The 123592-nt window shown below is 42.7% G+C and overlaps 2 protein-coding genes across 3 annotated transcripts; one reads left to right on the plus strand and one right to left on the minus strand.

Moving 5' to 3' along the window:
- Positions 1–59070: 59070 nt before the first annotated feature.
- On the minus strand, positions 59071–87384 carry RFX6 (regulatory factor X6). 2 transcript variants are annotated; one of them, XM_079971162.1, is made up of 19 exons: positions 86655–87384; positions 85225–85381; positions 84288–84411; positions 82718–82779; positions 79811–79888; positions 78758–78785; positions 75877–75984; positions 74072–74149; positions 73865–73978; positions 73403–73452; positions 72277–72436; positions 70954–71098; positions 69474–69583; positions 66961–67078; positions 64676–64798; positions 63187–63396; positions 62539–63054; positions 60849–61061; positions 59071–59496 (listed from the first exon to the last, which is right to left on the minus strand). In XM_079971162.1, exons 1-19 carry the CDS (start codon positions 86887–86889, stop codon positions 59321–59323), a joined length of 2805 nt encoding a protein of 934 aa, XP_079827288.1. In that variant the 5' UTR covers positions 86890–87384; the 3' UTR covers positions 59071–59320. The 2 variants fall into 2 exon arrangements, with proteins under 2 accessions (XP_079827288.1, XP_079827289.1); XM_079971163.1 differs by having other exon boundaries at positions 69474–69568; positions 86655–87383.
- Positions 87385–103093: 15709 nt separating this feature from the next.
- On the plus strand, positions 103094–121591 carry GPRC6A (G protein-coupled receptor class C group 6 member A). The gene is made up of 7 exons (XM_079971182.1): positions 103094–103193; positions 103672–103808; positions 108205–108508; positions 111960–112790; positions 116768–116980; positions 117784–117907; positions 119043–121591. The coding sequence occupies exons 1-7, from the start codon at positions 103104–103106 to the stop codon at positions 120173–120175; spliced, it is 2832 nt and encodes a 943-aa protein (XP_079827308.1). The 5' UTR covers positions 103094–103103; the 3' UTR covers positions 120176–121591.
- Positions 121592–123592: the final 2001 nt, after the last annotated feature.

The following is a 123592-nucleotide window of genomic DNA, read 5'->3' on the forward strand; positions in this document are numbered from 1 at the left end:
AAAAGAATGATTTTTTTTTCAACTGGAAATAATACTGTAGTTGCTTTCAGCATTTGGGGTTGCAACATATTCCTGCATTCCCCATCCTATTCATTTCCATATGCTGCCAGGGCACCTTAAATCTTATCAATAACACAACAGCTTAACAGTGCAATTTCAAGTTTCAGTGGGTGAGCTGATGGATGGGATCAAATCAACATCAAGGTTCAAAAGCCAATTTCAGCATAATTCAAGATTGAAATGCAAAATTGTAAATTCATGTTTGTGCTTACTTTTTATCCCTCATCACCTCCCCCAACCTGATGTCCTCCAGATATTTTGGACCCCAACACCCTCGAGCCCCAGCCAGAATGGTCAATGGCCAGAGATGGTGATAGCTGTAATCCAAAACATTGGGTTGGAGAAAGCTGTATCATCAATAGGGACTCATTATCAGTTGTTCCCAAGTAATAACTACTCAACCTTCCCCTGTGATCACCTGCCACTTTAAGATTGCCCAGTATCTCTCCTTCTCCATTCTGTTTTAGCAAAAAAGTCACAAAGTGGGGAATGGGTCCCATCTGGCAGGGAGAAATCTGCACACTATGATAGCCCAGCTTCTAAAAGGTGTGGTCAGCTCTCAGATGAAGATTATTGACTTCTGATTGGCTAAAAATGGAGCCTTGTGTGGGTGTTTGTAAAAGGGTTTTCAAGGAGCCCTGTGCTGTGCTTTGAAGTCTCAACAATCAGGGCTTCAAAGCATAGTGTCACTTGATGTTATAATGGTGTGAGGTGGCCGACAGGTGGTAAGGGAGATTAACGATCTGGCCTACTGGCCAGAAAAGGTCCTGAAGTAAGGATTTCTTCTTACTGAATTCTTCTGGACTGCCCCAAAAACTTTGATTCAACGCGTCCACATAACTTTTGCAAGGACAAATGTGTGATCATCTGGTGACACAAGTCATACATTAGGACAAATTACTAGTTTGTGTGAAAGAGGAGAGATACTGAAGTCTGTTGCAGTTAATTGGGTGAATGACCACTTTAATAGGATATCTGTACTTACAGAAACAAGTTTGCTTGGGGATTTCCCCCCAGTCTTAATTGGCTCATCATTTACAAGGACAGTATTAGTCTGGGCATGAAATGCTGCAAATTGCTCACAGCTGTCCTGCTTGTTCTTGTCTTGTCATTCTTCTCATGTCTAATGTAATAGCTACAGGAAAGGCAAGATTTTCCTCTAAGAACTACCGTAGCTACCACCAAATTTATGCTGTAACGGTATCTGATGTTTTCATGAACTTTGACAGATGGAGGATTTAGAGGCACTGAAGCAAGACAAGCCCCAACTAGGAGGGAGGGGGAAGAGCTATGGGTGTAGTTGCATGAACTATATACTTTTTACAGAATGAACTTTTGCAAGGGGGAGGGATTGCATGTCGAAATAGAAAACAAAATAACTTGTGTTAAACTTGAAGGAAGACAGAGAAAAAGGTGAGGGAATGGCTACTCTAGTAGCAACTATGATGTAATTCACATCCATCAGCCCTACTGAGAGATGGGGTGAGCTCCCATTGTTTGGTCCCAGCTCCTGCCCACCTAGCAGTTCAAAAGCACGTCAAAGTGCAAGTAGATAAATACGTACTGCTCTGGCGGGAAGGTAAATGGTGTTTCCGTGCACTGCTCTGGTTTGCCAGAAGCGGCTTAGTCATGCTGGCCACATGACCCGGAAGCTGTCTGTGGACAAATGCCGGCTCCCATGGTCTATAGAGTGAGATGAGCGCACAACCCCAGAGTCATCCGCGACTGGACCTCACGGTCAGGGGTACCTTTATCTTTATAGACCTCCACATGGAGTGCCCATGTCCACACATTGTGCTATGCCCAAAGCAGAGGGGGGTATACATCCACCCATATCAGATGCATGGGCAGATGATCATGGCTAGATGTACATGTGACTTGGTGCTGTGAGGACCTTTTGGTCCTTAAGAAAGAAAAATAAAAATAAAAATAAAAATAAAAATAAAAATAATGGGATCCCATGTTGCAGGCTAAAGGCAGGTTGTGGCTGTGAAACGGCTGGAGCCTACTTTCATTGAACTCTCTTGTTCTCACCTCCCAGACTCTGTTTTCAGTGCAGAAAGTACAATCCTTGCACTGGTTTGTATCAAGTATGCAAAGCAGCATGGGGCAAACTACCCTGCATGCCTAGACTCCAGGGATTAGAAGCAGCAGTACGCCCAATACCAAAATTAGGGCAGTCTGGTCTCCAAGCTCAAATTCTTCTGTTCTTCCTAGCTCGGAATTCTGAGGCTGCCTTCCTGTAGCTCCAAAGTGAATTATGGAGAAGGAGACCATATTTCCATAATGTTTTACAACATCATAAGGGTCTATATATACATACATAACACACTGAGTTCCCAACTTGTGTTACCAACTGTCCGCTCATCCCAAGCTGGCAGCCTGTGGGGGATACTTAGCTGGCCCCCTGCTGATTTGTCTCTCTGTTTTCTTCTCAGCTGTCCCATCCAGAAGCCACAGTTCTAAAGTTACAGGACAGTTTCTAACTTTGTGCTTGTCCCAAGGCATCAGGACAGGGGCACATGATTTGTAATTTATGAGGACACCCATAGAGCTGTCACTTTCAAGGCAGGTGTTAAGAAACTGGCAGGCAGCCTGAGCAAAGAAAAAGACTGACCTCACCCTGGAATAATGGTGGCTAACATGGTCACAGGACAGAAAGCATTGACATAAGCGGACTTTAAAAATAAAGCACTAGGTCATTCGGCAAGACTACGGACATTTGCCCAAGATGTCGTTTGCACAAGATGCAGTTGCATGTAAAATCTAGGTTGGAAACAGATTTTTTGTTTTTTGTTAAGAGTCAAAAGTGGTATAGTAAAGGCATCATTGCACAGATTATTTTGTGTTAACTTACAGATTTCTCAAAATGCCATAAAATGCCACTCAGCCTCTTTTGCAAATGGTGTTATGGCAAGAATGCTCAGCCTCACCCCACGGGCAATGAAACATTCCTCACACAACTATCAATATTTAGAAAATAAGACTCTTATTATATATAAAATAAGACTCTTGCATTATAATTTACAGTGATTTTGGAAAACATCCCCTCTCTTCTCCTGCATTGCTAAGCCTTGCAAACGATGTGTTCCTTACTAAACAGTGGTCTTAGCTTTGCGTGTGCAAATATTGTATCTTGAGGATTTTCACAAAGTAGCCCTCAGTTTTTAAGATTTACATAATAAGCACCTCCCAGAGACATGGGAATATGATTAAATAATCTGGTGAGTGTGGCATTTTGAAGATATTTTAATAATTTAAGAACTATATCTATTTCATTTGCAACACTATTGATAGTGTAGAATGCAGCAAGCCTGGATGGAAAGATTGTTAAGATACTATATACTGTGGTAATTCACTAGGCTTATTAATAGTCAGGCAAAAGCAAAATAACAGCACAAACACACATGCCATAATATAATTGTGATGCAGTCTGTATTCAGTAGCTGTTTTTGCCATCGATTTCATTGCGATCGTTCCTTTACTTGTTGCATTGCATAGAAGGAAGTCTACCAGAGTGTTACATTGCACTTCAACAATGTTACATGCACAGACAGGAGAGAACAGAAGCATGTAGCTATAGCAGTAATAGTTACATTTAAGGTTAGAGAGAAGATGCTAAAGTGATATCAGCCTAAACAATAAGCAGTATTAGTCTTTGGTGATTTGCGATTATTATGTTAAGATATGTTGGAGACCTGGTGTAACAGTAATAACAATCCCTCACAAATGAACTTCTTTTTAACAAGATAATTTTTGAAGGGAAACCTCTGTGGTGCTTTTTGTGCATCTGTTTTAGGGTGGTATCATTACAACCACTATTATGTCCCAAAATGTGATACGTTTCCAAGATGGGGGCTTTTCTGATGCCATTTCCCCTTGTTGATTGTACCATAGGAAAAACAATGCTCGCGTATTTGCCTTGGTCTCTTCATGGTAGCAAGCAAATGTGCCCATCATTCACGCCTTCAAAGCCTATCAAGACTGGTTCTGCTATTAGGGAGAGTGAGGTGGCTGCCTCAGGTGGAGAGCATGGAGCAGTCCCATCAGCCATTTCTATCCTATCCTCCTATGGTGCTTCTTTTTATTGGCCTTAGGTGTCTTGCTTTCTTGAAAAATTACCCTTCCCCAGTGCCTTTTGGAAAGGCCCCTGACTGACCAAGCAAGAAGAGAGAGAGAGTCGGCCCAAGCCATGGACTTCAGCAGCCATTGCATGAGTGCCTGCATTGCTCTGCTCACACAACGCATGATGCTGTTGTTGCCTTACATTATTTGTCCGAGTGCACAACAAGCAGGTGCAAGATGGAGCAGGGAGTGGTGGCCAGTAAGGTGTTGGGAGGACAGAGCTGTGCACTCCCAAAGTGAGCCTACTGCCCCCAAGCACTGTGGAAAATGCTGCCCCATCATGAACACTGAAGTGAAATTCAGCTTTACATTGTCCAGTGGGGTAGAGGCAATGATCTCCTCATTTGTATTGGAATTGTTTTAAATGTTTTGCAGCCCTGGACTACTTTGGGAGTGTGGGAAATAAATTAGATGATGATAGATAGATAGATAGATAGATAGATAGATAGATAACACGGCTATTCTTGATAATTTGGTTACTTTGGGTTTCTCTCAGGGGAATGGAACAGCACAGGATTCATTCATTTATTTATTTTGTTAAATTTGCATACCGCTCTTCATCTGAAGATTGCAGGGCAGCTCACAAATTTAAAATACAAAATGAAAACACAAAATACACAATGAAAAGAAAAACAAAACAAAACCCAATAACCGCCTTCCAGAGGATCCTTGGTCAGCTCTGCTTCTCCCTGTAACATCTCATTTCAGGATCCACCCTGGCTACCACCAGTGGAAATGGTAGTGGTGGTAGCATTCACTGCACCATGCTTTCTGCGGTCACAGTGGAGGCTTCTGTAGTGGTAGTGCTTCTCCCAGCAGCAGTGGCTGGCAGAGATCTGTGGATGGGGGTATCTACCACATTCCCTCCAGCAGCTCAGATTGGGGCCCCAGATTGCCCTGGATTGCTAATATTTCCATTTAATCTCCAATGTGATATGATGATGAATACCTACCCATTTGTCTGGGTTTCCCCAGCCACTCTGGGGGGCTTACAGTATTTTTATTTCAACTGTGATTGCCTTAATGCTTACTGTACTCAGTTTTTATGTTTTACTGTTTTATGAACTAATGTAAGGCGACCTGGATGTTTTTAACTGAAGAGTGTCACAAATTTATTTTGAATGAAATAAAGCAAACAAAAGCTAATGGAAGAGCAGTAATGTAAGAAGGTAATATTACTTAAAGAACTGCAGTCAAGTGCCCTTAAAAGCAGTCAAAATCTGTGCCAACTACTTGGTGGAGATCACTGATCCCACCCTTCGGAGAGCTTTCACCATGGCACGGTTTCAAACATTGCCAACTGCTTATCTGACCGGTAGATACACAAAAACCCCAGTTGAACATCGTTTATGTCCTTGCCTTATGAAAATTAAAGAGGATCTTACACATTATTTCCTCTATTGCCCCATTTACTCGGGCTTTAGAGACGCATTGCTGCAAATTATACCCATCTCTATAACCAGTCCTGAAGATAGAGTAAAATTTTTGTTAGTTGATGCAAACCCACGCATTACCCATGTGGTAGCGGTCTTTGTGATGAAGGCCATGAAAGCCAGTGAAAGATTTATGAATGGCAATGTAAAGACCCCTTCATCGTCTGTTTAACTCGCTGTTCGTTTTCCCTCCTTTTCTACTTTGTGGGAAGAAGGTTTTGTTGGCATAGTATGTAATGAATTTTAATATTTTTAACTACGGATTTTAGTGTTGATTTTTGTGCACAGGCATGGTCCTCACAACAAACGGATTTGATTTGATTTGACTTAAAGAACTGTAAGAGTAATTACAGATCACCGAAGTTGAAGTACAAGCACATCTTCTTTGACAGTATACTATATATACCAGAAAGCTTTTCTTCTTTAAAAATATATTTCCTTAAGAGTTCTGTAACACTACAGCTATGAGCAAATGTTTAAAGGAAAGGCTTAAGGAAAATTATCTACTGCTCACTAACTTTCTGTTGGTTAAGTCCTGTTTGTAGCCTTTGTTTACAATCCACAAGGAAAGGGAACTCCCCAAACACTAGCTCTGGTCCAAGCAATGGTTTTCCAGCACGACATCAGCTAAACAAGGATTAGTACTGGCCTTGAGTAGACTGAAGTGATGTGCTCTTCAGTTAAAGGTCAAGCTGACATTGCCTCAGGGAAAACGAGGCGTTATCTTTCACACGGCACTAATGGCCTCCACAACTATCTTACTCAGTATAATGCAAGAATAAAAGGACCGTGTTGATGGAAGGAGATGTCTAGAAAGAGGTATCTGTTCAATGGGCATCTCAGAAGAAATTCCAAGTCTCTGGAAAGTGACCAACTGCTCTGTGTTGCATGTTCAACCAAAAAGTTGCAATATAGCACAATATGGTTTTGTAATGAACAGAATAATTTGGTTTCTATCATACAAATATTCATAGTCAAGTCTTATTTTGCATCTAAGGTAGGATTGTGATACATATTACCTTCCAGAGGTTGCTGCATTCCAACTCCTGTCAGCCCTAGCCAGCACAACCAGTCATCAGGGATGATGTGATTTGTAGTCTAACAACCTATGGAGGACCACAGGTTCCCGGTCCCTGATCTGAGGAGTCAGTGAAGTACTTCTCAATGATTCCCAACAGCTTTGGCTATAATTGTAAGTGCCTGAACACACCACCAGTTACTTTTAATTTCCTGCTTCCGGTGTGCTTGCTATTATGGATGGAACTGAAGCATTCAAATCCTAGTCTTGCACTAGAGGTTTAAATAAGTTGCCCTTCCTTTGGAAAGGAATAAACTTTTAAAAACTTTTTTTGGGTGAAAATATTTTGAATATGCTTCTTCAGTAAATACAGATGTTAAAATGGGTAAAATAATAAAACAATAAAGTTAATTGCTCAACAGAAACCAAAATTAAATGCACACCAATAAATCCATACATTAACGTGGACCAAAGAATAATCATGATGATGTTGAGAATGAGAATAATCTGCTATGAATTTTCAAAAGTTGCTTATTTATTATGCATTTGGATACCTCTTAAGATATCATAACCAAATTTTGCATGACTGTTCCTGAGATCAAGGACCGTGTTTTTGTCTGTGTTTGGATACAATTGGATGCCATTTTGAATCAAGATGGCAGACTGAACCTTTCGAAACTGCACTGACTTTTTTTTGGTTTCCTAGATTTCCTGATCAAGGCTTCTAGTAAAAATAAGTACTAGCTTGCCGCATGTATCTGCAAGCATTTGATAATTTGATTGCCTGGGTCATCCTTCTACATTTCCAATCCACATTCATCAACATTCTGATCAGGGTTGTGGTAAAATTCTCCTTACCACATGGCAAAGTTATGCAGACAAATCAGCATACCAAATGGTTACATGCACTCTGTGGTAAGTGGGCTCTTGACATCTGAATTCAATCCTTTTTTGTTATTCTTTTTAGATATTGAGTGACTCAGCAACTTGAGGGCTTGCTCTTAAATGTTGGCAGTAAAGTGTCACTGCTGCACTGCATAGTGCATACATATTGGTTGTCTGAATGCAACTGGCTGGTGATGACGAAAATAACACAACTATATCCATCTAAGTTGTGAATGGGGCACATGTCAAATTACCTTTTGTGAAGTACAGATGTGCCTAGATTAAAAATGGGAACATTATCCCAAATCAGCAATGGATATACATTTCTCAGAGAATGAAAGGATGCTATTTTTAACTAACTGAATAACTCCATATCCTGCATGCTAACTTTCTAAAAGTAGTTAAGCCACCATATTCAATGGCTTTCGTGTCAACATTTTGCCTCAAGCTAGTGTTGACACAAAGCATTTTTTTTAAAAAAAACCTTTTGAGATTTCTGGAGTTGCTTTAAGCAAGGTGAACATAAACTCCATGTCTTTTGAAGTAAGTTTTGCTATACTCAATGAATTCTGTGGAAAAGCTTGTTTATACTGACCTAGCACATTCCAAACTAAGAGATGTTAAGTTCACACTGCATAAATGTTAAAGCTGCTACCTATACTTCTGGTGCATTGTTTATTCTAGCATTTTCTATTCTACATGAAAAATATATGTGACCCTTAAAAGGCCCAGTCCCCAATTAAGGTAAAAGACATCCTTCTTCCACATCTCAACTCAATTCTAGGGTTTTTAAATTTTAGGTGCTTACTCTTATGACATTTTACCAATTGATTGATTGACTGTATTTAAACAAATGCACATATCTTTAAACCCTCAGTATTGGTGTGGTTTTGAGACATTGGAGGAAGCATGTGACAACCTTTTATTTAATGTAAATGTCCTCTTTAATGTGTGTGTTTACAGTAATAAGTCAGAACTAGCACACCCTCTTCCATTTATATCCTAAATTTACAGTTTCATTAATTCACATGTGCCAAACTGGTTAAAACTGTCCACCATCAATCAGTCAATTAAAGTTTTTTTTAAAAAATTAATCTACCAGTTATGTTATACAGCACTCAACACCCACTGTTTCTGAATTTTGGAAAATTCAAAATGGCTGCCTCTTTTTCTGCTTACTGAGGCCACCATTATAGTAAACAGCAGATAAATAACCAAAGAGAACCACACACTTTTAGAGAGTGGCTGGATTATTATTCTGGTGGTTCATTTTAATTGAAAGGTGTAGTGTTAAATACTCCTTCAATGAAATAGCAGTGGTTCAAGCAGACATGCTGAAAATATAAGGTAGTGCATGGAAACTGTTTTCCCACAAATAATTGTGGAATATTTTTGTCTAATCCTTGTTTCCTCCACCTCCTCCTGCTCCATGTGTTATGAATGCTAATCTGCAGTGATATAGTTGTTGCTCTGAATTACTAAATTATTTAAGTAACATTTAATTCTTGTTCACTTTAGAATTTGTTTATTTTTTTATTTATTTGTTTGTTTCCCACTTTTCCACCCAAGGAGCTCAAGGCGGCGTACAGGGAACTCCCCCTCCTCATTAAATAAAGAAATGTTTCTTGAATGTCACCAAACTCTGAATATTAACACATTCTTGAGACATTGAAGGATGAATGTGATAACTTCTAAATTTAAATTCTTCTTGTCATTCCAAATTTCGCAGTTGGAATTCAGAAAATACAAATTTTGCTGTTCACTCAACAATGCTCACATAAACATAGTTGTATGATTCATTTTTCTGTTTCTACAACACCAACACAATGGGTTGGATCCAGACTTGTGCACAGTGCATTTTCACTCAATGCTAATTCATCCTTCTGTCTCCTGATGTTTGTGTTTCTCAGCTAACAAATGTATTGGTGGTAAATCGAAGAAAGGAATAAAAGGTATCCCTCTATTAAAGTCCATGCTGATGTCTACTTTTGCTCATCTTTGCCCTTCATTATATTTCATGCAACCCCGCTGGCTTCAGGAGAGTGTTGCTTTGAATGCAGTGAGCAACAAAATAAATAAATAAGCCAGCCTACTTGTTTCCAGGAGAAAACAATGAGCTGCCCTGTCTTTCCCCCATTGTCTTTCCCCCTCCTTAATTAAGATGGTGCATTGGGAGGAGCAAGGTGAAGTAGGTAGCACAAAGAAAGCGGAGGCGTATGTAGCTTTTGCAGCAGCAGCTGCACAGGAAATGGCAGATCTGGAGGAGGCAGAGAACGGCAATGCTATTTCAGTCCTTTCTGGATTGCATTTGCACATTTAATGTCAGTGAGATTCTCTCGGTGGCCAGCCAGACATCTTCCTTTCGGAGGTACCTGTTAGTGTGTGCATGCTATTATTTCCCCATTCAATTAACTGCTAAGGAGACTGAAAACTATGTGGCCAGAGCAGGAGACCGAGTCCATCCTCATTTGCTAGTTAATCAAAATCCAGTGGCTTTTGAAAATAGTTCAAAATAGCCATTCATTAGAAGGGATATCTAAATTTGAAATTCAAAGGACAACATGCAAGGCAAATAAAAGAGCATGGGTGATGCACAGATTGTTCAGCCATTCAAGCTTCCATTTACTTCAGGAAACAATGAAGCTGCATCTGACCTGGAAATGATCTTGACAATACTCGCAGGTGCAGAGATGGTGTCAGCGGCAATTATCTACGAATACACAGACTGACTTTAAATGTTGACTTCCATGCTTTGTTTTTCAAAGGATGGGAGCTTCTAAAAGGCAACTTTGCCAATGAGTGCCACTGGTGGCTGGGCCTTGCTTAGCCTTCATGGGATTTGGTTGATGAATTAAGTAGCATCTCAACACAAGACCCTACCCCATATGTTGAGTAAAATGGTACAGTTCCATCCAATAAACAAAAATGGTACAAGTAACAAAATATATTGTACAACAAGCCCACAACTTATGCCCGGGTTATGTTCCGGGGATCGTGTATAATTCCAAAACTGCATAATGTCAAAACACATCGGTGCAAAGGTGGGTGGGACTGCTAAAGTCTTTTTTTCCTGAATGCCCACTCCTTTTCTGCCCTCTTTTTAATATTTTTAATTATTTTGCCAAGTGTGTAAAGTTAAATGCACATAAATTGCGGACTTACTGTACAAAGACCAGGGTCCAGGCATGCTCATTCACACAAATAGGCAGTTCAGTTAAATAAACATTCAGCAAATATGAAAATGAAAATACGCTGATCAGGGAAGACGCTCCTGGGCCTTAGTTAATGATGTGTGGATATGACCAAGGAAACTGCTCTGAGCATGATCAGAAGAGCTCCAGAGTCTAGCAAACAAATAGACCACTTAACGTCAGATATCTTGTCTGGGTTGAAATAGTGATAATGAGAGGGAGGGGAAAACTGCACAGCCAGAGCAAATGGCCACTTGCCTTAGTATGATAAATATTGGGTTTTCTGCCAGGAGACATACAGATGGGACATCCTGTTCAGAGCAATAATTTTGGATTGAGTTCAGCTGAGTGGTACAGAGAGCTGATTGGGCAGAAAATGGAAGACTGACAGAGAGCATCCAGGACGCTCTCTACATGGAAACTGATTGTGGAAGGATGTATGGAACAGAAAAGAGTATGGCTTTGAGATTTTGGAGAGAATTTGAAAATAATTGCTGGCTGTTATACTTGGTAGGGCTAAGCCCTGGTTGCCCTACTGCCTTGGTGACCCACAAACCAAATGCAGCTGCCTGCTGCTTATACAGTAGCGTCAGTGGATTAGAATGAAAAAACAGTGTTTACATCACTTGCATTAAGCTACCTGAAGAGGAGGGGGAGCCCATGGTCCAGTAAATAAAAACGTATGTGCCAAATATCTACTCAGTCCTTTATTAGAAGAATCTCTTTTATACTTTTGTCAAACATGGTGATGGTCAAAGGCTGCTTCACGCTCCCCCCCCCATTCTTTTTAATGCTTTTTATCTTCTTTCCACTTACAATGCTTCTGCAAAGGAGTAAAATGAAAGCAAGCATGGCAGAAGACACAAAGGGAAGATATCAATCAGGACAACCAGCTGACTGCGCTCTAGGCAGTTTCCAAGCAATTTCAATGGAAGGCCAGGCAAAAGCAAGATAAAAGACAGTGGAAGCAAGACATTATTTTCTACAATCAAGTGACCATGAATGCTGCCAGTTACCAGGATATAGAGTGGCCATCATGAGCACTTATTTAAGCATTTCTGTGAATACAAATGAAAATTCCATATAAAGGGGGACTATCAAATTTGAGTGAGAATGTTAATTCCAGTGATATGTGTGCATAACCACTCAGTGAGAGAGATTTTTAAACAAATATAAGTCAATGACTTAGAAATATCATAATAACCCTTCCCATATTTTCAAGAATTGCCCTCAGATGATCTCAAAATATCAAATTAATGAATGAGGTGCAGGTACCCATTGCTATGGTTTCCACTGAATTGAGTCAGATGTTTGTAAGGAAGATGCACACAGGCAAAGTGAATTTTTCAGCCATACATGTGGAGAAAGGAATTCCACCCATTTACCCGTTTCAGGTTTTCTCTTTATTCTTTAAATTCCCCCACCCACAATAATTTATATATGTCAAACAAAACACATAGAGCAACTGGTTGATTGTTCCTATTAGGTCATAAAGGTGATAAGTATCCCTAGATCCTGAAGGACCTGGTTCATGTTACAGATAGGTAGCCGTGTTGGTCTGCCATAGTCAAAACAAAATAAAACAAAAAATTCCTTCCAGTAGCACCTTAAAGACCAACTAAGTTAGTTCTTGGTATGAGCTTTCGTGTGCATGCACACTTCTTCAGATACAGTGTGTATTCTTTATGGTCCAGCTCTCACTAAGATTTGCTTACAGTGTGTATCTGAAGAAGTGTGTATGCACACGAAAGCTCATAACAAGAACTAACTTAGTTGGTCTTTAAGGTGCTACTGGAAGGAATTTTTTTGTTTTATTTTGTTTTGACCTGGTTCATATTTATCTTCTTTCAGATGTAATTTATTCTACTTATTTGTTTAATTCATACTCCTCCCTCCTTCCATGGAGTTCAAGGCAGTGTCCATGGGAGTTCAAGGCAGTCTTCCACCCAGAAACTGATCAAATTTAGATTTGCTTGTTGTTGTGGTTTAGTTGTTTAGTCGTGTCCGATTCTTCGTGACCCCATGGACCAGAGCACGCCAGGCACTCCTGTCTTCCACTGCCTCCCACAGTTTGGTCAAACTCATGCTGGTAGCTTTGAGAACACTGTCCAACCATCTCGTCCTCTGTCGTCCCCTTCTCCTTGTGCCCTCAATCTTTCCCAACATCAGGGCCTTTTCCAGAGAGTCTTCTCTTCTCATGAGGTGGCCAAAGTGTTGGAGCATCAGCTTCAGGATCTGTCCTTCCAGTGAGCACTCAGGGCTAATTTCCTTAAGAATGGATAGGTTTGATCTTCTTGCAGTCCATCAGACTCTCAAGAGTCTCCTCCAGCACCATAATTCAAAACCATCAATTCTTCGGCAATCAGCCTTCTTTATGGTCCAGCTCTCACTAAGATTTGCTTAGCTTCTGCAAAATAGCTGCATCATGTGCCATCAAACAATGCCTTCTGGTTATATAATTATCTCCGGCCATAAAGAAGAACAGATGGATGTAGTTATTCCATACCAAAGCCATTTCTGCAAACTGGCGACACAAGCAGAAGTATTTCAGCGGTGGCATCAACAGAGTGTTACTTGTTGGCTGATGACAAGCAAAGAACAGATTATATAATAGCAGAAATATTGTATCCAATGCTGGATTTATGGGTTGTATCCAATAAATGGTTTCATGCTGGTGGAGGGCACTTCAGTTGCATAAGGTGTGACACTCAATTCTTGCTGACCCCCTGCTATCTACTGCACTTCTCTGCACCAGAACTCATACTGGGTTCCCCAGCCTCCAGGAGCAGTCTGGTACAGGAAATATCATATCATAAGAAGTAACTTTGTCAGTCATTTTTTCAGTTCTGTTGATTTTGTTTAATCAGTACAGGATCTACTATTGAAGTGTGTGTATGAGTAACAAAGCAAATGGGTGATATTTTAAAAACTGGGAAGGCATGCTTCTCTTCTCACATTCATGGACCTCATTTTCTCTTCTGCAGATAAGAAGAGATATTTCTAAGTTAGTCTTTTGTAGCTGCAGATAAAATATCTTGCTCTGACCAGTCAGGAAATATCGATTATGGTGTATTTCCTCTATTTAAATGTTTGATTCAGTCAAGGATTAAAAGAGCTCCAGAAGCTGGCTAGGGTTTTGCTGCACTAATCACCTTCTGCATTCTGAGGAAGTCTTGTAAATGGGATCATATTGTGAGCACAAGAGCTCCAGCCCAGCCAAGAGAGTGATTTCAGGCTCCTAACAGCAACAGAGTGTTTAGTCAAGCCACAGCTGGGCATGCTGTAGAATGAAAACTAAACCTGTAGCCATGCACTGACCTTGGCAAAGCGGACCGTCTAAGCTCATCATCTGTTTTAGATTTGCTTTCAACTCCCTTGGGAAATATCTGTATGTAACAGCAATGAGTTTAACGATCTACTGGGCTGGGCTAAGAAATAAAGTTTTAACCAGACGTCACTGCGCTCAAGGACTTCATGTAAAACTGTATGTTTTTCCAGAGAAAGAAGGAGCTCAGGTCCATAGGTAATCTGGCAAATCTGTAACCTAGGGGATCAGAACATCGCTGCCAGACGGAAAACTAGGTTTCTGTTTTTGCCGAACTCCTTGACGCACAAATCTGAGTGGTACATAGGCAAGGCAGCAATGCGTCCGAATTCCAGTTTCTGGTAACCACAGGAGAGTTCTCTTGTGCTCAAATCCTGCCTGCTGCTTGCACCTGGCTGGCCCCTATGAAAACAGGATGCTATTGGTCTGATCCAGCAGGCTCTTCTTACATTCTTAAGGCAAGGGTTAAAGGCAATGCAGGGGAACTGCATGGCTAAGCATGAGCTGAGACATCGATCGAACAGGTACTATGTTCCCCACCTCTTCCTTTTGAAAACTGGGGCAGCCACAAGCCTTCGTGTGGCAAACAACAGGCATTTCTGCTCCAGTCAAGCCAATGGGCACTTCTACAAACAGGCTGAGCCTGTGAGATTTGTCCCTGTCAATGCTGACTTCTGCAGGTTCTTGGGGCAGGAGCCGCCGGCACAGCATCTGACTTCCTCTAAGGCACCTCCCCCAGAAGAATCTTCCTGACAGGAGTGACAGAAGGCACTTGCAGTGAAAGCCGTTTAGAAGGTGCCTGACTAGAAGTTTTTATTACGGGGGGGGGGGGGGGACTTCTCTGACAATCTACTTGAACCTTGTCTCTCTTGATCACTGGTGGCCCTCTCCACCAGCCTCCCTCATCCCACTTGGGGTGTCTCCCAGGTTGGCCAGCTCCAATCCTCAGATCTCTTGCTTCACCTCTTTGGAATCCATGCATCCTCTCCAAGATGTTTTCACAGAGCTCATGACATGGAGGAGATTAACTGTGAACACAAGAAAAGGGTACCTGAGGAATAGAGCTGTGGGAATGGGGAATTTCAATCATTTTCCACATTCTCTATTTTGAAAGTTGGATGAATGTGAAAAGACCCAATTTCACCACCTATTGGCAACTGATTGTGGTCCAGAAATGGGTCCTACCTCCTTAACAATATCATGATGGGAATAAATAGGACAATATTTGGAACGATTGTATACAAAATGTGGTAGGATATTAATATTTAATATTAGTGTTAGGATAATAATATCAAATTTATAAAATAATGTATGAGTTAAGGTATTTTGGTATATATTCATTTATATATTTTCCCCTTTACACAGTTTTGTGTCTTTTTTTTTCATTTTGCATCACTTCATTGCTTTATAATTGAAAAATTTTAAATAAAATATCAATATTAAAAAGCAATACTGTATTATGATTGGTGGATATGGCCAGTGGCGGATCTTGGGGTCTCAACATCAGTGCCCTGTGTGATGCCATAATTTGGCGCCCCTACCTCTCAGGCTGCATTCTAAATAATAGTTGCAGTGCCCCCAAGGCTCTGCACCCAGTGTGACTGAACCAATTGCACTCCCTTAAGTCCACCTCTAGATGTGGCCACAGTATTGCAGTGAGAGAAGAAGCCACGCCTGTTAAACGTCCCCTGCCATGAAACTGTAAAGACAACAATTAACAGTGAAAACATACAGCCAGGTGTTGGTAACCCTGGCATTAGATTGCATTGCATGTTAATGGCAGAATTTACTACTGTACAGTCTCGGCCAGCTGTTAGGCAGTCATAGAGAATGATGCCGAGTCTAATTCTGTTGAGATGATTTTCCATCCGCAATGCATACATGTACTTTGGACCAATTATTTTCTTGCATTTCTTTTTTGGTTCAAGCACTGCTTTAAGGGAAGCCATTTGTTATATACACATAGTACAGTGCTTTGCTCCAGTTTTGTTGTTAAACTCCCCTTGGGCTAAATGCTGAAACCATTGTGAATTTGGGAGAGCTTTAAGAAGTGGAAGAAGGTTCTGAATAGGAAGCACATGAATGCAAGCATCTGTGCTCCCTAAGATTGCCATACTATTCTTGTGCTCCCACACATTATTGTTACCAGTCAGCATGGGGAGGCCAGCAAGCATTCTTCCTCTCATCTCTCTAAGGGCAACCAGAGAGACACCTGCACAGAAAAGGTAGAGAGAGAAGACCCAGCATGAAGAGCAGCCATGCTTGTAGGCTCCAGGCTCCTTCATATACATCATCCTCATATGCTGCCTCTCTTCTTTTCCCTCCCCGCAAACTAGCTCCTTTTTAGAATTCTGCAACAAAAATCCCAGAAATGTTATTTTGCTGGAAAACACATACAAATGATAAAATTCCACAATCCTAAGGCAACTTTTCAAAGAGTGGGACTATGACGAGTCCTAACTCCATGATTTTAATATTTGTAAATTTGACATTCCTTTCTGAGTTGGAGAGTAAATGGGTCTATTATCAGTTCCAAGCCAGATGTTTTAGTTTACTGAGCCTGTTTGATCCCTGCACCTGTCTAAGGCCAGCAGTTGCTGGATTAGCATAAGGGACTGATTTTTTTTTTTAATGGACAACTGTTTCTGAACAAGTGAGCAGTGTGAAAATGAGCAGACTTTTGGTATAAAGGCTTGCCTGTTTGTGCCACAAGGCAGTACATATCATTTATGGTGCAAAACAGGCATGCAACATTAGCCCCGTAGGCTCATGTGCTGGAATATACATTACAAAGTGACAATTACAGGAACTGTCAAAGAATGGAAGAAGAATAAATGATGGTTGGGCGGGGGGAGGAGATGTATTACCCACATCCATCTGTGAGACAGCCGTGCATTTACTCAGAATTATGCATTGTTTATGGTGGATTATGATGATTAGAAAAGGAAGAACTGGCTCCCTGCCCCTATAGAGAATTTCATCACGAATCTTAAAGGGAAGCAATAGCTTTTTGTTAAGAAAAGCCCATTATCATCTTATATCGGGCATGTCCAAAGTCTGGCCCTGGGGCCACTTGCAGCCCCCGGGCTGGTTTCAAATGGCCCCACAGGCAATTTTGAATAAGCAATCTCTTGTGGCCCCTGAGTGCCTGCCCACCAAAGCCATTTCCTTTTTGTGGGCTCGTCACAAGCTCTGTGCGGGGGCCATGGCTAGCTCCCACACCATTAGGGAGTCCCCGGCTGCGTCACTCCTTGGGTCGACCAATCTGGTTGGCCAGGGGGGCGTGGCTAAATAATAATAATAAAATAATACGGTACACGTTCAGGACGCTGATGCTGCAGCGATGGCGGTGGCAGAGGGGCAGCTGCCGCCTTTACCCAGTGCTGGATTTATGTGTAGACTAAGTAGGCTGAAGCCTAGGGCCTCTAAATCTAGGGGGCCTTGCCAGCCCGCCCGCTCCCCAGCGGGCAGTCTCCCTTCTCCCAAAATTGCAAACCCAAGACTTCATGTGAGGGCAGGACAACTTGGGCCTCTAAATCTAGGGGGCCTATAATTTCAGAAAGTCCAATCTCGGAGAAACTCTCAGAAAAGATCATTCTTCTTCCATCCAGACCTCTGTGTTTAAGAGTATAACTCAAATTCTGTTTCTTGATCCTTTTAAAGTCTGGATGTCCCAAATGTTCTAACTTCGAATTTAGTCCAGCTCTTATTCCTCATGTTTCTTTTCCTGTTCTGCTGCAAAAATCTTCTAATTCAGAAACTTCTGGTTCCTCTACAGAGGCTTTATTTATTCAGGAACATAAACTTACGTCAAGTCCCTTCCTTTCTTCAATAGATAAATCCATTGTCTCCTTTAGTGTAGAAACCTCTGTAGACAAAATAATGCTTCGTTTTTGCAGCTTTCCCAAGAGATAACAAATCCTGCTCAATTTCCTAGTATTTTTCCACTGGCTGCCACTGTTGCAATGTCCCGAACTCCCTCTAGAGGGAATATGGTAACTTAGTTTTTTCCAGATCAGACCCAAAAGTCAAATAACTTGTTGCCTTTATTTCCAATAATTTATGTCCAAATTGTAACAAATCTAACCAGCAAAGCCATCATAACAAAGTTCTCTTTAATTTTCCTGCTTTGACAGCTACTTTGACAGCTGTCAAAGTTTCTGTGTCTCTTCACCAGTCTCTCATGACGGATCGCTCCTGGTTCCCGGGGGGGGGGGGTTGCATTTTAGTTCTCACAGACCAATCTTCTCCTCCAGCACAATTACTTGTAATTTCCCTTCGTGAAATTAACTTTTTTCAAATAAACAAGTTCATCTCTTGATCTTAGTTGTCAAATCCTTGCGTTAAAACATCTACAACGGGGGGGGGGGGCGGACTTCCTTTTTGCACCTCCCCCGCTCGCTCTGAATTCGTAAATCAAATTTTTCCTTTTAAGTCCGATAAATTTACTCACGGGTTGTTCTTTTTAATCCAAAATTTTCAAAAGAAGAAGTCGTTGCTCTCCGTCGAATGGCATGCGGCTTCGCTAGGCAGGGGAAGCAGTGGACTCATAGCACCACACCCCCCCATCACCCGCTCCGCAGCCTTTAAAAAGGCTCCTTCGCGGGTCGGGAGGGCGCAAACGGTGCCCGCCGAGTCACCAAGTCCATGGGCATCACCGCCCATGGTTTTTGAGGGTCCCCGCGTCGCCGGCGCGGCAGGACCCAACCCCTACCCAGCAGGCTCCCTCCGGAGCTCGGAGGGAGTCCGCCATTCGGCGATGGCGCCGACCCGGAAGCTACCAAAAAGACGGCAAAGTGGAACTGAGAGAGATTTAGACATGGACGTGGGTTCTCCAGGCTGGCAGTAGACAGATGGATGAACTTTGGGGATCGAAACCGGGAAAGGGGGGAGGGAGATTTGGAACCCAAAGGCTGTAAAACTATATATCTTTTCTTTTCCTTTTTTATTTTTTCTTGTTTTATAAAAATAGGGGAATTCGTGGAAGGGAACTGGGGTCGATCTTAGGGAAGTATAAAAAATATAAAGAGAAATGGTTAAATAAGATAAATTAATTTTGAATAAATGGGCTAATTATAATTATAACAAGGCTTTAAAATTTGGGGTAAGAATTTGTGGAATTAATTTAATGAAAATGGAATACAAGAGGGGGAGGGGGGAAGTCCTGGAAAGATGTCAATGAAATTAAAATGTATCCTTTTCTTTTTTCTTTCTTTCCTTTTTTATTCTGGAAACTTTAATAAATATTATTTAAAAAAATAAATAAATCTAGGGGGCCTAGCCAGCCTGCCCGCTCCCCAGTGCTGCTGTCTCCCCTCTCCCAAAAATGCAAACCCAAGACTTCATGCAAGGGCAGGGCAACTCAGGCCCAGCAACTATTAGACTCGGCTGGCCAGTGGAGCCCAATTTGAGGCAGTGGGGTGCAACTTGGATTTTTTTTTTTTGGTAGGGCCCCAGTTCACAGCCAAAGTCTGCAAAATCTTATAGATATAAATAAAATCCATCTAGATTGCCCTGGTGAGGGGCCCCCCTTAGGAGCGGCACGTGGGGCCCAATTTGGCCCAATTGCTCTAGTTGCCTTAAGGTCAGCCCTGATGAGACTGTGCAGGGGTTGGACTGACAAGCCCTGCACCTTCTAGGTCCCTGGTGTCACCATTCAGAGTATAGACTCAATGATTTGTTATGGAAATAAAGGGAGGCACTTACTGGAAATCAGTTTTGTCACCTCTTCCCTCCCAAACCTCGAGACAATGAGCCCAGCCACCTTTTATTTACAGTTGCATAAGCACTACACTTCAGCATGGGCATAAAGATGTACGTTCAACCGCTGAAATATACACCAATATGTAGCAATGGAGCAATGTTACTGCTTCATGAATGAACACTGTGTTTTATAAATGGACTCTGTATTTTGTGAATTACCTAAGAGCCACCAATAGGGAGCTCTAGAATCTGACAGCTAACCAATTGGGTACTACCAAAAGTGACCCCTGTTGCTGAAAGCAGGTAACGGGCAGGGAATGCTTCAGCTCAGCCTTTGCACTGTTGGCTGAACACCCTCTGCTGTGAAACCTCATAAATTGTATCCCTTCTGGCATCCTGACCAACTCTATTACGCTGGTGTAAACCCTGGTGCACCAGAAGCCCAGAATAAAAGGTAAAGGTAAAGGTACCCCTGTCCGTACGGGCCAGTCTTGACAGACTCTGGGGTTGTGCGCCCATCTCACTTAAGAGGCCGGGGGCCAGCGCTGTCTGGAGACACTTCCGGGTCACGTGGCTGTTATTCTAAAGCAGCAATGCAGCAGCAAGCAAAGGCTATAGCAGCCAAGTCTGCTGCTTGTGGCTGGAAAGCCAGACAGGATGTATGTGACTGTTGCCATGGAAACAAAGGGGCAGTCCATTCTGTACTGAGCACCGGATGTTAGCTCAGTGTGTGTGTCATATGACCTGTACAGGATGTACATGGGTTGAGTTTGGAGTTTTTCTCTCTGTTTGTTGAACAGAGCAGACATGTTTTCTCTATATGACTGCTCAAGACAGGAATAAAACATGTAGATACATTTTTGTCTGTGTCTGATTCCCCTCCCTGGGGATATGCTGGAGAGCAGGGAGGAGGAGAGCAGTTGGTGTGTTTTTCTCACAGCCTGAGGAAAATCGCCGGAACGGACCTCGTGTGTTTTTCCTACCGGGAGTCGCCGGAGGGAGGTCAAAAGAATTCAGCCGGTGCCTGGAGAGATAGGCACATACCTCTGACCGGCCATGAATTCTGACAATGGTAGCAGTTGACGGTTGCTACGATCCATGGGGGTCTGCATCAAGGAGACTGTATTCATCCCTCTCCATGGAAGCCTGAGATGGATGCTGATTCTCTGCAGCTAGAAGCTGACCAGAAGAAGCTGAAAGCCAAGCTACGGAGCCCAGGTATGAGATTTTCGGGCTTAAGAGTGTGAATGCAGATTGATTCATTCTCTGCTTCATGGGAGCAACGTTTGGGAAAAACAGCTCCGAGAGAGAAGAGTCTGCATTCCAAACATTCCTGTGGTTTTTCCTGTCCAAGGAAAGGAATGTGGTTGCTTAGCAACGCAGATAAGGGCTGGAAGTCAGGCTATGCCCAGAGAGGCAACAACAGCTCGTGTTTAGACTAGGCCCTTGGCCCTTACAAAGGAACTGTTGGAAAGGGACTTTCCAAGCAGCCAGTGTTATTGCTGCCAGGTGCACAGAGTGTAAACAAGCCAGCTATTGGATTTTAGAGGCTTGTGTTTGAGAGTCAATGCAAGGACTCAAAATGGATGCCAAGAAGGGGGAAGGCCTGCCTTCTCCACCCCTCTTGACCAGTGACAATTATGCATCTTGGTCTATTAAGATGAAGGCCCTGCTGCAGAATCAGAGACTGTTTGAGGTGATTGAGAACCCCATCCCTGCAGCACCAACGCGTGCTTGGGAGTCACAGGATATGAAGGCCAGAACTGCTATAATTCTGTGCGTGTCAGACTCTCAGCTTGTTCATATACAAGATTTAGAGCACGCGAAAGATGTTTGGGACACGCTGAGAAGGACACATCAGAGAGATGCAGGTTCTTCAGCGTTGCTGTATTTTGAAAAGCTGACTAACCTGAGGCTTGCGCCTGATGGAGATGTTCAAGCGCACCTGACGGAAATGAAATTTCTGCGTCAGCAGATGGTGGAACGCAATTTCCATCTGGATGAGGAAGTGTTTTGCTTCATGGTGATCAACAGCCTGAATCGGACTTACAAAACGGTTGCCAGTCAGCTGGGGTCTCTCCCAGCGCAAGATCTAACGGCGGACAGGGTCTTTGCCGTGGTTCTGAACGAACATGACAGACTTGCCGCCCTGGAAGTCAAGGACAGGGGGAGGGAAGAACGGAGTTCTAACACCCCCACTGCTGTAGCTACTGGAGGAGACGCCGTAGCTTTGAACGTTGTCCGATGCCACAATTGTGGACAGACTGGGCATCTTCAGCGGAACTGCAGGAAGCCACGTCAGAACAAAGGAGCCAAGGGAAGCTCCACGAAGTCTGAGGCGTCAGGCAGAAGTCATGCCAAGTCACAGGCGAAGCCTGCAAAGGCTTTGATGTCCCTAAAAGCCACACCACAAGTGGGGAATTCCTTCATTTTAGACACGGGAGCGACGGTTCACATGACCCATCGCAGGGATTTGTTTTCGTCGTTTAAGAAGCAAAGCTTCGTTGTACAACAAGCCAACGGTCGAGAGCTGGAAGCCACCGGAATTGGGACTGTGTATCTTAAAAGTCTGAACTTGACTATAAACGATGTTTATTTGGTTCCAGAGTTGAAGTACAATCTGCTCAGCGTTTCGCAGATTGCCAAGAAGGGACTAAAACTGTCCTATGATGATCAACACTGCGAGATCTACAAAGATGGAGAGCTGTATCTTTCTGCCGAAGAGAAAGATGGACTGTATTTGTTGACTTTTGATCAAAGTGATTACATGGAATGTAATTCTTGTGATTCTAACATGATTTCTTTTGCAGGTGTAGCCAAGAAGAACGCCAAGCAGGTCACCTCGAGGGTCGACAAGGCATTTCAGCGGGTGTATGCTGATGTGATTGGTCCTTTAGCACCATCTAGAGGCAATGCAAAGTATTACCTAATATGTGTTGATTCTTTTACAGGTTTTGTCTGGATTTATCTTTTGGAGAGACCGAAAGAAGCCTTAGAAAGGTTTAAAGAGTTTTGTGATAAGGTTAAAAATATGCATGATGCTGACATAGATTGTCTTTGCACAGATGAGAAGCCAATTTTTCTCTTACAGGATTTCCAGAGGTTCCTGAAGAAGAAAGGGATAAGACACAAAATTGCAGCTTCCGAAGAAGCTTGGAAGAAATGTGTCTGTGTTAGGGTGAACAAAGAATTGCAAAAGGGAATGGAAGCGCAATTGCTTAGTTCACATCTGCCACATGAGTACTGGGCTGAGTCGCTAATGTCTTTTTGTTACACGTGGTTGAGAAAGGTTTCAAAAGACTTGGGATGTTCTCCTTTTGAGAAACTGTTCCACAGAAAACCTTCTGTTGCCCATTTCAAGGTTTTCGGGTCTCATGTGAGAACAGAAGCTCCGGGTGGAGTAAAGAATGCCAGAGGCATTTTTGTGGGTTATGAAAAGGGTCTCTACAGAGTAATTTTGTCTGAATCTGGTAAGGTGATTCTCACAAAATTTCTAGAGAGTGCTCCTGAACAGGAGCGAGTGATTGTTCACACATTTCCCACAGGTGATGATGATGATTCTGATGATGATGAGTTTGATCTTATTGAGTTCAGTAGTACTGATGATGACAGCGATAGCTCAGACAGCTCAGTTGTCACAGTCATTGAGAAGAAATCTCACACAATGACTAGACCCTCAGAAGAGGAGGATGAACCACTGATTAAGCTTAGTACTGGTTCTTCAGAGAGTTCAGAGGCTGAACCAGAAAGCAAGGGAGAGCAGCACCTCTTACGTAGGTCTGAGAGAGCAACGAAGGGTGTACCACCCAAGAGGTATTCAAAAGAGTTTGCCAACCAAGCTATTGCATGTGTTGCTGTTGTAAACGACCAAGGTCAAATTGAAGCTGTGTCTGAGTCAGAGACAAAGGCACAACAGAGAGTTGCTAACCAAGGTAATGCAGAAGCACTCATTCCTTGGAAGTCACACAACCAGAGAGGTACATTGGTAAAACCAGTGGCGGGTAGTTCCAAGGGTGGAACTGAAACAACAGGGGAGTGTTATACATATAACAACTGTTTGTTTTCTTCTCTGGATGACGCTTTGCTCGCAGCACGCATTGATACTTTAGGGGGAGTATGTTATTCTAAAGCAGCAATGCAGCAGCAAGCAAAGGCTATAGCAGCCAAGTCTGCTGCTTGTGGCTGGAAAGCCAGACAGGATGTATGTGACTGTTGCCATGGAAACAAAGGGGCAGTCCATTCTGTACTGAGCACCGGATGTTAGCTCAGTGTGTGTGTCATATGACCTGTACAGGATGTACATGGGTTGAGTTTGGAGTTTTTCTCTCTGTTTGTTGAACAGAGCAGACATGTTTTCTCTATATGACTGCTCAAGACAGGAATAAAACATGTAGATACATTTCTGTCTGTGTCTGATTCCCCTCCCTGGGGATATGCTGGAGAGCAGGGAGGAGGAGAGCAGTTGGTGTGTTTTTCTCACAGCCTGAGGAAAATCGCCGGAACGGACCTCGTGTGTTTTTCCTACCGGGAGTCGCCGGAGGGAGGTCAAAAGAATTCAGCCGGTGCCTGGAGAGATAGGCACATACCTCTGACCGGCCCTGAATTCTGACAGTGGCCAGCGTGACATCGCTGCTCTGGCGAGCCAGAGCCACACACGGAAACGCCGTTTACCTTCCCGCTGGTAAGCGGTCCCTATTTATCTACTTGCACCCGGAGGTGCTTTCGAACTGCTAGGTTGGCAGGCGCTGGGACCGAGCAGCGGGAGCGCACCCCGCCGCAGGGATTCGAACCGCCGACCTTTCGATCGGCAAGCCCTAGGCGCTGAGGCTTTAACCCACAGCGCCACCTGCGTCCCTGAAGCCCAGAATAGCAGCAAATAAAATCCACTCATATGTCAGCAACTGATAAGACTTGTCAACCAGTTCTTCTAAAGTCTTCCTAAATTATAAAGCTCCAAAATGTAGGCCAAAAGAAAGCAGGGCTTGGAAGAGCGAGCCATACAATGGGCACCAGCAGTGAAAAGGCCCTGCTCCGTGTAGCTCCTGCCCTGTCATTTGATAGGCTTCCCACTTGCCCTCCTTCTTGACATGGAATGCTATCTATTGGAGTCTCCAGGTCCAGTACAAAGACCATAAGAAGGGAGAGCAGGGACCTTGAAGTTCCCAACAGCTGTTAAGCAAGCAAGCAAGCAAGCAAGCTTGTACACTCTTATTTGTCCTCAGTAACCAAAATTATATTATTAAGATATACAAGCAGAAAAGTTGTTTTCCTTCATTTGCAAGTAATCGTACAAAACAAAGTGGCACTAATAAAGAAAAGTTCCAGGGTGGCAACAGAAAGCAAATTAAAAATGCTTTTGCAGTTCATCAAAACTATCCAGCAATATCAAGTTATAGGAAAACTGGTGCTATTAACAGTAATCCTTCTAGTTGGTAAATTGGTTCGGCAACTTCCATGCACATGATGTGTGATGCTAATTATTTCCCCCAAGAATTAAATGATAACTAATCAGAGGCAGCTTCAGTTGCAAATGGTAACAAAATATCTGTGAAAGGAAGAGGAGCAGGTTTGCTCAAGTGTGTTGCAGGTAAAAATACTGTTTGTAATGAAATGAGAGCAGTAGTTCACTTGCTCGAATTAACAAATAAGAAAGTTTTGAGAATTTAAATTCTAGATTAAAACTGATTACTTAATTGAGAAGGGGATTGTAACAAAAACACTGGGGCCTAATTTGAATAGTAGAGTGCCTAGTATCTGGTGGGCAGACCAAAGCACTCGTCAGGAGAGCTATGAGATTCAGGTGAGGGTCTTATTAATCCCAGAAGGTATATAACAGGAAGACCCAGCCTGCCCAGGCCTTGTGATTTTAAATCTCTGCTGAGGCTCTCCCCTCAAGACAATATTTGCCCCAAACCTGGATCTAGGCATCGAGGGAATTGTTCCTTTTATTCTTTATTAAACTATTAAATAACCCACAGGTTGCGCTTTTCCCTGCTTCTGCTCCTGACAATTGGTGGTTTTAATTTCCTGTGGTGCCTTGGAAGGCCACCATTGTGGGCACCGTGGGAAGTTGGCTGGCTGGTGGTGCCATTGATAGCCCAGTGGCCCAGCAACATAAGAGGCTCACTAATGTAGGATAGGGACCAGAGACACTTTGCTGAAGTGCTCAGTAAAACATATCCACAAGCATTAACACTTCTTCATAGAAATTAATCCCTCATTTGTCAGGGAAAGGAAATGAATGCATTTAAAATGTGATCATGGGAGAGTGTTATCTGACCTGAAATAAATATAAATGAGGTATTTATTTACTGACCCTAAGGCATCTGTGCAAATGCTTCCACTGAAGATGAATTAGCCACGTGCCAAACAAGTAAACCTCCATTTGTCCTTATTTTGAGGGATATGGTTTAATTTTTACCATTGTTCTTCTTCCTGTATAGCCTGCCTACTCATGCTTCTTTAGGCCTCTCAATCTCTCACCACTTGAATAGCAGCTGGGCTTCTGTCAAATGGGAGTTGACCCTCAGAGGGACGGAGAAAAGGCAAAGGTATGCAGTGCTGACAGCCACATAATCTTGTTTGCATGAGAGAAATTTGCCATCATAAAAACTCTCCCCCATCACCCCTGGAGTCTTCATGAAACACTGGAGAATATGTGTTTTTCACTGAGGGCCCATTGGCTCTAAACACGGCATTTCTTCTCAATGTCTTCAGAGGATGGATTTTATACAGTGCTCTCTCTCTCTGTGTGGAGAGAGATACCTCCCATTCATGTCTGCTGTGACTGCTACATTGCATCTGGGAGATGGTAGGCTCAGGCTGAGGGAGGGGTGTTGCCATCTTGTCAAATGAGTCCACATCAGAGGCAAGATTTCAGCCAGAGACGACCTGGTCCAGCGTTTACCTGCTACAGTCCTATACACACTAAGAGCACAATCTAAACCCAAAGTACGCCAGTATGAGAGAATTTAGATTGGGAAGATTTTGGGCTCAGCTGAGCTCAGTGTTAAGTCCCTCACTCTGGCTCAGCCAGGACTTAGAAAGTGGAACTTAACCCAGTGGACCTCCTGCCAGTGCAAATCGCCACAAAAGGGGTGTGGTGGAATGGGGCAAGGAGGGGCTTACACCTACTCCAAAACTTGTTCAGTTCAATCATGTGACCTAGGGCCCAATCCTGTAAGCTCTGGCCCACACTCACCTGCTGGTTCAGTCATCATCAGCCCCTCCCAAAGGTTCCTGAATGGAGTTTGGAATTGGGGTAACTTATACTGATGAAATTATGGGATGCTAGCTTCCCATAGTTAGGATTGCTCTTTAACCTGGAAGTAAGTCCCATTGGGTTAAAGCTATGGTTTTCCCAGTAGTGATGTATGGAAGTGAGAGCTGGACCATAAAGAAGGCTGATTGCCGAAGAATTGATGCTTTTGAATTATGGTGCTGGAGGAGACTCTTGAGAGTCCCATGGACTGCAAGAAGATCAAACCTATCCATTCTTAAGGAAATCAGCCCTGAGTGCTCACTGGAAGGACAGATTGTGAAGCTGAGACTCCAATACTTTGGCCACCTCATGAGAAGAGAAGACTCCCTGGAAAAGACCCTGATGTTGGGAAAGATTGAGGATACAAGGAGAAGGGGACGACAGAGGACGAGATGGTTGGATAGTGTTCTCAAAAATACCAGAACAAAAAAAAAAAAAAAAATTCCTTCCAGTAGCACCTTAAAGACCAACTAAGTTAGTTCTTGGTATGAGCTTTCGTGTGCAGATCTGAAGAAGTGTGCATGCACACGAAAGCTCATACCAAGAACTAACCTAGTTGGTCTTTAAGGTGCTACTGGAAGGAATTTTTTTTTTATTTTGTTCTAACTATGGCAGACCAACACGGCTACCTATCTGTAACTCAAAAATACCAGCATGAGTTTGACCAAACTGTGGGAGGCAGTGGAAGACAGGAGTGCCTGGCGTGCTCTGGTCCATGGGGTCACGAAGAGTCGGACACGACTAAACGACTAAACAACAAAACAAGTCCCATTGGACTCACTGGGTCTAATTTCTGAGTTAGCATGTATAGGATTGTGCTACATTAGCTTAAGGGTTTTTCCCTTCTTGTGGCAATATCATTGCATTATTCTTCCTTACTATCTGCATTTTGAGCTAGGGAAATGTGTTAAACACACACCAACTAATAGAAAGGAATTTCACAGCAAAGTAATGGAATTCACGGTAGATTCTAACAAAATGCCTGTACAGTATGTAACATGCTAGTCTTACCACAGTTGTTGCACACTGATTCGTATCAGAGCAATAGATGAGTTTCAGATTGACCACTTCCCATGCTAAAAGGGTTTCTTGTGGGGAAGGAGAGTTATGTTATTTTGTGTTTGGGGTTAGGATTTAGAATTCAACGAGTCTGACATTCTTTTGGTGAACTGGAGATTATTATTTTTCTATATTACTTCTTAAATTATGACTTTATTTGAAGACCTACCTCTTGATTGTATTGCAAAATGAGTGCAGCAGATAGTCACAACTGCTTTTAATACTTTCAGATAGAAACGTGAGGAATATATCTATTGAAAGAAACTGACAACCCATTCCTGTTTCCTAGAAGTCAATTTCTATGGGTAAGTTCTACAAGCCATATTAACTCAGCACCATAACTAGAGAATTAGGAGTAAGTTAAAATATACGCTACTACACAATATAGATATTTTAACTTACTCCTAATTCTCTAGTTATGGACCATAAAGAAGGCTGATCGCTGAAGAATTGATGCTTTTGAATTATGGTACTGGAGGAGACTCTTGAGAGTCCCATGGACTGCAAGAAGATCAAACCTATCCATTCTGAAGGAAATCAGCCCTGAGTGCTTACTGGAAGGATAGATCCTGAAGCTGATGCTCCAATACTTTGGCCACCTCATGAGAAGAGAAGACTCCCTGGAAAAGACCCTGATGCTGGGAAAGATTGAGGGCACAAGGAGAAGGGGACGACAGAGGGCGAGATGGTTGGACAGTGTTCTCGAAGCTACCAACATGAGTTTGACCAAACTGCAGGAGGCAGTGGAAGATAGGAATGCCTGGCGTGCTCTGGTCCATGGGGTCACGAAGAGTCGTACATGACTAAATGACTAAACAACAACACAATACAGTGGTACTTCAGGTTACAGACGCTTCAGGTTACAGATGCTTCAGGTTACAGACTCCGCTACCCAGAAATAGTACCTCGGGTTAAGAACTTTGCTTCAGGATGAGAAAAGAAATTGTGCGGTGGCGGCGCAGTGGCAGTGGGAGGACCCACTAGCTAAAGTGGTGTCTCAGGTTAAGAACAGTTTCAGGTTAAGAATGGACCTCCAGAATGAATTAAGTTCTTAACCTGAGGTACCACTGTATAGATAATGCCTAGAACCCTGCAAGCATTTTCTAAAGTTATGGCATTTTACGAATAGAAGGTACTGTAAACAATATTCACCTGCCTTCATCAAAACAGTAAAGAAAATAAACAAAGGAATGAAATTGCTTAAATATTGGCTTGCTAAATTACAATATAACAGTTGCTTGCTTCAAGTCAGAGGTCAATGTCTTTTCCCTTTTGCTAAACGCTGGCTTAGGTGAAAGACTATGTATACTGAATTTACTCAGAACAAGGTTTCCATTAGCAGAAATGTCATTGTTTCTACAAGATTCTTTTGCAGTAGTATATGGCAGCTATGCTTACTAGCCTTAGATCTTTCAAAGTGTGTAACTCCCCTTTCAAGCTAAAGTTGCCTTGAACTTAAAATGTCACTGTACATAAGTAGAAACTCTTCCTTTTTAACTTGTGGATTTTTATTACTCCCCCCATTTACAGATTCCTGTTCTTCATAATGTCTGTAACGATCTTTACTATCACATGTGGATTAATAATAATAATAATAATAATAATAATAATAATAATAGATTATTATCTGTACCCCGCCTATCTGACTGGATTTCCCTAGCCACTCTGGATGGCTTCCAGCATATATAAAAACACAGTAAAACATTAAGCCTTAAAAAGCTTCCCTATAACTGGCTGCCTTCAGATGTCTCCTAAAGGTTATATAATTACTCATTTCCTTGACATCTGAAGGGAGGACATTCCACAGTGGGTGGCACTATCAAGAAGGCACTCTGCCTACTTCCCTGTAGCTTCACTTCTTGCAGCAAAGGAAATTCCAGAAAGTCCTCGGTGCTGGACCTTAGTCTCTGGGCTGAACAATGGGGGTGGAGATGCTCCTTCAGGTATACAGGGAATGAAGCCATTTAGGGCTTTAAAGGCTAACAATTTGAATTGTGCTCAGAAACATATTGGAAGCCAATGTAGGTCTTTCGGGACCGGTGTTATATGGTCTTGGTGGCTGCTCCCAGTCACCAGTCTAGCTGCAGGGGCATGCAGATACTTACAAAGTGTGTATCAGCCTCCTGTATCATGCTGTTGTGGATAAGCAACTGTGCAGACCTAGGATGCTTCTAGACTGTTAGTATTTTTGGGTGGGATGCAATCACATGCCAGCAAATGTAAGTTGCAGAATTACAGTTGATTGGGAGATCTTGTGCATCAAATCCACTTCCCCCGAAGACTGATCTTTCTGCCATTAGGAAGGTAACGGGAAATGCACTGGATAACATGTAGGATAACATTTGCTTTGATGCAAGATCATCTAAACTTGGTCGCCCCGATGGATGACCTTTATCAGGAGGAAGGCGGTGTGTGTTTGTGTGTGAAAAGTGTGACGCTGTTATTCTTTCCTGATCTCTCCATGGCCTTTGACACCATTGACCATGGCATCCTCTAAAACCAGCTCTGTGAGATGGGCATAGGGGAGAAACCTCATTCCTGCAAACAAGTCAGAATGAATGTTTGTTAAGTGGCCAATATCATCTAATCTCCCTACAAGAAAACCTGGATGGAGGCTCAGTAAACAGGTCATCTGGAAGTGCCTTCTGACTGATAACTGTAACTTTCTTCCTGTGTTTAATTGATACTTTCCCAGAAAGTGATATACAGCCAAAATTTAAATGCAGATATGTTTTTGGTGGAACTTACACTGAACTGGCAGCTGTACCCACATGTGCAGATGTTTGATGGGGAACTCTACCTGAATAGGGGTGCTGTGCTCATAATAGCTGAGTACACTGCTCACCAGGTGGTCAAATGTTGCTGGCTCTGATAGCGCTGTTCAGCAGACTGACTGACTGAATTCAGGGCATGTGGCTTCTTTGTTCCTTCCCAAAAAGTGAAGAGAAGGGAAGCAGGTGTGCACAAGAGCACCTCTAGATTGTAAGCCTTGTGTTTTCTCCACTCAGTGTTCCCTGAATGACACTTTTAAAGCAATGGAAGCACCAGTGGGAATTGTCACTAGTGTAACTATTTTTTAAAATAATCAAATTCATTTCATACATGAAAGTAAAATCAATTTAAAAAAATTACTAAATAGACAAAAGGCAAGTAGAATTTAAACTTCCTTTGCTGCACTGGAGGGCTTGGGTTGTTATGGTGTTGTTGGGAATCTTTTCTCCTGGGTAACAATGTAAGGGTGTATGTTTCTGACAAAAGCTTTCCCAACAAAATGTGGAGTGATTCAAAGCCAAGGTAAAGGGGTCTTATGTCAGAGGGAGCTTTCTTAGTTGCTAGACCTCTGCAGTCACAGTTTAATTAATTCTTTCCATTGAGAAAAGGATGCTATTCATGTTTTAGCGTATTGACAGCGACAGCTCCAAGTGCAAGTATTCAACACATTGTGTGGGAGACCACAGAATGAGATCTGCTCCACTTTTTATGAAAAGCAGCACAATACCATGAGGATAAAAGAGCTATGAACCTGATCTGTCCTTGTGGATGTTGTTATCAAATCAAGCTTGTTTACACATTCAGTATATTTATGTGCATAGATGGTATCCTTTTATAACTCAGACACTAGGTGGCACTGGACTTAGTTGTACCTAGGTTGAGTCAGGAGTTTCTTGTTCTACACTTGTTTAGGAAAGTTATTGTGCAGTTAGTTTCCTGACTAGTGTGCTTCCTAAGCCTTCCATGACTCCATGCATATTTTGTTACCCCACCCCAAATATCTAAGTGAGAGATTCTGGGGGTCCCAACACATACCTTGGGTTTGGTTTCATTGAAATGAAGGTGGCTCTTGGGCTCTGATGTAGCAGATGGACCTGGTGGCTTCCTTTTTTCTGTCGCAGCAGATTTGCAGCACTCCAAATCCAGCTCATTTGAGAGGAAAGAATCAGCGGGGAGGCCTGTCACACTCCACAGTCCCACTGGCATACCATGAAAGTTCTCACTGCACCCGTGGCATTGAAGAGGTTTCAAGATGGCAGTATGTGCCTTGTTCAAAATGGTGGTATTCTACAGGAACCAATGCAGCTATGTTCAGAATAGCTGCATTGACTCCTGGGGGGCAAACCAGTTGGAACAAGATGGCTCGTTTGTGAAGTACCAGTTAGCAACTGCTCTAGGCACCTCCTACCACTCAGTTAGTTTCTTCTGCTTCAACCGCCAAAAAAAGAAAAGAAAAGAAGTGACGGTAGCAGTACAAGTGGGAGGACAGTGGCCAGAGTCAGGAAGGATGGAAGAAGGAGGTAGGAGGACATGAATGGCGTGGCAAAATTAGGGCCAGACTAGCCACGCGGTGAAGTGAGACAGTTGCCTCAGGGTGACAGGCTTCAGATAGCTGGGAGGGGCAGCAGATCCAGCACCGCCGGCCACCTTTCTGTGCTTGTTGGCCTCCTCACCCTGCATGCCCACTGTGTGTCCACTGCCCTGTGTCGACTGCTGCTGCCGGCTGGGAGCAGATGGGGCATGAGACAATGGGTGTGTGGGTGGGATGCAGTGGGTGTGCACAGCAGAGGAGGAGGTGCGGGGGTGGGGGTGGTGGTAAACAGTCTAAGGCCAGCCCTGGATGAAATGTCTCCTTCTGGATGAGTACTGTACTGTGTCAGCGCATCTCAGAAGGGCTCACCTAGTTTTAGAACTTCTCCCCTGTCCACTTTCCTGAAAACATTATCCTCTCACCCAATGAAGAGGGTGATTTTCTCCTGGTTTCTAGCAAGGGGAAGGAACCCATCTGATCTTTTCGGGGGGTGGGGGTTGCTGCTTATTTTCCTGGATCTCGCAGGAAATGTGCGTGTTGGTAAACTGTGGATAGAGAGCCAACTGCAACTCCTGGGCTGCCTCCCTGAAAGAGGTGCTTGCTTCCAGGATACGCAGGCTGATGGGAAACTGACCCACAAAACCACCCCTATTTTTTTATTACTACTAAAAATTAGCTCAACTCTAGTTTTTAATTAAGCAGATGAGGGCAATGGATTGCTTAATAATAATAAAAATGCTGCAGTTTATGCAAATAACCCTCCCTGATTTCTTACAATGCAGTCATTTTCAGTAATTCTAAGCTTCCACCATAAACATCTTTTCCTTCAGGTCCAACAATCAACACTTGTTATTGTTGGGTTGTTTTAACACAAGACTTTGCCAAAGAAATCTTCATTTTAGTTTGCTTGTGATAGTATTATTACCCCCTAAGAAAACAAATAGATAAAACAGCAACACAGTTAGTGTTTAGATCTCCCCATACACACCACGCCAATTGCAGTTCAGGTGCCTCAAGGTGTTGAGAGGAGAACACACTATTTTTGTAAGTGGCAATAGAAGGCAGCAGACATTAAGCCAGAGGAAGTCTAGGAAGATTTCCTCCTCTGATCAGAAGGTGAGATAAGCTTGAAACTCTACCTGTCAGGAAGGGTCTTTATCCCAGTAGAAGGATCCTGAATACAAACACATCTAGCTAATGAATCTTCGCCTTTTCTCAAAAAGTGAAAGGTTTTAAAGTGTCATCACTGTGAATAAAGCCAATATGCCAATATCAGAAGTCATGCATTGTTCATTAGACTTATAGGAGAAATAGCTCTCTCCTGACTCTTTCTAAAATAAGTAATGGTGACTTGTAGGGATAGACAAATCTGTTAAGTTTGTTTCTCCAAGTTTCTCATTTTTTTCAGTCTTAAATTGAAGTCTTGGGATATTCGTTCAGGGGCAGTTCCAAGAGTTTGAGTGTTTTTGTGTAAACACAGAACACTTATAACTGAACCCTCACATAAGATGTGATTGTCCAGTAAAATGTATTTTATTGGGTATTTGTGTGCGCATGCTTTCTCTTTCTCTCTGCAAAGCTTGGGCTGATATAACAATGGAGACTGGTGACAGTTCCATAAATTGCATTAGGATTGCAGGGGAAAGCCTTCCTCTTAACAAAGGGATAATAAGGTAGCAGTTTAATAGGTTGCCCTGTGTTCAGAAATACCAACAAGCTTTAAGTATATGCTTAAGGACAGTCCTGAGAATAGCTGGATTTAAGCATATATTTAAATTAGGCTGGAGTGGAGGAGATGCTGGATTATATAGTGGACACAAGCTATTTTTATCCTTCTGTTGTGGAGACCAACTTGATATGTATGGCCCATAAATTCCAATGGAATGTCATTTACAGCTCTGGAATTCCAAATGGATCAAAGTGAACAAGGGTGCAACAACTGATACAATTTAAACAATAAGATAGGCAGATGCATTACTGGCTCTAAAATCCAAGTTCTGTCGCTATTTACTTTTTTCTCCTTTCCATGTTCTATAAACCTTAAAGTAATGGTTTTTTTTTTAAAAAAATAATGATACTGCCATTTTGATGGGGCTCTTTCTCTTGTTTCCCTCCCTGTCAATAGGTTTCATGTCCTATTAACATGGCCGCTAATCTTTCTGCCCTTTCACTAAGCATTGTAAGTAAGTCCCACCACAGCTGTTCCATATAAGTTTAATCTACCTTACTATATATACGTACGGATGAGAAACTCCAAATGCCAGTTTCTGCTCAGATGTTAGCAGAAAGACATAGTGGCCTTGACCTTTCACGTAACTTTGTTGGACATGAAAGGTGGCAATCCCAGATTCTCAGCCACATAAATTTCATGCCTGTTACATCAGCTGCTCTAGTGTAGAAGAGTACATTATCCCCTCCTTCTGACATCTTCATTTGCCTACAGAGCTATCCTAGCCTGGCTTCAGGCAACCAGGCTTTTCCCAAGAAAAGCTTTTCCACATGGAATCTCTTCAGAGAACCTTGTTCCACTGCATTCATCCCATTTGTAGGTTACAAAAGCTACTACATACAGTCTGTATCTACCCAGTACAAGACTCCATGTGGATGTGATCCTGCAAAAACTGGTACTGGGTAAAGTAGTAATCTGTCCTGTATGGGATGAGAGGCCCCTCTCTCTTTACCACATCTACACTTTTGTCCTCCTCCCTTTAATTCTTTTTTTTTTTGGGGGGGGGGGGAAGCCAGCAAAAAAGGCAGAGGTGGTTGCCTTAGGTGTCAGGTGCTAAGGGACAGGGGACCAGTAGTAAGTTGTTGGCAGACAGAGCTGGGTTTGCCATCTGGCCCCTAAACCATCCTATTGCCCTTCGCTTTGGTAGCGGATGCTGTGCTGTCCCTAGTGCTGAAGTTAAGTTTCAGTATCAGTCCAGCTGGCTTCTATATGTGGAAACGGGGAGGAGTCTCTATCTCAGCCTTTGCCTTCTGGGCTGTGCTTATCTGGAAACTCCCACTTTATGAACTTTCCCGGGAAGACCCAGGCACAGAAGGTGGATTTAGATGATGAACCTGTAAGGCAATGCTTGTTGTAGTGATATCTCTCTTTAGAGTGGTGATCTGTTATTCAGTGCTGTGTCATCTACCTCACAAGGCAAGTATGCAAGTATGCAGAGGTAGCTTAGGAAATCTGTTCTAGAACCAGAAAAGTCTAAGCATCCATATGCTTGCTCATTTCCTAGTAGTGTCACTACATCCATCACCAACTCTATTATTTATCTGAAACCTTCTTGCAAAGGTTGCTGCTATGCAAAGTTAGATTCACCACCACAACGTGGGCTCCAGGAGTCCTAGGGGGTGTGCCTGCTTCTGAGCCAGTGTGAGCCACATCACTTTGACAGAAGCGCGTTGGGCTTGAGAAGTGGTCAGAAGCCAAGTGCAGTGCCAGATTGAACCCTGTGGAGGCTCCTCGGCAGTCAATTATGTAGTTCAGCATGCAATTCTGTCTTATATTTTAGCCCCAGCAACTTGGGGGTATGATATACAAATTACATTAGGAAAACTCATTTGGGTATTTTCTATCTCTGCAAAGTTCCAGGAGCATTGTGGGAGGTAGCAAAGAGGAGGTCTCTCTATCAGAAATTTATTGACACAGCTAAGGCTGAATTCTCACACTAGCCTGTTCTTCTTCAATGGGCATGACAACTGATGCCACATAAGTTAAGCCACACATATATAATTTTTAAAGTATGATCACACATATTTTTAATCTGTGGTATATTTAGATTTTCTCTCAATCCCTATAGGGAGATGCAGTGTGATGCAATTTTATGACGAAGAGTTACTTTTGATTTCTTAATCCCTTGAAATGTAGTACTGTATGTGTTAGATGGTTTACATGTTTGATGTTAATTGAGGGGAAGCAGATGGAATCTGTCAACATCAGAAAAGCACTGCGCTAAAGCCTCTGAGCCAGTAAAGAGATTCTTAGCCTGTATAAAAACACTGCATGTAAACTATTATATCAGGACTGCCTTTCTCTTGCAATTTGACATAACACAGCCTTAATCAACTATGTCATTAATAGCAGCATGTTTAAATGCATTATAACTCTCTTGCTAAGCTGCCAGTCATCAGTAAAACATTGTCAAAATGGCCCTTCCCAGAAGACCACCTGGTCATTCCAACATTATGGTCCTGTCCACATTACAGTATTTTGATTGGCTGTTGTGGTGACAAAGAATCATGCAAATTTTAGTTATGTGGAAGGCTGTGAATTGTCTCTAAGCCACGGTTCCCTGAGAAGTGGGAGTAACCAGTTCAAATCTGTAGTATGGCTATGCCCAAACTGGTTTTGTGGCTTTTCTTGGATCATGGTGGTACCAATGATCACAGGGCATAAAGGGGCTGAGGACTGGGCTTAACATTGATACATCATTGAACCTATTCCTGTGATTTCCATGGGTGGAAAGAGTACACCTATAACTGCAGAACAGGCTGTGGACTTTCTCTGTACACACCCCATAAAAACAGTTCCCCTTGAAGTCATGGTGCTATGGTGACCAACACACAGGACTCACACTTCCCAGCATTCAATCAGAAGCCCTTATACCTCTCCCTAAGGCTGAGGCCAAAGTCATACATTCAATTCACTATGATACCATTTTAACAGCCATGGCTTCTTCCAAAGAATTCTGGAAGCTGTAGTTTGTTAAGATTTCTGGGAGTTGTTAGAAGACCCCTCTTCCCCTCCCCGAGCTCCCAGACTCTGTAACTCCCTCCCTTGAGAAGTGTGACTGGCTCCCTCCTTGTTGTCCTTCTGCCAGCAGGCTTTTGGGAACTGACTGTTTTTCACGACAGGGGTGGTGTCATGTTGTTTTATGCAATTATTGGTATGTGAATGCTGCAGTTTTGTTAAGGGTGCTGAGAGTTGTTATATTGGTAGAATTGACAGAAAACTAGTAGTAAAAAATTGAACTATGGAATGATAAAGGATTTATAAGAATAGAGATGCAGAGGGGGAAATCGTTATATTAAGATCCACAATGGGGGGAGGGAAGTCAAAGGGGATTTTCTGTTTATGTTTTTATTTTGTTTGCATATGTAAAATAGAAAATGAAAAACTAAAATTTAAGTAAGTAAGTAAGTAAGTAAGTAAGTAAATAAATAAATAAATAGAGTGGCTGGGGCAACCCAGTAAGATGTGTGGGCTATAAATAGTAAAATTATCATTATGGAATGGGACATCCCTATTTCCAACTGAGAAATGTTAGAGGGTATGCATTACCCCCACAAGGGAATGGAAACATATTTTCATAAAATGGGCATTTGCTAATGTATTAAGAAAGGTTTATGTATTAAGGTGTGCATTAAGAAATAAGGGCTACACATTACTAAAAAATGAAAAATGCACCGTTAAAAAGAGGACTGAAAGGAACAACAATTTGTATAAAATTTGCATATTATGATCTATATTTACAGTTGCAGATTTAGTAATAATTACCATAATAATTTACAATATGAATACAATGCATTTTATCCTATTGGGGAAGACTGTTTCTCCTGAGGCTGCTGCCCAGGCAATGGACAACTTCAAGGCCTCCATTCTCCTTCCTTATGGTTCTTTATCTTCAATCTGGACTTGGACTTGATAGCTCTTCAGAGAGAAGACTCCTTCAAATAAATAATGTCCTCTGGCAGCCCTTCAAACAGAGGACGGCCTTTCTGAACACATGACCACCCAAAAGACAATCCAACAGCAGATGCAATATTTAAGGCTGTTGCTGTATGCAGGGACAGTTTGTAAGGAAAAATGATAGATATGAATGCTCAGTTTAACTATTTTGCCCTGAATAATATTGCTCTACCTCCTTTCTGAATAGCATGGCCTTAGAGATGACTGTTTTCACACCAAATTACAATCTATTATCTCAAAGATGAGGTGCGGTAGGATTGTTTATTTAAACGGAGAGGCTCCCAGAGCTTTTTATAGCTCTTTGAATTCTTGTAAAGTAGACAGTTTTCTGAACAGCGGAGCCATTACTCTGTGGCATCACACAAAACAGCATGTTTGGTAAACAGAAGGAAAGAATGGGAATAAGCTCTCACTTCCTGGGCCTTTTTGAATGCATGACTGGATTTCGCTAGTCCAAAGCCAAAACAAGAGCCTCATGGGTCTCAGAAACAATTTATGCTCTGACAATGTGCTCCTCCTATGCAAGTCTTGTTCTAAGTGGAAATACTGAAGTAGAAAAAATAGGTCTCAACATAGTTCTTTCTTGACAAATCCCTGCAATTTGGATGGTTTCTTACTAATTTGATGCTGATTTAGATCTTTACAGGAATCACGATGCCAGGGACTGGCAGGCTGCTGATGAGTGTGTGTTGGGGGAAGGGTGGCTTGAGTTTGGCTGAGGAGAGGGGGTTAGTGGTTTCTGGGGAACTGTACTGGCCAGAAGGCAAGAGTCGGAGGCGGAGAAAGCTTCAGAGCTGGAGGGTGGAGTGCAGGATGGGGGGAGGGAAGGAAGAGGAGGAAGGAGCAGTGGCGTAGCGTGGGGGGTGCAGGGGGGCCCGGCTGCACCGGGCGCAACATCTGGGGGTTAGGGTTAGGGGGCACAAATCCACGGGTTAGAGGGCGCAAATCCACGGGTTAGGGGGTGCAAATTACTTGCCTTGCCCCGGGTGCTGACAACCCATGCTATGCCACTGGGAAGGAGCAGGTCAGACACGAGAAGGGCCATGTGCTTCTCCACCCTCTCTTGCACCACTGTCTTCCAGAACCAGGAGGCGTTTGAAAGGGGATGAGCAGAGGAAGTTTCCATGCAGGTGTAGACTCCAGCTGCACTTGTCGGGGGAAGGTACACAAACTGGTGGAGGGGTTCCCCATTTCTGCAACTGCTCCATAGAGCGTTGACTTGGGAATGGCTGCCTAGAACCTAGACTGGTGGGCGTAGGTATCCAGAGATGTCGAAGCAACTGTGTCATCTTTGACAAGAAAGAGTTAACTATCTCTCCTGGTGTTCTTGGACTCCCATCAGCTCAACCAGTGTAGCCAATAGCCATGGATGATAGGAGTTGTAGCCCAGCAACATCTCCAAAGCAACACACTTAGCTTCCGCTGATCTACTGGTGTTCAGAGAGTGGTTTTCCCCACCCCTACCTGGAGATGTCAGGAATGGAACCTGAGACCAGGAGATGTGGTGAGGCAGCAGTGCTCACTTGATCTTTGCTCAGGAATGTTGCTGGTGCTCATCAGGAGATGAGGGCAAAGCCAAACAGTAGCAAGGTTGGCATGGTGTAAACACACCAGCTGAGCCAAACTGGTGCTCCTTACCTCTCCCATTCTACCCCCTGGTAAGCAGCAGTAATACAATTGACTGGTGGTCAAGTGAACCCCACCAGCACAACACACCATCTGCTACTGCCCAGGGCATCAAAGTATGTGCTGTACCACTGAACTACCTCTCCATAAGGAAATCATACAAAAATACATCAGTTAAAACTCCCTGTCATTCAACATATTTTGCCTTAATTCTTGAATAAAATTGTTGCATTTTCATATTCAGGCATAGATAATAGATGGATATATCACTTCCTTCCCTAAAGATCAGCATATAAAGACATCTATTTCAATAATGTTCAAATCTCCACACTTCAAAGAAAACAAACTTTAAGCCACACTTAATAAGGGTAAGACTAAAATTGGAACAGCATTCTAGTTTCCAAGGACACTTAAAATCATTTCCCTAATTGTCCTTGGCAATCTTTTCATTATAGGTACCAACATTAATTATTGATGTACTGCCAGTTTTTTTAAAATCCATTATGCCTTCCTCACACAATAGGCATTTTAATCTCCAAGCATTCTTTGCAAGGGCTGTATCTATAGCAGGAGTAATTCACATTTACAAGTGTTGCCTAGATGGCTTCTACTATGTGGAGCACTCAATTGTTTGGGGATTGGATGGGATGAAGCCAACATTGATAATGCTGTAAAATATGCTATAAAATAGTCCTTTTCAAAGGGAGATTTTATGCCTAGATTAGTATCAGTGTTTAATTGACAGCCTCTTCAGTTAATTTATTACTGGGGTTATTGTGGCAGGAGGGAGAATTTGTACAAAGGCATTTGTGTTATGCCTGACTATCACTATCAAAACAAAGATGGCAGGGTATGGTGCCCAAGGTGGGTGGGTGGGGGGAATCTCTCTGCATTTCCATGTAAGTACATGAATTTTCTTTTATGACTGTCAAAGGGAAGAGAGAATTTTCACAACAATGCAACATTTTCAAAGGAGAGCAGGCTGAATGTGTTTGTTTTCAGATCCCTATTGAAAGAAACTCTTAGTTGAAGGCTACAGTTCAGCCTTTGTTGCATGAAAACACAGAGAGGGAGAAATTGCCAATATGCACTCTCATAGGTGCACACACACAAAGTCAGATAAAAAGAGAAACATTGCTGGAAGCCTGCAGCCAAATAATTGACTGGTTAGTTCAAACTGATTCAACCCATGCTGCTCCCACAACATCTTTTGGTCCTTGCCATCCCCTTAGTGTTGCCATGTCACAATATGGCAGGGAGGGTAGCAGACACGACTGGCATATTTCCCTTGCCATGGTTTAAACTGTAGAGTAGGGGTAGACAACCTGTGGCCCTCCAGATGATGCTGGACTCCAGATCCCATCATCCCTTATCATTGGCCCTGCTGGCTGGAGATGATGGGAGGTACAGTCCAATAACAACTGGAGGGGGACATGGGAGAATGATCTGAATTGCAAATTTGGAGAGAAAGACTGGGATATGGATGTGGCAAAGCAAGCCCTTCACGTCAATCTCAGCAGGATGAAAGTCTATCATGGATGGTTACTAACACCATGAAAATCAAACATGACATATAACCAGAGGAGTATCTAGGGGTTAACCAGGTTGGTCCCCACCAAGGGAATCATATAATTGTAGAGATGGAAGGTACCATGAGGATCATCGAGTCCAACCCCCTGCAACACAGAAATCTCAACTAGTTCATCCATGACAGATGGCCATCCAACCTCTGCTTGAAAATCTCCAGGGAAGGAGAGTCCACAACCTCCTGAGGGAGACAGCTCCACTGTCGAACAGCTCTTACTGCCAGAAAGTTCTTCTTGGTGTTTAGTTGGAATCTCTTTTCTTGTAACCTGAATCCATTGGTTTGGGTCCTAGCCTCTGGAGCAAGCTTGATTCATCCTCCATCTGACAACCCTTGAGATATTTGAAGATGGCTATCATATCTCCTCTCAGTCTTCTCTTATCCAGGCTTTAGTCAATTCCCTCAACTGTTCCTCATACAACTTGGTTTTTAGACCCTTTTTATCATCTTATTTTGCTATCATTGCCAGCCTCTGTAACATCACTCTGCCAAGCCTTCTCTTACTTATTGGGCAATGCACATTCTGAATATAGTGCAAAGATTGCAACCCGTAGCAACACCACAATGATATTTCTCTCTCGTTTGGGTCTTTTGCATGGTTGGAGAGCAGTGCCGACTTGACTAGACAATGTAAAAATCCTGTCTTTTGCTCCTCCCCCTTTGGCTTCTGATCCTGCCCACCCCGGCATGAGATCCTCAGAAGCTTGTCTACAAGGGAAGGCAGCCCTTCGCCAAAAAGGAAGTTCCTCACCCCTGACTTACACCAATGATTAGAAATAATCCATTAGCTTGGAGGAGCTTGGCATTCCTCCGGAATAACAATTTGCCAGATGTTGAGTGAGCTTATACAGCTTTCTGCCCTGTTCGCCATGTTGCCGGCTCTTATATTATTTGCGCTCTCTAAATCTTGCCCATTTTGGAAATGCACAAGATAAGCTTCCCTATCAAATGTAGGAAGAGGGCTGTGCCCATCAATTTATGGGTCCCGTCTATTGCAGAGGCCTAGAATTCCACAAGTGCGTGCTTCTTAACCTGAAATGTGTGGCAGGTCACTCATTCTGTGTGGAGAGTTCCCCAGCAGACATTGCCGGCATTTCTCTCATCAGTGGTAAATATCTGGGAAATCACTCTCCACATTTTTTGGCACAGTAAATCTTGCAGCCAGCTATGTTTTAGAGATAAATTACAGCACATTCAACTGCTATTCAGTCCAATGCATCTGCATTGTATATTTTTAAAGCAAACTTTGCAAAGAGCATTAATGCCAAAGGATAGGCCATATATTAACTGTGTTTACTAATCCAGAAAAGATCCGGCTTTCTCATTCATGGGGATTTAGGATTGTTATCAGTGATTAAAGTAGGTTTATTGCTTGAAATACTAAGCTATATTGTTGACGACTGATTATTTTAGAAGAAACAAACATACCAACATTTCTTCTTCTTATGTATGCACAATTAGTCTCGAGGGGAAGCAGAGAAATATCACAGGGTTTGGTAACAGTTTTAACCATTCTGAAAAATAAGCAAGCTTGTGGCCATATGAAACTATTGTGTGATTGTTCTGCCTTGAAATCAGGCTGAATATAAGGTTGACATCTTGCAACATGGACCCCACACATAGACTTGAAAACATGAAGGCTTTCAACCCTTTAAAGACCAATGGTCCAGAGTCAGACCAATGGCTCAGAATTGACTGGCAGCAAAGGTTCACATAATTGTGTGAAGCAATTTCCCATAATATAAAGCATGTTTGTATGTTATATTCACTAATATTTGCATTTGTAAACACACTTTAATAGATGCATCTTTGTACACATTACTTGACTGGAGAACTGCACTGGAAAATTCAGAGAAGTGTGATTTTCAGAAGATGTGTTTGGTTTGTGTGTTATTCTGGAGTGTGTGAAATAGGTAGGTTCACCTTTTAATGAGAACTGAATTGAATTCCCCCTCCCATCCTTAGCTGTTCCCTAGCAATAGCAGAGTTTAAAGACAGATAGGAAAAAAGCAGCACAGTAAGCTCACATTTTATGCAAGAGTTGGGTTCCAGGGGTTCACGTGTAAATGCAAAACTGCATAAAACCAGGAACCCCCAGAACTGGGATCCCTGCAAGGTGGAGGGCTGCTTACCTACCTTTGGGAAGGTGGTGCAAAGGCTCTAGGATTCTTAAAGCCAGGTAAGCCTGGATCACAGTTATGTATTGATGGGGTAGTGGGAAGTAAATAAACAGAGAGTGGATTTATTCCCCCCATCCACCCATGCAAAGCTGCAATTGTGTAAATTAAATAAGCATAAGATGCAGGCTTACTGTACATCCTTACAGTACATCCCTCTTGAGAAAGATGTTTGCACCATGGCAGCAGAAACTAATTGATAGGACTAGGCTGCTGTCCATAGCATGAAGTTCTTTTGAAGCAGGACTACTACAGCAACTCTTGCCAGCCATTTTAGAAATGGGGAGGGGGGGTTGTTCTCTCATCTGATGCCCTCTTCTAACGCTTCTGTTATAATCTAGCTGAAACCAAGTGTTAATTCCTTTAAAATGTAACTATGTTACAATACAGATCAACATTACTGCGTAATTTGAAATTAAAATAATAGGAGGACAAGCAGGCAAGTTTTGCTTGGCATCTGCTGTTGTGTCCTATTGAATCTGGCAAGCCCTCATCTAAGCAGGCACAAGGCCATCCTCAACAGATGGCCATGAGCTGAGCCTGCCAAAAGACCATGTATGATCATCAGACGTGTTTGCTAAGGGCAGGATTCCAGGCTGGGAATGTTGAAATTGTTTTCTATCCCAAGCTTACATGCCTATGGCTAAAAGAGCCATACATTCGCTGCCATCCCCCCCCCCTCTCTCTCTCTCTGATGGGCAACCCGTCGAAATGATAAAATTGGTTCCATGATCAGAGGATGTGGCAGGTGATTATTAGCATCCTGGGAAAGGATGAAGATAAAAGCTATTAACAGCTTCAAGTGTTCCACTCCCTTTTGGGATCTTTGAAAGACTTCATGGCATTGGCTTCTAAAGCAGCCAAACCGGATGGTCTAAACTTGTTACACAGCTTTAACTACCAGGGCCAGATAAAGGATTGGGGGGGGGGGAGCCAGTAATGACCATTAGGTGTTCTGGTATATAGGGACAAGTCCATAGTGCAGCCTGTATGCTAGCAATTTGGAGTGTCAACACACAGCCAGATAAACCTGCCCTATTGTGAGGAGTCCAGTCCCCGGCTTGATAACACAGTGAGCGCAGTGAATGACAAATGATGCTTTATTGTCAAACAAATAGATAGCTCTGGACATCTTTAACACAGCCTCCACCATCATCAATCAAGATGACCCTTCCCTGGGAGCTGGCTGCAAACCTTCCTTGGGAGCTAGCTCATTCATGACACCTATAAACCTATGACTCTCCAAATCTTTTTGGACTCCAACTCCCATCATTTCCAGCTAGCATGGCCAGTGGTCAGGAATGTCAAGAGTGCTTGTCCAGCAGTTTCTGGAAACCAACAGGTTAGCCACCCCTGCTGTAAACTCTAGAAAGTTGATTATACAAAGTACAGTATTGCAACTGCTTTTCAAAATAAATCCTGCCCGGATGTGCTCTAGATCTTATTCTATCACTCATAAAGTTTGTCTTTGGCTATTCTTAATCTGTTTTTGTCTTCATCTTTCCAGCTGATTCTTAGATTGTTTTGATTGGTAGGGGCTTTGATTAAAAAATAAAACTGGCACAGTAGAGATTGAGGAGAACTTCAGAAAGGGAAGATAGAATTTAAGATCCATTTCCTGCCTGGAGAATCGATTGCATACTTATGCACATGAAAAAAACCACACATCCATTTGTTTAGGCATGCCTGCAGATCATTCTCTGACCAAGTGTTTAGCAAATCATGTGTGCTGGAGTGGGGGAATGTACATCTATGCTAAGAATTGCTTAACTCATCACTGAAATGTGTAATCACCTCACCATGAGTTGTGGCACCTCTTCAACAATGTGCAGCAGAATAGCACAGCAATTTAGGCCAGGAAGTAAGGAATGCCACATTGAATGAAACCCCCTGGAGGGGTGCTAAACTTGGCCAAGCAAGCACTGACAGTATTGGGGAGAAATCTTGGGAGAGGGCAAAATAAGGGTGAAGTAGATCTTGATAGTCAAATTCCCATTTCACATATTAAACTGTCTATTCCCCAAAAGAATGACCCTTTTATCTCCCACTATCAAGTTGGTCCTAAGTTATTATCTTCTCCAAAGCAAATTATGCTGAAATAAGATTTAGATCCAGCTAATTATATTCATTGTGCAGTCTTCCTTAATTTAAAATTCTAATTTAAGGTTGGATTATTATTATTATTATTATTATTATTATTATTATCAAGTTGTAAATGCAATTCAGTGCAAAGGTAAGCCTACCAAATCAAGACTTTCCAAAACAATACATGAAATTCACAGTAGTTTCGCAGTGTCATTCTTCAGCCAAGTAAAGTATGCAATAATGCATGTACTAGAGTAAAGTGTGTAAATATCAAGAGAAAAGGTGTAAAATGTGTATATTAGGCAAAATTACATATAAAAATGTGTGCATTAGAAGAAATCCATACTCAAATTGGTTTAAGACTGGAAAAATAAGAAATAAGTCACAGATTAACTTAGCATAGGCTGTGTGTAGGTGTTAGGAGAAGTGAAAGGTTTCCCCACCTGTGAGCAGTACAGTGGTACCTTGGGTTAAGTACTTAATTCGTTCCGGAGGTCTGTACTTAACCTGAAACTGTTCTTAACCTGAAGCACCACTTTAGCTAATGGGGCCTCCTGCTGCTGTGCCGCCACTGGAGCATGATTTCTGTTCTCATCCTGAAGCAAAGTTCTTAGCCTGAAGCACTATTTCTGGGTTAGCGGAGTCTGTAACCTGAAGCATATGTAACCTGAGGTACCACTGTTCCAGTTACAGATAGGTAGCCGTGTTGGTCTGCCATAGTCAAAACAAAAAAAATTCCTTCCAGTAGCACCTTAAAGACCAACTAAGTTAGTTCTTGGTATGAGCTTTCGTGTGCATGCACACTTCTTCAGATGAAGAAGTGTGCATGCACACGAAAGCTCATACCAAGAACTAACTTAGTTGGTCTTTAAGGTGCTACTGGAAGGAATTTTTTTTTGTTTTGACTGAGGTACCACTGTAAAAATTAATTGGAAGCCTTCCTTATCTGTCCTGTGTAAGTAGGCTTCATTGAGATAGAAATGGTTGACTAACAGCTACAAGGCAGAAATTCAACCGGAGATGCCTTTCCTGGTATAGAGATAAGATGTGATGATGGAATCTGTCACCTGTTTAGTTTTGGGCTGTGACGCAGGAGTTCAGGAGACTGCTGTGCAGGCTTGTTATTTCCCCTTAGCAATGGCTAGGATAAAAATGATTTTAAAGAAAGCAGCAGAAAGCGTATGAGACCCTAGATTCAAAAGCAGCCAGATTCTATTGGAGTTCCTGCTGTGGAAACTTCAGAGGGTCCCTCTAGGTTTTCTCGGCTAGGACTCTATGGTCAGAAAAAGCGAGCAGCATTTTGTACCAGCTTTGAACATTTTTCAAAGTTCTGAACATTTCCAAGGGCAGCTGCATGCATTATGGAAAACACATTCAGATGTGCCGAAGACACATGTAGCCATTGTCCCTAAAGTAAGGATGCATATAGTAAAATACAATGCAGATGTTTCACACACCGTCCTTGTCAAATTGCAAGACCTTATTTCATTGTATTAAGCAGAAATATGTCTCTGTGGCTGCAAGTGATTGATGGCGACTTCTGCTGCAGTGGCTTCCATACAGCCAAGGCAGTACTGCCATCTAGCGGTATGGTAGCTGCCTTCTAAAAGCTTTCCTCCATTTTTTTTTTTAAATAAAAACACCCTATCATTAATGATCTGTGGCCAGGCCTGCATGAACACATTATTGTCCAATCCTCCTGTAACCTAGTAAAAGAAATCAGAGACACCACATGATATGTCTAGTGTGACAGGCAATAGGACATAACTCGCATTGCAAGTGTGGATGGTATTGAATATGTTGCTGACAGCAGCAGCATCTGCGATAAAATAACGGCCGGCTAGACACACTCCAAATAGTTTGAACTTCCTTTCCTGTCTGGCCTGCATGAGAGTCTGGAGCTGTTTATATGGAAGTAATTTCATGTCACTCTTGGAAACAGATTTGATTATTACACACTTCTGAATGAGGAGCTGAAGTCATTTCTGCACCAGTCACCACAATGATGATGATGCCGAAAGGATCTTTCCTCAGATCAGAACTGGCAATTGCCTTGTGCTTATTATTTATTTGTTTTATTTTACATATGTGCCCACCACCCCACCTCCCCAGCAGATGTTCTCCAGCGCAGCTGGCATGATTTACTTATTTATGTTCAATATTTGTAAACTGTTTTAATAGTTAAAAAAAAAGAAACACCCATGTGATATACAAGAGAAAAAGCATGCAATACATGATACCATGATATAAAAACAGGATGAAATACCTTCTTACAGTTGCACAGTGACCAGTAATATATGTGACCAACATTGCTACTCTTGACAATGCTTGGGTTAACGAAAACATTTTTCGCATAGGCTGAAAACATAAAATCGTCATGAGATGTATTTTTAAATTTATAAATGCTGGAAATGTATAAATAAATACTGCTGTATAGTAGTTTCCATTTCCATTTCTAGTGACTATTTCCGTTGCTAGTGATTTGTTGTTGTTGTTGTTTAGTCGTTTAGTCGTGTCCGACTCTTCGTGACCCCATGGACCAGAGAACGCCAGGCACTCCTGTCCTCCACTGCCCCCCGCAGCTTGGTCAGACTCATGCTGGTAACCTCGAAAACACTATCCAACCATCTCGTCCTCTGTCGCCCCCTTCTCCTTGTGCCCTCCATCTTTCCCAACATCAGGGTCTTCTCCAGGGAGTCTTCTCTTCTCATGAGGTGGCCAAAGTACTGGAGCCTCAGCTTCACAATCTGTCCTTCCAGTGAGCACTCAGGGCTGATTTCCTTCAGAATGGAGAGGTTTGATCTTCTTGCAGTCCATGGGACTCTCAAGAGTCTCCTCCAGCACCATAATTCAAAAGCATCAATTCTTCGGCGATCAGCCTTCTTTATGGTCCAGCTCTCACTTCCATACATCACTACTGGGAAAACCATAGCTTTAACTATACGGACCTTTGTTGGCAAGGTGATGTCTCTACTTCTCAAGATGCTGTCTAGGCCTGTCATTGCCCTTCTCCCAAGAAGCAGGCGTCTTTTAATTTCGTGGCTGCTGTCACCATCTGCAGTGATCATGGAGCCCAAGAAAGTAAAATCTCTCACTGCCTCCATTTCTTCCCCTTCTATTTGCCAGGAGGTGATGGGACCAGTAGCCATGATCTTCGTTTTTTTGATGTTGAGCTTCAGACCATATTTTGCACTCTCCTCTTTCACCCTCAATAAAAGGTTCTTTAATTCCTCCTCACTTTCTGCCATCAAGGTTGTGTCATCTGCATATCTGAGGTTGTTGATATTTCTTCCGGCAATCTTAATTCCGGCTAGGGATTCATCCAGCCCAGCCTTTCGCATGATGAATTCTGCATATAAGTTAAATAAGCAGGGAGACAAAATGCAGCCTTGTCGTACTCCTTTCGTTGCTAGTGATAATTCATGTCAACTAGATTGTGGGTTGGGTTCCAAACCAGTAGAGGGAGCCCAAGTATTGCTTTGCCTTCTTCCTAGGACAATGGAGCAAATATAGCCCCCCCCCCACTTGCATGTATGTAGGCACACACCGCTGAATACTCTGCCATATTTTGTCAGTTTGTCACTTGCTTACTTCCATTGAAGGAAATAATATTTGAAGCAATCTGTAAAATTGCTAAAATGGTCTGAAATCTCCTCAGCTATTAATAAAAACAAATTTCATATTTTAAAGACCACCCCCTTGATATCAGACCCTTGACCAAAATCCACTGGTATGTGCTCTAAGGCCTTGAATAGAAAATGATAAGGTTTTAGGACAAAATCAGAGGGATTTCTCTTAACGAATGCTTATATTTTCACAGATATACACAGATGGTGGTCAGCATCATAGGCTTCCAGTTAGGAAAATGCATGGCTGTCAAGATGCACAAGGGACCACCAAGTGCTTTTTCTCTTGGGTATATGGACTGAGCAGCCAATATTCAGGGCTTTCCTCCCCAGCCAGAACTCGCCAGAACTGAGTTCCAGCCCCTCTCTGGTGGGCACCATTTCCAATCGAAGAGAAAAAGGGAGGTGTTCATGGTGAGTTCTGGCACCTCTCTTTCTAGAAAAACAGCACTGAGTGCCAGTGAATCTGTGTGGGGAGCCAGTTAGTAGCTGCAGTATCAGCCATTTCCATGTTTTGATCTGTATTTTCACAGTGACAGACGCAATACGGAGGCATGCACTTTGGCTTCTCTCTAATGTGGTAGTAAAGATTTAATAGAAATGTTGATACCTCTGCTACACGATGATTTGAAGTGCTAAAGTAATAGTTGGTGGGACATAGGACAGGTGGCAATATCTAAAAACCCTGCGATAACAGCCCCATTGACATCTGTTTAATGTCTTCTTCGCATCCTCCTGTTGCTAGTCCATTTCCTCCAGCACCTCTTCCCGACCAAGACATTTGGAGAGGAAAGGAAACACGAAAGAACCCAACATGTTTAATTTAAAAACAGATATAAATTTTAATATTGGCCATGAGAAGATGCATTTGTTCAGAGAATGCTTTATTGCAGGCTTCAATAGTTTTGTTGCCAACATTAGCAGAAAGCTTTGCAAACCAAAGGCTTTTAAAACAGAATTATGGACCCTCTACAGCCATATCTCACCACATTAAGCACTTTTTAATGGTTTAAACAAGTCGGTGGGTCATGACACGTTTTGGAGTAAGTGCTTGTTGGATAAACGGAAAAGTAGCAATGATCCACTAAGAGCAGTTCACCACAAAACCCGGTCCTCTTCTTTTACTCAAGATGTATGAAAGCTAATTCATATGTTGCCATTGCACTGTGGTCAGGTACCACACTGGCCTGGCAATCACAAAGGACCGCATGAAGTGGTTGAATGATGTGATTATTTCCCCTCATAAAGAGCAAAAATAATAAAGTCCAACAAGAATACTAAGTGATTAACAGTAGCTGGAATTTTCAGAGAGCGTTTCAGAATTGAGTACATAATCCCCCAAAATGGTCAACCAGTATTCCCCTTAAAAATGATTTGGTTTTTCCTTCTTTCACTGCACTTACAAGTCGCAGTGAGACTAAGTTTATAGTTAAGTTTTATTATATGTATCTTATTTGTTATTATGTGTTTTTTATCTGGAAAAAAATACTTTTTAAAAAACCCTCAGCCGTATTAATTAAATAGGAAACTATTTAAGCTTGATCTGCGTCTTCCTTGAGTGCTTTTTCCTGGCTGCAAAGTGTCCTTGAACAGCGGCAAACCCTCTTTCCTCCCTGCCTAGAGGTAGAGTTGTGTATTTATTTATTTTTGTGTGTGTGTGTGTGTGTGTGTAGAAATCTCTGACATTACTTCAAAGACACATAGACTACTGCACAAATGTAAGAGCCCCATTTATACTCAAGCCACTTTTTTGTTTCTGGCCCTTGCCTGCTTCTACTGCAAGCCCCACCCACTGCCAGGCAGCCCTCGGATAATCACCCCAAAGCAGTTTCCTGCTTCTGCTGCAAAATGTAGCTGTCCTATCCTCTTTGGGTATCTGGAAGCAGCAGTGGTGCAGTGGCGAGATGGAGGGACCAGCATAGCTGCTGCTTACCATGTGGGTATACCAGCAGGAATGTTGGATTGGCAGTGACACACCTAGGCAGCCCTAACCTAGCTCCCACCCCAGTCCTGTCCAAGAAAGCAGCAGTTCTGGCAGCACTGAGTGGGCAGCTACATGACTTGACTCCACTACCAACCTGTCACTGTTGTCTGGCAGTAACACTCCAGTGTCTCAGGAAAAGGTGTCACCCAGCTCTAAAAATTAACTGAAGAGGCCAGAGACATCTGTATAGAAACCACTTGCTCCCCTGCTCCAGTTACAGCACCTTCTCTGAACCGAGACAGTGTTTTGGGTGAGGCCACTTCCCAGATACCTTTGTACAATTGTGCAATGGTGTTAAATGCTGCCCCCGTGCACAGTGTTTTTGGATGGAAGAAACCCTTCCTTGTCACAGAAACAGGAAGTCATTCTCATCTCCCCTGCAACTGGCCGAGGATTACGTGCCGAAGAACAGGGATTGTGAAGTCCCCAGAGCTGCGGGTTAAAAAACATAACGCAGGGGGTTTCTTTCGGCTTTGAAAGGAGAAAGTCAACCCCCAGCTATGGACCAGATGGTTTAAATATGGTGATTACCAAATCCTGAAGTTAAAATAGTTTAATTACAAAGTCAATACTGCGGCCAACCTCAACGAAGCCTTTAACATAAAAACAACAGACGGCCTAGAGCAAACGGTAAGGCAATGTTTAACCAGAACTTTGCATTAGCTACTGCAGTTGCCTTTTCCTGAAGATCAACTCATTTCCCAGTTTATGTTTGTTAATCATCCCTGTTGTGGTCCCAAGTCGTCATGGACAGCATGAATGAAGTGCATCTCATGAAAACAGTCTCCTGCAAGTACAATGTTATGTTCTATCTTCTCTAGCAGTGGAAAGGTGGCTGTGCTGCATCTGCCAATAGGGAAATTACAGGTTAAAGCCAGCTATGTTCTGCCCAGAATAGACCCACTGAAATTAATGGATGCAGCTAAGATAGATCCATTAATTTCAATGAATTTGCTTTGAGTAGAACTTAGTTGGACGTATGATTTTCTTATTAGTTGAAAAAGTACAGCCACCTTTGCACTGGTATAAAATATTCTCTGCTACTGTTCTCCTAGTCATTTGATCACTGAGAGCTCCTCTGCTGGTACATGGTTCCATGAAGGAATTGGTGGTGAGGGATATGGATGGGAGAGAGGACTATTTAATGGCCCCTGCCACTTGCCAGAATGACCCCCTGGCTGGATCCAGTTCCTCAACCCTGGTTTAGGGTAAACCTTTCCTTTCTGTTGTGATAGGAATTTTATGGTCTTAGATATATGGTAATGTTCATAAGTGTCCCAACCAAGCACATACATAGATCAGCACAGGAAAGCCAACCTGGAACCATTTTGATTCCTAAACTGACCAAATGTTTTCTCTGCAAGGTCAAAGTGGGAAACCTCCCCATTGTCTCTTTCCTCACAAATCCTGTCTTAAGGACACATTTAAGATATGAATACGATGTGGGCCTGTGACCTGGCCAGACAGGAGATAAACAACAACAGGAGAAAAAACAATATTCAAATGTTCTGTTTTAGACCGCCTTTTTTGTGATGTAGGTGTGATGTATCTGAGGGGTGGTCTTAGGTAACACCCCTTCTGTGAGGTATGTATTATGTTTCTGGGGGTGGTCTTGATCTACAGGGTGGCAATTTCAAAAGTCTTTACAAGGCCTTGCACACCATTTTTCTAGGTCCCTCCTCTCTCCTGAGGGTGAGGGGAGCACCCTGTTGCAACAGATCAATAAAGACCAAGCTTACTAGCTGCTTTGCTTCTCAATATTCTCTGGTTGGCCTCTGTTATTCTCTCCTACCAATAGGGAACCTATGTAAGGATTCTATATGGGCTCTCTTTTTTTTGCTTAAAGTTTTCCTTTCCCATGACTGCTTTTTTCTTTTGTTTTTGCAGGGAGGAAAAATAAGGGCACACAGCAGCCAGCCAGACACCTACGATTCCTAGGCTGCAGCTGGCAGCTTCGGAGGCTGCTCCCTGTTTTAGAACAGGCAAGGACAGAGAAAGGCTGCAAGCAGCTGCAACATTTGGCCCTAAGAAAAGATGTGCATTTTGAAAAAGGTTCTGAAATATGCTGAGGGGTGGATAAGTCAAGCGTTCTTTGTGGTTGCACTTTAACAAATTGCCTCTTCTTGTGTTTTATCCTTTTGCATTGTCTGGTACTGAAGCCGTTCCTATCAGGGCAGATAAAATTGGGGGAAATCAGGTTTGGCCAGTGGTGCGTGCCCATGGGTATCAGGTATCCAATTGTTCTCCCCACAGATGTCGTAGCCACATGTAACACAGAGAGAACTCTGCTTTGATCTCTCCCTCCACTGCTTGTTTGGCTTTTGAGTCTCAGGAGCTCTTCTTGAGAAGAGCAGATAAAGTGGTGCTTAAGGGAGACAGGCTTTTTGTGGGCAGACAATGCAGGTGTTAAAGTAGAAATCCTAGACATTCATGATTGCCCATGGAGGGACACACACACATCACTGTTAAATCTTACCCAGACTGCTTCATGTTCAGATCCACTTTGCAGAATGCCGACAAAGACGAAAACAAAGTTTTTTGGGACCTGAGGAAAAGGTGAGCAGTGTAATCCAAGAACGCCGTCTTTAAAATCCCGCCCAGATGAATGGCAAAGTTCAATCCCTCATAAACCACAGAGGTGCCACTCTGGGTTCCTTGACAGGCGGAGGAAGATTAACAGCAAGATTCAAATAACTGTTCTGAGTTAAACTTCCAAAAACAGAAGCAAAAAGCAGCATGTGTGGAGATTTTTGTGCCTACATTTTTGTACTGATTCTTACCAGAGATGAATGCAAGTGGTGTTCCCCTCCCTGCCATCACAGATGTAATGCTAGTTAATAACACTTGCCGGCTTTACAGGACTATTGTAAGAGTGGCTAAGTTTGTATACAAGAATTGCTTTGAACACTCGAAATGTGCCATATCAATGTCCATCATTTAGTTACTTCAACAAAATGACCATTGTGTCAGAGACACATGCGTTGGAGATATCCAGCCTGGATCACTGCAATGTTCTCTACATGTGACAATGTTCTCTACATGTGACTGTCCTTAAAAATGACCCAGAAGCTTCAAGAGGAGCAGAGTGCGGCATCAAGAACACTTGTAGGACTTATTAGCACACCTATTCTCTGCCAGTTGCTCTGGCCGACTCTTGGCCGCTGAGCCCAATTTAAGGTGCTAGCTTTGGCCTTTAAAGCCCTAAGCAGTTTGAGATGAGGCTATCTGAATGATCACCTACACTCATATGTACCTTCCTTGGCTTTAAGAATGCCATCAATCTCCTGGGCCAGGCTTGCTAAGTACCAGGGACAGCGCCTTCTTTGTGGTGGCCTCATCTATCTGGCCTGTCCTCCCCAGGGGAATTTGTAAACTCCCTGCCTCTGTTGTCATTTGGAAAACCCTAAAATTCCAGTCTGCATTTAGGTAAATCTGTAGCTATTATATTTAAGAATTAAGGATTTTAATTTTTTTAAATTGATTTTATTGCATATTGCAAGATTTGACTCTTGGGATTTTAACTGAATTTGTTGTAACCCACATTGGGAGGGCACACACTCTAAAAGGCAGGTAGGTTAGGCTAACAGGCGGTGACTGGCCCAAGGTCACCTTGTGAGCTTCAGGACTGAGTGGAGATGTGAATCCTGGACTCAACACTCTTTGCACGGCACCATTCTGGTCACTACTACAACATCACTGAGACTTTCTTACAATGAAAGATACGCAAAAGCCTATTAGCATCAGGTAGGAATGATTCTATGGCATTTTATTATAAACACCATCATCATTCCCAAAGATGGCTTGCAATAATAAAAATTCAATAAAATTACACAGAGTACAATGGCAAATGTACATTATTCATTTTAGTTTCAAGCGTGAAAATTGACTCCATATTAGTTTCCTGTCTGATGTTTGTTTGACACTCGGCATATAAGTATATTTGTATGTGTATTTGACAGGGTTTTTTTTCCTCCTTTGCCTTATGAGCTGACAAAGATGTGAGCCTTTTGTAGAGCAAATCTCCTGAGTAAAGCTTCTCATACAATGGGAGAAATACTCCTATTAACTTGCCACCACTGTGGGGGTATACAGCGCATGAAGGAGACAAAAAGACTCTCAATATCAATCTCTTTTTAAATGCAGAATTTAACTGTGTATCTACCTTTACTATAGCAACCAGGGCATGGGGCAACCCGAACATGTGGCCTTTTATTTGATCAGGGATAATAATCAACTAAGCCAAGAGGAAGGGAAGTAGATTTTCCTATTTCAACTGCTTACTAGAATCTTTCTGCTATTTCCAGGTGCCTAGCTCAAGACCATTCTAAAAAGCATTTGGATGCTAAATAAACTTGAATTCTAGAAGGAAGGTACCCAGCAGCTTGTAAAAATCTCATGTTCTCCTAAGCAGTTCCCTAGCTTCCTTGTTTTGTATTGGGAAAGTGTGACCTGCCCTGATCTCACCATTCTCCCCCAGTATCTAATGAATGGAGGTGCTAACACTTTAATCTCCTGGCCTCTGCAATACTTCCTCACACCCTAGCAAACTTATTCCACTGGTGTGAGAAATATTTAATACTGTTGGAAGATTGTTATTATTGGAACAAGCCTACTGGGATGGGGTAGGATTATAGAGGCCAGAAAAGGAAGAATAAGCCATCTGCCTCAGACTGGAAGTTGGAGGGGCATGGTGAGATGATAGCTGGGGCAGCTTGTGGCCATCATAGGACTTGTGTAACACTGGCAAACTCAGTCTCTATCTGCAGAGATCCATCTCATGGTTCACCTCCCATTAATCTGAACAACACAGTCATTCCTTACATAAATACACACATATACACAGGTGTTTCCAGGCCCTCTCTCCTTGGATCTCTCCAACACACACACACACACACACACACACACACACACACACACACACCTTATCATGATGATGACACTCCATTAGCTTGTACATAAAACCTCAAAAGATTCGGTTGACACTGATGGGCTAAGAACAGAACAGAGCATGGTGTTCAATATGTACTAGATGCAGGACTTAATTTAAAGCCTTTTAAAGGAGATTCTAAATTTAATGTTTGCAGAGCTAGGGTGATCTATCTTTGCAGCCTTACACTATGGATAAAACAGATGTGGTGATGTGTGTCAGAAAATCTGAGGATGAGGCAGTCAACAATTCATCCTCTGATCACATGCGCTGCAGGCCATCAAGCAGGTAAGGAGCTTGCCTTTCTATTCTAATGCCAGAGATAGGCAGATGCTGTTTCTTTTCAGGGTAATAATAATAATAATAATAATAATAATAATAATAATAATAATAATTTGTACCCTGCCCATCTGGCTGGGTTTCCCCAGCCACTCTGGGTGGCTTCCAACAAAAGATTAAAAATACATTAAAACATCAAACATTAAAAACTTCCCTAAACAGGGCAGCCTTCAGATGTCTTTTAAAAGTCAGATAGTTGTTTATTTCCTTGACATCTAATGAGAAGGCATTCCACAGGGTGAGCGCCACTACTGAGAAGGCCCTCTGCCTGGTTCCCTGTAACCTCACTTCTTGCAGTGAGGGAACTGCCAGAAGGCCCTCGGAGCTGGACCTCAGTGTCTGGGCTGAATGATGCGGGCAGAGACACTTCTTCAGGTATACAGGGCTGAGGCCATTTAGGGCTTTAAAGGTCAGCACCAACACTGAATTGTGCTCAGATGTGTACTCAGTAGAGAGGTATGTATACACATCACAACCATAAACTATGGTGATACCATGTAAGGCTACGAAAATATTGGCAAGGTGACTTAGGCATGGTTCAATGCAGTCAGGATTTTAGACTCTAACAGTGTTTCTCAAACTTAGGTCCCCAGCTGTTGCTGGACTCTAACTCCCATATTCCCACTAGGTAAGGATGTTAGGGTGTCTAAGGTGACTAAGGTCAAAGGGGCCCAAAGGAAGACATGTAGAATGCCTGGTTTGGAAAAACCCTAGATACCCTTCATTTCATGCAGCATGTGGTAGTGTAGCTGAAAGATTCAGAAGTGAGGAATGTTTTCAGTTATGAAGGAACTCTGAGATTTATCAGTCACTGGAACTGAAAGACAATTTAACACACGGTGAATCCAATTGCACCATGAGGGATTCAGAAGAAATGCTGAGCATGAAAAATGATGGCTAAAGATAATTTTTCCATGTGAAATATATGCTCAAACAGCCTGCCCTGTTCTGGTGCCCTCTACAAGTTCTGAAGTACAACTTATGATCCAAAACACCTAGTGGGCCTCAGGTTGGAAAAGAGTTAGGTCTGAACCAATCAGAGAACAACAAAATAACAAATGAGGCTGCCACTTGATAGCATTTGAAATAAACCCTTTAATCCACAAGATTAGAAAATGCAAGTTTGGTCCAGATAGGTTTGAAGCAATAAAATGAAACGATGAACTTGTGGCTCTGCAGATGTTATTGGACTACAACTCCCATAATCCCCAGCCACTGCTCTGTGTTGTCTGGGGCTGATGGGAAGTGGAGTCCCACAACATCTGGATGACTACAGGTTCTCCACCCCATCATAAAAAATGACCCTGTAAACATTTCCATAGGAGGTAGAACACATACATTTGACAATCTGCCAAACAGAATTGCAACTTGCAAAGAACTCTGCAACTCCAATAAATAAAGGTAAATAACATGCATTAAATAATGTTTCTTTGCTTTTACAAAATAAACAAAATGTATGTATGAAGATACAGGACAACTGCTTTTTAAATATAAATTAGAGGAATAATGAGGCAGTGGATTGTTTCCCCCCACAATTCATTGGAACTTATCGCTGGTTTTTCTTGCTTCAAAGACATGGCACAACAAAGCAGAGCAGAAAGACAAAAAAACCAAGCAAATATTTCAGTGCTTTATGGAGAAATACTGTGAAAATTTCATCAGCTCACATGGATCATGGACTGGCATTCTGATTTTATATATTGAAAGGCTGACTCATATGGTAGGTGTGTTCATGTACACATGGGATGTTACATAGGCAAGCACTACAGTTCATGGCTGCTGTCACATTACTCAGGCACCAGATGTTTCACATAAGTGCACCACTGTCACAGTCACACTGCTTCATGGACTTTGTGGTGTGGGAACATAGGAAGCTGCCTTCTGCTGTATCAGACCATTGATCCATCTAGCTCAGAATCTTCTACTCTGTGCTGACTGGCAATTGTGCTTCAAGGCAGGGGTTGTATCCAGGCCTACCTGGAGCCAGTAGCGGGCAGAGTGGTGGGGTTGTGCTGCTCACCTGACCTCCTTCCAGTTCAGTTGCTGGATGCCAACTGTGAGCAGTATGTACATACTAAAGATAACTAGGGCCGGTGCACAAAAGCTAGCAGACCTCCAGGTGTAAAATAAAGCTACTCTTCACTATGCATGCAGCAAATATAGATTACAAAGCACTTGGTATAATACAGTAGTGAACAAAGTGCATATTGGCACATATCCAGTGCCTGTACAAAATTAATTAGAGAAAGGATGGTAACTAGGACATTTAAGTTAAACAAGAGAGTTCACTCTGATTATGCCTTCTTTATAGGTTGGAGAACAGCATCTGCTGCCTCAGAACAACACCAGAACTCTGTGATTTAGGGGTGTTGTTGTTAGATGATCTAGAACAGTGTTTCCCAACCTTGTGCCTCCAGCTGTTTTTGGACTACAATTCCCATCATCCCTTGCCACTGGTCTTGCTAGTCAGGGATGATGGGAGTTGTAGTTCAAAAACAGCTGGAGGCACAAGGTTGGGAAACACTGATCTATAACATCATAATGGTGCAGCAAAGCTGTAAACCCATTGTCAGGTGTGAACCTGCACACTGTTGTAACCACGAGGTGGTGCATATGGTACACCATGCATCAAGGGGCAGCAAAGCGAGCACCAAGAAAGAACAGCATCCTGATTACACAGAAAAAAGCAAGAATATTGGTTATAATTGTGACAAGGAGAGAAAATGCAATGGACAATCTCTTTTCCTGTGTTTAAGACCAGAGACACTTGAGACAGGATGGACTCTGCAACCAGCTGTAGTTGCTTTTTCAGTGCATCGTAAAATCTTCTTGGTAGTCTTAAAAAATTATGTGTAATACTTTTTCATTCCTATTCGCCATCAAGTCCTGGGACTGAAGATTGGGTGTGGCCACTTCTGGAAGTCAGGTGCCTCCAGCAGCAGTTCCCATGAAAACAGTATTGATTGGTGGCAAGGTGGAGACCATCTCACTGTTACCTTGCCCAGAAGAGTCCATTGCTTCCTGAGAAGGGCATTGTCTAGAATGCCCATACATACATTGGGAGGAGGATGCAGATATAGCAGGCTGCAGATCTGAAGCTACAAAGAAAATGGCAACAGTTACTACTTCCAGTGCTTAATTTCTAGGGGAAAAAGGAGACATAGGCTATGGCTTTAGTTTGCTTGTAAATAGCACCCTCTGATCTGCATGTTCCACCCTGCTATGGGAGGACTTGTTCTACTTAGTAGAGCAAGAAGTACAATGTGTGTAAGTTCGGGAGCACTTTCATCTATTACTTTCAAGGTGCAGTCCTGGCCCTATGAACAATTCTGGCATAAATTAAGCCTTCTTCATTCTTCCTGCCTTAAGATTAAGTAAGGAACAGGGAGTTAACACTCTTGGGTGTGTGTGATGGTCATGAGGCCCTGTTGGGTTCCTCTGAACCCCAGCTTTTATTAAAAAGACATTTCCAACCATAACAACATTTCTGAAGAATGTTCGTGAGAAAATGTCCAGCATTTCCAAAGGGGAGCCCCAGAGGACCTCTTTGAACAGAAAAGTGAGAGTGGGTGTGATGCAGAGGAACCACCCTCCCACCATAGCTTTCCAAATCACATAATCAATGGGCCCTACTTAGTGCTTGGGGGAAGGGGAAATCAACCATTCATTAGTTGTGATTAATTTCTAAAGAGACGAATGACAGCATTTCAGCCTTCCTAGACATTACGTCCTCTGAGCTGAAAGTCTTATGTCTGAGATACATGGGGATGGGAGAGGAAATGTACAATGCCTCCATTCTAAAGCTGGGGTCTGGCACTGGCTGCAGGTTTTGCAGCTGAGATTCCCATGCAAGTTAAAACGTAAACCCATTTTTCATGCTTGAGTCTAAGGCTTGTATCCAATGCAGCACTAAGAAGGCATCCAGTCAGTGCAAAGGTTCTTCTACAATGGGACTCTACCCAATCACATCTGGAGTTTTGGAGTTTCCCCGACATTTAGGTGCAGATTTGGGGAGGGAGTAGGAAGTGTATGTGGGGGAGATGGGAAGTCCCATTGCCCAAGTGAGAACTCTTGCACTGATGATATGCTTAGAGTTGCACTGGATACAAGCCCATACATGGAGACAAAGTAAGTTTGTACTGACCGACTCCATTCTTGACCTCTACTTGTCTGCTGGCATTACACCTCAACTTTGGCATTTGGCCAAAAGTGAGAACAGACCCAACTCATATACTGTTGTATGTGCGCAGGCTTTACCAGTGCAAGTGGGCTCCACCATTCCAAGTACTACAAGTTCTATGCGCATACAGCTGTGCATGCACAGAACCTGCTCTCACTTTTGGTCAATGTGCATGGCCAGTCAGCACTATTCTACTCCCCGTCCAGGTGTTGGCCCAGTCCAAAACATGAGAAGATTTAGAGTTCTTGTTCTGCCATCAGACCTACTTACTTAGCGGGTTCTGACAGGCTATCGAGGCATCTGCATAATATGATGCTCCCTGTTTCCTTCCAGCATCCTCTAAGATGCTAAGTGGATCATGAATGTCACTGTATGGAGGCAATGGTCGAATGCTGCTGATGCTGCTGATGACCGAAACATGCTGATCCACCATTGACCCGAGTCGATGGGATTCCGGGTAATTTATATTATTCCCATAGAACCCTGTTGACAGACAATAAGTGTACATTAGGTATAATAGACAACTGTTATATGAGCATTATATCATCTAGAATTCTGCCTTATAGCACCCAAATAAAATTAAAGTTCCATGTCTACAGTGAATGTGCACAAATATGGATATGGAGATATAGTTACGGATAGAAGAAAGACAAAAAGATGGACAAGCTGCAGAAGCCAAACAGCATCACCCCTCCATCTAGTAGCTGCTTATGTGAAGTAGCATCCCTGTGATTTGCAGCAGTTTTAACTAGGGAAACTTGTGTACCAGTAACTTCTAAATACTGGAGCAGCAATGGCTAGTGAGATGATTTGCTGGAGGATACCAGCATCTGAATAGTGGGTGGGAGACCTGTTACCCTTATCAGAGGGTGACCAATGGTGGCAGAGAAGAAATTGGGCATAGGAGGCTAAATTAACACCGTGAAGGTGTGTGGCTGTTGAGAAGCTACCATAAGATCACAACTGGGCATAAGATCAGAGAGCTGTACTCAATTATGCTAGTCTCCAAGCAGCTGAATGCTTGCTTTCTCCATCATCTCATGATGCTGTCCAGTATTACCACCTAGTCCCCCTACACCATGCTGGGGACTCAAAGGCAGAGGCAGCATGCCTCACAGTCCCAACTGCTTGGGAACAACAATGGAAGAAGGTGATTGATTTTATGCCCTGCATGTTGGCTTCCTGAAGGAGGCTTTTGGTTGGCTGCTTTGAGAAACAGGATGTTCGACTATATATGGACTTTTGCCCTGATCCAGTTGGTCTCAGCAGCAGACAGTGGTATTATCTAGAAATCTATCCTATGAGCTCCTGCTACATAGAAATCAGGGACCTTTTATTCATTTCTGTTTTGTTTTGAGCAGAGAACCATGAAAGAGTATTCTTGTCCTCAAAAACTTACTTTACAATACAAGCCTGGAAGATGCCACAAGACTCACTGCTGTTTATGCTGCCAGAGGCTAACAAAGCAATCCAAACCACCCTTTATGCCAGGCTGGCTTGGACTCAGCAGAAGTGTCCCTCCACTGAGCTCTGTGGGCTAAGATGGCCTCTTGTCAGCATTGCTCTCCCTCTTCCACCCAGCAAATGGGCAAGTGGAAGGTCTACTGGAAGACTCATTACCACCAGGACCCAGAGGACAACCCAAAAATGGGTCCCAGGGGCAGGGAGAAGATGGGGCTCAGCTGGCCCAGGATCCACTGGATCCTGAGCTCATTGCTGATGCACAACTGTGTTAAGTCCAATCGTCTTGCCTCCATGAGCAGCAGGGTTGCAGATGCCATGGTGGCCCCACCACTCCACTAAGACACACCAGCAGGGAGGTCAGGTTAAGCATGTGTCCCAACACTCCTATCGCTTCCAGAAGTTGTATTAGAGAGAATATACATAAATTCTGGAGCACTAGGGAAGAAGTACAGATCAATGGAAATCAATAATTTAAAAAATCTGAACATTTTAGTACCATTGGAAGCATTTGAGGAATATGATGATCCTTGACCAGAGCTAGCTGCTGGACTGTTCATGAAGTTGTAGCTCCCACTGTTCAGAAATTGCATGCCGTGTGCCTCCTGTACTGTTGAAGAGGACCCATAGTTAGGGGGCGACCTCGTGCTGTATGGAGATACAGCACAGCTGCTGCTGAAGTAGTCTCTGGAGAAGCGCTGCTGCTCATTGCTGGCTGCAAAATGGCTGGCCTCTGCCCTGTGCTGATAGGGTGCAGAAGATGGGTGAGTCTGGGTCCTGAACATGACCGGGTAACCAGCACTGACTCCATAAAAGTTTTGGTTGGTTTGTGGCACAGTCTGGTACAGGGGCTCCGGATAAGATGCACAGTGGGAATGAGATGACAGCGGTGGACCTACACTAGGAGGCCTGCCTGCCATCGGTCCCTGGTTGATGACGCTTCCTCGGCCAACCATGGCTGGAGATATGGGCGGAGTCATGAGATGACCCGTGCTTTGAGAGAGCTCCGTTTGACCTGGGAAAACAAACAGTAGAGTAGAGGAATGGTTTGCATGGTATACAGCTCCTTTCCATAGCACTGCCCACTATTACACAGGGAAAATATAAGGAAAGGATAAAGAGTGGGTGGTGGGGATTTGTTTCCTACCTGTTAGCTGCATATTTTCAGGGTTCCCCATGGAGAAAGGATTCAGACCAGAGGACATGCCGCTGTGCTGATTGCTTGGCAGAGGGAAAAAGGCTTGCTCCACTAGGCATTCATTTTTCACTGAAGCATCACTGGAAAGCGTACCAGCCTTGCTGCGGTTTGCTAGGAAGCAAGAGCTGGGGGATGCAGTAAAAGCAGCTTTACTGGCATCTGGAAAAACAAGATGGGATTCAGAACGTGTGAAATAAGAGCATGCACTGCTGTGTGTGTATACTGCTATATATTTATATGAATTATGAAAATGTAAGAATGGGTCGATCATTCAGGGATGCTTCTTAAATATCTGCTGTAAAAGAGCACACACTTGAGGTGTACAGTGGGCAGTGTTAAGTGAGGTTTTCCCTTGAGGGGAGATGCATGAGCAACCCTGTGTCTTTGGGACTCAGGCGTATCACCAGAGAATCATAGAATTGTAGGGCTGGAAGGGATCACTAGGATCATCTAGCCCAACCCCCTGCAAAGCAGGAATCTTTTGTCTAAGGTGGGACTTGAACCCCCAACCCTGAGATTATGAGTCACATGCTCTACCGACTGCACTATACAGCTAGTGGTGAACCAGAGCGGATTGTGCACAGTAATCAAATGTAACAGGAACAGAGTTGTTGGACAATATAAACTGGTTTTTGTTGTTGTTGTTTAGTCGCTTAGTCGTGTACGACTCTTCGTGACCCCATGGACCAGAACACGCCAGGCACTTCTGTCTTCCCCTGCCTCCCGCAGTTTAGTCAAACTGGTTAGGTATGTTTAAAAAGAACCATATCACTTGGTACCTGAATATTTTTTAAAGTACTCTTTTACATATCATATAGTACTTTTTCAGGGTTTACAATGAGTACCTATTCTCCTCAGGGTATTATTTAAAGGCTCAATATATCCAAGAGATAGCCTTCTTCTCTATGACCAGCTAGGATTTTCAAGGTGACCTTTCTTGATTCATCATCCCTCTGCCATTTCCAAAAGTTATTTTCGGAATCAGCCTCTGCAACTTGGAACTCCTCCCACCCCCAGGGGCTCACCAAAGCCTTAGCTCATGCACCAACATGAAATTTTGTAAGACCTTTTTAGGGCTGGCATTTTGTGACTGAAGGTGAATTAATAAGAACAAGCGGGGAGCAATCTGTTTTAATTTTCGTTTAGCTTTATAACAGCACAGTCCTATGCATGCCTGCTCAGAAACGTGTGTGGACACTGAGTTCAGTGAGACTTATGCCCCAATAAGTGTGTTTAAGACTGCAGCCTTAATCTCTCATCCATCCCAAGAGAAATTTAAATAAACAAAACACCCTGCCAATATTAGGTATGGAAGAATAATTGTTTAAATATGTCAAAACAACCAATCAGCTTGGCTGCCATTGCCTAACCACAAACAAGTGTGAACATCATCAAAGCTTCAGAACTCTCAGGGACATAAACAACCAATCCTAGTTACCCAGATTCTTCATATACTTGTCCAACAGATTCTGGAGTTCTTGTTCTTTGTCGTTGTTAAACTGGGTCTCCATGGCAAGCAAGATGTATTCGTCTAAAAGCATGCGGACCAAATGAAATGAACCTTTGCAGCGGGAGAAAAGAGGAGAGAGAGAGTGTATGTCATAAAGTTATCTTGGTGACCATCTCTCAACACTCTACAAGAAGCAAATGAAACAAACAAATAATTGTTGGACTTTCAATGACCTGCTAAGACCAACAAGAAGCAGTGCTTAACTTCTCACTCTAATCTTGCTCTGCACTGGCCCCCCAAGCTCAATATGTTGACTGTCCTGTAGGTTATTTGGCCACTAATGACATCAAAGTACAACACTGATGAAAGTGAGATATGCTTTATATTTGAAGAGGGCATACATTAGAGTAAGATAAAGCTGAACTCTGTAGACAAGAGTCCGGGTTTGCTATATTTCAGTTTCTCTTATACTAAACAACAAGAAAGTAGTTGGCAGAGTCTTGCTAGCAGACTTCTGTACAATAAGAGTAAGAAAATGAGCACATTGTCATGAAATCTTGACTTAGCAACACTTTAAAGATAATTCCCAGCAGTGGCTAGGGGCTCTTTGAGATGATAGAGCTGTCATTAAAAAAACAAAAACAATAATTTATTCCTGGTAGGGATTGAAAGATCTATCAAGATTGGTTCTCTCAGTTTCTCATTTCTCCAATCTTAAATTCAGTTCTCCAATTTTGGAGCAATTTTCAGTTTAAAAGTATGAAAAATTAATCAGCAATTTCTTCTTATAAACACGTTGATTCACAGTTTTTACTAACATGCAAGCAATTTTCCCTAACATGATTTATTTTTGTATTTTGTGTATTATTTGTATTCTTTTCACTAATATATTCCTTTTTGTGCATACATTACATGCATTTATGCACCCAAATATATGCATTTTTTTTGTAAACGCTGGTTTGTTGCAGAACTGCATCACAACATTCAGGTAAGTTTGAATTTTGAAGGGTAAATGAATCGAGTTTCTCCATCCCTAACTCCAGGGTTTGTATAAGAATTATAAAGGAAAAAGTGCCCGTGAACATGTAGAGAATAAAATGCTCTCTGAGGTGAAATCACCTCTTCTCTATACACTTAGGTATATAGGGAATGATTGAGGCCCATCTTGGCTGGGAGTCCTGGAAGACCTGCTCCCTGCCTTGCAGGCCTTTTCCCACCTGGACTAGGAGGGTGGGGCTCTGACTGACTCCAGCTACAAAAGCTGAGGCTGCAGGGTGTTGCTTACGGCTGTTATTTTGTATCTTATTATTTATGTGGAAATTATTCAATTGGGTTGTGTAACATTTGATGTTTTGTTTATTATTTATGACTACTTTTGCTATGTTTGTAGTTATTTTTTGGATATGTTGTAAGCCACCTTGAGCATGGTTTTAACTTTGGAAAGGTGGCATACAAATAAAATGATTGATTGATTGACTGGACCTAGAAAAAACACAGTATATGGTTTGCATACAAAAGGTGACAGGTTTCTCCAGGCATGGTTGGAAAATCCTCTTGCCTAAACCCCCGGAAAGCCACTGGCTGTCATTGTAGACAATACTCAGCTATATGAACCAATAGTCTGACTCAGTCTAAGACAAATCCTATATACACATATGTAGATAGGGAGGGACTTCCGTATGAGAGGTTGTGAGCACAAGTTCCAGACAAAGCTTAGTCCCATCACCTCTCATGTAGAAATTAAACATGGCATGAATCCTGGCATCTGTGCCTTTTAATGGAATAAATACAAACCCATTGCCAAAAAGCAATAACATAAGTACACCAACAAAAGCATCAAAACTTGCTTCTAGTTACATGGAGGTAAAAGAAAATCACTTAGCATCTCAACAACAAAAACACATTTTCCTCTAAAATTAAAAGAACCAATTATATAAACCACACAGATAAAGACAAAAGTTTGGTTGGAGCCAGGGCCTACCAGAGCCTAACATTAGAAATTATTTTTAATGCCATGGCTCAGTCCTAGAAAAGCAATGTAAGAACCACTGACCATGTGTAGAAAATACTTCTCACCACTGAGTAATCACAACTAGTCTCTATATGTCTGGATTCGAGAGAACTTCTGTTTGGCTTCTGGGAAAATAGGCTCATCTGTGTGACTTTGACACCGCCTAAATGGACGTCCCACCTCATTTCATTTGGTGGGGCCTCTGGTTACACCTTGCCATAACTTAAATAGGAAAACAAAAAAATTGAATAAAATCAAATACCAAAACTTGATGCGTTGTTCAAAGTGAGAGTATGCATTACTCGAGCTCCAAAAAAGCTCCATTTGAGAAGAAAGTCTTGTGCCCTCTTCTTTAGGGATCGACCATTCTGCTTACTTGCCTAAACAAAATGGCAGGGAGGTGGGGGGGGGGGAGAGAGAAAAGAAATGAAAACCAAATCCACATACCCATCCTGTTGTGCAGTACAGTATTTCTGGAGACCAATGCCCATGCATCTTGCTTGTAGTGAACTTGCTTGAAGACTGTGTGTTGACAACTGGCTTTATCAAAAACCAGTTATTGTTAATATAGACCAGGGGGTAACCACATGGTTGCCCTCTGGATGTTGTTGGACTCCAACTCCCATCAGTCCAACCAGTAAGGAGTCTATGGTCATGGATTATGGGAGATGTAATTCAAAACATCTGGAGGGTACCATGGTGGCTGTGCCTCATACAGGCCATAATTTTGTAACCTACTGCTGCAAGGTGAACATCAGTCAAGAGTGTATTCACTTGATGTTGAGAGAAAACAATGTTTTCTAAGAAGTGGAGAGCACAATCCAGGCCCCAAACTAAGGACCTTCAAGGCTGTGATCTTACACACGTTTATCCCACTGAGCACAGAGGGATTTGCTTCTGCATAAACCCCACTGCATCATTAAAGCTGCAACAGCCTAAGCACTTTTACACTCCATTCAAAATAATGGTTGCAGCATCACCGATGCGCCCACAGAGACACTTAATAGATATCAGGGCCTGCTTCTGTCTCTTGTCATGCATGCGTGCATATATACATATATACTTTTATTTGTATCCTACCATTCCACAGTTCAAACCAAGCTCAAAGAGGCTTACAACATGACAAAATACACAACTACAACATAACAAAAGCAGCCATAAACAATAAACAAAACATTTAAAAATACAAAACAACCCAAATAAATCACAACAAAATCTAAAATAAAGATACAAAAAACCCACAGCAATAACCCCTGCCCAGCAAAACCCCACAATACCCCCGCAAGAAATTGTGCTATCAATCTGTCAGTCCTTTCTGTGTCCAGGCGTTGAAAGACGCTCTGACACTGCCTCCCTTGCCAGGACCCAGCAGCAGCTTGTGGTAACATGACGAGCTGCCCCTTTTTCAATCAGCAAACAAAAGGAAGCCATTTGGTGTGACGGAGAGAGGCCCTGCACTTTTAACTGAACAGAAGGTAGAGGGCAATGGAAGGATTACGTGTTCTGTAAATCATTACCTGTTACTCAGCTAATCTTGATTCATACAGTAAATTGTTCAGCATTTTTTTCCAGACGTGGGAGGAAAACACTGGAAACGATACCTGTTTGCCCTAGAACAATGTTCTGCAACAGATGCTGAATGGTGGACAATTCCACCCCTCCCTTGCTTCCTCTGTTTAACAGTGATTATCTAAAGATTAGCTAAACAGAGCTGAGAATGCCATTCTACTCTGCAATATTTCAATTCGTTCTTGAATCAGAGGGCTTAATGATCATTTGAATTGTATAGTGATAGTGTATGGATTTCCAGGCCTTAAGGTCTTCTCACAAAGTACAGGCATACCTCATTGACCCTTATGAGGATGCTGGTACAACTGCAGTCAGCCCACCCCCCTGCTGCTGTTGCCCCCCCTCTGACCATAGGGCTGGAGGTGGATAGGGCTGAAGCTGGGTTTTCCCCCTCCTGCCCCTGCAGGCAGGGAGGCCTGGCTTAATAGACTACAGTATAGTGTAAACATAAAATTTATATGTACTGGAACATACACAAAGAATTGGGTGACTTGCTTTATTGAAATATTTGGCTTGGAACCAAACCTGCAATATCTCTGACGTATGCCTGACTTATTTCTATCATGTGAAGCCTAACACTACATTGGGTTCAGTTCAGATGTAATAGTCCCAGTCCAACAAACTGTTACCTTGCGTGCCCTCATCCAGTGTGTCTTAATGCATTGCTTTCTGGTTTGTTAAACCCAGGGCTTCCCCCCAAAAATGTTTAGGGGTACTCTCATTTTGGCTGCTCCCCATCCCCTCTCCCCTTCCTCCCCCCAACCCCCGGATGAGGGACTCAAGGTGGCAGCAGCAGTGCTGAGAGGACAGAAAGGCCCCCGGCAACGGCGGGGTCGGCTTGAGCGAGGAGGGGCAAGTGCTCGCTGGCTGGCTCTAGCCCGGCAAGAGGAGGAGGAGCGCCATTGCCTCCTTTGCAGCCGCCCCAGACTCCCCTCTCTGGGCACTGGTGGGGAGAATGACGGAGCTCCAGCCTGCGTTGCTACTGAGGAGACAGCTGGCATGTCGGTCGGTCAGAGCAACACAAAATGTTTAGGGGTATGTACCCCTGAATCCCCCCAGAAAAAAGCACTGGTTAAACCACAGTTTCCCATTGTATCCCCACCCCCAGGAAGGGAAGGTGCCAGTTGGCCACCATGAGAGGGAAGAATGCTGTTCACAAGAGGAATAGACTTTATCAGGAACAATTTGATTTCAGTTGGGGCTTACCTTGATAACCCTTTGCTCAACCACAGTATCCAGCCATTCAATAAAGGACTCCACAGTGGCATTCTTCTTTAAAAGGTCCTTCAGTTCTTGGAACACTGTAATAGAGTCATCTACCATGTAAAAAGGAAAACATGTAGTTGCATTCTACTCTGAACAGGAGAGAAAGCCACTCACCAGTCATTGATAGTTTTGGAGCATGTAAAGGAAAGGAAAAGGAAGAATTAGAGCAGCAGAGGTGAAATGAGAAGACAGCATCTTGAGTTCATCAAAATAAAGTCCATTGAATTCAATGGGCCTATTTTGAGTATGTCTTAGCTGGATGCAACCCAGTAGTTTTAGCTGTTGCTTGGAATACACCCTTATAGCAATTTTGAGAAACACAGGAATAAAATACCATAAACTCTTAATGGTTTAGTTGTACCCAGTCTTATACCAGCTACCCTGACTAAGTAGACTTTAATGCCTTGCCACTTTGGCATGTGGTCTCCAGAGGGTTTGTAACATGTCAATGTGACCTTCAGGCCAAAAATGGCTAGGGCACTCCTCTTGATTTAGAGCAAGCTACCTCAGCAGTCAATGGTGGGGCTACATGCACCCTGTGGAATTTTTCTCCTGTTGATTAACCAGTCTTTTCCTGTCTCACAGCAATGATAAAGCTATGCAAGCAGAACAGAAGAATGGAGTAAAAAAAGAAGAGGAAAAGAAATGGCACTGAAAATGTAAACATGTCCTAAAAGGAAAAAAACATTACTTTAAAAAAGAAACAAAAACCAGTTCATTAACTCTGAAACTTATTATTCCTTAGTGAAATACATTTAATGACCACACAAAGATCAGAGTGTAGCCAGACAAAAGGAAAAATAAGCCAGGTCATCATAACAAGCAATCACCAGGGATAAAATCAGGATGCTAATGATCCTGTAACGATTTCAGCAAAAGTCTGAAATATCAAAAGTGGTGGTTCAGGAATAGAATGAAGCTGATTTTTTTCCAGATAATATTTTCAGTTGTATACAATCAGCTGCCTCTATCTCATTCCCAAACCAGGTTCTTCAATATCAGTGGCCACCATGTGCATGGAATGAGAAAGAGCTTCTCCCAACATTTAAGTGAACCGAGAAGCTCTTGTTTCCATGTAGCTTCAGGCATCTGTAGTAAACATCTACAGGTTAAGGCCTATTTTCACACATGAGACACAAATCACCTTAGACTTAAGCTGTTGGATAAAGCAAAATTAAACCTATATTGCCTGGGAATCATTAGATTTTTCTTCTGACTTCTCTCGGACATTATTAACATCATTATTAGTATTTCTTTCTTTCTTTAAAACATTTCTATACCACTTAAGATTTCCAAAAACTCTTAAGTGATGAAACAATTGTTACAGGACAGAAAATGTGATTTTTAATGTAACATATTTTAAAAGAAATTCCCTGGGTGTGGGGAACAGCAATGATTCCTCCCTTGACCAGCAACTTACATTCAACGTAGCCCTCTCCCTCAGAAACCATGCTTCCTGAGACTGTGAGCAATGCCTGAGATCCAATGCTGTGCAGATCTACTTTCTCAATATCAGCAACCATGGCGTTCACTATATGTTGATCAAAAAGAGCTGGTCGAGCAATCTGTGAATAGGCAACAGGGGAAAAAAACTATGCTGAAAATGCTAATGGAGATGGGTGGGGAGATGGCACTACTGTTTTTCTTTATGTTCATGTTCAGAAGACCATACAGAATCAGTATTATTGTTTTTGGCCCTCTTAATGTTTTCTGACATAGAAAAAAATGGAATGAACACTGAAATAGCAAGCACAGTTCTTATAACTGGTGTCTGCTCAGTTTCAGATGCAATGAAATTAGCTGGGGGTTAAGCTGCACCATCAGAAAACACAGAGCAGGTCTGGGCTGCCTGAAAGCACTCAATCAGTGGCAGCAACTGTTCTCACCAGCTCTTGCTTGTGAATCTACAGCCCTGAGAGAGGTAGGTGGGTTGGTAAATAGCAATGTGTTAGTGAAAATGGTCAGTTGGCCAGGACCAATTCAGAGGGGAATGAGCAAAGAGGGCTCCCCTGAGGGAAGAGGGCCCTAGCACCTTCGCCACAATGGTTTGTTACCCTTTCTGCCTAGAAGTGTTCCTTCCTCTCTTTGCCATTATTGCACATTCTCCAAATGCATGGAGAGGAGCAGTTCTCTCTTAACCTACAGATATCCATCTCAAGCTTTGTATAGAATCCAAGCACAAATATATAATGGGTTGCAGGTTGGCCAACCTCTGATGCCTGCATGCCTCATCACACATTAAACATAACACTACACATTAAAAACGTCCGAATACAGGGATGCTTTCAGATTTCTATGGAAGGTCGTATAATTATTTATCTTTTTGATATCTGATGGGATGGCGTTTCACAGGGTGGGCACCATTACTGAGAAGGCGCTCTGCCTGGTTCCCTGTAACGTCACTTCTCGCAATGGTCCATCACCACCACTCAATCGATCCAAATGGTTTGCAGAGAGTGGTAGGGGATATATTATCCCATATGGATGGCCTCTGCTGATTCCCTGGTAGCCCACTGGAATGTGGAGTTAACCAGGGGCATTGACTGTCTGGCTCCAAAGTGCCCTCTCAGATGGAGCCTAGATGGAGCCCAGGTGGCCCCATGGTTTCCCCCAGGGCTGAGGGCAATGAAGCAATTGCTGAGACAACTAGAGCACCAGTGGAAAAAACCAATGTCTTTTGTCAAACTTTCAGGCCACTCTCTTCATCATGCATGCAGTGCTATGACCTTTATTCTAGATTTACCTGAGCTAAGTGCAGAAAGGAGGTTTGACGCTTCAGCGAAGATACAAATCTTCGTGCTATGGGTAATTTCTTTGTTGCAAGGTCTTCTGGTAGATTTTCTAGTGATGAAACAATCCAGTGTTCCCAGTTTTTAGCAAAATTTCTTATATCAGCCAACAAACTAATGAAAAGGAAAATAGTAGATTGGAATCAACTTCTGTATTGATTTTTGTCATAATCAGGAACAGCTGAACAAAAATGTTGGACAATCTAAGCTGCATACTTGATAAACCAACACAAGCCAAACTAGTTGCTTGAAGTCTCAAAAGCCACATGGCCAAAACTCAAGACCCATTGCATTTGCAAATAAATGCACAAGACTAGCAACACTGTGGGAAGCAATGGCAAGTGTCACATGGTGTTATTCTGCACCAGCATAACAAGATGGGTCAAATCTACTGTTCCAGCAGCCCAACTGCTATTGCCTGACATGGCAAAGTAGCAATGTGCAATGGATTCTGGCTTTAGCTAAATCAACATTTGCCACTGCAATCCTATCCAATCAAAATATATTAAGCCTTCAACCATACTTGATACTGCATTAAACAAAAGGGAATGAAACAATACAAAACAATTCAGCCTAAACAAATATATCCAACAGACACCATTAAAAAAATCTATATTAATACTGCATATCATGGTATAGATAATGAACACTGAGACAGCTGTTTAGGAAGGGAAGGCTGAATGAATTTTTCCTTAGCTAGCAATCAGCATTGGCAAAGCTGAAAGTGCTTTGTTTTGTGGTATGTGTACAGTCCAAAACTAGCAAGGGGGAACTTGTGTATAGCCCTGTCTGCTGATGGCAGAGATTCAGCATAAGGAACCACTCACATACTGCCCTTTTGTACATAGAGAATTTGATTGTCCTTGCTGGATGAGAAGAAATAAATGCAACTGAAATTAGCAAGTGAAACACTACTGTCCATCAAGCTGTTCCCTGTTCAACTACAATAATTCACGTCATTAGGTGTCGAAAGATCAACGTTTTTTAAAAATGGTAATTCCTCCCCCCCTTCCATATCAGTTATCAAAATGTCCACCTTTATTATTCAATCAACATCATCTTATGCAAGTAATTGCTCACCTTTCTGGCATTTCTTGCATAGTTGCAGGGATGAGTACATCTGTAAGGACCTTGAATAAAATGGCAGGAAAATGAAAAGTTCTCAAACACCAACACATTCTGATGTAGGAGGAATAAACTGGTGCTTACTAAAGCTTCCTTAAAATTGCTTTGTCTACACATAAGAGATTATTTCAACAACCATTCACAATCATTACAAGTTAACAGACTGAAGAATTTGTAGAAACTTTAACACTTCACTTCCCTCCCCATCAACCATTCCACTATATGTGGTACTCCTAATAAAAAACTAGAAAGGAACCCTGACACTCCTGTTTTCTATCTGCAGTGATTTTAATGATTTTTGTATGGAGGAGTATTCAGTCACATGAGCCCTGTATGGATACTGAAGCTTCTCACTTCAGTGAGGACTTAGTTTGGGACAAGATTTCCATTCTCCACTTTAGTTAACATGGAACACACCTTGTATAGTATTGAGTCGCAAACACAGAAGATGTCAATGATCACAGGGTTTTCAAGCAGGGGGAGGAGGTGGTCAGGCATTCCTTGCCAAAAATGTAATAGGAAATGTTGGATCTATGGAAGAGCAAGCAGAGCACAGTTATGAATGACATGGTGGCCATGACCTTGTACAGGTAAGTGCTAGGTGCGTACTCAAGTGAGTCTTACCTCTTCAAAGTTTCCATTAATGGCATTGTCGAGGACACACTGACAGTGGGTTTTGTACATCATGATAAGGGTATCTACCTATTTAAGGAATTTTTAAAAAAAATAAAATTAAAATCAAATGAAATTCAGAGACTTAAGAAGCCACCTTATACTATCAGCCCATTGGTCCTTCAATCTCAGTATTGTTGATACCAAGTGCCAGAAATTCTCCTGGGTTTCAGGCAGGAATGCTTCCCATTCTTCTTCGGAAATGCCAGGAACCTTCTGCATGCAGAGCATGTTTTCTACCACTGAGCTATGGCCCTTCACACAAACATTCACCTCTTCTACAGGAATTTAGTAAGTATCATAGTGCATTTATGCATTAACTGTGAAAGCTGATCTAATACAAAATAATAATGTATGGAATTGAGCATTGCACTCAAGCGAGGTGATCACTTAGTTGTTAATTTATGCGATTTACCATTTATATAAGATTTTCAAAGTGCCTTGGAAGCCTCATTTGCCCTCACAGCGAACCTATCCAACTATCATAAGCACATAGGACATTGCCTTCTACTTTATCAGACCATTGGTCCATCTATTGCTAGCATTGAGTGGCAGCATCTCAAATGGGCTTCAAACACAAATCTTTCGCATGGAGATAAATGACTTAAGAAGGCCATGATTTCAACCCAGCACTCTCCACTGCAACACACAGGCTGGAGCTAAAGCTTTGCCATGCTCTGTCCTTCTGCTTCTTGATGTAACACAGAATAGAGTTAAAAGTATACAGCAATAGTGTTTAACATGCCAAGATAAACTGTCCAATCAAAGGACCAGAAAGTGAATAGCATTTGAAACTAAACATTCCAAGTTGGGTTCTTCTGTTAAAATTCAAATGCTGATTTCTGACTTTGATCTCCAAAATGGGCATTTTGGTAATTGAATGTTATACATCATCTTGCTGTAAAGGTTGATCTGGACCACCCAATCAAACAGAATCATGAAGATTTTGTCAAAGCTATAAAATTATTTTAAACGCTAATTTGCCTGGCATATGCAGACTGTATCTTCTACCACAAGGACATGTTGTATGCTTTAGGTAGAGCACCTTTCCAAGCTAAAGTGTCTCCATAGAAACCAGTGTCTACATTTTCATGGACTCCTGTGGGATCCAAAGCATATCTCAGGCTTTTAATGAAGACTGGGAAAGTCTGGGAGATCCCAATGATCAAATGGACAATAAGCCAAAATTGTGAAACATTTGCAGTGAGATTGTTCATAAAGGTCTACATTTTATGTGATTGTTCACAAAGGTCTACAACGAAATGAACCCAATCTGCTAGCTGAAATGCCCAGGGCTTTTTTCTGTCATGTAAACTCCACATGTACATAATTTAAAAATAATCAGTAAGTACAAGTGTGCTATCTTCTGTTCATTGACAAAACTAGACAGGAGGAAAAATCCACTTAATAATTTGCCCCAATCGTTTGTTCCTATCTTATCAGTGCTAAATTAATCCATTGGTATTTGGAATGGATAGTACTCCTAACTATTTCTTTGTTTTGCCCTTCTTAAGGCAAATACCACCTGTTTGTAAAATATTAGGCAAGTTAATATGTAAATAATTTAACCACTTTCCACCGGAGAGCCAGTTAGAAGGAGATAATAGAGGTTTGCTCCCACTATAAATCAGTCAAGTTTGTTTGATTATAGATATTTCTACTTGTTTCATGTCACTACTACTGTGAAGCCTTCAAGGGAAGAGACAGAATAAAAAGGAGCTGATTTACTTCAATATATTATCACTTTACATTTTTACCTTGTCTTTGGAGATGCACCCATCCAGTACAAGGTGTTGGGCGCTGGGGAATTCTGGAAGGAGAGTCCCAGTTTTGGAGCTCAGTGAATATTTCCGAGTGAATCCACCCTATAAGATGGAAAACAATATGACATCTTCACGCCAACAACCGGCCGCAATTTTAGCAGGATAAAAGTTGGCCATACTAATTGGCATAAATTTACTGATCAGAATTATGAAGCTGGCATTATGAAACTTTTTGCTTTTGTTTTGATCAGTATTTTGTTTTTATATTTAGATTCCATTTTTTTTTTATTTAAAGTATGTTTCTCTCTCTCTTATTTATTTGTACTTCAGATTTTGGGTTTTCCCTCAAGTTTCTACTTTGCAAACCACTTCAAGATTGCTTATATTGTTGTGAATAAATCAGTTAAATTAATAATAAATCTATGCATATGAAGACTAAATCAGAAATATATATATGGTGGTGCTTTAGCACACCGGAAAACACACACACACACACACACACACACACACACACACACAGATTGAATTACAATAATAAATCTGCCCAGGCATTTTCTGGATCAACCAGATAGCTCCAAGTTCCCCACCTGCCTATGTTTCTACACTAACCCTAAGCATTAAAAGGACAGAAGGAGAGGGAAAAGGGGAACAGATTTTCTAAAGAAAACCTGGATGCTTCTTCCTGAAATGATTCCAAAAACTGTGTTTTCTCCTTGTTGCCTTCTTTTTCATACCTGCCCTTTAAAATGTTTGCATTATATTTTAATTTGTTTTTCTTTCTTTCTGTGTTTTTTTTTAAATAAAATATTTTGAAACTGAAAAAAGTACTTTCCACAGCAAGGAAACTCATATTCTCAGGATAAATGATCAGAATCTGTATATTATGTGTAAATTATTCATTTTGTAGCTTCTGCAGACTTTTTAATTTGTAAGAGGGATTTGGGTGGGATCAGAGGTGGAAGGATTGAGAGCCATAGAGGAAGGCTCCCTTTGATTTCTGGGCCCTTAGCAGATGCTGGGATACAACATTTGTATGGAGTGTGGGTAACTATGTGTTGGTAACTACTGAAAGCTAAATTTATTTGGATCCCATATTTTCAATCCTACAGTTTACAACATGGAACCAGGAGCACAGAATGTGAATAACGGCAAAACATTGAAGAAATGCAACATTAGTCTGGCTTGAACATTGCATCCCTTTATATTTATTCCAGGGACCCCAGCTTTTGAATTTGTTATATATCGGCACTCTCAGAATTAGCATGCTGGGTGACACAAATCAGGCCATCTAACTAGCAGTCTATCCATGGCCAGTCTCATGATTCAAGGATAATAGTCAATGGATATTTTAAATCAGAAATTCCCAAACTGTAGTCTGAGAACCATCAGTGGTCCACAAGCTTCATTCAGGTGGTCCATGGCTTGTCTGTGGATTTGTGGTTTAAGACAGGATCTGGCACATCCACATCCATCACATTAAATATTTTTATTTTATTTTTAATGGTTTATTATTGCTTCATTTACTTCTTATATTGTGTTTTATTGTGTTGCATGGAATTCAAATTGTAATGCCATAAAATGCAATATAAAAGAAATAAACAAAGCTCTAAAAATACTATTAAAGCATCTGGCACATTACGATTTCTATGAGAGGTGGAAAAATCAGGAAGTGGTCTACCAAGACCCTCAGCAATTTTCAAGTGGTCCATAGAGGTAAAGATTGGGGAACCATTGTTTTAGATTTTCAACAATTTAAAGTAAAATAAAGTGAGCAAGGATAGAAATATAGATAGTCAGGCTGCACCTCACCTAAGAATCAGGCTACACAAACACAGATAAAGAGCTAAATGAAAGAAGTGATGTGTGTTCACATTCTGTATTGACACAAACATTAGGTGGTTTAAAAGACTGTCATGAGTCAACATGGTTGCAGTTGAACAATTACCTATCAGCATTTGGAGACTGTTTTTTGTGTTGTTTTTTTAAAAAACAAGAGTAATTTGGGAAACATCATGATACAAGTACCCATCAAACATTCAAAAATGAGGGGCAAGGGGAGCTGAGGGAGGAGGTGCGGTGTGTGGGTTTGTGTCGAATGCAGAGAAAACATTGGCATGATGAATTCAATAATGAATCTGGAGACTTGGGTCTCAGCCGCACATTTGCCATGGGTGTCTTTCCCTTCGAAGGAACTCGTTGTAAGCCCGCTTAACGCGAAAGTCCATGACAGCAATTATTTGTGGCTCAATTAATCACAGAGTCTTGAATGGCACAATAAATGCTTTAGATAAAGGAGTTTGCTGATACTGCTGCCTTTGTGGTGAGTGGGGGGAGCCAACCATTTGCAAATCTGTGTGCTGCAGTGAAGCAAAAAAGGTTGTAGACGTGGGAGGCTTGGGAAAGCTCTGCCTATAATCAATTAGCATAATCTAATGAACATTATTGACTGTAGTTCTGTAAAATATTCATACCTTATGTTACCTAGGGGACATATTGCTAAACAATCTAAAATTTTGGTCCTCCCCAAACTTGGGGAAGCTGGCACTGGGAAGAGCTTCGTTAATGCCCCACATATATGGATTATGCTATTGTACAGTTTAGTTGTTAGGTCACCTTGTACTTGGTTGTATCTGAGTGGAGTCAAAAGTTTCCTGTAGCTGTTCTGTTCTTAAATCTCTAATTTGAGTTCACTCCCCCCTCTGGATCAAGAGCCTGCATTTTCTAGTCTTCTTACAAAGTATAAACAACAGGCTACAACTACATGAGGTTTTGAAGCAGACATCAAAAGACTGTGGAACTTCCACTATGGGATCAGCGGGGCTCTGTGTATCTGATGTTCCCACCACATTACAAAAGCATATGAAATATTACTCACCTCATTTTTCAACTTGCTTCCAGAAAACCTTTGAAAACCAAGATATTTCACATTTGCATTAGGATGTAAAATTTAGGAAATGTTGTGAAAAGTACTACCACCCACTAGTTATCATGTTTCACAAAAGGGAGGGTGGTGCTTTTTTGAGGAGAGTGAAGCAACATCTATTTCCACTTGGTTAATAATAATAATAATAATAATAATAATAATAATGCAGATATATATTCAGCTATACTGAAATTCTGGTGGTGATGGAGACTGAAACATTATGTGACAACTTGCCCACTCAAACCAATGCACTAGCTTGCTTTCATACCACTGGTGACTGCAGACATATAGAGGTCTGTTTTTCCTTAAGATATTTTCTGCAGTCAGAGGAAATTATGGCCTGGCATTTTGATGTGAATGTTGCAAAAAGCTTCTGTGCATGAGTAGCAGTGGTTCCACAATAAATTCTGGTCTGCAAGCAGCCTAACCCAGTCCCAGAATAGCTAAAAGGTTGCCACTTTTTTGATGACTGTGCCTTTTCTGTGGTGGTCCCTTGCCTTTGGTATACCCTCCCCAAGAGCACCTACTAGAGACCTCATTTCTCTCATTTAGGTGCTAGACAACACAATTCTGCTTTCCCAGGCATTTAAGAGCATGTTCCCCAAAGTGTCCCCAATAAGGGGTGTGTTGTAGAGTTATGCAATTATCCCTGTTGGCTTCAACCCCACCCACTGTCAGGATGTTCCTCCCACACACAGACTGCCCACAAGGCAATGAGACCATAAACCAGTTGTTCTCAAAGGGTGTGACACATCACACTGGTATGGCAGGAGAGGATAGCCATTAGTTATATGTTACTTACACATATAACACAAATAGGGTCTGAATGCACACCCCTCCCCTGTCCACACTTTGAGCATTTGCATGTTCAAGCAAATGCCTGATAATGTAATATAATAATCAAGCGGTGAAAAATCAAGTGTACATGTGTGAACTAGTCCAAGGTGATTTTTGAACATCATTCAACACTATATCAGTTATACTTCAAATGTTATTTTACCATACCTTGTCAAACCTTTTCCAGAATACACTGAGTGATAGTATGCACTGCTTTCTTTAATGCCAATTCCATAGTAGTGATATCTGTGGCAGGGAAGAAGCCAACAAACAGATATAGAGATAAATAGATGATAGATGAAAGATAGATAAGATAGATTAGATAGATAGATAGATAGATAGATAGATAGATAGATGATAGATAGATAGATAGATAGATATAGATAGATGATAGATAGATAGATAGATAGATAGATAGATAGATAGATAGATAGATAGATAGATAGATGATAGATAGATATGCTGTTAAAAGGGGCACAAAAAGTTGAGGACAAAGCAGAACTCAGACTTTCAAGTTTTATTTTTTTATGTTCATTAGGTAACCTTCATTCAGTAATCCTGTCCCCCAAGACAGGACATTAATAAAAGCTAAGATTTGAACTTAGGACCATGACTAGTCAAGGTGATGAAAGACCCCAAAGTGTTATCACAATAAGAAGTTTCACCAGTGTCCCTGAAAACAGGGTGCATGCCTTTCCTTAAGACTCATAAGCAAATAAGAGAAAAACAAGACAGTAGTTTATATGATGGCATCCATTTTGTCATTAGGTATTGACATTTAAGCCAGGAACCCAACTTAGTTTACTATCTGTAACATAAAAAGTATTTTTTTATATATAAAATATAGTATGATAGAAGAGGGAGGATCAAGAAGAGGGAAACTGATTTATAGGATGGAGAAGAGAAATGGGATAGGTTTATTTTAGTGGCTAATTGTTTTTATTGTACTGAAAATAAATAAAAGCTGTGATGACAATCTTCATATATGTATTTTTCATCAAAATTTACTGTAAGAAGCACAACAATCTCTCCCCCTCTCTCCCTCTATTTCTTCACTCTCCCATTTTCATGTGCATGGACATATGTTCCTGTGCGGCAAGTAGCCCTGGCCTGAGCATATGCTGACACAAACGATGGCTGATAAGGGCAATGATAGGATTAAGCTGCTCAGGCACTTGCAATAACTCATTATCGCAAGGCCAGCTGCCATATCAGTTTTATTAACCCACTAAATCACTTTTAATAAATAAGATAATGCCTTTCAGAAATGGTGCAGGGAAGCTAAGATTTAGCGTTGATCAAAGTCTACAAAGAAATTAAACTGTAACTCGAGCTCAAACAGCCCACAGCATCTGCCCTCCATGACACCTACACAGGTCATCCCTCAACAGGAACCGCAGCTGCACAGCAGACCTTGGCCTTGGTCCAGAGGAAGTTACTTGTGTGGCTAAAACCCTATGGCTTAATTTAAGCACAACTAATTTATCTGTCACGTTGATTTCAATAGGGCTTATGTCCAACCGGCTTTCTCCGCGCTGGGCCATTTGTTTAATGGTTCCTACTAAGTTAACTGCCTGCGGGATTTCATGGACAGCAGTTGTGTGGAAGGGCCTCTTCCTCCTGGGCTTTCCATCACTTTTGCCATTTTGCTACACTTACTCTAAACTCTTCCATCTTTCACTCCCTCCCCCTCTTGTTCACCCAGCCCATTCATTCTGCCTTTTGTAAACCACTTTGTGGTTTTATTACAGTCAAGAGGCATATAAATGTTGGGAGATAAATAAATAAATTTTTCAGCCTTTTCATCAAACATCAAAGTAAATAAGGCTCGGTTATAGGAAATCAGTAGGAAATGAATTTCACCTGGGCTCACACAAGGGTATTTATAAAAGATCAGACTTAGAGTACATGGATCTGGCTGCCAGTTAGTTTCTGGGCCTAATTCAAACTGCTGGTTTTGAGCTATAAAGCCTTAAATGGCTCAGGCAGTGGCAGAGAACAGGCGGGGACGTGGCTGGCACGTGTCCCGGGGCGTGGTGCACCACCTGCAGGGGCGTGGTGCGTGTCCTGGGGGAGTGGCGCCCACCGCAGGGTGGTGGTGCTGGGGGCGGTGCGCTCTCCCCGCCCCCCTCTTCCTCCGCCTGTGGGCTCAGGACCGCAATACCTCAAGGACTGATTCTCCCTATATGAACCAACCCAAACCTTGCGATTATCATTGGAGGCCCTTATTCTGGTGCCCCCTCCATGAGAGATCCAGAGAGTGGCAATATGAGAATGGGTCTTTTCTGTGGTGGCTCCCCATTTGTGGAATGCTCTCCCTAGGGAAGATCATCTGGCGCCATTTTTGTCCAGTTTTAGGCACCAGGCAAAAGCTTTCCTTTTTATGCAGACTTTTGTCATTTAATCTGAAGGTTTCTAATTGGCCTTTTTAAGTGGGACAGGGTCTGCCAATGATATGCTTGTGAATCATCCTAAAGGCATTTTGATTTGCTAATCTGTTGCACCCCAGCATTTTGATGTCCTGGTTGTTATTGTTGTTTTTCCTTCAGACCTCATTTGTGCATATTTTAAGAATTGTAAAACATAATTGCTATAAGTGTGGACAGGCCAAGTGCTACTGAGGCTTTGAGGGGCCTTTTAATTAATAGCTTTCTTCTTGGGGGTTGGACCCAGCGCTATCATTCTATCATTAATCTTCCCCATTAATAATGCCCAGTTCCACAATTAGGTTTGGAGAAAAGCCTCCTATCAGCTCCAATAGGAGGCTTTTTTCAAACCTAACTGCTGTGTCTGACTACGAGATGTGTGTGTGTGCTTATTTTGGCGAGTGCGGCTAGGCCCTTTGGCCCTGCCTGCTTTTGATTTGGCCCTATCCATGCAGCCCCTGGAAGATTAGCCACAAGAATACATGGCCCCATATCTGAAATAGATTCTGCACCCTGTTTTAGAGACTATTTATTAATTCATCTCATATGGGAATTCCCGTTGTCTGATGAATGATTTTACGGCTTAACACACACATTTATAGATTGAGAAATCACAGCTCTGAAGCGCTAGAGGTGGAATATCTCTTACTTTGAGTGGCCTCTGGTGCCCAGCCGCCTTGTGGTGAGAAGAGGAAATTTCTGACGAATAGTCTAGAGTGAAAGATCAGAAATTAAATATCTATAATGGGAGGGAAAAGGCTGTGGCATTGTGTTCATCTCCCCTGCTGCTCTCATTCCCCACATTATGAAACCTGAATGTAAAACCTCCATAGCTTAAGATTTACATCTAGGAACACAGGAAGCTGCCTTAGGCCAAATCAAGCCAATGGTCCATTTTGCTCAGATGTGTCTACAACAGCTGGTAAGAGATTCCCAGGGTTCCAGGCAGATGAATCTCCCATCCCTACCTGAAGTTTCTGGGAATTGAACCTGGGAGACACTGCACACAAGGCAGATGTTCTTCCACATTCTGTGCCACAAGAACAAGAATCAAACAATTTTGGACAAGTGACACAAGAAAAGCCCAGTGTAACTTTTAGCATTCCACATGAATCGCCCTGGAAGCATCAACAAGACAACTGGGCAATATGAGTAGCTGGACAGTTACCAAAAAGCCAGGTGGGTTTTAAAACAAGTTTTTTTTTTAGCTGGGAGAACCAATTTATTCAATGTAGTTTGAGATAAGAAACTCTGAACTTGAGATGTGCAGATACGGGGTTGTTGTTTTTCAGTTCAGCAGCATAGCTAATCTTGTTTTGAAAAGGCCCTTCTTGGAACGGACTTCTGCAACGGCACAACTGAGGGTGAGCCGAGCTGCCAAAAGTCACAGACACCACAGCTCAGCAGCCAACAACAGAGCAAATACCCTGGAGCCGGAAAGCCCCGCATCTAATAGAAAGAGATAATCCCACTGTTGCCAAAATTCGGAAAAGGAAGTAATGCAGTTGGGGGTAGGAATTAAGGTTAATTCACTCTTGTTGGTACTGAAGTCATTTAATATCATTGGGAGACATGGACCCCCTCCCCCATTTCATTAAACTAATGTGTTTCAGCTCCACAAAGCAATTGGGAGATACCATGGGTGTTTTTTGAACTCTGAAGCTTTCTTGGTGTATAGTTTCACCAGTTCCTAGTAGTTTGGATTTAATTTGGAAAGCCCACCTCTCACTTTGATTAAACAATTTCAACATTAAAGCGTGGGTGGATTTTTGTCAGTTGGGGATAGGAGGGAAGAGGAAAGATCTGCCACCTGCAACCCTATCCTTTTCAATCTCTTTCATTAACTGTGCCCTATTCTCACAGTAATTATTACAAAAGTTAGATGCCTTTCAACTTTGCCGACTCCAGCAATCCTTTTCCTATACCCTGCACCTCTTCAGGTGAAGGACTGATTCTATCCTCTTGCAAATCCCCAGCTTCTACTACTGCCCCTCCTCAGTCCCATGTTGCAAAACAAAGAAGGACATTGAGTATATCCTACCAGGAGTAAGATTTAAAATAACATTTCACTGAAAGCACAGAGGGCTTTGCTCAGTCCTGTTATCATGGGAGAAATCAGAGGTGCAAATCAAACACTCTTGAAGAAAATGAGGGAACTGGTTTTGTTTATTTCAAAAAAGCAATGAAATGAAAACAGGTGAATCAAATGCCTTATTTACCTTCCCAAATGTGGCAGCACAGGCAGGTTCAAGTTTCTCCTTCCTGCAGAAGTCCAGGTAATGTGCATAGAGGATGCACCTCGGCAAACAAACCCCTTCACATACAATATAATTCTCTTCCAACCTAAAGGTGGAAAACAAGCCAATAACATGAAATACTCTGTCCTATCCTTAATCCTAGTTTATCTACCTTTCTTATTATTATTACTGACCAGCCCAGAAATTAGGGGGGAAAAGTCCTGGGCCTTTTGTACTGTGTGAATACCTCCACCACTTTCTTCCAATCATTTTTCCTAAATGCTAATAGCCCTGTCTCTGACCTAACCCTAAGCCAAACCATAGCCTAGCATGAATGCAAAGATGTATTGGCTTCCAGGGAGCATATAACAACTGCCTGGCTGTCCTTTTAGCTCAGCAGGGCACAGCAGTTTGCCCAAGCTTTGGTTTAGTGTGTGCCACCTGCATGCAGGATCGTGGTTAAGATCACTCTTTCTCAACCATGATTTGTAACCAAGGTTTGTTTAACCACAATCCTGCATGTGAACGACATGTGAAGCCAAAGCTTGGATCAGCTGTCACAATGAGCTAAAAGCCACCCAAAGAGCCACCCAGAATGACTGGGGCAACCCAGCCAGATGGGCAGGGTGCAATTATTATTATTATTATTATTATTATTATTATTATTATTATTATTATTAAAGCAGTCCTGGTAATCCATATTTAGGCTTACAATGACATGGAAATCACGCTAGCCTAAAACAATTAAAAATGGACACATTAAATGGGGAAAAGTAACAATGTGTACCATGTTGTATACCCCTGGAGTAGCAGGAAAGGGGCATTGCGTGTCTACTCCAAAGCCATTGAGTTTAATGGGACTCACTCCTCAGTAAGTGTGCAGAGTTAACCAGCACTCTGGAGTGGCCAGTGGTCTTACCATTGCAAGGTAAGCTGCGTCTGCTTCTTCTTATCCTTCATCATCTGAGTGATCGTTTTCTTTGGAGGCGAGTGTTTGTTCAGAGATTTTATCTTACTTTCGTGGCTCTTCCCATCTTCCTCTTCCAAGGAAAGGGGTTCACGGTTAAAATGAATTTCTGAGCACAAGGGAGTTTAAGAAGAAAACACAATGAATCAAAATGAACTATGGGCTGTTGGTTCATTTTATTTTGCTATGCCTGTACCTGGGAACGCCACACAATTTTGAACTTGGATTTCTTGGATGGGAGCTTTTCCCTCTTGGTGCAAATCAGAGCCACATGGGGAGAAACCTAATCCAGATCAGGTGTGTTGCAAAGGCAAAGAGCCACATCGTGCATACACACAAACACATCCCATAGTCCCAATGCAACAAGAGCAACATCCCCATGGCTGCAGCGGATGACTTCTAGTTTCGTCTTCTTATCATAGAGCTATACAGAGTTTTAAAAGGTGTGAAAAGAAGAATGTTTGGTAGGCATACGGGAAGAGGTGAATATTTGGTCCAATCAATGCTGCTGTTTTAGCTATTATATTCATATCTCACATGCAGACTGTTGAATTTTGGGTACCTCGGTAACAAAACCCCATGCACCAATAGAAATCACTCCAGTAAATGTTCCCTTGCCAATTTGGAATCTGTAGATACCCACCTGAGGGAATGTCCCCCTCAGACTTGCAGACTTTAGCACCAGCAAACACTACACCACTAAAAGACACCATCTTGCACATCTGTATAGTAAACTGAAGCCAAGCTCTGTGACTGTAATTCTAAGAAGCCCAGATAAAATCAGGGAGACTCGCATTCCAAGCCTGTGTATTTATTTAGAAGGAAGTCCCGCTGAGTTCAAGGGGACCTCTTGCAGCCTTTCGCTTTCTGTAAATATCTTTAGGATCTGGGTTTCAGAGAGAGAACGGCAGCAAAAGGGAGGGAATTCAGTGGGAATGAAAGCCTTTGTACTTTTCTCACCAAACTGAGGGTGTGACGTGGGGTGGGGGGATGACCTGTGCGTCCTTTTCACTGCGTACTTGGAATGCAATGGAAACAAGATAAACGCGGCATTGGCTCCGTGGCATCTTTTTCCACTGCAATTATTTGGAAAGACGTTCCCTTCGCATCCGTGGGCGGGAGGGGAAGACAAGGAGTTTAAACTCGAGCATCCTCCATCCTGGTCTCTGCTCCCAGTGCCAAAGGCAGTACAAACGGGAGCAGGGGGTGGTGACAAATTCCCGGGGCTGGTGCAGAGTGCGCAACGACATTGGTCCCAACCCAGCAGGAACACACGAGGAAGGGCTCCCCGATCCGAGGCTGCCCCCCCGGCCCTGAGGGATTGTGATCCCCTCTCTCTGGGCTGCCCCTTCCCGCTGGCCGGCGTGCAGCTGCCCCCTCACCTGCCTTGATCCCAGAGCGGAGCCCCGGCTCGGGGGCCCCGCGGCGCCGTCCTCCGGGCAGCGAGCCGGCCTGGGGCGCCTCGTCCAGCAAGCCTTGGGCCAGCAGTTCGGCGTAGCAGTCCTCGTCCTCCTCTTCGTCCTCCTCCTCCTCGTCGTCGTCGTCCGCCTGCTGCGGAGGCTGCGGCTGGCCCGGCGCAAAGGCGCCCCGGGACGGGAACTTCGCCAGTTTCTCCATCCTCAGGGCGCGGCGCCCGCCCCGTCCATAGGTGGTCGGGGGCGCAGAGGGGCTGGAGAGCACGCGGGGAGGCGGCCACCCAACCCCACTGCGGCCCCAAGGCGGGGTGGGGAAGGACAGGTGCGCGATCTGGAACGGAGCAGGTGCTGGTCAGGTTGGCACAGGCGGAGCCGAAGGGGCATGAGACGTGAAGGCTCTCTCCAGTCAAGCTCCTTTATGGGGACACAAGGAGGAGGAGGAGGGCCGTCGAGAACAAACCGCTCTCCCCCTTCAGCACCGCCAGGCCGGGGAGAAAGGAAAGCCCTGCCCACCCATTGTCACGCACTCTGCCCCACGTCAGATTCGCGACCTCTTTCCCTTTTAAGCCATGGGCAGGTGCCCCTGCAGCAACTCCTCTTTGCTCAGATACAGCTCTCGTTTGCTCTCCAAGGCTCGTCCCCAGAGGAAGGGACGTTCTGATAACGGTTCCTTTGAGCGCGTGCAAAGTGGAGTCACCGTAGTCGCCTCCTACAGATCTGGGCACTAAGATCAGGCTTCCAAGCCAGAGGGCGCGATTTCATAGAGTTGCAGGGGACCCTGAGGGTTATATAGTTCAATACCATGCAATGCAGGAATCTTTTGCCCAACGTGAGGCCCACGGCCCCATGATTAAGAGGCTCTTGCTCTACCGACTGAGCTATCTAAGGGCAAAGGCCCCCGGGCAGTTCTAATTAAAGTAAGGATGCTGACCTCTGATGAATTAAAGTGGGTCGGTTGATGCTGGATCTTTGATAAATACCCAGAGCAGACAGATGATCCCCAGGCACTTTGTAGACAGGTGCCCTGCAGTGATGTTCACTGCCAAGTCAGATTGGGTGGGGGGACTGTATCGTCCACTCTGGAATGTCCACTGCTGGGGGACATATTTTTAAAATATAATGTTCCCCAATATTAAAAGCAACAAGCAAAGCTCACCACCCACAACTATTTGCCTGCTTTTGGAAATCCAACCAGTACAGTGGGACCTCGGGTTACAGATGCTTCAGGTTACAGACGCTTCAGGTTACAGACTCCGCTAACCCAGAAATAGTACCTCTGGTTAAGAACTTTGCTTCAGGATGAGAACAGAAATTGTGTGGCAGCGGCATGGTGGCAGCGGGAGGCCCCATTAGCTAAAGTGGTGCTTCAGGTTAAGAACAGTTTCAGGTTAAGAACGGACCTCCAGAACGAATTAAGTTCTTAACCCGAGGAACCACTGTACTAGATTTTCATCTCTTTGCACATTATAACAATCAAATATGCACCTCTTTACCCTCAGTCTGGGAAGCTGCACAATTAACAAAGGATTACTACCCCCCCCCCACATGAGGTGCTGCACAGAGAGTGCAGCTGCACCTTGCTAGATCACCTGCAGAGAACAGGTGGACTCAGGTGTCCACACAGACTTCAGGCTTCCCACCCTCACTCTGTATATTGTGATCTCTTACATAGGTACTTAGTATGACGCACAGCTCATTTACAAAATCTCTCCCAAATCAGTGGGGAAGACAAACCCACCACAAAAAGAAAGACCGGCAGGCAAAGAACTATAAATGCTTAGCCAAGTCCTGTTAATAAAGCTCCATTGCTGTCCACCTGCCTGGAGGATAGGAAGAGAGATGGACAATTCCAGTAACCTGTAACTTATGCAGGTAGTTAGGGCAAGTTCAGAAGTTAGAACCGCCTTTTTAAATTGTTCATTTAAATTGATTATATCATGTTGTATATATTTTATTAATTGAAAAAATGGTTTCATTCAACTGCAGCTGGTACAGTCTGATTGGCCCAAGGAGATTCAAAACAGCAGCAGCAGCAGCAGCAGCAGCAGCAGGAGGAGGAGGAAGAAGAAGAAGAAGAAGAAGAAGAAGAAGAAGAAGAAGAAGACGACCCTTTGGTATTTCATTCCACATCTTTGCCTTGGAACTTTTTGCCAGGCTTCTGTAAAGTCCAACTGCTCTATACTCAGTAGGTGGTGACAAGTGACATTCCATTGGGCCAAAGCATTGTGATATTTGTTCATTTGTTTTATTGCTTACATTTCAATCCCATCATTCCACCCCAAAAAAGTTCAAAATTGTGTACATGGTTCTCCTCCTCCTTACTGTATCCTCACAACAACCTTGTCAGGTAGGTTAAGTTGACAGACTGTGACTGACCCAAGGTCATCTAGTGAGCTTCATGAATGAGTGGAGATTTGAACCATGGTGTCCTAGGTTCTGAGCCAACACTCTAATACATTCTAATCTTTGGCGATCACTCATAGCCGAGTACGATTGTCTTCCATAAACACGGTTTTAACAATGAGTCCGTAAGTGACTGTGGAGGCCAATTCTGAACCCACACGTCCTTCCACAGCGGGGACATTGGTTCCCGGGCGGGAGTGAGTGGGCTTGCACGTTCCTATGACCCTTGTGAGTGAAGCTGTAGGGAATCTCATACTCCCAGCAGGGTCACTCAAGGTGGTAAGGTCAAAGGGAAGGAGCTAGACAAAGAATGATCCAAGACATTCTAATACACCACTGTGACCACTTAAGGAACTTAGACGCTCTGCTAATTGGTCTTCCAGGAGATGCCAGGGTGCAGGGAGAGGTCAGAACTCTCTCATCACACCTTCTAAGTAACATAAAAAATACACTAATTATATCACTCACAAAATGCCAAATATTACAAGTTGCCAGGATCTGCCCCCATAGGGCAGCCAAATATAGCTCTCTTGTGTGAACAAAAGCAGGCACCATATGCTTTTTCTGCCTTCCTCCTATGCACTTCTTTCTGACATATGTTCATAAGCACTGGATCTGATCATATTAGGGGCTTTGATAAAGATGATACCAGTGGCCACCCGCAAGGACGTGGGGAGTCAAAGACCAGTATTTTTGACGCAGAGCAATGGTATTATGGGGGTGGGGTGGGGATTTTTAGATGTGTTACTCCACTAACTTCAAAATGTGGCAATCCAGCCTTGCTGCATTTGGTGGTATTTCTGCTCAACCTGGTGAGTGTGGACCTGGATGTCCCCAAAGTCTTTCCCAACACCAGAATACAAGAAGAACCCTACTGGATCAGGCTAGTAGCCCATCTAGCCCATAATCCTGTCCTCACAGTGGCCAACTCCAAGCAACTGACATTCAAAGGCATACTGCTTCTGGCAGTGAAAGGAGAACATAGCCATTATGGCTAGTAGCCAATGAGAGCCTTAAAGGTAAAGGTAAAGGGACCCCTGACCATTAGGTCCAGTTGTGACCGACTCTGGGGTTGCGGCGCTCATCTCGCCTTGTTGGCCAAGGGAGCCGGCGTACAGCTTCCGGGTCATGTGGCCAGCATGACTAAGCCACTTCTGGTGAACCAGAGCAGTGCACAGAAATGCCGTTTACCTTCCCGCCAGAGCGGTACCTATTTATCTACTTGCACTTTGACGTGCTTTCGAACTGCTAGGTTGGCAGGAGCTGGGACTGAGCAACAGGAGCTCACCTCGTTGCGGGGATTCGAACCACCGACCTTCTGATCGGCAAGTCCTAGGCTCTGTGATTTAACCCACAGTGCCACCCACGCCCCTAATGAGAGCCTTATTCCCCCTTAATTTGCCTAGTCTTCTTTTAAAGCCATCCTGATGTGAGTACTGGTTCAGTATCCCAATGAGTGATAACTGAGAAGAAGGAACTGGGCTCAACAAGAAGATGCTGGGAACATGATCCATTGGGTGGTGATGATGTGGTTCAACTTTAGGCATTTCTCTGCTCCTTCTTCATGTCCACAAGGGTAGGCAGTCTCCTTTGCCTATAGGAACTCTATCCAGCTCTGCCCCTTCCTCCCCTGCTTTTTTACTCTCTGCAAAAGTCAGCAGGCTACCATGTTACTTTGAAAATACATTCTATTAATGGCAGTGTGCCGAAGCACACTTAACAGGGATTCTCACTGAGATTAATGGGATTTATGTCTGAGTACACCTGCATTGGGTTCATTGTGCTATTGATTGTGAAAGAAAATATCACCAGTAGATGGCAATGTTCAATGCTGTTTCTGTTTACTTCTCTCTCCAAGGGAACAATTTTTATGGTTCCTGAAAGAAATGAGATCTGTTAATAAAGGCCTGATCCAGAATCTGCACTTATGAGTAGATTCCCGCCATCCTTTGAGTCATAAAAACACACAACAAATTTAGTTTTGTTTTTTAGGAACAATAGTATATATAGAAGCTGATTACATATGCCTTTGTGTTATTTACTTATTTTGACAGTACGTTTATATATAGCTATATGCATATTTATATAACCCCTATAAAATACAGGTTCAAAACACTTACTAGACATATAAGAACCAGTTCAGCTTTTCAGTGAATATTTAGCTCAGCTTTCTTAAAGGCCAGTTAGAGAACTATCACAAGCTTCATGACATTGGGGAAAAGTTCGGAATCAGAATCAAAAGAAAGCAACCAAAAATTCTTTTTGTTATTTGTTTTTAAGTGGAAATTCCTTTGGACACTTTAGATTAAAACACAATGTATCAAACATTAGATACAGATTTCTGATTATCATGTTAAAGTCAAGGAAAATTGGTATAGCTGGTGCCTAATTTTTCCTGGATTAGCAATGGTTGGTATTACAAGCTGCATTTCCTAAGTGGATCTTGCTGATATTTGGATTCCCAAATCCAATATCATATAAAAAGATAAGGCATTAGTTACCCTAGATGGCGCTATTTTTTCATAAAACACCCTGGGGAATATTATGGTACGTTGATACAAGTTTGCAGCAATTAAACCAAAGCCTATCATTTTTGGAGCGTGTGATAAAAATGTAAGTTCAAGTTAAATTTGACGAAGAAGCTGCTGCGCACATGGGGGAAGGGGGAGAGATATTTGCATACATTCCTGCTCCCTTTTCCCCTTTCCTCTACACACTTAAATTTATTATGCTAGTGCTTTAGCAAAAACCAGCTTCAGCTTGTCTGTTCATTTCATCTGAACTCTGCAAAACTTTCTAAAACACCACCTGCCCTGTCTAGGAAGTGTTTTGCAAACACTACAGAACCTTTTGCTATGTTTTTCTGTTCAACAGACTATGTGTGGTGGTGCGTTTGCAATGGACAACTGGTTTTCCTAACAGCTCAGTGAAATCAGAATCCTGAATATATTATGAAGATCCTTCAGTGTTTCTGTTTCCTTGGCTCCTGTTTGAAAATGTTCTCAGGAGGAAAACAGGACCTCTATAGGGAATTTTTTTTCATGGCTTCATGGATCTACAGAGCAGAGAGGTGCCATTTTTTAAAGCCAGGGTGACTGAGTGGGGAAAAAACAACAGGGATTATTATTTTTCACAAGGAGACGTCTTGGAATGGTGGGGGATCTTACTGGGTGTGACTTGTTAATAGTGGTGGCTGTTGCATGTTGGGATTGGTAGGGCAGAAGACAGGAAGGCCAAAAGCAGGTGAAGCAGATCCAGTGGCAGGCAGAGTCACTCCTTGACCAGTTGCAAAAAGGCACATAGGTAGGGGCTGGCTGATGGCAGATTGAGGTTGGTGCCCTGTTGACCACAGTGGGCCAGGCTCTGCTGCCTGATGAGCAAGATTCAGAAAATCCCACTCATTTAAATTCACACTTCTGCACACATTTTAAAGTTCAGTTCTTTCACATTTGGGTCAACCTAATTAAAGGTCTTCCGGTATGACAATTCTCAACAGGCACCTATTTTTTTTAGTGTGATTCAATCTCATACCTGCAAATGAAAGAAGAGCTTGAAAGAAGAATGGGAGAAGAAATGATAGATGAGTAAAAAAATACTTTGCAATACATGGGGTGGGAAGGGGGGGGGGAATAGAAAAGAGCCTCACTTAGAGCCTCTGAATCAGCAAATTCTTCCTGAAATGGGGAAACCGAGTCACAGTGTTTCCAGTAGCTGCACTTAAGCTTGAGGAAAGCTGAACTATAGAATTCATTTCCAGTAGGAAACTGCTGTGGCAAAGAATCTAGCAATTTCCCAAGATGGATTAGATACCAATAGAAAATGGTGTCCACAATTGCCAGCTGATTGTGCTAAACTGTCTGCATGTGCTTATTTATGTATATCCTGCTCCCCCTTTCATTGGAATGATAAAAGAACTAAAACATCTTAACAACAATTCTAGTGACAACAATAGTGATGCCAACTAAGAAAAATCTCAGAAGGCTTTTTGAAAGAGGAAAGTCTTCAGCAGAGGCTGAAAGGACAAGCAAGATGGTACATGTGTAATAGTCAAGAGGGCTATATGACTGGTTCTGTCCCCACACCTCCATTTTGGCAGCCCTGTTTAGGGAAGTTTTTAATGTTTGATGTTTTCTTGTGTTTTTAATATTCTGTTGGGAGCTGCCCAGAGTGGCTGGGGAATAATAACAATAATAATAATAATAATAATAATAATAATAGCAAAATTAAAGGTGATTTGGTACTCTTGCATCACACCTCTGAATACCTGTTGCTGAGAATCGCAGATGGACAAAGTGTTCTTGAGCTCATGTCCATCTTGCAGGCTTCCCAGAGGCATCTCATTGGCCACTGTAAGACCAGGATGCTTGACTAAATGGGCCATTAGCCTGACTCAGCTCTCCACAAACTTTATGCCTATAAATTGGGATTAATGCTCAAGAAGTAGGCAGTGGCGTAGCGTGGGTTGTCAGCACCCGGGGCAAGGCAAGTAATTTGCGCCCCCTAACCCATGGATTTTAGCACTTGAGTCTCTTCCGCGCCCCCCAGATGTTGCACCCAGTGCGGCTGGCCCCCCTGCACCCCCACGCTACGCCACTGGAAGTAGGTCATCTGGAAGCAACCATAACTAGCAGGGTTGCTCGTTCTTCATGTCACAAAACTGGCTCAGCTTCTGTCGAGCCCTTTTTTCTAAGGATGGATTTATGACATGTAAAAGGAGTATAGTTTATAAGTTGCATTTCTCCTCATAGAAGTACTCCATGTGACATACAAGAACCCAATGAACTGATGAAATCTGAGCCATTGTTTCTCCTACCAACTAGAATTTAAGAAAGATATACATAAGATCCAGTCATTAAAAAAACATACACACCACCCATAGCACTCTAAAGAATGAGCTGTGGGAAACACTTGATTGCCTAATTGTTTGTAGGGTCTGGAGAAATATTGCATTAGGTAAAACATGTCCTAATCCAGAGAAAGGGATTTAAAAATACAGCAAAGACATGGTCTTATGAAATGCCACGTATATGACATATAGCAGGCATATACAAACTCGGCCCTCCAGATGTTTTGTGACTGCAACTCCCATCATCCCTAGCTAACAGGACCAGTGGTCAGGGATGGTGGGAATTGTAGTCCCAGAACATCTGGAGGGCTGAGTTTGCCTGTACCTGATATATAGCATAACCCAGAAAGGAGTTTGGTGACCTGCCTTTGGCAGATCAGCAAAGTTCTTTCCAGTATAAACTGATTCTGACCCAGTAGTCAATGATTAAAAACATACACCGGTACAACAACATGGGGGCTCCTATGGGGCCATCTACCTTGCCTTGGTCTGAGAATGGACTTTGGGGAGCGGGGGGCCTGGAATGGGGCATTTTGGTCATGGTGGCCAGGAAAGTGCCTGCACCTGTGTCATGGTGGCTAGAAGTTCTGTTTCAACTTAGATTTTAAAATTAAGGTCATTTTAAAGTGAGGTTTAACCAGAAGTTCTAGCTACTGCGGTGTCCTGCAGAGTCCTGAGCAGCTCCCTCAGAATGCCTTGCTTTGAGGAATGATCCCCTAGCCTAGGCCTTTTCTCAGAGTGAGGCAGGGAGAAGGAGAGAGGGTGCCACTAGTGTGGGTGTGGAGAAATAGGAAAAGAAAAAAATGGGAGTGGCGGCAGGCAAGGAGAGGAAGAGCAGGGAGGCAGCGTCAAGCAGGAGAGAGGGGGAGCACAGTCTTCTGCATCCTTCCCTGCTTATTGCTAAAATTTCAGAGGACTGTCTTTCACCTCCTTACCCTTTTCAAAGCCTGACCATTACACCAAGAGTGTGCTCTGACAGTTTGCTCTCTGCTTTGTGTTTTCTTTCATTCACTGACTGATGCACTGGTAGCCTGAACAGATAGTAACCCAATATCTAGTTTATATATCTCCAAAAAAACACACACACAAATATTATGTATGCAAAACACAATATGGTTTTCCATGGCTAGTATTACAATATTTCATTCAACTCAAGAAGTTTGGAGCTGTTCTGAAGCTGACAAAAAGGGTAAGATGCACAACTGACTCACATTTCCTGCTCTCTGCCACTTATCATTGCATCTTAAGTTAGAACATGTTTGGACTCTTCCTTACAGGTCTGCTGCATTGCTGTTTTCTCCTATGGCTGGGAACCAAACGAAAATTGGATTCCCAGAAACAGCAGTAAGAATTGATGTAAACAGCCGAGAGTGTGAAAAGACGGAAGCCATAATGTGATCAGAAGAGCAGATGGCAAAGCTTCAAGTTGCAGAATGAACCCAGTGAAACGACATTCCTTGAATTGGAAATCAGTCTGTGAGGTCTGCTACATCCACCATCTTCAGACAAAACAGAAAGCCTGCTTCTGTATCTTTGGCCCATCAAATATTTGTACTTTCCCCTTCCAATGTAGAAGATCCACATGGGGCAAAAGAACATAGATCTTAAGGCACCTCATCCTTGACTGGATGGCTTCTGATTTCCCAGGGAGATGGGAAATAACCCTGGAAATAACCTAAGCGCCAAATAGTGACACCTGGATGGCTGCATTCAGCCCCTGGATCTGATATTCCTCATGGCAGTGTACGTACATGCTGCCCATGCATAAGGTAAGGTCCCTAATTCAGTCCCTGCTAGAAAATGGTCGTGGGAAGCAGGACTGGCAAAGATATCTATTAAGACCTGGGAGAGCACTTGACAATTGGAACAGACACTATTATACTTGAAGGAGCGTTCCCACCCCCCACTTGTTCAGGCCAGACACTGAGGTCCAGCTCCCAGGGCCTTCTGGCAGTTTCCTCACTACGAGAAGCAAAGTTACAGGGAACCAGGCAGAGGGCCTTCTAAGTAGTGGCGCCTGCCCTGTGGAACGCCCTCCCATCAGATGTCAAGGAAATAAAACTATCTGACTTTTAGAAGACATCTGAAGGCAGCCGTGTTTAGGAAAGTTTTTAATGTTTGATGTTTTATCACATTATTATTATTATTATTATTATTATTATTATTATTATTATGTTTGGAGCTGCCCAGAGTGGCTGGGGAAACCCAACCAAATGGGCACGGTAAAAATATTATTATTATTATTATTATTATTATTATTATTATTATTATTATTAAATGGATGGACTCAGTGTAAGGCAGGTTCACATGTCCACATGGCCAAATTATGTTGAGAACTGCCCTGAGTTCTGTAGATGAAGGGCGATATACAAATTAAATAAGTAAGTGGTAATGGTCATGCCAGGGACGCAGGTGGCGCTGTGGGTTAAAGCCTCAGCGCCTAGGACTTGCCGATCGAAAGGTCGGCGGTTCGAATCCCTGCGGCGGGGTGCGCTCCCGCTGCTCGGTCCCAGCGCCTGCCAACCTAGCAGTTCGAAAGCACCTCCGGGTGCAAGTAGATAAATAGGGACCGCTTACCAGCGGGAAGGTAAACGGCGTTTCCGTGTGCGGCTCTGGCTCGCCAGAGCAGCGATGTCACGCTGGCCACGTGACCCAGAAGTGTCTCCGGACAGCGCTGGCCCCTGGCCTCTTAAGTGAGATGGGCGCACAACCCCAGAGTCTGTCAAGACTGGCCCGTACGGGCAGGGGTACCTTTACCTTTACCTTTAATGGTCATGCCACTGCCAGTGTACCTGATACTGACACTGCTGCAGCTTACCTGGATTGTGTTGTTTTCTCTAGAATAAAATTGGTAAAATTGTTAATTGTAAGTTAAGGGTTTGAATGCATACCCTGAAGGAAGGTATGCATGGTGAGACTATGATAATACACTTAAAAAAGCAGTTTGAAAATAAAAAAATAAGAAAGAAAGAAAGAAAGAAAGAAAGAAAGAAAGAAAGAAAGAAAGAAAGAAAGAGATTACAAGGCAATCTAAACCCCCAAGGTGAAAAACTTTTCTCACTCCAGCTGTATTCAATCATGGTTCACTGGTGAGTGTACCTGAATGATATACATTTTGCCAATTCATTTCTGTTCTTTTCACATATAACATTATTTACTCATGAATCAAAGGGTGCAGGACAAGAACCTAGAGGTCAAGCCAGGACTTTTGCAGCTCATTCTTGTTCTTTTCACACATAATATTATTTACTCATGAATCAAAGGGTGCAGGACAAGAACCTAGAGGTCAAACCAGGACTTTTCCAGATGAGGAATGACCTTCACAATCAGGGAACCTGGACAGGAATGTGCCATCCTCACCTCTGACTTCTCCTATATTCCTAAAGCATGGCATCCAGCGATCATAACCCTACCAAATCCTTTGCTTGTTATCCTCAGCACCGCTTGTAAACATAGCAGGATGGTAAAAATTTAGCTCACAAAACACTGTAAAAGCCAGGCTGCGAACAGCATTGCACAAGCAGCCACAGTCCAAGAATTCAAAACATAATAAACAAAGGGGAAATATGCACATATGGGGTGTCAACTCACAAGCCCTTATCATGTGCTTTGGCTGCCTGAGCTAGCTCTTTCAAAAGTTATCATCGCAGCAAATCAGGGCACTAAATGCTGCTTCATGTGATCAAGCACACAAACCAGATACTGTCCATACAGAGGAAGAGGGAAGTGAGTAACGTAGGAGATTTTGTGACAATGATGAGCCGCCGCACTGGCAGGAGCTCTCATTATTTCAGTATTGCAACAGTATTTTCTGCTGATCTATATTCAGATGTCATTAAAAAAAGTTTTTTAAAAAGAGGAGGAAAAAGTGGAGGAGGGAATCTAATATAGGACTTAAACTGCAGAAACTTTGGCTCATATATCTGCTCAGCCATGAAATAAATCTGATAATTTGAGATACTTTGTCACTTGAAATAAGCCATGAAACACACTGTCACTTCAGAAGAAAGCTAAGCTCTGGCTTAAATTATTTTAAAGGGTTACTATGCAGATGCACTGCTGGAACCTCTTTGAAGTCACAGTAGGATGAAAATCTGATAAATCATCATTCTTTCTAAAAGCAAAACTGGTGGTCCCATGGCAATCTGTTTGGAAGTCAAAACAAAGCAGAGGTTTCTTCATATCCAACGGATACTGATGTATACAGAGTTTAATGTACCGTATTTTTCGCCCTATAGGACGCACCAGCCCATAGGACGCACCTAGTTTTCAGGGGGGGAAATCAAGTAAAAAAATACGATCCCCCCCCCCGCAGCTCTGGGAGCAGTGGACAGGCTGCACGCAGCCTGTGCACTAATCCAAGACCTTCTCCCTGCTTTTGTGGGAGGTGGCGGAATTCCCCCACCTCCCGCAAAAGCCCACTGGAGCCCAGCGTGACTCCTGCAGGCTTTTCGACCAGGAGGGAGAAGGGACTGAAATGGCCAGTCAGTCCCTTCTCCCTCCTTGGGGAAAAGCCCCCAAGAGCAGTAGGCTCTTTAAAGGGTGCACGGCTCCTGCGGGCTTTTCTAGGAGGTGGGGGAATTCCCCCCCTCCTAGAAAAGCCAGCAGAAGCCGCAGAGCCCCTTTAAAGAGCACACGGCTTTTGCCTGCTTTTGCGGGAGGTGGGGGAATTCCCCCATCTCCCGCAAAAGCCCACAGGAGGGTTGGAGAGTAGCGGGAAGGCATCGCGCGCCTCCCCGCTGCCCCCCATCCTCTGGGGCTGGCGATGGGGGAAGCTCTGCTTTCCCCACCGCCAGCCTCGAAGCCGGGTTGGAGAGTAACGGGAAGGTGTCACGCACCTTCCTGCTGCCCCCCATCCTCTGGGGCTGGCGATGGGGGAAGCGCTGCTTTCCCCACCGCCAGCCTCAAAGAGCAGACTCTCCTGGCTTCAGCGGAAGCAACGCGAAGCCTCCGGAGCGCAGGCTTCAGAGGCTTCGCGTTGCTATCGCTGAAGCCAAGGAGCTGCATTCGCCCCATAAGACGCACACACATTTCCCCTTCATTTTTGGAGGGGAAAAAGTGCGTCTTATAGGGCGAAAAATACGGCATTTCTGCACTAAGTCCCCACAAAGCAAGACTCCTCATGCATGTGTGTCACAGCCTCCCTTTTCTTCAAGGCTGTTCACATTCCCCGAGTTCTGAGTTATCACACAAAGGAGGGTGAATATCATCCTGCACCCCACTCAAGGGCTGGGCCAGTCCAGAACACCTCGTGACAAGCAAAAAGTCATTTCTCTCCCAATTCATTTCTCCTGCACATAGCCTCTCAGCTGATGTTCATCCAGGGTCTGAGCAGCTGGGAAGCAGGAGTCACAAAGAAACAGGCCTGGCCTGGCCTAGGACTTCTTTCTACCTGAGGTGAAGGGCAAGGTAGCATTTCTGCCTTCCCACATTTCATGCAGAGAAGCCAACTGAACTGAGAGTTGACTCTTACTACAATACAGGGAGTAAGATAATATCTTCCATCAAATCTGAGGGCAGCATGTTTCTTATGGACAAGTTACATGACTTGGAGCAGCGAGCAGTATCCAGAGCTGGAGGACAAGGCAATTCCAGCCACCTAGTTCTTCTGCAAGACAGCTGGCTTGGTCATGACAATGTTTGTGGTGGCTCTAAATAGAAGGCAGGGGTAGAATATGTTTGGATGTGTGGAACTACAAACCTCCATCATCTATCAGGAACCGGATCCTAGACTGCATCCTGATATGGCAAATGGGGATGCAGGCTGGGACTTGGGCTGTGCCATGGCGTGGAGCCGATGAAACAGGTAGGATTCCCTCGGATCCATCCCTTGTCCATTTAAGCAGCCTGAACCTGGGGCCCTGACTGTTTGTTCCCTTGCCAGTTTTCCCTGCCCACCTACCCTCGGTTTAATAGTCAATGACTTTGCTGTGGCTACGGTGGTCACCGTTCTTTATTGGGCCTGGGTAGGAATTTGCCCACTGGGCTGATTGGCACCAACCCAGTGGTTTTGCCTACCTCATAGCAGTCATCACAACAGGTTGGGCATTGGGGCAATCCTTTGTTTTGGATGGAGGGGAGGTTGTAGTCTCTGCCTGCCCCTCCAAACGCTGGGGTATCCCGTTAAAGGGATCCGGGGGGGAGTGGCCATGTCTGCGTGCCCAGGTGGGGCCAGGGCCGAAGGCAGTCTCCCAGACAGCGGTCCCTGCAGGGGTCACCCTATTGGATGTAAGTCTTAGGAACCCCTGCCTGGATTGACCACGCATCACTTCCAGCCGGTGGGTGGGCCGGCTGGAAGTAGATTGCCCCATGCCCAAGCCAACCCTCTTTCATCTGTATTCAATAAAGTTGTGGCCTGTTTTGACCCCAAACCAGTCTTGTTGGTCTCTTATTTATATGGGTTGGGGTATGGTGAGCCCGATGCCTGGTCCTGCAAGTGTGCTGCTAAATGACCACTACATCTATACTCTACAAACTTTTCACAACTCAAGCAGATCCTGCAGAATAAAAAGGATTTGGGGGGAATCAAGAACTGCCTATAACTACAGATAAGCAGTGCTTCCCAAAAAGGGCTTAATGATAATATAAAAAATAGATTTTCCATGGATAGGGTAAATCCGGATTAAATGGGTAAATTTGGGGAGTGGCACTTAGATGTCAACCAAAAGCTTGCATGCATGAGGAGCAATAGTCAACATGCATCTGGAAGCTCCCAGACTTCAGCGCACCTTTTCCAGTCTGTGAACTAAGTTCTACATGATGCCTGTAATATAAGTGACAGTTTTCAGAACTTGCAAGACAATTATGCTTGGGCAGGGTTCTTTTTACTTAGCAACTGGTAAGAGCTGGAAAACCTGTCTTGGCTTGTGGCAGCAAACTTGCTTGCTTTAAATAGAATTATAAGATTTAGATAAGGAAATCCTTGGGCCTTCACATTGGAAATGGAAGTTGACAGAATAAACAGTAGCTATAATTGGTACATAATTGGCTGTTATTTATGGAAACAACAATAATTTGATGTGATGAAAAATCTTATGTGTTTGGAATTCTTTTGCAGTAAGAGAAAGCATTTAAAAAGACAATTTGATTAAACTGTGTGTGTGTGTCTAAACTTTGCGTGTGATTGTGTCCATCTACTAGGGATTCATTTTTGCTTGGCTTTAGGACTGTACCTGTAGAAGCGCAAAGCTGAGGTATGGTTGGGGGTAGATGGGGATCAGTGGGTTCTAAGCAGTGTAATCACAGAAGATGCCATCTGCTCACTGGTAGGAATCATCCTGGCTGAATGGTTTATCTGGTTACACTGCTTCTGCCTTTTCCCCTTTGCTCCAGCTTCCTCCTCCTCTAGCAATAAAAGCTGGAACAAAAAATATTGCTAGCGCCCATGCGAGCAAACTCTACATTGGCTGAACCAATGAGTATACAAGTCGGATCCAGCAACCAAATGTTACAATGGGTCTCCAGGCCCTAGCAGCAATGTTCCTGTTCAGCACTTCAAACAATCCATGGAAAATCCATTTTTTAATATTATCATTGAGTCTTTGTTGGGAAGCTCTGCTTATCTGCCTAAGGCAAAGGAGCATGATAATGGAAACTCATGTGAAAAACATAAACCTGTTGAAGAATGAATGCATTCAGCAATCACTTTGTCCAAGTGATGTTGTTGTAAGAGTTAAGACAGAAAATGGCGTATAGGCAGTTCTTGATTCCCCCCAAATCCTTTTTATTCTGCAGGATCTGCTTGAGTTGTGAAAAGTTTGTAGAGTACAGATGTATTAGTCGTATACCAGCACACTTGCACGACCAGGCGTCGGGCTCATCATACCCCAACCCATATAAATAAGAGACCAACAATAAGAGGTGCGGGCTGCTTAAATGGACAAGGGGCGGATCCGAGGGAAGCCTACCTGCTCCACCCCATGGCACAGCCCAAGTGCCAGCCTGCATCCCCATTTGCCATATCAGGATGCAGTCTAGGATCCGGTTCCTGATAGATGATGGAGGTTTGTAGTTCCACACATCCAAACATATTCTACCCCTGCCTTCTATTTAGAGCCACCACAAACATTGTCATCACCAAGCCAGCTGTCTTGCAGAAGAACTAGTGGCTGGAATTGCCTTGTCCTCCAGCTCTGGATATTGCCCGCTGCTCTTGTAACTTTAAAAACTGGTGCCTGAGCTTGTTGTCCTCTCATCCCTCAAATCCTCTTTCTCCTCATCTTTTTCAGAATGTCGGTCTGAGGCAGTGGCAGAGCATAGATTGCTGGTGCTTGGGGTGGGCACACCAGCACCAGGGAGACAGGGCACAGAGGGTGGATGGAGCCCACCGTGCCAGCCCAGCCCTTATTGCCAATAGCACCAGGGGGACGAGCCCCGAGGCACACAAAATGCAGCGCATGACATTGTCTCCAGTTGTCATGAAATTGCCAGGACCTTTGAAAAAACCCTTAAGCCATCATGGCTTCTCAGTTCCATGCAGAATCCCAGTTTTTTAAATACAAGCCTTTCCTTCCTCCTGAGTCCCCTCAACCAAACTCAAAGCTCTCTCAGCCTTGGGCATGATTCAATGAAAAGAAATGGATATAAGGATGAAGACAAGAGTAAAATAAGAGATTAAAGGAAGAAAAGGGGGGGTGGAACCAAGGCTGCAAACAAAGCATATATTTAAAACACCCCCCAAAGAATCCTGGGAACTGTAGTTTGTTAAGCATGCTGGGACCTGTGGCTCTGGCAGAGGCAAACTATAATTCCCAGTATAACTCCCAGGGGTGCGTGTTTCAAATGCACAGTGTGTGCGCGCAACCCGAGAGATAAGGCACAGAGAAAGAAAAGTGGGTATCATGGGGTGCACAGGGGCCAGTGGGGTGAAGCAAGAGTCTGGTGGATAGCTATAAAAAGACAACAAAATAATCTGGACTCCTTGGAAGGTTTTGAATAAACATCCACAAATTTATTAGCTGAACACATGATAGATAAGGGAAGGATATGTACAAATTTGCAACATGCAGAGAACAATATGTGCAAAGAAATCAAAGAGGGGAGCTGAGGGAAGTCCTTGGGGGGCGAGGAATGGGGGGAAATAATGTAATTGATTATTCGGACTGATATTTTGTTATGCTGAAATTGTTTAATAAAAATATTTTTTTTAAAAAGAGTGCGGGGGTAGCATGACAGAGAATGAGACAGAAGAGTGTGCAACAGGGTGCAGAGAAACAAGAGGTGGAGATGCAGAGACAAACAACAAAAAAAGACAAGAGGTACTCTGAATGTGGGTACTGCAAACCTACATAAAAGAGTGGGAGCGAGTGTGTATTATGAAGAGGACCAAAAAGATAGAGCTTCACCAAAATCCTTCTCCAGTTAATTTACTGATACAGCTCTCCTGAGTTTGTAAAAAACAGTGGCCCTCTGGAGTGATTTGAGTTGTGCACTCTTATTTTATACACCCCTCCCCCCCAGTTTTCCCCAGACCTCCCCCTCCCTCATAAGTCCTCCAGTGGTATCAGTTAAACAGCATGACCCGTCTGAGCTGGTAACCAGCATTTGGTTAAGGCGTGCTTGGCTCCCAGAACAGCCCTGTGCCTTGCTGATGTTTACAGGTGAAATAGGAACTGTGTTGTTGGCAGGGCTGCTTACCTAATTGACTGAAGGCAACTAAAGATCAAATGAAACAGAAACATGGCAATATTTGGTGTGTTGATGCCTTTCTTCCTGATATGCTTTAATATTGGGCAGTCTTGCCGGAATTCTGATGACTTTGTGGGTGCCAGCTCTCCGGGAGATGTTGTCATTGGAGGCTTGTTTGCAATTCATGGCAAGATGTTGCATTCAGAAGAAAACCCCCTCAAGCCAGTGATTGCCAATTGTGCCGGGTGAGTAATAATATCAACTGTATCAGGAGAATGAAAAGAGCAGGATGACATGGACATGAATGGAGCAAATGAGAAAAGCAGGATGGGGGGAAGCTTTAAATTTTTGGAATCTTTAAATCACTGTTTCTTAAAAGGGTATCAGCAACGAAAAGTGTGTGTCTGATATGCCTGGGTAAAAGCTAATGTGAATGACTGTGAGGGGCTGCAATTACTTTCTATCTCTTTTGTTGTGTACTGTTATATGTACTTATCAGGAAGGCGATCCCATTAAATGTAATGGGACTTTTGAACAGGCATGCATAGGATTCCACTGTTAGTGTCTTATTGACTTGCACCTCTTTTATGGTATATAACCAACCCCTGCATTTTTATTACCTCCATACACCACATATTAATATGGCATAAAACATAGTACATAACTGGAACCCAGTCTGTATATTGGATTTCTTCTGTGTTATATCACAGTATCCAAGATTTTCACTTTGGCCATGCTAAAGCCTGACAATGTACACCTATAAATGTCTTCTTATGAGAAAGCCCTACTAAGTTCAATGGGACTTACTCCCAGAAAAGTGGGCACTTACCTTTGAGTAAATCCCATTGAACTCAGTGGGACTTACTTATGAGTGGAAATGTATACGCTTGAACTGTAGTGGCATAAAAAAATAGAGAGCATTTTTTACACAAAACATGAGTGTTTTCAGAAAGTACAGCTGAATCTCTTTTTCTATCATTCCTTGTCAGTCCTTTCATTACTTTGTAGACTTTACATTGCATTGATGTGTCAACATTTTGACAGTGCCAGCAAAAAGGCAATTAACCTGCTGTCCATAGACTGTTTACATTGATGTTACCCAAATGAAACTGATGTGACTACTCAGTAAGAGAGTGTTTTCAGGATTGCAGCATAACTGCTTTTAGGATGGCTGTATAAGTAATCCAGAAATGTATTCAACTCATAATCACTGTTTACATTTAATGTAAGTTGTCCTCTTTTAGTTTTTACAAACAAATCAATTATATGTCAATATATGTGTGTATCACCAAAATCACCAAATAGATACCTTATTGAATTACTGACTGATGCTTGGGATAACAGCTTAGCATAACAAAAAACTCCAACTCCTATTGTGAAAAGGAAAGGCAGTTTTTCATAACTGCTGTATATATTGAAACATCAGAACAAGAAAGACTCAAAAGTAAATAGGTATAACCTTCATACTCAACCCTACTAATTAAAATGTATTCCAGTATGTAATTAAAATCACCTCTCCCCAGTTAAATTGTCAAACGCTCTAAATGGACCAGTTGGACTAAAGCTTGCAGTCTAACATAGTCCCAATCATGTACTGTATGCAGGGGGAAGGGTCATGTATGCCACCTGAGATGCCAACTTGAATTATTGAGGGGGCAGGTAAGCCCTGCCCTACATAATCACAATATGCAGCACACAAACATTTAAATAGTAATACCCATCAACTTTGGGTGCCCCCAGCCCACTCAAATATTTTTTGGGGGGCCAAAGAGACCTTGGCCCCTAGGAGTTGGCTCCTACGTATGACCCCCAGTACCCTTTGAAGGTAGGGCAGAAGATAGCTAGAGACTGTTAATTGGGTAAGAAACAGGTAAACCTTTCAGAATTACTGTAGGGCAGTTACAGAAGACTCCTAAGGATGCAGCTCAGTGGTAAAGCACAGTGGTTCAGTCCCTGACCTCTACACCTCAGGTAGAGAGAGTGCTGCTGTTGACATCGAGAGAGATGAATGGTCTGACTCAGTTTGAGGCAGGTTCCTTTGTACCTTCTGTTTCCTGTCCCTTCCCTTATTTAAAATGTAGGGCTCTGTGGGGCCAGACAGTTAGCAAGACAAATCAAAATTGCCCCCTCTCAACAACATGCAGTTTGAAGAGCCCTTCCCTGGATTCCATACAGCACAGCTTCATATGCGGTATTGTGAGATTTGGGGTTTGGGTAGGAGAGTGTTGTGTAATTGGCCCAGAATGACTGCAAATGCTACTTGATAGCTGATGACAAAGTTTCAAGGCATATCTTCTATTAGGGAAATTGGTGGTAAATTGCCCAAGAGGGTTAAGAGATGATTGGAGAAGATGAACTCATTCTCATTCTCCTTCAGCCAGAGGGAAGGGGCATGCTAGATATGAGTGGGAAAACAACAGAAGCATATTGGACAACAGACAACAGACTCTGAGTGGGGCACACAGAGAGAGCCAGGGAGACAGCAATGTCTGACAAGTGTGTTTTTGGAGGGAGGTGCCCCTCTCTGGAAATCTGATGTGGGGCAGTGGATTTGGCTGCCTGTTGGGATGTTAAGCCATCCCTCTACCTATGTTTGACCTGTGAATTTGAAAATAAACTCAAAGAAAAACCAAACCTGGGTTAGCACTGCAACCCAGGAACACTGTATCACTTGGAAAAATCAAAACTGATATTGGCAGTGGGACTGCATTTCTTTGGAGAGAAATTCTGGGTTGGTGTGGTTCAGCCATAATGAAGCATGTAGCAGCAGTTCAAGTTGTTTCAGTAGTAGTAGTAACCTCACATTGACTTTAAGGTAAGCATGAGCAGACAGACTGGAGGTCTCCCAAGTACAAGCTCTAGTCTAAGCATCATATAGAAACTCAACATGAGAAGTTTAGTGTTGGCTGTTGCAAGGGTAGTCAGGACATATTCCGAAGCCCAGCAACAGAATAGGCAATTAGGCATGGATAAGAGGAGGGTGCAGGAAGCAGATGAGCTGGTGATGGGCTTAACTGGGATGATTTGCAGTCTGTAGCAAAGAACAAAGAGGCTTTGTCTGTCTAGGATCCTGGAAATGGTGGCAAGAGCCCTCTCTTGCCACCATTTCCAGGATCCTAGACAGACATAGCCTCTTGGTTCTTTGGAGATGGAAGAGAAGTCCCACAAATGCAGGGAGGGGAAAGAATGTGCAGATGTTGATGCAAGGTTGGGGGGTACAGTGCATGATGACAGATTTACTGTTGACAGATTCTTTTTTCATCCCATTTGTGCCCATGGAAGAGAAAGAGCAGGAGGAAAAGCTTGGAAATGTTTCTGCTGGAAGAGCAGTCATTGTGTAGAGACCTGGGCAAGGAAATATCTTTTATTGACTTCTTTGCCCCATAGGTGCTTCACAAATGTGTTACTAGATGGGATAGGCCCCACCAATTGGTGCACCCTAGAGGCATGCTCCAGCAGTGAGATTAAGACAGGATCTTACAAATTACAGCAACAGAAGAGACTGGGATCACTTCAAGATGACAGCCGTATTGAGCATTCATCCCAATTTATTTCTAAGGAGATTAGACAATGTCAGCTATTTATTAAAAAATTATTCCATTTTGTTTCTGGAGAGTTCTGGAGATGGGCAAATCTGTCAGTTTTGGCTTCTCACCCTTTCTCATGTTTCCAGTCTTGAGTGCAGTTCTCATTTCCGTGTCAGTTTGCATTGAAAAAAGTCAACATGGAATTTAATAAGCATTCCTCCTGATACACACTTTTTGTGTGCAGTTTTGCCTAATGTATGTATTTTTGTAAAACAAACATTCACAAATATCGATATTTTCACAAATATTGATATTTTCCCCAATACAGTGCATTTTGTATGTTACTTTCACAATCATATTCATTTTTATGCTTATTTTTACTGTAGTGCATGCATTACACATTACTTGGCAGGGAGCTGCTTTGAAAAATTCAGAGAAGTGCAAATTTCGCAGGATGCTCGGTGTTTCAGTTCTCATATTGTTTTGTGTCAATTAGGTAGGTTCACCTTTAAAGGCAAACTGCAAAATTGAAAATGGTTTTTAAATTTATATACGGCTACCTGGTTTTTTATGTATCTCAACATTTATGTGTTTAATGTCTATGAAACTGCTCATTTATCTTGTATAGAAAAAGCTGCTACTGTTTTAAGAAAAGTATGAGCTAGACCAATTTCTTGATAGTATGTGTGTTTGTGTTGTGAGACAGAGGAGGTGAGAGAAAGTTAATGAGGTCAGAATGACTGCAGATGCTCCTTGTCACCAGTGGCAAAGATTCCAGACACATCTTATGTTAGGTCAATGGCCCAAGAGGGTAGGAGACAGTTGGGGTTGTGACTCATCCTTATTAAGCTGTGAGTGAAAAACAACAGAAGCAGTATGGAGGAGAAATACACACACAGAGAGAGCTGAGGTTTGGGGCAGTGTAAGCTAACAGCATTGGGAGGGGCGCCATCTTTCTCTAGAGATCTGACATGAATTTCAAAGACTACAAAATGTCATAACCTTCCATGGTGGATACACTCTCAACATATGCACACTGCACATATTAATTTCATATCATGTGAAGTGAATCTGGGTGACATACTGATAACTGACTTTATGTGTTTCTCGACAGCTTTGAAGTTCAAGTGTTTCTTCAGAGCCTTGCAATGGTCCATGCAATCGAAACAATCAACAACTCTACACTTTTACCTGGAATTAAACTGGGATATGAAATCTATGACACTTGTGCAGAGGTCACCAGGGCAATGGCTGCAGCTCTAAGGTTCCTGTCCAAGTTCAATGCCTCAAAAGACCTTGTGGAATTCAGGTGCAACTATTCAGACTATACACCCAGAGTCAAAGCTGTAATAGGTGCCACCTATTCAGAAGTATCTATGTCGGTTGCAAGAGTATTGAATTTGCAGCTTATACCACAGGTAAGTCACTATAAAAAGAGCTTCTTGCTTTCAACAGGAGGAGTGTTTTAATGAAATTATAGGACTCTGAATATAATTATAAGATGGCTTGGCTGGTGGGTATATATCAACATGGAAGGGACAACATTCTAGAGTACTAAATAAACAATATGCTTATTTCTTGGTTATCATATTTTAACATGGGGTAAAGAAAGAAGGCCACAACTTTATTTCCATGAATTTGGTGTGATGTGGATCATGAGACTTTGATGAGATTGACATACCTTTGGTGCTCAGTGGAATCACCCAACCTGTTGTTGACTGAGCAGGAGTTTCAATGACCTAAGACAGCACACAGAGTGAGACACCCTGGCAGCTTGCTTCTATGTAATTGTGCACTAAGCCTTAGTCTTTGATTCAGATGCACAGTGCTTTGTAATCCCCCTTTCGGCCAATTCTTTACCTGTCCCACACCAAACATCATATGTATGATGTCATATTTGACAGGTAGATATGGCTTGGCCAAAATGGCTGGGGCGAGGGCAGCTAATTAGGCTTGCGGGCTGAAGAGACCCCACCACTGCTTTAGAATACCAGGGGACTGTCATGGTTCTGAACTGGAGGAGGAGCCAGCTCAAACTGAGGCTGGTGTGCACCTACCAGCTGGGAGTCAAACCAGGCTCTTGATGCTGGTGTTCGCTTGCACATGGTCAAGATCCTAGGCTCCTCCCCTATTGCACTAGCCTTCTGAATGTCAGAAGGCATGTTTACTGAGGTGAGCGACAATTCAACGATGTGATCTCCACAAGCAATCTGACAGAAAACAGCAGGGCTGCGTACCAACAACATTTTTGCATCTTCTGACAAAGACAAGTCATTTGGCACCACAGGTTTTTGTTCATCTTAATGATTGTTTTATCTTGATTCACCCTGGTGCCGCAGCTATGGAGCTGCCAAGAAGGATAGCAAATGTGTGCGTAGGCAAACAAAACAAACATCAAACCCACCCCCCACCATGCATACACACACACACACACACACACACACACACACACACACGTAGGGATTAGCAGTAAGTCAGGCTTGAATGACTTAATATCCCATTTGCAGTAATCAACCTGCCAACAGATTTCCCCCCCCCCATATATGTGGTTGCGAGCTGTTTATATTTCAGTGAACCGCAATTCTAAAAGAAACACAAAACCCTGGATTGAAAGACTTAACAAAACCATATAAAGATTTATGAACATAAACATGTTTTAAGATTCTCCAATGGAGTGCACACATCACAACTGGCAGCCACATACTGGTTCTGTCATGTGCTGAGCTGTTTATATGCAGCTCACTATCAGATCAGGAGACTTTACCCCACAACAAGATATCTGCCCTCCTCGCTGCCTCAATGAAAGCTTTGAGAAAGTTGCACAGTCTGTAAGGTGAGCCGCTGAATAGAGATTTCTTGCCACCACGTACCACATGTTGCAATTAACAGCAGCCACCGCATGGCAGCTGCCTTGTGTGTTCCTGCTTGAATTTGGGGGGGGGGGGCATGGGCTGAGTGCACACTATAACTTCAAAGTGCATTTGAAGCACATTTTCCCCCTCAAAGAATTTTGGGCGCTAGATTTTAAGGGTTGGTGGGAATTGCAGCTCTGTGTGGGGTAAAGCACCATGCGCAGAATTCTTCCAGTGGGGAAATGTGCTTTGGATGTGCTTTAAAGATATGGTGTGTGCACAGTTAATCTTCAAACTGAACAGAAACTGTAGCGACAGTATGAATGGTATGTAGAAACAAAACACTGCATTAGCCCAGATGTGCGTTTGTTTTTTTCAGATGACCTATCCTTGGGTAACCCTTTCCATATCTTTTTGAATGTCAGCCACAGAATCTCTATGTGTTGCAGAGGACTCTGTGGTGGTGGTGTTGGGGGAGGGGTGTCATGCAGGGTACTGGCTGCCAACCATGATACCAAACCTCACTCTGACCTGCATGAAATGAGTTAAAAAAGCAAATGTAGAGTTTCAAGAAGCAGGTTTTGAAAATCCTTAATCTGAGAAAACATTTCTATCTGAACGCAAACTCTACTGTTCATCTGGCGAGATGAAGTAATATGTTCATTTGCGTCTCCAGGCAGGTACAATATCTTGCTACCAGCCTAAAATACAGCTGAAGTTCAGTTAGAAGAAACTTCTCTTGGATTCAGCCCACCATGCAGATAAGGATAGTGGTGCATGCTCTGTTGGAGATCCTTACTCTGGGATATGCATTTTAAAGATAGCGGTGGATGAAACAGCCTATTTCCATCCTGTCAGTTTTTCCTATGTACAGAAAGAATCTATGCTACCCCATTTAAATGTGGATTAAAAAAAATACCCTTCAAATCTGCACAGTTCTACTAAAAATAAAAACTGGGTACAGTCATACCTTGGATTACAGATGCTTCAGGTTGTGCGTTTTCGGGTTGTGCACCGGGCCAAACCTGGAAGTACCGGAACAGGTTACTTCTGGGTTTCGGTGCTCACGCATGCACAGAAGCGCTAAATCATCCTCTGCGCATGCACAGAAGCACCGAATCATGACTCGCATGTGCGCACACACGGGTTGCAAACGCTGGGGGTTGTGAACGTGCCTCCCACACTGATCACGTTCGCAATCCGAGTGTCCACTGTACTTATGAGGGGGTTAGAAGATTGTCATTGTTCTTACTTTCTTTCTTTTTAAATAATCAACTGCTTAGAAAAGCTAGTAACTTTACCATGTTTATCCAGTTAAAAAAGTATTTTTAAATGCTCTCAGGATGCAACCATATGTCATAATGTCCATAATGTCCATAATGTAATGTCATTGTATTGTTGTTAGGTTGTTGGACCCATGTGTGTATCGGCTCATAGATTATGCACTCTAATTCACATTTCTGTGTCCAATCCATGCATGGGTTGTTGTTTTGCAGGGATGTGTGTGTGTGTCAGGTAAGTTTCAAAGGTAGAGCAAATCAGAATCCTCCAACACTCTTGTTGGAGGAGTGCATTGCTTGAAACCAATAAGGTGGCTGTGTAAAGTTGGCTAGTGTGAAAGCAGGAAACTGGACTAGCTAGGCCTTTGCTTAGATCCACCAGGGTTCTCTTTTCAGTCATGATATTCCCAATGTTGAAATAGTGGTAATTCTTTGGGGGTCCTGCCCAGAAAATGTGTTGCAATGGCCCATAAGTGGAGAAGGCTATTTCAAGCAGCTTTTGGTGGTGTCTGAGGCAGGAGGCCACCATGCTGCATTTCACTCAAACTTACATATATCTGTTGGAGTGTAAGAGTACTTAGATAAAAAATGCAGCAGGAGTTGAGAGAGTGAATTATAGCCATCTCGGCTTCCCCCTTTGCAATAGCTTATTTGATGCTTCTAAGAACTTGAACCCTGGGTCTTTGCTCAGAGCTGTTCCCTGCGTCTATAACGAAGCTGTTTTGTCATCTCTGCAGGTGAGTCACGCTTCAACTGCAGAAATCCTTAGTGATAAAGTCCGCTTCCCGACTTTTCTGCGCACCGTGCCTAGTGATTCTTATCAGACGAAAGCGATGGCACGACTGATCCACAGGTCAGGGTGGAACTGGATTGGAATCATAGCCACCGACGATGACTTTGGGCGCCTCGCTGTGGAGAGCTTCGGGTTACAGGCAATGGCAAACAATGTCTGCATTGCATTTAAAGAAATGCTGCCAGCTTATCTCTCGGACAGCACCATTCATGGCAAAATTAATCAAGCTCTTGAGAAGATTGTCAAGGAAACCAGGGTAAACGTCATTGTTGTCTTTCTCAGGCAATTCCACGTAATGAGATTGTTCCGAAAAGCAATTGAGAGGAACATAAATAAGACCTGGATTGCAAGTGATAACTGGTCAGCAGCTGTCAAGATTAGCACCATTCCAAATATCAGTCGCCTGGGGAAGGTGGTTGGATTTACATTCAAAAGTGGCAACATGTCATCTTTCCACGACTTCTTGAGCAATCTACATACAGCCCCCAATGGAAACAACACGTTCTCAATGGAATACAACACTCTTATGGCAGCATGCTCGCATATAAACGATCAAGATTTGAGCAAGTGCATTGGTAATTACTCTGTTGAGAGAGTTCTACAGAACCGCACTAAACCAAGTAACCAGTTTCGGAGAGAGGAATTTCTCATTGCAAACATCGAACCAGGATTTATCCATAGCACCATGCTAGCCGTGTATGCAATTGCAAATGCCATTCGGAATCAGTGCAGGGCCAGAAACTGTAAAGACCCATATGCTTTTGCCCCTTGGGAGGTATGGTTTAAACATATTTTTATTACACATATTTTTCCACACTTTTCATCCCTTCCTTTCCAACATTTCCAAGCACAAACCATTGGCCATTACTTCAAATGGGTATTACTTGAACAATTTGACATTTTCATCCTTGTTACTCTACAGGGGTGCAGCAGCTTAAAGATTTGATACATTTGACTTAAACTTTAACATTTGTATAAATCACTGCCAAAAAGTCTCAACAAGATTTTAAAAATCTTAGCTGAAACCTAGCTGAGCTTAACCCCTGAAAATGAAAGCCAGTTTATACAGGTGGGTCATTATGCTTCATGAACAAACTTTTCGCTCAAGAATAGAAAAAAAATTAATCAACTTTTCAGAAAGTATTGCATCCCTTATTTTATATTCCCTCCCAACAATCCTGTTATCTTCTTTACAATTATTTCTGCTTAATCTTGGGGAGAACTGGGTGTTGAGATAAAGTTGCAATCCCAGGGCAACACAGTGAATGCATAACTGCAAAAGATCAAGAGTTTTCAGCACCTGCTGAAACCTTACTGAGGCCTGTGCTGGTTACTGATGGCAGCTTTTCCCATAACTTCTTTAAAAGTTTAATTTTCATAGAATCATATATTTGTATACCCGTGAGGGACCCTGAGGGTTCTAGTTCTACTCCATTCCATGCAGGAATCTCAGCTAAAGCATCCAAGAGAGATGTTAATCCAAGCTCTGCTTAAAACCCCCAGATGAAGGAGAGTCCACACCTTCCAAAGTAGTCCAATCCACTGCTGAACAGCTCATAACACCAGAAAGGTCTTCCTAATGTTTAGTTGGAATGTCCTTTCTTGTAATTTGAATCCATTGGTTCGAGTCCTACCCTCCAGAGCAGCAGGTTGCTCCATCATCCATGTGACAGCCTTTCAGATATTTGAAGGTGGCTATCATATCACCTCTGAATTGTTTTGTACTGACTGTTAATGCTGCTGGGTTAATTTTATTGCCACTGTTTTTTCAACTCGTGTTGTAAACTACCCTGATGTTTTCACAATAGGCAGCATATAAATATTTGTAATAAAGAAGACCACATCTGTCCAGAACAAACCCAACCCAACCAGCTGGTTTTGTTTCTTCTGCAAATCTCCTCACCTACATTTTGACACTGTTTGAGATATGTTGATCCGGTGAGCGTATTAATATGCACAATTCTCTGGGTATTTGAGTCTTCATACTGAAGGGTCATGTGGGGTCTGGGATCAGATATTGCTGCAGTGTTGAGAGGTTGAGACTATATTGTGGTAATCAGAATCTTTTGCTCTAGTGTTGACACACAACTAATGATGTTCTTCTTTACCTAAGAATCCAGAGGACATTCTTAAAATCACATTGTTACAACACATATATTGATATCCATTTTATGTAAATGTTACTGTTATGGCTTTCCCAAAACATTCTGGGTTTTGTGTTGTGTGTTGAGGGTGCTTTCAAGTTTCTCCCCCCCCCCCCCGCCCCTGAGCTTCCCAGATCCCTCCATGTGAAGAAGATCTGTCCAGTATTCCCCTTAGTGTTGTACAGTATTGCAGATCTCCTCCCACAGCATATTCAGTCTGAGTTAGGGATGGAGGAATAATTTGTTTTACATGGATCTGAGTGAGCATTATCTTGCACCAGACCTCATCCTGTACTGGGTGCCCACTTATGACCAAGCCACTTGTGCAATTCAGTGTGAAATCATTTGCAAAAAAATATGCACAACATATTTATTTCACCAAATTTATATAATACCTAAAAGATGTTTACATAGATGAGTCAATCCTCCTGTTGAACTATGTTTTTGAAGCATAATTTTGTAAGAATGGATACATCAGGATTTACATACATACATACATACATACATACATACATACATACATGTGTTTGTGTGTTCCTTTCTTTAGGAAACCAGGAATGTATATGCATATAATATTATTAATATCAGAATGCATATAACGATGTGCTAAGCAAGGGACACGGATTAATTGTTAAACCACTGTGTGAATGGTACCTCAGCCAGCAGTTGTTGGGGAAAGGGGCATAGTGGGATTCCCAGCCATTCTCCTCTGTTGGGAATGTACAGCTATGAGTGCCATGGGCCTGTCCTATGAGCCCTAAACTAGCTTGCTGTCCTCAGGTGCACTGGAGGAGACATTGCTATTGTTAAAGTAATATTTAACTGCTAGTCCAGTCAGGTTCTATATGTAGAATGAAGGGGTACCATTTTGCCCTTTGCCTTGGGCAGAAAAATGTATTGGGCCTGGCCTAGGAGCGGGTAATTTTATTTGGGACCGTGGGCTGTGGGGAACAATAACCACTCCCTATCCCCTCTCTGCCATCCCCGGCTGCAATTTAGATGGAAAAAGGAGATATAAAGGCAATGCTATCTGGAAAGGGAAGTGTTAAACTGGTGAGGTTGATTCCAAGAGAGGACAGACAGGACAATCTGAAAAACAGAGCGATCCAATTGACCAGAATAGAAATCACACAGCGTTTCTATTGATTTAAAAAGAACTCTGATGTTCCTGACCTCTGAAAAGAAACAGAAGCTGAACAGGGGAAACCATGATATTTTGTTCAAGACACTGTGCAGGTGCCCCATAAAACGTGAGTGAACGAAGTGTGCCCATTCCGCAGTAAATGCCCAATGTGGAGGCAGCCAAAGCTAGAGAGGGACATTAGGCAAAGAAATGAGAATTGACCGCCTTTATCTAGGGACCTGGGCAGCAGTACTCTCTTCTGCATTTTTTACATAGTTAACCAACATTTATTTTAAGATAAACAAAGTTGAAGCACCATGACTGCATGTGACTCTTTAGCTTTCTTTGACCTTCTGTGACTGAAGAAAGATTTTTGTTGTTGCCTAAACTTCTTTTTTTAGGGAAAAATATACTAAGGGGTAGAAGGATCTATCAATTTCAGTTCTCTCAGATTTTCATTTTTAAGAAAACTTTAATTCAGTTCTACATGTTTCTGGTGCAATTTGTGATTTATTTATTTTTAAAATCAGCATCAGTATGGACTTTTCACTAATGTACACATTTTTGCAAGCAATTTTCTCTGATACGATGCATTTTTGTTATCTTCACTAACATATTTATTTTTAAATGCACACTTTCCCCTCATATATACATTTTTTGTAAACATTATTTGGTTGGACAACTGCACCGCAAAATTCAGAAAAGTGCAAATTCCCAAGGATAGCTGTGTTTCAGTTCTCCAATTCACCTTTAAATGAGAACTGAATCTAATTTCTCCTCCACTCCCAGACCACAAGGTTACATTTTTTTTAGCAGAGGAGAAATGAAATGTCATACACAAATAGGAAATTTATGAAACATTTGAATACATTTTTTCTTCATTATGAATGTCTTCAATTTTAAACTTTTGCTTATGAAATCAGACTTCAGAGTACTTTTAAAAAAAAACCTTACTTCTTGTGCCTTGAAAGCAATAGCCATAGGGCAATAACATTAGACTATTAAATGTGAATATTCAACACTTTGACAACTTCCCCCCAGAATGATCCTTTTCCAGCTCTACTTTGTTAGTGGGAAAGCAGCTTCACAAGTGATTTTTAGAACTGCTTTTCATGCCCATAATAAACACAATTCCAAATTGGAAAATGGAATCTGGACATTCTAAAATACTCAGGAAGGATGAATCTGGGAATAAAACACATCAGCAAAGAGGTGAGATCAGTCACACCATGATCAGTTTGATAGAGATTAGTCACATAACAAGTAATTATACAATCATTTTTTATTGGCAATCCTTTCTGCAAACTGATAAAACTCAAGTTGCCCAAATATGATTATAATGAGTGAAGTGATCTGGCCTCTGGAAGCATTTCTTTTTCTTCTGATATATTTTTGATTTGTACTGCCCCTCTATAAAATGCTACTATATGCCATCTCTCTTCCCTAAGCACTGATTTGCATCACTATTCACTTTTATCCCTGCAGTTGCTTGAAGAACTGAAAGAAATCAGGTTCACTGACAATGAAAGGGAAGTCTATTTCGACTCTCACGGAGACATCAACACAGGCTATGATGTGCTGGTTTGGAAGGAAATTGATGGGCGGATGGTGATTTCCAACATAGCAGAGTACGACCTTGAGAAAGATGACTTCATCTTTGCAGATGAGGAAGATGAAATGGAGTTTTTGAATCTAAAGGTATTTAGAGGCACACAGATAAACCAAAGGGGTTTTAAACACTTCTGGATTTATCCTCTTGTTTCCAAATTTTATGGTTGAAAAGAATGGAAAGCAGCAACAAAACAGAAGAGGATGTCATTACAACTGACTTATTGAACAGAATGGTATTAATGTGATGGTTACACCAACAGCATTTTATCCAGTAAGTCAGTTGTGATGAGCTTGTAATTCTAAATAGGCAGGAATTGGTGCAAGCTGCAAGTGGATGCTGTGTGATTTGCAAAATACAGTGTGCATGCTGAATGTACACCCAAGACCCACAATTTGCATATGTCATGCATGCTTAAACTTGGATCAAGACTTAGTCATGATTTGAGTAGACCCACTGAAATCAATGGGACTTAAGCTCAACACGACGAATGAAAGTTCCAAACTTTCCAAAAGTTTGTTTATGCAGAGTGCCCGCTCCCATTTCACCGCAACACGGGACAGTGCACTGACAACCTTTCAGTGTATGGCCAGTGACTCCCCTCCAACTCAGCCTCTTTAACGGGGGAGCCAACTGTGTGCTGTCAGGTTGGCTCCGCCCCTTTTAACTATGCGAAGAGCTCTGCCTCCCCCACCACAGATAGGTTCATTAGAACTGAGATTTGGCTGGAACCTCAAAGGGCTGTGACATGGGGAGGCGGATCAGGAACTTCTGCCATTGTCTCAGGGATTGGGGTGCTGCACGCAGCCACACAAAGGGTGCCCTCCAGTTGATGGGAGAGCGGTCATTGTTGATTATTTTAAAATGCAAGATCTCCACTTTTGTTTTGCAGAACATTCAGTCCAAATGCTCCAGCAAATGCAGCCCAGGACAGGTGAAGAAAGTTTCCGCAAGCCCACATACCTGCTGCTACGAGTGTATAAGCTGCCCCGAAAACTATTACACTAATAAATCAGGTGTGGAATCAGAACATAATGTTTACTTAAGAATGATAATTTTAATGTATTTTTCTGTGAATAAAATATATTCTTGATTGTTTCAGGAGCCATAGAAATTGTGGGGTGGCAGGTGGGGGGCAGACAAAAGCAACCTGTATTCACATGCACAATCCAACTAAAGTACATTTTCTGGAAAAGCACTGAAGTGAAGTGCCCTGTATTTCTAGCCATTGTGACAAGTGGCATGGGCAACAGACCTCTGCTGGAACACCTGAATGCCAGTTCCAGTTGAAAAGGCCTGGCTTCCGTGTGACTACATTAACTTAAATCAGGGGTACTTGATTTACCTGAGGGCACATTTGGAAATCTAATAAACTGTTGCGGGCACCACAGAGCACCCATTTCACAGGGTAACAACTGGTGATCCTCAGACACCACCTCAAAATCATATGCACCCCTCAAAAACCAAATAAAAATAAAAAGCAGGCAAAGCCCCCTCCAAAAAATAGGTACCCCCAACACCACAAAGACCAAAAACCCCTCAGTTAAAACAACATTGGGAAATCAATGGGCTTTAGAAGGTGCGAAGAGAGGCATCTGAGGGTGCTGTGGTAGCCATGGGGAGCCCCATGTTAAATATTGAATGTAATGGATCTAACACGATTGTATTATTTTTCTATATGCATGTACTGTATTTTTCGCTCTATAAGACACACCAGACCATAAGACACACCTAGTTTTTGGAGGAGAAAAACAAGAAAAAAAATATTCTGAACCCCAGAAGCCAGAACAGCAAGATGAATCACTGTGCAGTGAAAGCAGCAATCCCTCTTGCTTCTGGGATAGCTGCACAGCTTGCATTTGCTCCATAAGACGCACACACATTTCTCCTTACTTTTTAGGAGGGAAAAAGTGAGTCTTATAGAGCAAAAAATACGGTATATATTTTTACATTGCTCACAAAGATAGGCTATTGATCAGTCTATAAATGCAGTTGTTGTTGTTTGCTAATAATATGTATTGGCTCTCAAAACAAAATGAGTTCATTATAATGGACCACAATTGTGTATTAAATTGCCCTAATCTCTTCAATAAGATGCACAGCACTGCTAGGGGCTAGTTGTCAAGACGTCTCTTGTTTCTCTCTGCACAGATATGGATTACTGCATTTTATGCAACAACAGGACACACTGGGCCCCTGTGAACAGTTCGAGGTGCTATAGGAAGATGGTTCAGTACCTCAACTGGAATGACTGGTTTGCTATTTTGTTACTGGTACTCTCTGTCCTTGGAATTGTGTTGATTTGCAGCATTATCATAATATTTACTAGAAACGTGGACACTCCTGTAGTAAAGGCATCGGGCGGCTTGACTGTCTGCTATGTTATCCTTCTCTGTCATTTCCTCGCTTTTGTGAGCACAGGCTTCTTCATCGGCAAGCCCATGGCGTACAAATGTAAAACCCGGCAAGCTCTCTTTGGCATCAGCTTTGCGCTCTGCATTTCGTGCATTTTAATTAAGTCTCTGAAAATTCTGCTGGCCTTCAGCTTTGATCCCAAGTTACAAAAATGGCTGAAGGGCCTCTACAAGCCCATTCCCATCGTGTCCTTTTGCACAGGGATTCAGGTCATGATTTGTGCTGTCTGGATCAGCGTTCGAAGCCCTTTTGTGGATGAGAACTTCTCCATCCGGAGAGTTATTATCCTGGAATGCAACGAGGGTTCGGCTGTAGCCCTGGGGATCATGCTGGGTTATATAGCTCTTTTGGCGTTCATATGCTTCATATGCGCCTTTAAAGGTAGGAAGCTACCTGAGAACTACAACGAAGCCAAATTCATAACGTTTGGCATGCTAATCTACTTCATTGCGTGGATTACGTTTATCCCCGTCTACACAACTACTTTTGGCAAGTACTTGCCAGCCGTGGAAATCATTGTCATTTTAATATCCAACTATGGGATCTTGTGCTGTACATTCCTCCCCAAGTGCTACATCATACAGTATAAGCAAGAGACAAATACCAAGTCGGCCTTCCTGAAAATGCTTTACAATTATTCGTCCAAAAGTGCAGGGAGTCTAAGCGTAAACCAAAGTTCTCTGGACTCGAAAAGTGAGACGCCTCCGATTCCCAGTGCAAATGCTTGTTGCAAAACTAAGGGTCAGAAAAATTGGGTGAATGGCAGCTGCCATTTCCAGGCATCTGAGTACAGGGAGATCAGGAGGGAATTGCAACCCACAAATGCAGCAGGGCCCACCATCCCAAGAAGAAGACTCTCTAGCATATGAAGCAGTTGTGGTAGGAAATGTAGTTTTAGGACAAGCAAACCTTCTTTGATCTCCCCATAAGTCAGCCTTCCACAACCTGTGGTCTTTCAAAAGTTACTGGACTACAAATCACATCATCCCCAACCATTGGCTATGCTAGCTGGGGCTGATGGGAGTTGGAGTCCACTGCTTAGAGTGTTAAAAAATAAATTAAATGGTTATGCATGTAGGTTTATTTTGGATGGCAACCACACACAAAAATGTCCAAAGAAAGAGTTCAAATGATGAAGGTTAATGGCATGTCCTTCGACAATAATTGCATTCCATACATGCTTCCATCCCAATGGAGAGGCTGAATGACAAATTTTGAGGGGGAAATGTATTTTATTATACAAATAAAAGCCAAATGACAATTATGCTTTGAAGACACCAAGCGCCCAAAGGTAAAAGACCTCATTATAAAGTTTATGGTGCAAACAACCATGGATCAAGTACTTCATTGTCCTTTGAATTGGTTGCACCATTAGCCCTTAGTGTTGTTGGCTGATTAGCTTCCAATACAGGATCTCCCACAACTGCACAGATAACTTTTATATGTTAATCCTGATTTTACTTTTATGTGTGTAAATCGGAAGTTGAACTCTTTGACAAAATAATCAGGTCTATAATCTCACAATATTTCCATTTATAAGTAATTATATGAGAAAACACATTTAAAATGCTTAGCAGGTTGTCTCTGTCACATTTGCTTTTTCATAGTGGATTTGGGTTCACATGCCTGGAATCACATATCATTAGACCAGTATTTTCTTCATCAGTAACCCTATATATGGAACCATAGGGTGAAACAGTGACCTCCTTGGAGCAAATGAGAACTTCCACTGAACTTTTTAGGGGGCAGTTCTGCACCCATTATTCTTGCTGCAAAGCCACACATTATGTGCATGTATATGCACCTGTTTAGGAGTAATGTGATTCACAGAAATTAAATTTGTATTTAGAAGACAATCCTGTACCTACTTACCTGAGAGTAGGCCACAGCAACCTCAGTGGGGCTTACTTCTGTGTAGGCTTGGATAGGATTGCACAGTACCTATGTGTGTGATCTCTGAGCCTTTGGGAAAAATGTGTGAAGATGCACACACACACACACACACACACACAACCACTTGTAAATATTTGTTTGTAAATGCTGTTACCAATACCTCAGAAGTCCTCAGTGTTAAGCATTTTGCCGTTGAAAGCTGGCTGTGTTTGTGGCTTTACATCCATCTGGAAGTGACAAAACTATAACATTTTAATAAATATCGACTTTTTTCAGCAGCTGGCTACTTATAGCATTGCTGAATGGATGTATGTGTACTGGGATCTTCTCATTATAAAGGAATACAAATATACTGCTATTAAAAATAAACTTTTAAATTTATGTTCTTCCTGTACATTTCTTGTGAGCAATCAGTTATTTATTGATTGATTTATTGCACTTATGGAAAGCTTTCCATCCATAGATCTCTTCATAATCTTCTGACATGTACATGAATGATGATTAAGAAAAGAAGGAAGAAGTAAAGATTTGTGGACGGTCTAGGCTGCTTTGTGTGAACTTTGAACGAACATTAGCAAGACCCGTCTGTGGGTTGTGCATTGCAGGGGAAGATTTGTAGTGGTTGGAAAGCTTTCCTTCAGGGAAGTTTGCTTCCAGTTATTGATCTCACTGATCTGCCCTGATAAGGTTTTTGAAGAGGTCACAGTTCCCACAGAACACGGTTTGAGAATCAGCATGTTGGGTTAACAACTGAATTATTATTATGATTCTCTGTAGCAGCCCTTGGATTGTGGAACTCCCTTCCCCCAGAGGTGTGCCTAGCACCTCCATTATACAGGTTTCAGCAAATGCTGAAGACACACTTCTTTACTCTGTCCTTTGACACCCAAGGTGTGTATTTTAAGGACCCACCCTATTTTTTCATTGTAAGCTTTTAACTTGTTCTAAACTGTATTTGAATTTGTTGTAACCTTCCCAGGGTCCTTAGTACTTTGAGGATGAGTAATAAAACAACAATATTTAAGAACAGCTCCACAAAATCACAAGATGTGTTAAATACTGCCCCCTCGTGGCCAGAGTTTGTAGATACAGCTATTTGGGTGCGAACTGCAACTTGAAACAATGTTGCCGCACTCAGCAGTTGCCGCACTTTCCCCATATTCCACTGCTGGCACACTTGGTCCAGACACCAGATATCTGATTAAGTCCATACCTGGTACAATATAATGTCAGTCTTCTACCACAAGACTTCCCCATATGCACTCCAAAAGATATTATTCATTTTTAGCTTGGAAGTAGGATATCCTTATATCACCTCTATAAACGAGTAGCTCTGAAGTCCTTCTGGTATGTACTGTGGAAACTGAGTAAGTCAACCCATGCATTGTCTTCACACTCTCAAGATTGTTGCTTCTCCTGAAGGGGAGCCTTTTTTTCTTTTCTAAAGAGACCGAGCCTGTGTGGTCTCTTTCTGTGCTGCTGCTTATCAAAGTCATGTGAGGGGGAGCATCACTGTGGCTGGGCATTCCCCAAAACTGTGCCTGCCCCCCCCCCACTCCACACCCCCAGTGTTGCAGTAAAAGTCAGTTGCCAGTCTGACAGGCTTCTGTACATGGAATGTGGAAACATCACCTCATATTTCACCCTAGGAAACAAAAATGACTTCAGCCATCCCTGCATGCAGACACATATTGTTATCGTGTTTGTGGGGGACCTCCTTGAACCCAAGAAATTAATAAATGGTAGGGTTTCGATTATCTGGGATGTGAGCAAAAATATAATATCGCCTTAAACTAGGGACAGGCAAATTTATCAACACCAGAATCTCCCAGTTCCACATTTTTTCCAATCTAAAGTTCAGTTCCCCACACTTCCACACCAGCTTGCAATTTTTTAGAAAAGTCATCATGGAATTCATCAGTGTATTAGTTCTAATTACTTCAAATATGCACGTTTACATATTTTTTTTACATAATAGACATATTTTGCAAAGCAATTTCCTCTATTTTGAACACATTTCTGCATTTTATTTTATTTTTTTAAATGTGCATTCTAATGCACCATTTACTCTAATATATGTATTTTGCACATATTACTCACCTGGAGAACTGGACTGCAAAATTCAGAGAAGTGCAAATTTCGAAGGATGGCTGCTGTTTTGGTTCATGTAGTGTTTTGGAAGGTGCAAATTCAGTAAGTTTGCCTTTAAATGCAAGCTAAATCAAATCTTTCTCCCATCCCCAGCAGAAGGTCTCAGGCTTAATTCCTGGCATCTACAGGTAGGGCTTAGAGAATTCATTGTCTGAATCCCTGGAAAGAAACTGACAGTCAGAGTAGACAGTAATGAGCTAGAACAATTAATAGTCTCTGTAGCAAACAGTTTCCTATGTTCC

The sequence above is a fragment of the Podarcis cretensis genome (genome assembly GCF_951804945.1).
Source record: "Podarcis cretensis genome assembly, chromosome: 3".
Taxonomy (NCBI): domain Eukaryota; kingdom Metazoa; phylum Chordata; class Lepidosauria; order Squamata; family Lacertidae; genus Podarcis; species Podarcis cretensis.

Bases quoted from the DNA above. Each gene is read 5' to 3' on its own strand.
- RFX6 (XM_079971162.1), bottom strand. From the start codon at position 86,889: ATGGAGAAACTGGCGAAGTTCCCGTCCCGGGGCGCCTTTGCGCCGGGC. The intron at 73,453-73,864 runs GTGTGTTCCATG...ATTTTATTCAAG, and splicing joins GCGACTCAATACTATACAAG to GTCCTTACAGATGTACTCAT. The intron at 63,397-64,675 runs GTAACTAGGATT...TTGTTTTTCCAG, and splicing joins CAAGTATATGAAGAATCTGG to ATGCCAGTAAAGCTGCTTTT.
- GPRC6A (XM_079971182.1), top strand. From the start codon at position 103,104: ATGACAGAGAATGAGACAGAAGAGTGTGCAACAGGGTGCAGAGAAACA. The intron at 103,194-103,671 runs GTACTCTGAATG...AATATTGGGCAG, and splicing joins ACAACAAAAAAAGACAAGAG to TCTTGCCGGAATTCTGATGA. The intron at 103,809-108,204 runs GTGAGTAATAAT...GTTTCTCGACAG, and splicing joins GTGATTGCCAATTGTGCCGG to CTTTGAAGTTCAAGTGTTTC.